The following is a 144179-nucleotide window of genomic DNA, read 5'->3' on the forward strand; positions in this document are numbered from 1 at the left end:
GAAGCATTACTTGTCATTTCCCTAGACCACCAGATGTCAGCCTAAATTGAAGAATGGAAAAGGAACCAAGGATCACGCTAGTGTCTCGTGTGCCAGATGGAGTTTTACACAGCCCTGCAGGAAGAGTTAGCCGGCAGCAGTGAAAATTCAGTGTTAGAAAGAGCATAAGAGACATTGCATGCTCTGTAGCATTTTTTGATTGTGGGGCTTAATTGTATCATAGATCACTGATAGCTTAATTTATGAGGATTGATTTTGTTAATTCAAGCAGTTCAAAAGTCACTGTTAAAGCTTCAGTCCATTTAATTGTATCTGACTGAAGCTTTACTCCTGCTATCAGAAGACAAATGGCTGTAGAGAGGTGATACATTTTTATTTTTCCTGCTGTTTGTCCATTCTTTCTACAAGTATCATGACTGTGCTTTACATTTCAGTAAACGGTATTAGATATAGGAGGTAGACCTTTCTTTTCGCTCTTCATGGAGCTAAAAGAAAAAAAAATGCAAATGTTTAACAATCTTCAAAATGTGTCACTTTTGATTTCACTACCAAAGGAGTGCCCATAATTGTAGAAAGTTAAGATTTTCCTCTTAAATATTACCATCCATTTCAAACTGGGAGATTACAGATGTGTCTTCTTAGGACCAAACTGCGCTTTGGGCTAATCTAAAAGAAGTGGTCTGCTGTATTTTTTATTAATATATGCAACATTAAACATGGGAAATTCTATTAACGTATGCACTAAGAAAAGCAGTCAGGGATACATTTAGAATGATTTTACTTATCTTCTGAATTTAACACAGAAGGATGAGTAATATATTAAATTGAATAACAGAGGAGTGAATTTAAAAGATTGAGCCTGAAAGAGAAAAGAGAGAGAGAATATGTATAATTTGCCCTGATAGTTTATTTAGGATTCAATCTTGTTCAAGCTAGCTCTCATCACTGAGGTAGCAATGAAATGAGGCTTTTCTATCTGTCTCTTCACCTTCCCCTTGAATTTTTAACCCTGACGTTTATTTGAACACCAGCAGCCAAGCTCTTATCTTTTTTCACCCCACCGAGCTATGAAAGCCAAATTCCCTTTGAAGCCAATGGTAATGATAATGATAATAAAGCCTCACATTTGCTTAACATTCTGAAAATAAAAGAGCTTAAAATACTCTATAGACATGATCTTATTAACCTCATAATAAAGTCCTTTTTGACATAGTAAATGCGAATTTCAAAAAGGTTAAAGGCCTCTTCCGTGGTTCCACAGTGTATCCATGGCAGAATCAAGTCAAACTTCTTACTTTATCTCAACAGTAGCTTTGACATGTGAACTTCATTTTAAAATCAGATCAGCAGGAAAGAAGAACAAAACAAGATGCTGGATTTTTATTCAATTTTACCTAATCCTTAGTAAAACGGTCTTTCATAGTAACTTCGTAGAGTATAAAATCTGAAGATGTAGGCTTGATTGTATCCTACACATTATGTTTGTATATTTTGAATCTCAAGCATCTGATCTACCTGTCTTCCATTTTTAGCAAATATCACAATAACCTGGAGGCTTATTAATCTCTGGCACACTACAAACAGCCTAAGATGCAGATTTTCTATTATTTCCAAAACTGGTAATCTTCAAATGGTACAGATACTGATACCCTAAAGAAGAGAATATTCTACTTTCCCAACATATGTACAGCACATGTTAAGGAAAAGTAAAGAATAGATTTGATTTGATATTTGTAATTGCACAAAGAAATTACAAAGAAAACCAAATCCAGAATGCCCAGTACAAACCTATCCAAATTACCTACACCAATAGATGTGCAAGTGATGTAATGTGCCTTATCACCAGGGCTATGCTCAGAGACTTGAGTTTGAACTTGGGCTTCTGGGCCCATAAATGTAACAGAACCACCATACAACGGGGTTTGGTTCTGGTTTTGATTTTGTGTTTCTTGTCCAAAGTGGTACAAGAAGTTTTTGTCTTTTTGTTTGGTGGCATTTTTTTTTGTTTTTTGTTTTGTTTTTTTTTCCCCTTTGCCTATCTGTGCTCCCAAAAGTCTCACGTTATAGATAAATAAATAAATAAATAAATAAAAAGCTTACTTTGTAGAATCCACAAAAGAGTTGACAGTAGCAGTTGAACTATTCTAAGTTACACCAAGTAATTGCTCATGTTTAGGTCACAGAAAGGTTTGAGAATTTCCACTAGGACCTGTTCATTCCTCTAACCCACACAACCTTGATGCAAATGTAAACCAAGACGGTGGGGCCCCTTCTATCCCTTTGTACTCAAAGCCTCAACAACTGTAGTCCACCACAGATAGGAAATGAGAACGATTTCCTTCCCAGTCAATACTGCATAATAGTCAATGCTCTTTTTCTTCCAACTCTGTCGAGTCTGTCAGTCAGGCAAAATACTTCTCAGAATGACATTCGTCCCTTTTGTTCTCTGCTCCCACACCTTCCCCATTATGCATCTTTGAATATGTAATCTGCAACTTTCTTTTTCCCTGTTCCATACTCAGAGCTATTTAGCAAACATGTGCTATCAGTCACCACAGACGGGATTCAAGGGGAGTTCCTCTTCCTGGAGTGTACAGTCCGGCAAGGACAGTGGACACGATGAAGTTACTGCTTTAGCAGTATAATAAACTGTGCTAGAGGCGCCTGGTGAATGGAACAATCCATTTTTGCCTGGATGAGAAAGAGGTGTTAGGAAAGATCCAGCAAAGTGGCCTTGAAACATGGGTCGGATGTTTCCATGTGAACAGTTTGGGAGACATTATTCTAGATAGCAAAGGCACATGTACGTAAAAATGAAGAGGATGTTTGAAAAAAGGTGTGTGTAGAGTGTCTTGGAGGAATGGTAGCTCTCAACACTGACTTTATCTAATAGTTTTGCTTCAGCTCACAAATCTTCTTTTAAAATGCATTTATTTATTATAATTCCTATTTAACACCTACAGCACATTAGACTCTGGGGGGATTCAAACATCTCAGATATCTGAACATTATAATTCAATCTTTCCCCAGTTTTTATAAACTTTACTTCTCATTAGAGTAAGCAAAAGAGATTTTTAAAGATACCCATACCCAGGGGCACCTGGGTGGCTCAGTCAGTCAAGCATTCTACTCATGGTTTTGGCTCAGGTCATGATCTCATGGCCATGAGATGGAGCCTCATGCTGGGCTCCTTGCTCAGCACAGTTTGCCTGAGGTTCTTTCCCTCCTCTTCTGCGCCTCCGCACCCTCCCATGCCCAGAGAACTCTTTGGACAAATTAAAGCACATATTTAGGTGATTCTCATTGAGAACCTCTCCTGTAGGTGATCTTAGGAGGTCTGGCCTTTTGTGTTGTTTATAACCAAAGCCCCTGAAGGAACTATCAGTGCAGACCCCTAATACTGCCCCAGGGCTCTAAGTATGGAACAGATTAACCACCATCTGTTTCTTAAAGCCATAGCTGCTTCTGTCTTTCCTGAACAACAATTCCTGGAATATATTTCTTTAGCTCTCCATGGGCTTCAGAATAAAGTTAAAATTCTTTTTTAAAAATATTTTATTTATTTATTTGAGAGAGAGCATGAGAAGAGAAAAGTCAGCGGGAGAAGCAGACTCCCTGCCAAGTAGAGAGCTTGATGTGGGACTTGATCCTGGGACTCCAGGATCATGACCTGAGCCAGTGGCAGTTGCTTAACCAACTGAGCCACCCAGGCATCCCTAAGGTTAGAGTTCTTAACAGAGCATATAAGACCCTTCATTAATTTCTCATGAGATGTATGTTCATTCTTATCTGTTGCCGCGTGCACACATGTACACACGCATGTCCAGTGATATAACACATTGGTATTCTCAGAATAAACCAGGATCTCTCACAACTTACAGGCTTGAATGTATATTTCCTTCTTATCCCAGGGTTATTCCTTCATTTACCTCACACCTGTGTAAGACTAACAGCAAGTGTTCCTTATCCATGTTCCTTACCCATGGCCCTTTCATCAGGATGGATTAGTCCTTTCTTCTCTCTACTCTCCATACGGAGATCTATTGCAGTACTTCTTTTCACTATATCATAATTGCTAGCTTTTCGTTAGTCTCCTCGCTAGAAGATGAGCTCCCGCTGAGTAGGCAGGAGGTAGGCTAACTTCTGAAAACATTTTTTTTTAAGATTTTTAAATTTATTATTTATTTGACAGAGAGAGATCACAAGTAGGCAGAGAGGCAGGCAGAGAGAGAGGGGGAAGCAGGCTCCCCGCTGAACAGAGAGCCAGATGTGGGGCTTGATCCCAGGACCCTGGGATCATGACCTGAGCTGAAGGCAGAGGCTTTAACTCTCTGAGCCACTCAGGTGCTGCTCCTGAAAATCTTTGTATGTATGCTTGACACGTAACAGAGGCTCAAATGGGTATTGGGAAAAAAGAATTAAATGACTTCATTGAAGCACGTTTCTATTCCAAAATATTTCCAAATCCCTGCATTGTCACTGAATGGTTTTTAACATCTAGGCACATTGAAGAACCAATTTTTTGTGGCATATTTTAGCAATTGCTAGATATATGCTATCTTTCTGTGTATAAAACTTCTTAATTTAGGATGATGTGATCTGAAAATTATTCTATATATATAAAAATACTGAAAATGCAGACTTAAAAATTGCTAAATAGTATAGTGATTTCTTATTTATGTGAATGGCAATTACCTGGATAACTTTTTCTTTATTTGGAAGGAAATCGCAAGATCAGAAGCAAAGTCCTTTTCTTTGCACTTCATTTACTGTTTTTATTTCAGTCTTAATAGGGTAAAGGGAATGTGAAAAATAAATTTATTTAAATTGGATAAGCAATTAACAGATCAGTAGAAAAGAACATAACTGTTCTTTGAAGACTCCTTTCCTTCAGGCTTTCCTCCATTAAAAGGGTAAAAGAGCATTGAAATTGCATAAATAATGCTAATTAATATTTAATGAGTGATTGACCAAATGCCAGATGGAAACCTACCGTGACCAAACCCAGAGAAATATCTTTCAGTGGTTTTCACGGCCAATGTCTTTTGGGAATCATTTTTGAAATAGGTTGTTAAAATATTCCTAGTTTTTATAATTAGGCATTTAACCTCTGCTTCTATATTTAGGAGAGAAGTAAGAATCTCTGGACTTGTGTCAATGAACCAAAAATTGGGTCTCATGGAAGTATAATGTTGTGTATTTCAAAACTGCTGGAAACATGAGATGATTTAAATCCCACTGTGCCATTTTGACTGCCATAGTGAAATATTTCTCTAGTGTAATGACACTTTAATTTAGAGCATTTCCATTCTATTTCATCTCCATCAAGTGCTACTTGCTCTCCTAGTACCAGACTGATACTGTCAAGATGTTACAACTAAAATTTTCATTCTTAGGTGTTGAAAACCTTGGTTATTCCTCTTTATACTTCTTGTCTTATCTGAAATTATTTTTTAGGTCTCTCCACACTTGTATTTTTCTCACCCCTTTCAAACATCGTCTTTATTTTGCTTACTACGTATTCCTAACAAGGGACTCTTGCCTTATTGTCTGGGAAGCCAACTTGAAGATAAAAATTTCATTTAGAAAGTTGATTAGAGAGTGATCTTCGGAATAACAACTATGGAAGGAGAAGCCGGAAAGCTGAATTGAGCACAGGTAGAGGTTGAGAAGCAACACAGTCAAAGCAAAGAAGACTTCAGCTCAATCAGGCAGCGGATCCCACAGGGAGCACCGGGGCTGAGGGGACCGGTTATCATCTCCTGAGTGTAAGTTTGCAGCCAGGCCTTTTAAATGCCCATACACACCATTTATTAGTTGTGAGCTGTTCATAGAATGGCAGCGTCACCCTGGCCAAGGATATTCTCTTCACCCTAGCCGATTCCAGAGCTCCCAGAGACATCACCAGTAACTGGGGAAGAAGTCCTTCCTGAAGGGGAATGTTGGTGGCACGCCACAGAGCCCAAATTGGCACAACTACGTCTTTTGGCCAAGAAGGCTACACCAAAACTTACTAAAGGAATTTAATGACTTTTGCTTTGATAAAACTATGATGTATGATGTTAGAGGCCTCCTTTAGTAAACATTTTGAGGGACTAAAGTAAGGAGGAAAAAAAGCAACAATAGTGGGGAAAATGGGGTGGAATGAGAAGAACTGAGTGGTAATTTATGGATAGGCATTCTATGGAGCAAAGTGTCAGTGAGAGAGTAGCATGGTAGCCAGAAGAATCTTAGAGAACATGATTGTCAATGTTTGGAAATAGTCGGCGTTGCCCCAGTGTAAAGCTCCCTCAATTCTACCACTCCCACCAAAGTCTTTAAATTTACTTCATGCATGTCCTGAAAGAATCACGTAATTTTAGTGAAGATCAAGATATAAGCTTCACAAATAGGTTGACATAGTATGTGTGCAAATAAAACCCTGGAGTTAGAATTGACCCTTTAAATATAAGCTCTTGAGAACTTTCTTAACTCTGAGCAAATATTCTCAAACAAGTCTTTCATAAATCTTACAAAATTATACATGTGCATTGAATGGGGTTCAAGTTTATCTTAATAGGTTTCGAGGGCTGAGGAAATCCAGGTGATACATGGATTATACTCGTGAAAACATACCTGGTAGATTTCATAGAGTTAATGAAGTATCGATAATTCAGAATTTAACAAAGAAACAGCTTTTGAATTCATCTGCCTCTGAGATAGTGAAGACACACTAAATATGTTAGTAAAGGACATTTTTATTAATAGCATGTTCAAGCCACACTCAGCCTAGAAGATTTTCTTTTCCCATGTAAGTTAATACTGCTAAAACCCCGACTGTGGCTACAGTAGAATTTATTTTGTGAGAGAAATACATACACAGTCTTCTCAACTGTGTGTACACACCTGACAGACCCTTGCTGCCTAAATTCCTTTTCTTATACAGATGTTAGTATCAACAACTTATTTAAGAAGTAGTGCAATACAAATTGGGTTAGTAAGATTTATTTGAGAAAGAAAATTATTGGAGTTTTGAGATTGAACCTAGAATAACTGGAGGGAGAAAAAAATGAACCCAAATAAATCTGCCACTTATCAAATGCCTACTCTGCACCAGGCCCTGAGCAAGGTGTCGCAAATTCTCACAGGACTGTAAATGGTACAGTCCCATTTTGTACTGAGGGGTCCAAGGGTTAGAGGGGTTATGTCACTTGGTGGAATTTCTGAAATTAAAGGATATCCTTTTTTAAATTCTTATGGCATTATCTCTCTAAGAGGCAGAACAAGTAGCTCTTTTGACACTCTGTATGCAAATTTCTTTATTTTATTTTTTTATTTTATTTTTTTATTTTTTTAAAAAAAGATTTTATTTATTTATTTGACAGAGAGAGATCACAAGTAGGTAGAGAGGCAGGCAGAGAGAGAGAGGGAAGCAGGCTCCCTGCTGAGCAGAGAGCCCGATATGGGACTCAATCCCAGGACCCTGAGATCACGACCTGAGCCGAAGGCAGCGGCTTAACCCACTGAGCCACCCAGGCGCCCCTATTTTTATTTTTTAAAGATATTACTTTTAAGTAGTGCTTACACTCAACATAGGGCTAGAACTCACAATCCCGAGACCAAGAGTCACATGTTCCACTGATGGAGCCAGCCAGGAGTCCGCAAACGTCTTTTGACTACAGTATTAACTACCACCCCCACTTCAGTACAACTCTGGGCTACTTTTCCATCCTCTCTTCAAAGAACTATTCAGCCATTTTTTTTTTTTTTTCTGTGTCCCTGGACTTTCTGTCTTTGTGACTTTATCTTGTTCCATTCTGCAACTCATAAACATTAGGTGAACAAGTGTAACACTAGACTAGCTTCTTCCCACAAAGCCAGCTTCAGTGTCTTCACCAAAAGAAGATATTGCCACACAGTTTAAAGAGAGCAGATATTTACCAATCAAATCAGGGCTGTCCCCTGTAGGTTCTAGTTCACAAAAGCTTGAATCTCCAGTTACCCAGGGTCTGGTCTCAAATATGTTTTCCTTCGAGGCAGGTTTTCGGTAACAGATCCTGTGCCCACAAGACTCTCCCTTGGGCAGAAGCAAGCACAAAGGCACCACTGTCTTCCTCTTGAACAGGATTCAAGGCAACAGTCCCTGTTTCTTTGCTTGTGGTTTCTCCAGGCTGTTGAAAGTGACAGGAGGAAGCAGAGTGTATCTGTGGTCCTCCCACCTGCCACACCACTCACGGTCAAACGGGACCAAATCGTTGAGTGTCCACGTCATGCAAAGTCCAGCCTACAGCTCTTAGGAATCTTAAAGAAACAATCTTTTTTTGGGTTACATTTATATGATTTACCTAGTGCTATTTCTTGGTAAATACATCATAGAGTAAAGACCTATTATTCTGTCTCAGAGGAAGGATGTATTTAAGAAATATCAAGAAATATCAATAATACAAATTAACATATTTCCACATGTCAGAAGAAAAAAAATAAATGCTTTTTTCTTCATGTTTTACATATGTAAAAAACTTCTACGTAGCATACCTTTCTTTCTTATAGAACCAAAAAATATTGACTGAGCTCCCACAAGTGCACATAAATGGGTGATGATGGGATGGAAACCCCAAGCTTCACACAGGGAAAGTACATGTTCTGTCAGTGAATTGTAGTCTTTAGGATTATTGCTTTGTTTGTGTGCAACATGAGTTTCCTTGACTATTTCTACTAAGTTGAGCTTTATGTCCTCTCTCCGTCCAACTTCTTTGGCAAAAACTGCCAGATGCTACATTTTCCCCATTGTCATTTTCTGCATTTCTGTGTGTCTTACGGTAAGTTTGCATTGTTCATCATGTTATGTAATCTTTTTCACTTCTTTCTAATTCTGAGGCCAAATAATAATCTGTTTCTCTCTGGTGTTCATGTTTATATAATCTTTCAACACTTAGTTTTTAAAGGTTTTTACCTGCGCTGAGTCATCTTCAGTCTTATTTCCCTCTTTTTTCATCTTTGCTTTTGGGTTAGCATTCCTAGGCTGCAATCCCGCTGGGCTACCGCCTGTTACAAAACAGCACAGGAATCCCCTGGGAGCAGCCTGTCAAAATTGTCTACTTGGTGATCGTTTACAGTGCTTGGCAGGTGGTGTGTGACTGATCACTGCTTGAGCAGAAATGTATTAAACTGTTATGTGGCCACATTAGAGTCACCTAAACAACCGATTCTAGATGATAAAGGAGCCATGGAGCAGAAAAATAAAACTGGAACAAAAAGTGAAATTACCAGCAAAACCAAACAAAATAATGGTAAAATGTCAAAGGATGGGCCAAAGTATCCATGTTCCTTTGTTCTGGGATTTCTGTTTTCTCATGCCATGAAATAATTTTGTACATGTGAAACAGCATATAGTATGAGTATAACTGTATAAACAGTGATTTTTCAGACTATTTTCTAATTTGCATCTTTGTGTTTCTGTTCCCTGTTCTTTCCCAACATTCACTGTAACGGACTTGGATACTCTACACCAAAAGTATTGAGTAGAAAAAAAAACATATGGCACTATGGGAATGAATGGGGAAGGGATAAAAACTACTGGGACTGTTTTCTGGCTTCTTTTTGAGCCCTGGCATTCTGTTTCAAGAAAGCAAGGCCCCACAGTCTAATGATACGGTGTTCGACACTTGGGCCTTAATAAATGAATGAAGAAGAGTAAGAGCTCCATTTTGGAACAATGGCAAAGCAACTATATGAAAAAGGAAATTCATTTTGAATAAGTTTTTCTCCTATAAAACCAGTCATTATATTTAATAACAGAAATGTTTGATTTAAAGACAGCCAAGTGGAAAACGGCAGGTGTTGGTGAGGATATGGAGAAATTGGAACCCTCATACTCTGCTGGGGGGAATGAAAAATGGTGCAGCAGCCACCCTAATACACAGTTCGGTGGTTCCTCAAAAAATTAAAAATTACCATGACCCAGCAAGTTCATTGTAGAGGTATACTCTGGAAAATTAAAAAGAGTTTTTTAATAAAATATTTGTACATAAAGGTTAGAGTAATACTGTTTACAATGGCCCAAAGTGGACACAGTCCAAATGTTTCAATCAACGAATGGATAAACACAGTGTGGGTTACACACACAATGGCATATTTTTAGGGAAAAAAAGGAATGAAGTATTGATATATGCTACAACAAGGATGACCCTCAAAAACATTATAGTGAATGAAATAAGTCAGATGCAAAAAGTCACGTATTGCATGAACAGATAAATCCACAGAAACAGAAAACAAATTAGTGGTTGCCAGGGACTGAGGAGAGAGGGGAACAGAGCATGACTGCTTAGTTGGTACGGATTTTCTTTCAGGATGATGAAAATATTTTGGAATTGAATACAGATAGGGGTTATACAACATTGTCAGTCCAGTGATAAATCCTACTGAACTGTTCACTTCAAAATATTATGTTTTGTGAATTTCACCTTAATTAAAAAAAGAGAGAACAAAATAAGTGATTTTCTTGAGAACCAAGAGAAAGGTAAAATATTTTCCTGACAATATGTGGAAATACATATTTTCACAAAATTTCTATAATCATTTTATATTTGAATGAATAAATGAAATGATAGCTTATATCTTTTCCTGAGACTTTATTCATCATTTGTTTATTTAGTAAATATTCATAAGGTGCCCAGTATGTTCTGGTCAATTTTAATATCACTTGATTCCTCCTTCTGGAGAAACTTTATTTTTTTAAAAACAATGCTTTATTAACTTGATGAATAAAAAAAAATAATCACATGTCTACTTAAAATTTATTTTCATGTAATCATAGAACTTTAGAATTGCCCATCAGTGTTTTACCTTAAGGTAAAGGAAAAAAGGAATACATTTGAGACTGGAATCCAGCCTAATCTATCTTCCTCCCTCCCTCTCACTTTTTGTTTCTTACTTCCTTTTTGTTTTAAAATTACTAAATTAGATATATAAAAATTGTTTTTAAATGGTAGCTACAGAAATTGAAAATATATGTTCATTGTTATGTTATACAGCATTTGAACATGGCTATGTGGTATATTTTAAAGATGTTCCACCTTTTCTATCTTTAGAATAGCAATGATTTCCTAATTTACTGTAGAGCAGAATCCTGTTTTTAAATTTAATCCCGTGTAGAAGCTCAATATAAAAAACAGATAAAAATGGAGCTGATCTATTTGAAGCTGCCTCTGTTTTGCCCTTCTGAAAGGGGCCTCTGACCTTGGAACATAGTTTGAAAACCACTACTTTAATCAGTTCAATATATTTAATGACATTTCTTCTTCCCCTATTTCTATATAATTTGTTGGGTCTGTTACTACAAGAAAGGAACAAATTGCTCATTTGCAGTGATACATGGACTCAGGGATACCAGATATCAGGATACCAGATATCAGGATACCAGAATACATTTAGTAAATTACTTCTAGTGAACTAAATTGTACTTTAGTGGCCTGAAAGAGATCATGAAATTTAGAAGAAAAAGAAATCTATGTCTCATTCAATTCTTTCTCTGAGGTTCTGGACGTTCTGGACAGCTTGGGTCTCTTAAGTAGTTTCGTTGGTGTAGTTTGTTTGTTTTATTCCCATTAGGATAGGTAAAAAGGATCATTCTTGGTATCTCTCTGTTTTTTCACTGTTAACCTCACAGATCATCTGCCCACTATATCTTCATCTAAGCACATATGACTTCAAAACTCATCCTTGGGAAATACCAGATATAGTTAATTGTAGCAGGAAGGCAGGGACTGCATTCACTGATTTAATAATAGCCACCAGGCAGATTTCATTCTAGCAAGATGCATCTCCATAGGGGTTGGAGGAAGACAAAAATGGAACTTATCAACCCACTTACATAATAAAGTTTTAAGGTATTCTATCAAGATAGTTAAATATTAACTGGAGGTCAGAAGCTGACGAATGTTTACTCCTACAGAGTCCTAAGACGTCTGTCTTCTGCAAGTATCAGAGACTGTTACTCTTTCCAAAACTTAAGAGTCCAGGAAATCACAGGTGACATTCTTTGCTGGCCACCCGTGTTAGGACTTAGCCATAAATCCAGTTATTCAGTAGAGAATATGTAATTTCAGAGAGGTCTAAGACCTGCTGTCTTCTATTCTCTTCCCCCTCACCCGCACCAGCAGCATCTTGCTTTGACTAATAATTCTTTGAAAACTTAATAGCCACATCATCCTCCATGCTTTGCATTCCTCTCTTCTGCTGCCCAGGTTTTTTTTTTTTTTTTTTTTTACAATATTTATAATAGTCTAACCCTATTATCTTTTTTTTTGTAACCTTTTGGCAAAATAACAATCTTAGATCAATATAACTCCATCTTTCTCTGGGAGATACTGAATTCTCACATATCTGGACCTATGTGAGCAGCAGTATTGACAATCATAGTATAGGATTTTAATCCTTAAGGATGAGGAATCTATTCATCAGCACTGTTGCAATGTAGCTTGAAGATTTTTATGTTGATTTGCACTCTGGAACACTTCTTTCAAGACTTGCGTAATATACATTTCAATTATATGGGAGATGCCTATCTATATCTATATCTATATCTATCTGGCTGAGCTCCTGTTGCATCTCCTTCCCCCTTGGTTGGCCATCCTCTTGAGAAAGTTTCCTTCAAGATGACACTGACTCAGGAAAAATATTTATCACAAGCCATCCCCAAATTCTGCATGCCTGCACATGTAGTTTTTTGCTTTTGTTTTTGTTTTTCAAACGAGCCACCTCAACTTACACTGAGGTCAGAGAAACTAGCCATTCATAATATCTCACTTTTAAACTTTCCAGGTATTAGTGGAATTAACTCAATACCTCCTAAAAACTCTGAGCGATACAAGTTAAACTAACTGAGTAATCTTAATCACACTTCATGTTCATGGTAAAAGACCACAACATGATCTTCTTTTCCTTTCAGAGAAAGGGGAAAGGAAAGATGAAATGCTACAGCACATCACCAGCTTTCCTCAAATAAATTTTCTCTCCTATTCATTCAACGTCAAACTTTTATTTTTTTTATTTTTTTATTTTTTATTTATTTATTTTTTTTTTTTAGGAAGAGAGGCAGACAGAGAGAGAGGGAAGCAGGCTCCCTGCTGAGCAGAGAGCCCGACGCGGGGCTCGATCCCAGGACCCTGAGACCATGACCTGGGCCGAAAGCAGAGGCTTTAACCCACTGAGCCACCCAGGTGCCCCTCAACGTCAAACTTTTAGAACTCAAAAGACGTGATAGTGTCAGAGAAGGTTTTGAGCTGAAAGATATAAAACTGATTTTTGATCACCCATTTCACAAGTTCTGTGTAGATACTTAGCATATCACTAGGAAATGTGAAAACACTTGAAACTTACTTGTTTGTCCTTAAACTAGCAACAAGTTCTTGAATTTTGGGCTCTCAGCTAAACTCAAGTCCCAGAGTTCCATTTTCTTATTTAGGGATAAGACTAAACTTGGCTAATAAGAACTCCTCGTTATTCTCCACAATAGACCTGAAGAACTTTCTTTTTTTATATATTGTTTAAGATTTTATTTATTTATTTATGAGAGAGCAAGCTAGAGAGAGAGAGAGAACATGAGTAGGGAGAAGGCCTTGGGGCTCAATCTCAGGATAGGACATTGTGGTCATGGTCCGAGCTGAAAGAAGACGCTTAACTGACTGAGCCACCCAGTTACCCTGACCTGAAAAACTTTCCAAAAATTTTATGAGGGGCTCAGAAGATCTGACCTTATTTGAAAATAAAACCCACCAGAAATTATCTCAATTTTGCCAACTCAGGTACAAATATACCTGTTCCCACTTTCATTCCTCCCTTCTTTTCATGGAGTGCTCAAACTAATGGATAAATCTACACCTAGATACGTGGTGAATAATCAGAACACTATGGACAAAGAGAACCTTCTATAAGCTTAGAAAGAGAAAAGGAAAACAAAAGGAGGAAGGACACTAACAAAGGACAAAGAGTCAAAATGACTTCGAACATCCCCATAGTCTCATTGGAAGCTAATAAGGTCCTGGGTAATATACTAAGATTGCTGAAGAAAAATTATTTGAAGTTGAGAATTTTGAGAAAAAACTATACTCAATCAAGAATGAAGATAGAGGGGCACCTGGGTGGCTCAGTGGGTTAAAGCCTCTACCTTCAGCTCAGGTCATCACCCCAGGGTCCTGGGATTGAGCCCAGCATTGGCCTCTTTGCTTGGCGGGGAGCCTGCTTCCTCCTCTCTCTCTGCCTGCCTCTCTGCCTACTTGTGATCTCTGTCTGTCAAATAAATAAATAAAAATCTTAAAAAAAAAAAAAAAAGAATGAAGATAGAGTAAAGATATTTTAGTCTTGCAGGGTAACAAAGAGTTATGTCTCTTGTATTCTTTCCAAGAAGGCTGGAGTAGATGATCCATTAAAATGAAGGACTAAACCTTGAAAGAGGAAAACATGGAACAGTTTCAATTTGGAAAGACATGAAGGGAATCCCCACTATGAGAGTAAAAAGAGTCCCTGCTGACAGCTGTGCCATCAGGTTGAGAAGGCAATGAGAGTAGATTGGAGTCAAAAAATGAAATTGATGGAATGACTCATGAATCCAATCATTTAGAGGAAGAGTTAGACAATTGGCAAGGGGTTCAGATTGAATTAGTGATGAATATAAAGAAAAGTCAGAACACAAAAATGATTATTAACTCCAGAGAAAACTCAGCTGTGTTTGCAAAACATCATAATGTACACACAAAATATTAACGTAACTATCAAATGACATAGCTATATTGGGAGACTTGGCTATGCAATGGGTGTGTGTCTGTGGGACTTAAGGAGAGAAAGTTAAATGCTCATTTTCCACAGTAGCAAACAATCAGATGATTCCTAAAACTGAATTTTCAAGAAGTAGGAATACAAACATGCCCTTGAGAAACATGAAATTAAGCACCACAGTCATCAGTTAAAAGAGAACATTTTTCTCGTGATGGAGAAAAGGAATCAATTCTGTCCAGTGTTGCCGGGACGAGTGGGGGCAAAGTTAAAAAGAGAACAGAAATGTGTCCCTTGCACTTGGCGGTATGGAAGATATTAGTGACCTTAAGAAAAATTATTTTGCCCGAATGGAGGAGGCAACAGACAGACCTGAGCAGACTGAAGAGCAAGAAAGAGGGAGAAATTAAAGACAACAATGGAAGACAGAGAAAGAGTGTGCTCCTGAGAAGTAGTTGTTGAGAATTGGGTATCCGACCAACAGGTTCCTCAGTAAATGTGAAATGTTGAGCAAGCTACAGGATGAACTGTGGGATTGGAAATGACAAAGGTCAGGAAGGGCCCATATCGTAGGGGATGAGAATGTGGCTATCATAAATTAGACATTAGGTCAGTTCCAGACTATCAACATTTATGACTGGTTTTATTTTTCTAGTAAAAAGCATTCATGTAGAGTTAACAAAATTCAAAGTCAATTTCTCCACTTATAAGGGTCATGGACGTCAAAAAAGCTCTTAGCTCCCAATTATACTTCAGAATTTTAGTTAGCAAAAGCAAGTTACTCTGAATGCCTACTGACTTCCACATCTTCAATTTGTTTTTGTTGGTCAAACAATTTTAAAGGATCCCCTATTAGCAGAAGCATCCTGTATTAGTTTCTTATGGGTGTTGTAACAGGCGATCACAAACTTGGTGGCTTTATTTATTTATTTAAAGACTATTTATTTATTTATCTATCTATCTATCAGGAAAAGAGAGAGAATACAAGCAGGGGGGATGGGAGAGGGAGAAGCAGACTCCCCATTGAGCAGGTAGTCTGATTATTTTTATTTTTAAAATATTTTATTCCCGGGGTGCCTGGGTGGCTCAGTGGGTTAATCCTCTTCCTTCGGCTCAGGTCCTGATCTCAGGGTCCTGGGATCAAGCCCCACATCGGGCTCTCTGCTCGGCAGGGGGCCTGCTTCCTCTTCTCTGCCTCCTCTCTGCCTGTGTCTCTGCCTCTTGTGATCTCTGTCTGTCAAATAAATAAATAAAATCTTAAAAAAATTTTTTATTCCCTTATTTGACAGAGAGAGAGAAAAGAGCACAAGCAGGGATAGTGGCAGAGGGAGAAGTAGACTCCCTACTGAGCAGGGAGCCCAGTGAGCGGCTCCATCCAGGACCCTGAGATCATGACCTGAGCTGAAGGCAGACGCTTAACTGATGGAACCATCCAGCACCCCAAACTTGATGGTTTTAAACAACAGAAATTTATTGTCTCACAGTTCTGGAGATCAGAGGTCCAAAATCAGTATCACTGGTCAAAATAAGGGGTCAGTAACAGGGCCATACTCCCTCCAGAGAGAGGCTCTAGGGAAGAATCTGTTCTTGCCTCTTCCAGCTCCATGTCACTCTGGCGAATTGTTGGCTGTGGCTGCCTCACTCCCTAGTCCCATCGCCTTTTCCTCTTTATCAAATATCCCTCTTCTCCCTCCTATAAAGAATTGTGGCTGCTTTTAGGGTCCACTAGACAATGCAGAATTATCCCCACATCTTAGGACGCTTACCTTCCATATGAGGTAAATTTTATAGATTCCAGGAATTAAGTTTGGAAGAGAGAGGCATTATTTGGCTTATGCAAGTCCTCAGAGATCACTAAGTGTAACATTTTTGCTGAAGGAAAAAGATACAAAGTTGAAGCGACCTATTCAGGCACACACTTCATAAGAGAAGGGGCTGAAGCCATATGCCAGTCTCCTCGCTGCAGAAACCTCACATTAAATGAGAAGCAGATGATGCATTTTCCTGTTTCCTGAAACTGGTTGTGTATAGGCAAACTATACATGAAAACCAGGGATCAAAAACTTAGAAAGAAATAATAAATCGTGCGGTTCTATTTCAATAATAATCCTGGAGACTATTTTTCCACAGTTACACAGATGAAACTTCTCACTTATAGCACCAATTTATAATTTATAAAGTTTTGTTAGATTAAGAGTTTAATGTCTTCAATTAATGTTTATCAACTGGGATTTGGAGACAATTTTCCTGAGGGTTCTGGAAAATTTTCGTCTAAAGAAAGAGTGTTTGGGGGGTGCCTGGGTGGCTCAGTGGGTTAAAGCCTTTGCCTTCGATCCCAGGGTCCTGGGATTGAGCCCTGCATCAGGCTCTCTGATCAGCGGGGAGCCTGCCCCCCCCCCTCTCTGCTTGCCTCTCTGCCTACTTGTGATCTCTGTCAAATAAATAAATAAAATCTTAAAAAAAAAAGAAAGAAAGAAAGAGCGTTTGGAAGCCATGGTGTAGACCTCCATTTCACTGTATTAGTTATTCAGATAGTTGAATATTATTTCCCAACAATTACCTGGAGAGACAGAGTTACGTGTTTTGTGGCCAAGATCCTCTCTCATGGGGATGCAGGGAAGGCCAGAAGGGTTTTCCTGCTTCCTGAATCATTTTTTTACAGCCAGATCAGCACACTTGGCCCCACTTTATTTGTTTACACTCCACACATCAGGTTTCCTAGCCAAAGGGAGAGAGAGAGAAAAAAAAGCTAAAAAACAGCTTCTTAGATGATTCCATTACACCACGAGGGTGTTAGTAGGGTAAAATTGCTGTTGTCAGTTGTCACTGCAAACTTTTCTAGCATTCACATCAGTCCTATTAGCTGAAAAACCATACGATATAAGAAAAAAACCATTCAAATGCTGTCAGAGGGAGGGATGAAGAGATAAAATTGGCATATCCTGGAAATAATTGGGTCAGGCCTAATGCTGCTTGAAACTGTCATATGTGAGTACCTATTGAAAGAAGCTTTTACAAATATAAATGCGTTCAGTCCCATCACACTGTGTTTGAAAGATGAGCTTTGACAAATTCTATGTTCTGATTCTTGTTTCCTGATTTTATACTCAGGAAAATTCTTAATTTCATTCCTTTATATTCTTACCGGTTCTTGTTATATTCAATTGTTTTATTTTTAGCAATTCGGTGGTGTGTACACTTATTTTGTTTGTGGTTCTACTTGGCATTTCCTGATGTTGTGCGTCCTCTTAAATGTTCTGTGTCCATTTGAATATCCCTTTTGGTCAAGTTCCTGAAGAAGACTTATGCCCATTCCTCTTTTAAGCTGTATTTTGCTTGTTGATTTATAGGAGCTCTTTGTATGTTCCAAATATAAATCTTCAGTTGGATACGTGTATTGAAAATAATCTCTTCCATTCTGTAAATTGCTTTTCACTTTCTTAGTGTCATTTTTGTACATGGATCAATTATTAATTTTAGTGTCAAACAAAATCTAATTTTTCCTATTATTATTAAAAAGATGTTATTTGTCAGAGAGAGAGCACAACCAGGGGCAGTGGCACACAGAGCAGGCAGAGGGAGAAGCAGACTCTGCGGCCAAGAAGAGAGCCGAACGTGGGACCCCATCCCAGGTGTCTAAAATCATGACCTGAGACAAAGGCAGATGCTTAACCAACTGAGTCACCCAAGCACCCTAATTATTTTTCTATTATGACAGAGCTTACACAACCATTTCTAATGTTTGTAATTAATCATGTGATCAACGAGCTGCATGAATTTAAATAACTATTTTGAAGCACCTGGTTTATGGAATAACCAGGTGTAAATAAATAACCAACTGTAAATCTTCAGGTGCAGACCCCAGTTAGATTTCATTCCCGACTATTTTAATGGGAGTTGTGTGTCAGTGTAGTGAAATAGGGAAGAGAATGGATTTTGGCATGAGACATGGTTAATATCCTTCCTCTGACATCCAGTTCAGAGTAGTGGATAGTCTAGTTTGTGAGTTTCTCAGTAACTTCATATGTAAAATAGGGATAACAATGTCTACCTGGTAGACTCATTTTGAGTTTTAAATTGTTATATATAAGATGTCTTAATATAATGTTATTCTAAGACACTTTTGGAAGCCCTTAAAGGAAGGAAAGTACCAAAATATTTTCTACCTGAACTGCAGTAGGATCCAGGAACGTGCTTGCTGTCACTAAATATACGAATCAAAATGTCCCTAAAGCTGTGGAATAAATACAAGTCATATGAAAGTGAGAATTATAAAGCAACATTCAGGTGATGGATGGGTGCTCACAATTTTACTTTACAAATGACACTCAGGCACTTAATCTATTTGTAAATTGCTTTTTGAGAGATGAAAAATAAACTCATATATCATAAACATAACAATGTCAGCTGAAACTGTACTTCAGAATGATGGCCTTAAAAGGAGAATATAACTTAGATTCAACCATTCCAGAGCCACCTTTATTCAATAAGTAAATCCCACAGGTCTTAATGGTGTGTTTGAAACAAATGGGAAGACATTCAGACATATTAGCAACAAGGTGCTATATATACTGCATGCATAAAGAACAGCCTTATGTAAGGCAGTAACATCTGCTATAAAGGAATGTGTGGACCCATGATCAAGTATGTCAAATATAGTACACAGGCCCAACAATGTGGAAGTTGACAACATGCTGTTATCAGCATACCTGAGCAAATGATTGGTACAATACTCTGAAAGAGGCAGCCATCATGCTGTGGAAAGATCAAAACACAGATAGACTTCTCATTAAGGTTGTTAGGTTGGAGGCAATTGTGTGTGTTGTCAGCGCTTTTTAAAATACTCTTGGCTGGAGAAGGCAAATTGCTTGGTAGCAAAGTAGAATTAAATATCCCCTATAAGCTATCTATGAGAAATGATCTCTGCATTCTCTTGTTATTTTTTTAATTCACAGTCAGTGTTTTCCACTATGGGCAAATACTTCTAAAAATTTGCTTGTTGACATAAATAAGCTGTATAGAACTCAATATCTTTTCTAAGTGAGTTCACCCAATTGGTCCATTTATAGGTATAGATGATACAGACATAGATATAATGTTATCAATTTATATTAACATATAAATTAATATTATATCCTTAATATATAATATATATTACATATTAATTTATGTATCACTGTATATATTGTGTATAGCTAATACATGTATATATGAGATTATATATAAAATATATGTATTCATTTCTAGGGCTGTCGTAATACAATTCCACAGACTAAACTTAAACAACAGAAATTTATTTTATCTGGAAGCAAGAAATCTAAGATGAAGATGTTAGCAGGTTGGCTTTCTTCTGAGGCCTCTCTCTCTGGTTTACAGGTGGCTACCTTTTCACTGTGTTTTCCTGGTGTTCTTTCCCCTGAGACCACACCCCTCTAATGACAAGGACATAGGTCAAAGGATTAGGCCTACCCTAAAGACCTCATTTTAACTTAGTGACCTCTTAAATACAGTCCCATTCTGAAGCACTGGGGCTTAGGATTTCAACACATGAATTTGGGGGGGGCGGTGCACAGTTCAACCCATCACAATATATTTTATATGAATTATGTGTACTGTCATATGGTTAATAGAGTTTGCTTATAGTTGCTAAATTTTACCATTAAGTTTAGTGTTGCACTTTCATTTATAGAAATGTCTTAAATAATGTGAAATAGGCTCTAAATTTTAGATCTCAGCTGTTATGAAAGTGGGGAAAGATGTCTATAGTCTTATCTCAAGTGATCCTTGAGTGACACTTCCAGGAAAACCACAAGTGTTGAGGGTTGAATTGACAATCTCAGTGTCAAGAGCCTGACAACCCTGACAATTCCTTTTCTGAGCTTTGTCCCACATGACATTTGAATTATTCTTGGAATACAGCATTCCCTTTTGGGCAGGACACTAAGAAAGAGGCATTGAGGAGAAATAGCAAGGCCATAGAAATTATCTTCTATGTGACTCTATGTAACTGAACTAAACTCACTTGTGAGAATAACAGGAAATGTATTTCACCTTAATACTGAGAACAAGATATGTGCCTTAAAATAGAATGGGCTTTTCATTATGTAATAACCCCCACCATCCAATAAAGTATTCAGAGGCAGGATAATCCCTAGACCACCTTCCATGAAATATTCTTCTCTTTTAATTTCTACTGTTAGTGTAACTGGATTATTTGCATATCATCTAAATTCTGCATGTAATTACTGATTTGTCTTCACCCAGAAAAAAGAACCTTGTGGATATGTACAAAGCCGCATACCCTTTTAATATCTGAAAGGATTCAGGGTTTTTGGAAGGTCAAAAGCTGTGAAATACAATAGGATAGTTACCATATTATTCTCCTTAATTTAATAATTTCTAATTCCATTTATTTATTACTAAATTATTATTTAAAATAATTTATCATGGCATTTGTTATTAATTTATGGATATTATTAATTTCATAATTTAAAAATAAGCATGAGAACTTCTTTTTAGTGACTTCTTTTTGTATTAAGCAGTTGTGCTCTCCTCAATATAAAAGCTACTACATACCGATTCATCCTTTTTTTTTTTTTTTTTTTTCAGAGAATGAACTGTGCAACCCATTGTGTGTCTTAAGAGCTATGATAGCTTTCCATACTATGCAAAATGGATTTTTTGGAATAATTTCAAACATGTTGTCCCAATCTGATTGTATCTCTTGTATTGCCTCCTAATTCATGACAGATCAAATGACTAGAAGAAATGAAGAAATTTTTATTCTCAATGATATAGAAAGGCCTGTGTGAGGGAGCTCTTCTCCAAGAGAGAAGCAGGAGTAAGAGGGAAGAAGATGGGGATAAGTGTTGAGAAGTGTGACCAAATTAGATTCCTCTGGGTATTGTGTTTCCTGCATAGGATCTTGAAGTCAGGAGTCAGGTTTCACCTGGAGGGGAGCCAGTACTAGGAGAAAGGGAAACAGATTTTGCCCTGGTGTTTGTGACAGGTTGATACCATTACACCTGACAAGTAACTTGGTAATTAAATATTAAGTTGTTGAATGTTAAGTTGAATTTTTTTTCCCACTATTTTGTTACAGTCAAGAGAACACGTCATAAAACAACAATAAAATATTACCATAGTAGTTTTTCTCAAAATCAGGCATTTTTATACAATAAAAATAGTTTTAATCTCTAATCATATTATAATTCATGTCAGTGTTATTATTCTCACCTGTAAATGGAACAAAATACTTACTTACTTTATACTATTGCGTAAGTGGAATTCTGGATTTCAGAAAATAATTTCCTGTTACATTTTCCCTTGTCTATGCTCTCATTTTAAATATCCAGCTTCTTCCTCACAGACTGACTGTTTTACTAGAGGTGAATGACATACTTACATTTCAGAAGTGGATGGGAAATCCGGAGAACAAAACCATTTTCTCTTGGTGCTTCTTACTTCAGTTTTCCAGATGTATATGCATATGTGACCAAAAAAACCTATAGTATCTTGTGTTAATTCATTGTTAATTTTCATCTTGTTGCTTTTCTTTCTCTCTGCCAAGTCTGTAATCTGACAGCACAATTCAGTCTTAACCTAGTTAATTCTAGCCCCATCTTGCTCTACCTAATTGCATTCTTTGTCACTGGATGTTGGGTTGTTTTAATATGCTGCTTCTTTCATCAATACTCCTTTACTCAGAATACCTTTCTATAGTGCTCTACTAGTCTGATCTGTTTTTTTATCAATACATAACACTTCCGACACCAAATGTTTGGGTTTTTCACATCAGGCAATTCTGTAATCTCTGTGGATACCAACTGGGTGTCCTACAATTTAATTCAGTTCTGACACTAACTACTCAGGGTTAGTGCAGACCTGCAGGTTAAGGGCTCAGTCCCGTAAGACTGCCTCCCCACCTTTAAATGTCAATCACAAGTAATAGGTCCCTAGATCACCCACATTTCTGCCCAACTTAGCTACAAACTGGGGATCCCCATGAGCTCCTCCTCAGGCTTGGTAATTTGCTATTGTAGCTCACAGAACTCAAGAGAAAAACTCTACTTACTATTACCAGTTCAGTATAAAGGGTGCAGATTCTGAGGTACATAGGGTGAGGACTGGACAGGTCCCATGTACAAAAGCTTCTGTTTCCATAAAGTTTGGGGTACACCGCACTCCCACATGCAGATATGTCCATCACCCCCGAAGCTCTTTGAACCCCTTGGTTTAAGGTTTTAATGGAGGTTTTCATTATCTAGACATGATTGATTTAGTCATTGATCTTTAATGATTAACTCAATCCTCAGCCCATCATCCATTCTGGAGGTCTAGGGGGTAGAGCTGAAAGTGTTTCATAATATGGTGGTTCCTCTGGCAACCAGCCCTCATCCTGAAGCTTTGTAGGGTTCCAGCCATCAGTCATCTAATTAATATAAACTCAGGTGTGGTTGAATGGGGCTTATGAATAACAAAAGACGTTCCGCTCAACCATATCACTCAAGAAATTACAAGGGTTTTAGGAACTCTGTGTCATGAACCTGGGATAAAGACCAAATATATATTTCTTATTATATTACCCACATCACAAGTGGATTGAACCACTCTGTGAAATAGCTAATCAATCAGAACATGTCTGACCCTCTGCTTGAGTGACAGATAACTAAATCCATGCAGGAATCTACGTGGATTAAGTTTGAAATCTGTGATTTACCTGTAGCATAGGTGAGGAACTTCATCATGTAAAAACGCTTTAGCAAGGCAACAGAAATATAAGGAAATCATGAGTGGGAAATTCATTTTCGTATCTGAATGTTTCTGTTCTATGTTGGCTTGGTCAAGAGATTCCTTATAAAATATTTTCTATGGCTTTGTCCTTATATTTGTTTCAGGAAAGATTTGGAGAATCTCAAAATATTTGTTTCAAGTGAAATCTCTTTGAGATTAGGAACAAATATTTTGTTGGATAATAAATTGAGGTGGGCAGCCCTGGGCAACACTATACAGACACCCAAGAAGTTTGTGTCACATTTTCTGAGCCTCGATGTTGTTAATTATCTGTTGCCACCATTTCTTTTTATTATTATTATTATTATTATTTTTTTTTTTTTTTAGATTTTATTTATTTATTTATTTGACAGAGAGAGATCACAAGTAGGCAGAGAGGCAGGCAGAGAGAGAGAGGAGAAAGCAGGCTCCCTGTGGAGCAGAGAGCCCGATGCGGGACTCGATCCCAGGACCCTGAGATCATGACCTGAGCCAAAGGCAGTGGCTTAACCCACTGAGCCACCCAGGCGCCCTGTTGCCACCATTTCTTAAGTGAAGAATTCCAGAAGCACTACTAGTGAATACTCAGAGTATTGATTATGTAGCTATTACTATTCTAAATGTTGCATTGTAATTAATTCAATCCCTGCACCAACCCTATGAGTTACTTATTATTATTATTATTACTATTTTTTACAGAAGATAAAACTGAGACTCAGAGAGACTCAGTTACTAATGAAAGATCACACAGCAAGTAAGTGGCAGAGCCAGGTTTTGAGTTAAGCAAACTTGCTTGTGACCACTATGCAGTCTGCCTCTTAAATAAAACCTTTTCGTTAATCTGCTTCCTTTTTTTTGTCTTTTCCAGGATGCTGGAGAGGGGGATGAATATTTTTATCCAATATTTGAAAATTCCTACTTTAGATAATTCAGTCAAGAAAGTTTAGTGAAGGGGCGCCCGGGTGGCTCAGTTGTTAAGCGTCTGCCTTCGGCTCAGGTCATGATCTCAGGGTCCTGGGATCAAATTCCACATTGGGCTCCTTGCTCAGTGGAGAGCCTGCTTCTTCCTCTCCCACTCCCCCTGTTTGTGTTCCCTCTCTCACTGTCTCTCTCTCTCTGTCAAACAAATAAGTATAAACTTATAAAAAAGAAAGTTTAGTGAAACACTTTACCAATACTGAACCAAGCAATTTTTAGCAATATAAAATGATTTCCTTAATTTTCATGCAATTTTGATACATTTGAACAGCTTGTGAAGTTCCATAGTTTTAACTTTTACCTGTTCTCTGTGATTTGTTATTTTGACATTTATGATTCATATAACACCTAAAATAAAATATACTTAAATGGAAAATTCTTTTTTATCTTGGTAATGATTTTTTTTTCATATTTGTTTGTAACTAACCTTTTTTTCTTTTTCACATACTTGCAAGGTTAAAACATCTTACTAAATATAAAGATGGTGAATTAAAATAGTATCTGAAGTCCAATGAATAATTTTCTTCTTCATATGCCTTCATTTCCTATGTCTTTTCCCTAAACAATGATGTGTTAGTTCAGGCTGAGGTAACAGGCTCTTTCACTTCAGAATTATAACTGGGGCCCCAGAGTGCAAGAACACCTGGCTCTGGGAACCCCAAACAGATCATGCCCAGCCACTCACTGCGACAAAACCCAAAAGCAAGGAGAGGAGTGGCAGTAAAACAAGAAAGGAATTTAGTTCAGTGAGACCAACACTGGAAGATAGCTGATGAAGGTCTCAAAGACAGTCTCCAAAGTGCTGTAAATACTTCTAGGTTTATATAAAGAAAATATGGGACAAAGTGTTACGGGTGCGTGCATCTGGGCAGTGAAAGTCAAATTGCTCCTTGTCTTGGGGTCAGTCCTGTGGGGGCTTGCTGATGTCAGGGCAGTCTCTTTTGCTTGAGGGGGTAATTTCAGTTTTGGTCACAGGATGCCTTGCCTGCTGGGTCTTTCGCCAGAGTTAAGAGATAAGCTGGAAAGAAGAACTTAATCAATTAGAAAGTACAGACTAACGTCATAATGGAGAAAAAGTCCGCTTTCAGATGTTTGCAATCCAGGATGCCGGACTATCTTTTACTCCATTTTTGCCCTTCAGTGTTTCAGTCTGTCACACATGTTTGTGCAAGTTTTTTTCTGGTGATATGGTATCTTTTGCCCTATTCATTTTCTTGAGGTTTCTCACTCGACTAATTCTATTCATTTTGTTGCTTTTCTTTCTCTTTGTTAAAACTTGGATCCCATGGTAAGCAAGTATGGAGAGCTTGCTAGTCATCTCTTCTGTGCATTCCTCTTTCCCCTTCATAATCTTCTTTCTAGCATGACAGTGCCAGCCGGCCGTAGATTTGCTAAGTGCGAGCCATTGTGTTTAATGTTTTACATGCATTGTCATCCACATAAGAATCCTAATAATAAGTAGGAACTAATTTTTATGTCTATTTACAGATAAAGAAAATAAGGCATGGGAAAGTTAGTCAAATGGCCTAAGACCGGAGTTTGAACACAGGCAATCCTTGCCCGTCAGACCCCATCCTTCCTAGACTGCTTCTCATATAAACTATGTTTTGACCACCTGACAGCTGATTTTCTTGCAGGCAGGCCAGCTCTGAGGACCCAGAGTAGCGCCGGCATGACCAGACAAGAGGGTCCATGGCTTTCTGCAGGATGGAAATCAAACACGACTTGAGAGGAAGTGGGGGTGGAGTTTATTAAAAAATGCAGAGAGAGTATAGAAACAGAGTATCTGGGAGACTCAGAAAGGAAAGAAGGGTGAGTCTCTTCTTTGCGTGGGACCTGGGGTTTTTTTTTACTGAGGACAGTGGTCTGGTGCACCTGTCTTCTCAGGCATCCAGGAACAAAGACAAGTGTTTAGGTGTTCTTCTTAAGCCACTTATGCCCTGGAGCCAGGGATCCTGGTGAGTCAGTGGTCTTGGAAAACGTTCATGCTGACTCTGCCCTGTCACTCTTTAGATGTTATCTATTGTTGTGGAAGCCTCCAAAGAAATTATTAAATCTCTGACCTTTACTAGGAGAACATACATTATTTATTGTATAAGATGTGTGTGAGGCAGCGGTTTAGAATCTGGCAAGAATAGAGGCAGGGAAAGGAGGAAAAGAAAGTGGAATTTCAGGAGGTCCCTTTAGTTTCCCTGTCCAAGTTTCTGACCTTGTTAAGCAAGGAATACCTGATGATCTTGGCACCTCAATCTCAGAACATTTGATGTAGGGGAAAATAATGAAATAAAAAGTTTTAGCAACATGCAAACAGTCAAACTGAAGTTTATAAGTGATTCTTACAAGCTTCTATTTGAATCTGATCCAGTTCCACAGATTTAATTTAATTGTTATACTGAACAGACAGATGATTACAGGCAACTGCAGTTACAGGGAAAAGACAGTTTTTTATAAACATTTAATATGACTTTTACTATTTCACACACCTGTGTATAAAAATTAAGTAATTTTTATGGCATCCTTCTGTTGAAGTTACTTTTTAGGCAACATGATATATTTGTGAACAACGAAAACATATGTCTTATGAACACTTCACTCATACATTTATTTCTCAAATCAAACATTCAGTAAACAAATACTAAATAAATGCCTGCTATATGTTGGTCATTGGGCTGGACCTTGTGAAAATTGCAAAGATCAAGAAAAAACAATGTTAAAGCCTTGTAGAGTGGCTTTAATAAAAATAATAAGTAGGTATTTCAGATTTCTGATTCTAGGATTCTTTTTCTCCCCCTCTTTCTTTAAATTTCTGCAGTAGCTATGCTGAATATAAATACTAAATACCAGTGTTTCTTTGTCATGAAAAGCAATATGTATAGGGTATCAGAAATCTTTTCTTTTTTAAAATTTCAGTCACTTGCAAAGTAGGTTTGATTATTTAGAGAGGTCTATAAATTATCCTTTGTTCAAAATGTCTATAATTTTAATCATGTTATTTTAATTGCAGTAAGTTGTAAATTTGCAATAAAATAACAAGAAGGGAGGCTGTAACAGATGTTCTGTCAGCACATGTGATTTCATCGGAGACAATCAAGCATTCATCATGCTTAATCTTCATCAATTGAAATGTAGTGATTTTCAATAATGTGAGTGCTGTACACTCAAAAGGTTTCTGATACTTGGGAACAAATTTTTTGACTGGGACCTTCTTTTTGTATGGTGGCTAATTTACCCCAAGGATTTCTTCATCCATTATTATAAATAATTTTGTTCAGGGGCTCCTGCGTGTCTCAGTTGGTTAAGTGTCAGACATGATCTCAGGGTCCTGAGATCAGCACCAAGTCAAGTGGGGCTCACTGCTCAGTGGGGAGTCTGCTTCCTCTCTCTCCTCCGCCCTTCCCCCCACGTGTGCACTCTCTCTCTCTAACATAAATAAATAAATCTTTAAAAATAAATAAATAGATGATTTTATTTAGTTCTGTATTATGTTCATATTACTCAATTATAAAGTTAGCTATTGCTTTTTATGGAGACAGTTTTTTTTTTTTTTTTTTTTGGTCATTCATTATTTTTTGCACATGGCAAATATTTCACTTAGTAAGTAAAATATCATCTATGTTTAAACTGGATGCAATCTGTAAATAATGATGTTAAATTATTTCTTTGGAATATACTGCTCAGATGACAGTTTAATTTATTTAGATAGCTATAGAATTCTATGAGCAGCACATTAGCAGTAATATTTTCATAAAGAAAATACAGTTAGGGCCTGCTTCACTACTGTACACAATGAAAATAAATATCATTGAAAACATAATACTGCCTAGGGAGTATTTTGAATTATTATTGGACCTTAGAAAATATGGGGTAAAAATAAACGTGACAAAATGACCCTCAGGGTTTTATAATCTGTCCATTCTTTAGATGATGCTTTACCGGAAATTGTATAAGAAATGCAGAGTGGGAAGGAAAAAGGACAGGAGGGAGTAGAAGAGGAATAGGGAGATAAGCAGAGAAAACCCAGGCAGTTAGATCAACAAAAACAAAACAAAAAAAAAACCTAAGGAAACCGGGGAGGCAGAGGGGTGGGGGAAGGGCGAGGGGGGAGGAGAAAGAGGAGACCAGAGTTACAAAAGAAACGGGATTATGAAACTTAAAGACCAAAGCTTTTCCTTTCACTAGCAAGGCCAGACCTTCTCTGCGGCCTTTCAGAGGCTCACCTAGAGAATCAAGCTGTTGGGTAATGGGAAGGTGATCTCCTGCCTTGAGGCTTACTTTCATAGAAAAGGAGTGGATGTGGGGGAAGAAATGAATACAAGTTCCTGCCATTGAGACCTGCGGAGAGGCAATTAGGTCTTGGCTAGGTCTCAGGTACTGCAAATGCCATTTGTCACACCTGAAGCATCCCGGTCACTGGGTAAATGACCGTGTTTGAGAGGCCCCTGAGGAGATGTGGGGACTGGGAGAGTGAATCCAGAGGTCAAAGTAAGATGTAAAGTGGGCAGAAAAGGAAAAGAATTACTCTTATTTCTTTACCTTTTCCAACTAAAGGCTTGGAAAACAAAATAGGGTAACCTCCAGAGTATCTTTCCATTCATTCTGAAAAACCATCATTTTAATCTTGGATGGTATTCTACCTCAGGAAGGGAAAATCAGAAGAATGTGCCTCTGATATCTGTTCTGAGATTTTATAAAATCCCCCCCCTCCCAGGCTCCACAGTTATTTTTTAAATATATTTGTTTACCAGCATTCTCTCCTTTTCTGAAGGAGATGCAGGTGAAATCGATGAAATTTTATCTCCGGTGGAAATTTTCTTTTATCTTTTAGGAGCTGTTTTGGAGAAAGAGAAGTTTGTACTACTACAATCATTTTCTGATCAATTTTTATGCAGAACCTACTTTATATTAAGGGGAATCTGAATTCAGTGCAGATTCATTTCAAAGCCACTACTCTAAAAAATTAAAAAAAAAAAAATCTATAGTAGGGCACCTCCGTGGTTCAGTGGGTTAAGCCTCTGCCTTCCATTCAGGTCATGATCTCAGGGTCCTGGGACTGAGCCCCGCATCAGGCTCTCTGCTCAGCCGGGAGACTGCTCCCCCCCTCCCATGCCTGCCTGCCTCTCTGCCTACTTGTGATCTCTGTCTGTCAAATAAATAAATAAATAAAATCTTTTAAAAAATAAAAAAATCTATAGCATTTTTTTTTTCACTTTTAGAGCTCAGAAAACACAGAAAGTCTAAATTTCCTAACTTCTTACATTTACACAGCAGCAATGTCTGTGTAGAAACTCAGCAATCCCATTACTGGAGCTTAAGCTCCTTTATTAAAAAAAGGTGCCCACTTTCTTCATCCACGACTTTTATTATAATTTACAGAGCTGCTTCATAGGACTTCAAGAAGTATGCTGAACAACACACTGGTAATCATGTTATTAGGATTAGGAAAAAGCATGGGATTCTACTAAAAGAAAATGTATGGGGTGTTAAGCTCCTCTCTTGTTAGACAATTTGTCTGACAATTTGCCATATTTTAAGAAACAAGAGAAGAAAAAATAAGAACATATTAACCACAAAGAATTTTGGGAGATAGGGAGTAATTTTTTTAATAATTTTTAAATATTTTTATTAACATATATTATTTGCCCCAGGGGTACAGGTCTGTGAATCATCGGCCTTACACACTTCACAGCACTCACCATAGCACACACCTTCCCCAATGTCCATAACCCAACCACCCTCTCCCTACCCCTTCCGCTCCCGCAACCCTCAGTTTGTTTCACGAGATTAAGAATCTTATGGTTTGTCTCCCTCCCGATCCCATCTTATTTCATTTATTCCTTTCCTACCCCCCAAACTCCCCACATTGCCTCTCCGATTCCTCATATCAGGGAGATCATATGATAATTGTCTTTCTCTGATTGACTTATTTTGCTAAGCAAAATAAGTTCCATCCACGTCGTTGCAAATGGCAAAATTTCATTTCTTTTGATGGCTGCATAGTATTCCATTGTATATATATACCACCTCTTCTTTATCCATTCATCTGTTGATGGACATCTATGTTCTTTCCATAGTTTGGCTATTGTGGACATTGCTCCTATAAATATTTGGGTGCACATGCCTCTTCTGATCACTACATTTGTATCTTTAGGGTAAATACCCAGTAGTGCAATTGCTGGGTCATAGGGTAGTTCTACTTCAACTTTTTGAGGAACCTCCATGCTGTTTTCCAGAGTGGTTGCCCCAGCTTGCATTCCCACCAACAAGTGGGAGGGTTCCCCTTTCTCCGCATACTTGCCAGCATCTTTCATTTCCTGACTTGTTAATGTTAGCCATTCTGACTGGTGTGAGGTGGTGTCTCATTGTGGTTTTGATTTGTATTTCCCTAATGCTGAGTGATGTTGAGCACTTTTTCATGTGTCTGTTGGCCATCTAGATGTCTTCTTTGCAGAAATGTCTGTTCATGTCCTCTGCCCATTTCTTGATTGGATTATTTGTTCTTTGGGTGTCAAGTTTGATAAGTTCTTTATAGATTTTGGATATTAATCCTTTATCTGATATGTCGTTTGCAAATAGCTTCTCCCATTCTGTCAGTTGTTTTTTGGTTTTGTTAACTGTTTCCTTTGCTGTGCAAAGGCTTTTGATTTTGATGAAGTCCCAGTCATTCATTTTTGCCCTTGCTTGATAAGGAATAATTTGTGTTCCTCTTCCTTCTTAGTTTGTGAGGCTAGTGTTACAATTATTCAGAGAATAGCATTCCACAAAGTCCAAAGGGCAGTATGTATCTTAACACTTTTTCAAGACAAATTCACAGGTTTTCAAAATGGCAGCTGGGGTAAGTATAAACAGTAATTTCCCTATCATAATTTTCCTCTGGGGGAGACTGGATGGCTCAGTCGGTTGAGTATCAGACTCTTGGTTTCAGCTCATGAATTGTGGACGGAGCTTCACCCCAGTCTCAAAGCTCTGCAGGGAATGTTGTTGAGAGTTTCTCCCTCTGCCTCTACCCCCAATTATGCACTCACTCTCTCTGTAGAGAATGATATAAGTGATATAGCTATAGTGATATAAGGGAGATTAGTAACTGGGGGTCTTGTGCATTTCAAAAAGAGAATGGCAGAATAAATTCTGCCAAATTCTTTACTCTTGAAAGTGATCATTTTCCCTGAGGTGGTAACTGGCCCTACTGCAGATAGCTTTTTCACAAGGCCACTTGCCAAGATAATGTTTCTACTGGTGTGAAAAAGATGTATCTTGTTGACAAAACTCCATGAATATATTAAGGTTATATCTAGGGCATGTAGTAGCTATTTGTCACAGCCCAGAATGAGAGCATTTTAGGAAAATTTGATGTCTTCATCCTAGACCTAAAACCTCTAACAAAAATAAAATTAGCCAAATACAGATGTCACTTTTTAATTTTCTAGATTAAAAAAAAGAGAAAATTTGGAATAGTTTAGGATTGATGATTACAAAATCAAGTACGTCTCTGTTAGTTTGCATCAAATGATTTTTTCCTAGAAAATTTTCTACATTTCTAAAATTTAATTAATGAATTTAAGACATTTACTTCTTTCCATTCTCCTAGCATGTTCTGTGCATTTACTAGTATCAATGAACTTCCATTAACTGCAGTGTCAAAAACCTTAACAGTGGGCCTCATGGAATTCTCAGATGCTGTATAGGCATCTTCAAGTCTGTCCATTTTTCAGAACAGACTACAGAATCAGTTTTCAGATATCAATATTGCTCCATGATATCTACAATGTATTTCTTAATTTTTAAATGATATTCAAGAAAGTCTTTAGGGTAGGTAGATGGTGTTGTTTTCTCAAACATGTTCTACTTTGAGTATACACATGGGGAAAGAGAAGCCAAAACGATACAGAAATGCCGAGATCGTCTTTGGTTATTGCTTCCATTCATTGTGAGGTGTTGGGGGGCAAAGTTCAGAGTTTGCTGTGAATATAGAGAAAGCTGTGTAATAGACTAAAACCCACTGATGACCTCTCAGTGTGCTGACCATTTAAAGGAAACAGAATTAGAGTGTATGCAATAGAATTCTCATTCAAAAGATTTAATGACAAGATTCAGAAAGGGCAATGAAGTTGCATTAAAAAGACACGCGATCTCTGAAGGGTCTTTTAAATTTCACCTACAGAATAATTTCCACACTATTTAGCTGACTCCTCAGCAGGATTAAAGAGATCTAAACATGTTCATTAAATAGCAAATCTGCAATGATGGGAGAGGGAGTAAGGGAGAGTAAGGAATTGAAAGAGGACTTGAGACTAAGGGAGGCATCTCTGTGGCATATTCTCTGTGAACAGCAAGATAACTCTGTGATAAATCATGAAAATCAGTGCATGTGAACATATCTAAGAAATTAGAATTAAAAAGTATGTGATCTTGACATATATTTGGTATGTAAGTAGCCACTATCTTTGTCAAAATTTAGTATCTCTGTTATCATGTATTATCCGTCTAGCAACCTCAAGTCATTTTTGGAAATGGCTAGGTAATATAAATAAATGAATTTTTCCTGCATGTTTTCTGACAAATTACTGTCATCCTAATCTACAGATTTCATAGAGATAAAGGAATACATATGAGGTCCACTTTATAAAAATTATGCACAATCAAATGCTTTAGTGGTAATGATGGTGGTGGCAAAGATAAATGAGGGGAAATAAATTACAAAAAAAAAGAGTTTAGAAACTATTTGTAATTATGTCCTGGTAAGAAAAATCTAGTGAGTCGCTTTTTCATTAGTGGCTGAAGTAAGCATAGTATAGTACTACTATACTATGTAGTACTTATAAAAATACCTACCCTTTGGGTTGTGTCATGTAGTATTCTTACTCTTAACTTGAATGAATTTGATATAGTATTTTTTAATCTAAAAAATAAGAAATTTAAATAAATGTTTGAATCCAAGTTTATTCAGATACCCTGAAAAGACACTGAAAATTAAAAACAAACAAACAAAATGCACCAACTCCTAGATTGTGTCATGAAGCATTTTTTCCTGTGATTGTCAGTGAGCTCGATGATACAAGTATTTGCTTGATGCTAATAAGAAATCACACTTCAACCAGGATCTGCTATAGATTGATATTTTGTAAATTAATGAAATAACATCTTAAAATATTCTAAATATTACTACATTCAGCACTTGGTAACTGTAAAACGTCTCGACTAAAGCCTTTATCAACTCGTGAAGCAATCCATGAGAAAAAGTAATGAAAACTCCAAAAGTTGGACTTTTTCCAGAGTTTGGAATTGTTTAATTAGGATGTCAGCCCAGAGAAATGAACACTACTTTGTTGTTGTTTTCCCTAAACACAAACACAATATAGCTCATTGAAGATTCTCACTGAGCTGTGGTAAAAGCTCTCAAGGGAAGTAGCTTTAGAACACTCCTCAGCTTGTTGATGAAACCCTGGATTTGAAACCACTGGGGCAACAAACATCTTTGCCTCTGACAGTGGAAATCTACCCAATAAATGTATAGTCTAAGAAGGCCAGGCTTATCATTCCTGCTTTAATGGGTCTTGCATGTGCCTTGGGATAGAGGATAGAGGAATAGGTTTGAATAATAAGGAAAATTTTATCAAATTAAAGATTGCCTTTGTTGAAGATGAAGAAAATAAAGAATACTACTCAGCTAGTTTTTAATATGGAAAGTTGACAGTAATAGCAATTTTTATAAAAAGTACCAGGTGGTCTATACATTTACAAAATACATATACATATACAAAAAAAAAAGTACCAGGTTGTCTATACATTTTGTATAGACTTGAATGAAAAGCATGTGATTAAACCTTGTTTTATAAATATATACATTATAATTTATATATTAGATACATATATACATTTATATTAGATGTATTAGATCAATGAAAATTTTAAGTTATATAACTGAATGCATATGTAATATTAATAGAAATGTATAACCTATAAATACCATTTATATATAGTGTAGCTGAAATTCTACAAATTAGAAATTCAGTTAATTCAGTAAATTTAAATTTTGAAACAAATGAACAATAACAAAACAATCCCCTCTAAGGAGATAAAATAGACTAGTCAACTGAAAATCAACATAGCTTATTTTAATAAATTTAAATTGTCATTTCTTAATGCTCTAATGATATTAGCTCATTCTTCCAAAGTAACAGTTCTGACTGATGAAAGAGAGTAAGGAAGAGCAATTTAGGTGCACCTGGCTTTGAATATAAACTTCTTCAATTCCTGGAGTGATCCAAAGGAGGTAGTGGAAACTTGGTCAGAGACGCAGAAAAAGGAGGGTATGGTTATTAAAGATACATTTTCCATCCTTACGAGCTACTCATGATTTCAGTGGTAATAAATGTCAGCATGAGTCTGGATAATGTATTTCAAATGCAGCATCTGTCTGTACTGATTTATTTGATATTTATTTTTATATTATTTAAAAAGTGTGATTTATCCTGCCTGTCACAAAGTAGGTATTTATTCAATAATTGATGAATGAATGGATATGAGATTGTCATCAGTAACTAGGGTCCTACTGTACTTTAGGAGCTTGCTGGGCAGGAAGGTCTGGCAACAGAGAAGAGCTCTGGAATTCAACTACAAAATAATATCCATGAAAGTCTCTGTCTCCGTAGGAGAAATCAAGAAAACCTTAATGCTGTATTTTTTTTTTTTCACATGGGTAAGTTTGGTTATGACAAGTAGAAATATATTACTAAATTAGTTATTTTTCATTGTTTTGGGTGGATTTAAAAAAATTGGCTAACAAATCACAGCAACTTAAAAGTTGCTACAATGGCTCTTTGCTATTGGTAGTAATTTGTCATTTGTGTATTTCTAAAATATGTACAAAAATTAAAAAATGTATTAATAAATACAATTCCAAACACCAAAGTATCATTTCATGCTAAATGTTCTTAATTATCTAATTATGAAATCAAATAACTAAATTGTGTGTGGCAATGACAAATATTGTCAAGAGGTTAACTTCCTTCTGTTCTAATATTCTAAGGTTTTATTTATTTATTTGAGAGAGAGAGAGAGTGTGAGTTTGGGGAGGGGCAGAGGGTGAAAATCTTCAAGCCGACTCCCCAGTGAGCACGGAGCTCAGTGCAGGGCTCGACTTCAGGACCCTGAGATCATGACATGAGCTGAAACCAAGAGTCAGATGCTGAACTAACTGAGCCACCCAGGCACCCCATTCTGCTAATATTAAAGTACATTGATATCGCTGGAATCTATGTTGAAAGTATATCTGTAAGACAAAAATTCTGTTTAATCTATGAGTACTTGAAAAAATAGAAACATTTTAGATTGTGATGTAATTTTAGGCAGGGACTAAAGAAACTATCAAAACTTTCCAAATATTTTTGAAAATAACACATGTACACATAACAGAATAGAAGTTGTGAGTCACCAAGCCTCCACTTGTAGCCTGAGTCTATTACTCTGTGAGGCTCTGTGAACTAATTCAGCTCAACATGAGACATTCGGATGGGCAATACTAAAGTTAATGATACTAAATCGTATATTTGAAAGTTGTTAAAAGAGTAACTCTTAAAAGTTCTCATCACTAGTTTTTGATGTATTCTACTATATGGTGACTAACATAACATAAGGGGAAAAAATTCTCATCATTAAAGAAACAATGTATTATAACTATGTGAGGTGATGAATGTTAGGTAAACTTTCAATTATATCTCAATTAGAGAAAAAAAAAAATCACCTCCATACTTTTCTGCAGGGTTGACCAATTTTTATCAGGCTATAGTTTAAAATCTCCTACCTAATTATTATGAGTTTCATACATGTTGTTGCATGTCGATTCCTTTTTATTGCTGGGCAGTCTAGTATATGCATATAATAGAGTTTGCTTAACCATTCTTCTGTTGCTGGACATGTAAGGGGTACCTAGTTTTTGGCTATCACAAGTAAAGCTCCCATGAACATTCACGTACAAGTCTTTGTATGGAGATATGTTTTCAAGTTTTGTCAAATCTGAAATCTTTCCAAGCTTCTGCCATAATAAAATACCATTTTCACAAGATTGGCAATTACTTAAAAAGCTGTGAATTTTGATGAAGATGTATAGGGAATAAAGAACACTCTTCCACATGAGCAAAATGGAACTGTGGATCAGCACAAACTTTTCAAGGGTGATTTGACAGTACTTAACAAAATGAAAAAAAAAAAAAAAAAAAAGCTTATCCCAGAAGCTTATCTGTGTGCCTCAGTTTCCCAGCAGTGGAAAGATGATGATATTACTTAAAGTGTTTCTCATAGGTTTAATATGTGATTCATAGGACTATAGTGAACCTTCAAAAAAGTTAATTCATGAAAAATGCTTGCCATGCCAAAATCCTTTTTTTTTAAAAAAGATTTTATTTATTTATTTGAAAGAGATCACAAGTAGGCAGATAGGTAGGTAGAGAGAGAGAAAGGAGGAAGCAGGCACCCCACTGAGCAGAGAGTCCAATGTGGGGCTCGATCCCAGGACCCTAACATCATGACCAAGCTGAAGGCAGAGGTTTAACCCACTGAGCCACCCTGGTGCCCCCCAAATTCTTTTTCATTATTATTTTCACTCCTACTTATAGGAATCTATTCTTCAGAAACACTTTACCAAATATGTAATAAATGTACCTTTAAGGGTATTCGCTGCAATGTTGTTGTAATAAAACTTTATAAACAATCTAAAGAAATTTTTACATAAATTGTGGTAGGTCTGTTGGAGGCAAAATGGACAAGGTGTGACAGCTGCCGAGGAGACCTGGCCTTGTTCTAAATCCTGCCTCAGTCTTTACTAGTCATGGAGCGTGGTCCATTCCTTAATCTCTCTGTGTCTCAGTTTCTTCAGCTGTAAAAATGATAATACTAATACCCACTTTGTAAGAGTTTTTGTGCAGAATCAGTGAGATGCTACAGGTAAGTTCCTTAGAAGAGAATCAGGACATAGTGAACATTCCATAAATTGTAGTATTACTTTGGAAGGTTATGTGCTCTTTGTAAGAATATGAGCAGGCCTGCATGTGCTGCTAAAGAAAGATACTCTCTAGAGGAAGCCTTTATTTTCCCTGTAGATATTCTATAATGGGCGCAGGTAAAAGACCCACTTACATATGCTCAGACATAGACTTAAATGTTCAACAACTTGTCAGTTATTACTTTAACCTCTTATTATAGGCAGAGAAAAATAGTTAAGCATATTTCAAGTTTCGAATGCAACTTTCTTAATTTTGGTTACAAATGAAAATTTTAACACATAAAATTGATCAACCCAGTAGAGAAGAGTTAAAATCAAAGTTAAAAAACAACAACACTTCTTGGTCTTTGAGTAATTTATTTGAATTGTGAATTTAGGAAATATATGTTATATATTTATATACATAGTGAATAACAAGAGGTAAGCATTTTATTGGAAGGACTACTGTGACTGACAAAATTGAATGATTGCCATTTAATCGGATTACCTTATGTTAAATGACTTAACATGAGAGAATAAGAACCATTATGTTAAAATATTTGTTAAAACACACTTTGCTTTCTCTGCCCCTAAATCTCATTAGAAGCAAGAACTTCATTGTATAAGATATTCAAATAACCTTATGACATAGACAAACTTACAGCCTTACTCAGATTAAAAAAGAAGCTGATTTTCATTTCATGTAGAAAAGACAAAAACAGAACAGATGTGCAGGCAAAGATAAATAAAACACTGGCTCCTTTTTAAGAAAATTGATAGTCTGTCTTTCATATGAATTTATGTACGGTATAACAAGTAACCACTAAATGTTGTAGCAGGGGGAAATTTGGCGGGAATCGTTCCTTTTACAAGTCTTAACCACACTTCCTGCCCATAATTTAACTCTAATAAAGCATCCCCAGTTAAAACCCTGTCACAGCGTATTTCACTGTTAATATTCTCAGACTCAAACGCAAGCTTGTCTCTTCCATCAACCACTAAAAATCCAGAGATATGGGCACTAAATGACTCAATGGTATATTTAAACACATACACCCCAAGATAAGGAATTCTGAATTTTCCAGTTCTTGGTGTATATGAAGATCCATAATTGACGTCCAAATTATTAAACAGGATAGGACCAGGCGTCGACATTCCATATGTGTGAGATGCAAAAAAGGCCACCATCGGTGCATATCTATAAGATCCTTTGGAAAAATCTGTTACAAGAAAAAAAGGGAGTCGGTTTTCATGTTTTGGTATATGTTTTTGTTTTTTTTTTATCATGCTTTGTCTTTTCTCATTTCTTTATCATTTTATCACAGTTACAAAAAGGGGTCACAGAAGGAACCAAGGTCATTCATCAAATTTTTAACAAGGGTATAAGTGTCTGGATGCTTGCTTCTTCTCTTGGCTGAATTACCTGCAATCATTTGCTCTCTGTGAGCCTCAGTTTCTCCATTCAGATCAAGATGGAATGATAATAGCGCTTGATATATCCCTCATAGAAATGCCTCAAAGATTAATTTGCATGGTGCTTTGATCTCTCCAGAGATAAAGGAATTCAAAGCACTCTATGATTATTATGGTATGCCAGAACGTTTTAAAGCCCCTTGTAGGAATTGAAGCTGACATGATGTAGAAACAATTTTTCCAGCATCTTGTCAAACAGTTTCTAGAGGCTAAAATGGAAACCAAGTGCAATCATATGCAGTACAGAGAAGTAGACAAAAGCAATTTTCTGTGTAATTAATGCCAAATGTACTTATAAAGGCTGAGATTCAAATAATAGACTAAAAAATTTACTCTTTGCTATGCAGCATATTATTAAGAAAAGGCTGTTTTGAAATATGTTTTTGTGGTCATTAAAGAAAATATATTTTAAATGCTGCACAAATTTTAAATGAAAAATTCAGAAATGGTACACTCTTGAAGTTAATTTATAACAAACAATACTTATGAAGGTAAATGGGCAAAAACAAGGGTGGGGGGGCTTTTTGTTTTACTCAGTACTTTTGAGCATGTTCTAACAGTCCTCACCCAGTCAAAATGACATTATTAGCTTAACCTTCATGGAAGACGCGCTGCTAATTACTTTTTAAAGCTTCATTTAAATCATATGTGATATGAATCAAAGATCTATTTCTTTATCAGCTTGTTTGAGGAGAAGGAGTTTGTACCCATCACATATATGCATCTGTATTAAGCTGCCCGGGAAAAGAAAAAGACTGCCTCTGTCCTATCAATATCGAAAACGTCAACAAGTGTACATCAATATGGATTTACCGGGCCGACATTTCCACTTGTAAATCACGTATGTTACTCAGTAAATTTCAGAGGCAAAAGGAACTAATCCTCACGAGTCCAGATTAATCTGGTTTAAATACTCCTTGGTAAACGTTTTCAAGAAGCGTTTTTGTTTAGGATAGCGAGCCAATCCAAGGACGCATGCGCTTTCGTACCTGGCGCTAAAGCGTTTTCTTGCACCAGCTTGACAGTGCAGTTGTCACCGGTGAAGGGATGCCGGCAGGCGCAGACTGAGCTCCCTCTTCCATTTATACACGTGCCCCCATTCTGGCATGGGGACCTGCTACAGTCTGAATACTCCTCTGTTGCTGAAAAAGAGTCCAGATAAAAGAGGGTGAAGGTGACCTATTTTCTCCTCGATCTTACAGTTTGAGACAGAATGGGAAAAACGCTGAAGGAGAAATAAGAAAAATGGGTCCCGGGCGCAGGCTGGGCGTGTAGTCACAGGACTTCATACAAACCTCTCAAGTCTCCGAGCTCCTTTAACTACGTCTTGGAAGTGGGGATCATCCTGTGATAGTCTAAGTGGGGATAACCCACTGTACTTCTTTATGTGAAAATGTTAAGATTTTGGTTAACTGTAGAACAGAATAGGGTAACTGGACTCAGATTTAGATCTATTTGGAAGTGATACATGATAAAGGTAATATTACAAACCGTTGGAGAAGAAAAGTATTCTATTGAATACACGGTGCTAACATAACTGAATATTCATAAAAACATACTTTGCACATGTACAAAAATGATAAAGGCAAAAACAACAACCTATATGATTGTATTATGATCAAGTAAAAGGGATATCTTTGTAGAGCTTTAAAATTTTGGAGAACTCAAAGCAAAACAAAACAAAACAAAAAATCCAAAAGCCGTAAGAGAAAAATTCTGACATTTGACCACATAAGAATTAAAACACATTTGCAACCAAAGTTGCAGGCTCAAAAGTTCAGTTTCAAAGATAAGGTTCAAAAGTTCAGGGTCAAAGATAAGTGACAGATTAAGAGAAAAATGTTTTGACAGAAACAAAGATCTAATGGATAATATTTAAAACATGAAAAGTTCTGACCAATCTAAGAGACTGTGGGAAAAAAAACTGGAAAAATGGGCAAATGATATGAACTGGCCAATTACTGAATGAAAAATGCAAAATTTCATTAAAATTTTTAAAGCTTATTCAATTTCACTACAAATTAATTAATAAATTTTTACCACCAACACTTTATCAGGCATCAACATTCAAAAAGATACAAGATATCCAGTGATGAAGAAAATGGGCATTCTCATACAATGTTGGTTAGAGCTTAAATTGTTAGAAGCTCAGAATGAACAGTTTAACCATATTTATCAGAATTAAGAAGGTTCATTTGCTCAAAGCCAGAAATTTTTCCTGGCAGAATATATACTCCAGAGATACTTGCCTATGTATACAAAGAAAACTGTTAAAAATATTCTTTATGGCATCATTTGCATTAGTGAAAAACTGTAAGACACCTAAATGACCATTTCATTGTTAAATAAATTATAGGTATCTTTTCCCTAAGGAATATTAGACAGTAGTTAAAGTATGAGATAGATCCCCGGACAAATTTGATTTACTGAAGGTAGCAAGATCCAGTTCACACATTAGATATAGAATATTTTCAATTATTTAGAAAACCTTAAATTATGAATATGGTTATAAACATCATACATCATTATGTAAAAACAGAGAAAATGTTGGGGAAGAATAGGTTGTTGGTCACAGTTACCGCTATGGCGCCACCTTGTGACAAGTTTGAACAGTTTACAATTCACTCATTTCAAAATACGGATTGTTGATGACTTAAATTTAGGGTTGTTTGGTTTAACATTTTTCTCAAGAAATGCGATCTGTAAATGTTTCATATATGTTATGCTTCATGTTTAAATAATTCAAATTCACATAGATTGTGACCAAACTACATGCCGGTATTAGAATTTTTTTTTCAAAGAAAATATATATTACTTAGTAATTAAAGAATAGTTTATATTATTTTGATATACTTTTGCAATATTCCATACACTATTTTTCTCACTAAGATACATATGGAAAACATTACATATATGCAATAGCTTTTCAAAATGTTTCAAACTGGTCTACATTTTCTTTAACATCTTTTCTCAACCAAGTGAATAGGTTCTTAAACCCCTCTATTCACTATTAGCTATCATTCTAAAACCTAGTCCATTTCTTCCTCACTTTAAAAACTTCAGTGATTCTCTAATGCCTATGGAAATGTGAATTCTTGACGTCAAAGCACTGGCTTCATTTGTTTTCACGTTTTCTGAATCTAGCACAGTGATTGAATCACAGGGTGGCCTTCAATTACTGGGTTTCACTAGGAATGAATCAACTGTGCAGGGGAGCTGGGGCACACTAGATTATTTATGCTATCTGATTAGCTCTATAATTCTTATTTTCCCATTTTCTTATAAATGCACTCTCACCTAGAGACTGCCCCATGCATGAAACAGGGATCAAACAGATGTACTTTTTTTTTTTATTGCTATTGACTCTATGTTGATTCTATATGACCAGGGTCTTTGCCTTCTATTTAACATCTAGGATGCACTTTTCATCTTTCTCCTTTGTCTATTCCATTACCTCTAGGAAGGGGGTGTTTCCTCGTTCTCTTTGAGCCATTTTAGAAGATGCTATTTTGCCCTTTATTCCAACTTCTTTATTCCAACTTTTAGAGGATGCCATTTTGCCCTTTATTCCAGGGTCATTCATCTGGAGAAAGGGTTCACTTGAGTTTTCTTGGGGCCTGCTGTCTCCTATCACTGTAGTAGCTCAAACTTGCTGAAAATACACCTGGTTTGCCTGCTGGGGCACCTCTCATGTACCCTCCGAATTCCTGTTCAGGGTGCTTCGCACACTGGTCTGCACCTTCTTCTGTCACATGTGTTTTAAGTTCCTTTCTTGCCTTCTTTGATATTTTAGATATCTCTGGTCTCCAAGTCCCTGCCTCAATAATTCACATTATGACACATAAAATTATGCCTATGGCTCCCAGAACTGGATGTATTAGGAATAGACTGATTAGAGCAGGCTACAGTAACAACCGCCAGTTATGACCTTATACTGAAATAAAATGACCTTATACTTCTGTTAACATTATATAAACATGAAGTGTTCATTGTCTATTTTTGCATCTATATTACATTGCATCATAGCAGGTCTTCTATGCCTTGATGTCACTGAAATTATCTAAAATCTCATATTTATTTAAGTCATTTTAGCATGAACTTGCAATTATTACCAAGAATTACATTTATCTTATTGGACTTATCACCTGTCCATAGAAACTGTTCTTTGTTTTAATTCTGTACACGATGTTTTAATGAACTTCATCATTTCCAAATTTACTCTTTATGTGTTCATCTAAATCACTGATAAAAATATTAGTGGACCAGTGTCAAGCACAGAGTTTTATAACAACCAAGACTGATTGGCATTGACTTATCAAATTGAAACTATTTACATTTTAATATACAATCGGCTAAAATCTACTTTGGTACATCATCCATCTTACATTTTTTACTTTATTACTAAAATAGTTAAAAAATGATTAGTTACCTTTGTAAGTTCCTGCACATATTTGTCTCAAAAGGCAATTTTTTCTTGAATTAACAACAAAGATCAGACCCCCAAAGAGCATCATTTTCTTTTCGAAATCTTCTCTCATCCCCATCAATAGAATTAATTACGTTAATTCTCTTAATTATTGTCAGATGCACAGAAGTTCTCTTGTTGAACTTATCGCACTCCACTGTAATTGCTCCCATGTCCTGACTTCCAATTAGATTGTGAGCTTTCTCTAAGTCAGGGCTTGGGTCCTCAACTACACGGCGTGTCACTGCTAATTAGCACAGTGCCTGACATACCGAGTGCAAAAATGTCTTTTTAAAGATGAATAAACCAGCACAGGGTCATGTAAGGAATTGCTGAGTCGCCATACTGTACATCTGAAACTCATATAATACTGTGTGTTAACTACCTGGAGTGAAAATAAAAACTTAAAAACAATTAAGGTGAATGAGCAAATCATTGGAAGATTGAGTAGATGATGATATATAATCCAACACTCAATCCCTTCCCACAGTTCTCAAAGACCAGGTAGAATTTGATGCTATGGAGTCACTGGCATGTTTTTCTAGAGACAAGGAATCATCTCAAGCAAACTTTTCACAGCTTCTCCCCTACCTTGGGCTTCAGGAATTCTTAAACTCTTTCCAGTCCATTTATTTTCTTTGGTAGAGGTCGGCGCAATTAGTTGAACAGTTCTGCTAACTCGACATTCTACTATCTTGTGCAAATGGCATAACTAATCCTTCAATATTCATTTCCCTGCTCTGACCATGACTAAATTTTTTTTGCCATTATCTTGGAATGTTTCATAAGCTTCAATTCGTTCTGGTCTGTTCTTTCTGGACCCTAATAAATGCTCAAGTTACACCTTCCTATTAATCCTACTTCTATATTTCATAAATGTTCATGTTAAATTTGAACTGATTGGAGAGCTCCCTACATTTTCAAAAGCACTCTGCCTTTGCTAATATTTGCCATTCTTTATTATAATTATTTGTGTAATGCATGAGGTCCGTAAGAAGAGAAAGTGTGTTGAATTTACCACTCTGTCTACTCAGTCTTTCTCAGGGCTCATTCAACACTTACTCAATAGATATTCAATGGATAAAATAAAGCAGCATATTATATTGATGTTTTCTCCTTCGTTCTTATTTTTATGTGTGTTTTACATGTATTTTTAATTTTATTTGGTATTTTCATTGTTTAGTCATATTTCATCATTAAGATCTTATTTTTTTCCCCTGGGGATAAAGAATATATGTTCATTAAAAAAAATAAAAAATTATTAAAAAATCTTATTTTTTCTTTCTTTATTTTAATAATAACATTGCAGAGGGCAGATTTCTGCTTGGAGCAGAATGGAGTTTCCAACAGATTACTGAGGAAACCTAGCATTGCCTTTGGGCCAGCTTTTCCTACACAGAGAAACACATTATGTACAAATCCACTACACAACTTTTGCTCAAGGTAACATGTTCACACAACATTAGGACTTTATTTTTCATCCCAATTCCAATGCTCTCTAAAATGATTCCTTCCACTTATGGACATATTAACTCTCAACACTATGCTGTGTCCCCGTTTATCAAAATTGTTCCTATCAAATAAGGTTTATCCCTCTGTTGTTCTAAAAATACTCTATATATTCCTTTCCAACAACTTTAAAAAATGTGGATATTTATTTGTTTATATGACATTTCCAAACTCCTTGTTCTAAGTACTCATATTTTGTCCATTGGTGTATGGATGGGTGGATGGAAATATTGTTTTTAACTGTTAGATTGTTTTTAACTGTTATAATGTTTTTAACTGTAATATTGTTATTACTTTTCCTTCATAGTGTTTTTATTTTTGTTCTTTATAAGTCATATCTGTTGCTCTTGATACTGTTTTTGAGATCTTTTTTCCTCAGTCCTTTAAATATAATTTTAAAGCTCATTTAATCATATCAGCAATCCTTACCAAATGTATTATCCCTGTCCCAGAAGATTTACTCTAACCTTTGTCATTAAATTATCATTTATTTATCTTAAGTCATGACCCAGGAAATCAAATGTTTTTATTTGATATTATCAACTCTATTCACCTTTTTCTTAAAAGTCATAACCTTTAATCAAAAGCACATTTAAAAAATGACAAACGTATTAAAATCTGTACAAATCATTACTCATTAGGAAAAGGCAAAAGAAAACCATAGAGACAACAAAATGTTATTCAACATAAACATAGTTGAATAGTTCCAATTAAACTTATAATAAAATATGTATTATTTCTTTTCAGAGTCACTTTAAGCTGTGTATACTAAAATTGGCAACCTTAAAGCACGTTTCTCAAACTTCATGTTCAATAAAAATTTGGTACAGCTATTATTTTTATCCTTCAGTTTTTTTGTCAAGATGCAACTCAGACCACTGTGCAGTAAGTTCACTATATGTGATTTAATAATCCCTACACTTTCCTTTTCATGTTTGATAATTAATATGACACAAAATAATACCACATGGGCAATTTTGAATTCACAGTGCTTTTGATGACCAGTAGAAGGACATCTATTTGTTGTATTTAATTATAGATCAGTTAATAATCAAATTTGGTTTCAACTCTCAGATGCCAAAGAAATAGTCCATTGTTGAGAAAGAGCTCCTGTGATTCTAGATGGAGAAAGAACCCAAACAGGTGCAGTGTCTGTGTAAATGGGACCTGGTATTCTGTCCAATTTCCTTTTTTTGTCAGACCATGTGTTATAAATTTTGGTTCATATGCAGGAATCAAACACATGGCTCCTGTCTGCTCACCTAAGACATCATAGCCATTTTACTGCACGACAAGGTGCAGGAAGGGGCTGTCAATTTTGCCAGCATCCTCTCCTCAACTGTCATCCTTCCATTGGAAGGAGAATTACGCAGAAAGCTGGAGAGGCGTATCTTCTCCCAGGGAACCATAAATGAAAATAATTCACTTAATATTCTCTTCAACACTGGTTTTATTGACAACAACTAGGGAGACTATCCCCAGTGGGTAGGCTTGCTAATCAATTGTGACACAAAGAATACCTTTAAAATCATGAGCAGAAAGGAATTCATTAAGCAGGCCTGAGACTGCTATCTTTAGAAAGGGCTGCCTGCCAGGCTTTTCCCTTAGCCCACATCTGGGCTCTTGGCTTCTTGCCATTTCCTAACTGTATGTGTCATCCACTGTGCCCAGACTATTTGTACAAACAATATGTTTAGGCTGAACATCTGACTTCTTTCTGATAGTCCAGAATTTTGGTATGGACTAGGCAGAGGGTGCCTATGTGACCAGTCCTGTTATGGACTGAATATTTGTGTCCACTCAAAATTCATATGTTAAAATCCTGACCCCCAATCTTATAATATTGGTAGGTAGGGACTTGGAGGGGTGACTAGGTCATGAGGGTGGAGTCCTCATGAATGGGAGTAGTGCCTTTTTCAAGAGACCCCAGAGAGGTCTCTCACTATATCCCTTCCTGCCACATGAGAATACAAGGGGCTGGCAGTCTGCAACCTGCAAGAGGGTTCTCACCAGATTGCAGCGATGATGGCCTGATGTGAGACTTCCAGCCTCCAGAACTGTGAGAAATAAATTTCTATAGTTTATAAGCGATCCAATCTATGGTACTTTGTTATAGTAGTCTGAATTGACTAAGACAAGCCCCAGTAAAACCCTTGGGTGCTATTTGATGGACTTCCTTTGAGAGAAATATTGCACATTTGTGTGTGTGTGTGTGTATGTGTGTGTGTATGTGTGTGTGTGTGTGTATGTGTGTGTGTGTGTGTATGTGTATTTGTGATTAGAGAAAAGAGCACACACAGGCATGTCCCATCCCAGGACAGAGTGAGCATAAGGAAGTTTGCACGTGGATTTCTCCAGACTCGGCCTGTATCATTTCCCCCCACTGATCCTACCATGTATCTTTTCACCATAATAAACTTCAGCTATGTGCATCACTCTGTGCTGAGTTCCAGGAGTTGATGCTAACAGATCACCGAACTTGTGTGTGGTTTTAGAGACCCTATAAAACACACCATAAATTCTAAATGCAAGCAGTTATCCTTCAAAATTTAATCAGCTTTTAGTTAACCATTTTGGAGAGAAGTCAACTTATTGATGCCTCAAGTTATCTTGAAAATGTTATTTTTTTAATAATATGGGAAGACATCTAAAGAGTAGGAAATACCTTGGAAAAGACCATTATTAAAATTTTTGCAGATATTTTTTAGCATTTATTGATACACATTCATTTTTGTGCAGCTGAGCCTTTATATTTTCTATGTTATTCTTTTTGAGTTATTATTATAGACATAAGTTATAAACATATATTGAATTTAAAATGCAATGATTTATAAAGTAAAGATAGAGGATGATGGAATACCTAAGTCTGTAAATTATGTTGATATATGTAAAGAGTATATATCAAATATTATTAAGTGAAAATATTAGAGAAAACCCATAAATGTTGGGTATAGCTAAAAACAAGCATCATATAATTAGAACTAAATTAATAACATACTATCTACAAGTTAGTTCACAATCCTCAAAATAAACTTTTGAGGTGATTATATTATTCTATATTTTACAAATGAGGAAAGCAAATTTTAGGAAAATGAATGACTTGTTACAAAAAAAACATTGCCAGGCAAGACCTGAACGTTCGTTTCCTGACTCCAAAATCAGTGCTCCTTAGTCATCATAATTGCCTCAATGCAGAGCCACAAAAATTAAAAGTGGGTTTAAAACAGAATAAAACAGTGAAATATCCAGGCTCTTATTTTTTCTCTGTTAAATCGCTTATATCCTCAGTGATGATAATTTTAAAAAGTTGTATTTGGTACACTACCAAATCTTCTGTGGAAGGTAATCTTTCTTAAGAGGAGTTGTTAAAGGAGTAATTATGAATAAAAGAGGTTTATTATGAGAGTTAAGTATACCTGGCAAACATTGGGAATAGTGTTGCAATAAAAAGTCAGTGGTCTCAAGCATCAGGTACCTATCCTCCGTGATGTTGTCGTCAATATGGATGTGTTAACACATGACTGAGTTCCTCTTAGGAGGCAAGCAGCCAAACCCTCCTGCAGGGACAAGTCTGCCAATTGCTGTACAAACAAATCTTCAAAGATGAAATAAAACCTTCTTGGTGTCTATGGGAATATTATTTAGACACAAATCAAATATTTAGTGATTCAACTGGAATAGCTTATCAGCACTGGCCTAGGAGGAATCATAATTAACATAACTGAATGTGGGGCCACCTCACAAGAAGTGAGAGGGATAGGACCCTGCATTTTGCCCTCCCTCCACATTAGTCAAGGAAAGATGTTGTGAATAATTGATGGTCACTTCCAATGACAACTGCCCATCAGTCATATCACAGAAAAATCCAAACTGAAAAGGAGCACCTCCTTTACCATACAGAAATGAATGGCAGTATTTGGATCCTCAAGAAGGAAAACTCCTTCAGAGTACTGATTCTGGCCATCTGGAATATTCAGATAGAGCCATACTCAGATCTGATGCCCTGAACAGAAGCAGAAGGAAGAGAAAGGCAGGTGAACATACTCCACAATCTCTTTGAGTAGAGGGGTTGAGGACTGAGTCCTGGGTCCAACAGACCAGGAGTCAGCTCTATTACCAGCTAGTTGCACGACCTTAAGCAGAAGAGGTCAGTTCATCTCTCCGAGGGTTAGCTTACTTATCTTCAAAATAACAATAATGACAACTACTTCCTAAGTATTGTTAACTGAGCTAACATATATAGTATAATTTGTATAGCACCTGTGATATAGTTATTAATAAGTAGTATCCAATGTTATGTTATTATAATATTACTATTAGGCTTAAAAGGAAGTTATCAGTATTAAAATTAACTTTTAAAAACTAAATTCATAGGATTTTTCATTCTATTAATGGCACTTATTATTCTGCAAATGATAGTGACTCTAATCTGAATAACATTATTGTGAGATTCATAAGATGATGATAAATTATCTTCTGATGTTAATCTGGCTACATGGCTATTTATAATATAATAGTAAAGGTCAAAGGAAACAACCAAATTTTAGCCAGTGTGCCAGTGTGTCCCACCCATGGTATGAAACAGGGTATCAAACAAAGTGGTTAATTGCAATTGGTTTATTCTTTACTTTTTTCTTTTTCTTTTCTTTTCTTTTCTTTTCTTTTTTTTTTTTCTGAGAGAGAGAGAGAGAAAGACAGTGAGCACGAGCAGGGGGAGAGGTAGAAGGAGAGGGAGAGAAAGAAACTTAAACAGTCTCCGTGCCCAGCATGGAGCCCAAAGGGGCTTGATCTCACCACTCTGAGATCATGACCTGAGCAGAAACCAAGAGTCAGGGGCTTAACTGATTGACCCACACAGGTGCCCCACAGCTGGTTTGTTGTTACAGGAAAACTTAGACTGAGTCCACTGGTTTTATCACCATGCAAAGACTTCACCAGCTCAGCTGTCCAACGAATGCCATCGATTTTATGGCCCATCGAAGCTGGCTTAATAAGTATGCATATCTACACAACTACTAAAGGGTCCTACACATTATGCTGCTGGTCTTACCTAAAGTGTAATTATTTAATTTATAAAGTATAAATAATTTAATTACATAAAGTGTAATTAATTACTAATTTTTGTAGACAGGTCTATAAAAAAAATTCTACTTCCAGTAAATAAAGTAACAGGAAGCAATTATTAGCCCATTAAGTTCAATATTGAGTCACCTGCTATATAAATAACTAAATACAATTTTTATAAACTAACAGGCATTCTTTATACTATAAAAATTTATAAGTTCTTATGTGTATTAAGCCTTTTATCTCAATTAATTTTGAAGCTATTTAAATTTTATATTTACTATATAGGTCCAGGCATTTTTTTTTGGTTTAAGAAAAAAAAAGAAATAACATGGTTTGCCTGGTGTATGACCACATGTGCTGGAGTAGAGCTTAACTGAAACTCATTTGCAATGTCCACAGAAGGCCAAGGATTGAGATAAAATGGAAAAAGAACAGTTTATCATTTTTCCTGATTAGTGTAAGAACATCTCCTATCGAACTACTACCATCTTTCTCTAGGAAACATGTACATCTGAATTGTTTGTTCTGTGATTCCACATGAGAAGATTGGTCTTCCTGGGTCAGACGAAATGCAAGGAAGCCATAAATAAATACAGTAATTTAAGTAGTCAAGAAGCAATTCAGCTTTGTATTATTCTGTGATTTTTAATATTATCAAAACATTCAGAGACTAAAGATGGAGTCATATTATGTCAGGACAGTGATCACTCTTCTGTAATTAGAAAGCAATACAATAAAAAATTAATCCGGTTGCTCATATAACTTAATAGCAGACTCCTATGAGAGGAACACTGCCGTTTCTTTTAGTCAGAATCAGCAGCTATTCTTCTCATTGTGAAGAGTCCAAACACATTCATGAGACACTTCTTTCATGAGAGACTTCTGTATGTTTATAAGCACTGCATTGAATTCTTCCTTCCTCCCAGATTTATGCCTCTCTTCTGGTGTTTACAACATCTATTAATTACCCTGCTACCCTATCATTTCCCAAATTCAAAACTTCAGAGTATTCTAGGTCTTCTCCCTCCCAGGTGCCATGCATTCAGGCTGTGAACAGTTCACGTTTTTTATACAGTAATGCGCTCTGCACATATTCCTGCTAATGAGCTCAGCAAAATACCTACCCCAATCCCATCACTGAAAAGGAAGAAACAGAGACCCAGAGAGGTGGACTTGCTTAAAGTTACAGAGAAATCCCCGAAACAACTATGACCCAAAATCCTGATTTGTTGTTCCTTGGATCATCTGTTTTTCCACTCTCCAGCTGTTTCTGTTAATTTTACCTTCACAACAAGTTTCACATTTGTCCCCTCTGTTTCACCTTCCTCTTCCTCAGATCTGGCTCTTACCACTCTGTTAATACTGTCCTAACTGGTATCTCTAATTTCATTCTTTGCAGTCTTGCTCTATAACTACTGCTAGCTTCATGCCTCTGAGATACGTTTCTTCTCATACCCAACCCTCTCCTCCAAAGTTTCAAAGACTGTTCTTACAAAACTGTGTCTAAAGGACTTAGTGTTATAATCTACATGTGTCCACCCAAAATTTTTATGTTGAAATTCTAAACCCCAAAGTTGGTGATATTAGGGGGTAGGGCCTTTGGGACATGGAGCCCTCATGAACAGGATCAGTGTTCTTTTAAGAGATACCCAGAGAGATGGCTCACAACACAGCAAGAAGTCACCGGTTGTGGCCCAGGAAGAGGGCCCTCACCAGAGTGTAACCATGCTGACACAGTGATCTTGGACTTTCTAGCCTCCAAAACTGCGAGAAATACATTTCTGTTATTTGGGGCTCTTTCAGTCTTTGGTATTTTGTTATTGTGGCCCAAATGGACTAAGACACTTAGTTTGGCATTTGTAGCTTGCTGTGACCTACCCAAATCAAATTCCTGCTCAAGTATGCACTCATTCATTCAGTCATTCAACAGATATTTACTGAGTTCCTATAGTATACCAGACATTTTGTCAGATAATGCCAAAATGAGTAAGACTCAGTCTGGTCATTTTCATTCAGAAGCTCATTATCTCATAGTTTTCCTTAATTATACATAAAAGCAAAAATGTTCTACAGGGAGAAATCTGATTGTATTACAGGGGTCTTGTCAGAAAAAAAGAAACATGTAGGACAAATATTTACATGATAAACACTTAATGCCTGATTTACATAGGATGGAATCAGCTTCAAATGGTATATCAGTGATCTTTGAATTACTTAACTATTCACTCAAGTTCAAGAAAGTGCCTTTTATTTCTTATGGTATTGATAAACCCCACAGATCTACTAAACATCTTTTAAATAAAAAGAGAGATTAAATGTTATTATTTTAGCAATATCTTACCAGGAACTAGGTTGTCTGTGTTTCTTTGGGACCGGCCTATCAGGACAGTGGTCAGATTCACTGTTGGTTTTTTAAGTGAACTGGGTTTCTTCAGCACTGGTTTTATTTGCTTCTGAGACTTGGCAACATTGGCAAGACTACCAGACAGTGTTTGATTTATATACCAAGTTAAATTAGATATGGCGATTTGAGATTTTATTTCAATTACTGATTCCACGAATTCTGTCAGGCCTTTCTGAAGAAGCTGAAGATCAGGTTGTGAACTTTCTATCCGCTTAGGTATGCTTGCATTCAGTTCTGAGATACGTGTAGAAGCATTATGACACATGAGTAAGACTTCAGACAGAGTTTTGTTAAGTGCAGTGAGGTGAACCGAGAGGTGAATGGATTTTGCTTCCAAAGCCTTAAATCTGGAAGTCAGTACCTGCAGTTGAAGAGCCTGGTCTCTTTCATTTGTGGTCACACTGCCTTTTTTTAGTGAAACATAATAAGGTATGAGTGTCTTGGCCACTTTAGTCTCAATACCTTGCAACCTAGTTTCAAAATTTTTGGAAATATTTGTGGCTGAAAGCATTTTTTCCTCCAAATGGCTCATATTTTGCTGGTATTTTATCACTTGGGAGGTGGTTTCATTGAACATTTGATAAATCTTTTGAAAGCTGGACTGACTTAGGTTTTCCTCCTTAGGCATATTTGCAAGGACCTTGGCAACTTGCAAAACAAAGTTGTATCTCTGATCGTCATTGACCAACATCTGAATGGAATCATTCAAGTGTTGGAATTGAGAAATAAATGTCAAAATGGTTTCCATATTTTGGGTACATTGATGATGGACTTCGGGATTATACTTTATTGAATTTAAAGCCTCTTTTAGCATGTAGTTATCCTGAATGAAATCAATGGCATTATTTATAATAATCATTGTCTTATTTAGGCCATCTTCCATTTCTGAGGCATATTCACTGATACGCCTGTCCAAGGCATCACTACGACTCTGTACTTCATTCTTAAGTGAGTTGTGTCTTTTTGAAAGTTCTTTGATAAGAATATTTAGACTGTTGACAGCACTTATCAGGTTTTCCACTTTCTTCCTTGTAGCTATTGCTTCCTTTGGTGGTTCTTGCACCACTGTCTCTCTAAAAGGTGTTGCCTGCTCAAGCAAGGGTTGAAGGATCTCCATATCATAAGTCAAATCATTTAGCTGCTCATTCATTTTATCCATCTTATTGTCCATTGGAAAGAGGACTTCAGCCAGTGTTTGGTTTAAAACTTGTAAATTCTCTTCTGTGTCCTTAATTTGAAATTTAAAATCATTTCTGCACTTAGATAACATGTCTTCGCATTCACCCCTAATAGACTCCTTCTCCATCTCCAAAGCAATGGTGAGATTGTTAATCTTGCTGTCTTGGATGTGCAAATCATCAAACATGTGCAGCATCATCAAACCCTGCTTCTTTATGTTCTCTTGTAGAGCAGACATGTACTCAGTGACATTACTGTGAACTGACTCAGCAGTTGGAACTCCCTTCTGATCTGATACTTGTTCCATTGATAAAAGCTGCTTGTGTACTTCCTTCATTTTAGACAGAGTCTTGTTGAGGGATTCATAATACAAAATGTTCCGTGAATGTTCCTGTTCTAAAGCACCTTCTAAGTGAGCTTGCTTTGCTTCTAGTTCTTTAATAGGCTTCTCACAAGTGACAGTAATTTCTTGCCTTATATTCACAATGCGATTTTTTAGATCTAGTACATCAGTCAAAGTGGGCCTGTTTTCTTGCATTAAAACAGACTTTTGCTGGACTGCTATTAAAACCACAGATTCATTAACCTGTCGAATTATTTGTCTGGTGTTTTCAAGGTCCTCTGATAAGCTTGATACAGTCTTAAAGAGCTGTGCTATTGTCTCTTGCATGTCATTTTGAAATATTTTAAATTGCTCTCTTACTATGTTCTTTACCAGATCATTAATGCTTTTGGATTTTAGGCCTAGAGAAAAAATATTAAACAACAATAAATGATATATGATTTTAATTAGGTAAACTTCAGATATCTCTAAAATGATAAAAAAAATTTGAGCTAAGCACCACTAACATGTAATAATAAAAATATTTCTTCACTACACTTACTTATGAAATTCCAAAAATTACTATAGTTCATAGAAGGTGAAAGCCTTCTTAACTGGTAAGTCTGAGGAGAGAAATCAATTGTGGTGTAGAACATATCACAGTCATAAACAAAAGACATGAAGGAACTGCCACTGATTTCAGTTAATAGATCCTCATATGTTATGATTCTAAACCTAGTCTTACTCTGGTATGAAAATAAATGGCTTTGGGTTCTCTGGCTCAGTAAATAATACCTGGTGTTATCTCATGACTATGCTATTAGGCTGCTAGTAATTAGGTTTCAGGGCTTGTGCTTTGAGCTCATAAAAACGAATAAATTGACTGCAGAGAAGAAATTTAATGAAATTCCCAAATAAGGAAAATTATGAAGTAATAGTCACAAGATTCGACAATAGTTTATATCAACAATAAAATAATAATGAGAGGTTTGGGGATCACAAAACAAAGACAAATGAAAATAAGAATTCAAGATATATATTGGCTAACATAATATGACATTAATAATAAAATAAATAAAGTTTATAAAAATAAGAGGAAACTTGCTGCTAATGAAACATATATTAGTATTTCCAGTATTAGAAAGCATGGACTGATCAAAAGTCAGAATTATGGACAGTTCTAAAAGTAGTATTAAAAAAAAAAAAAGGAAAAGGATCCAGAAGAACTCAAGACTCAGAGCTATTCAGAAGAGGAAATTAATATTTAAAAATGGAAAAAAAACAACGTACCAAACCTGTTACATGCAAAAACAGAAAATGGGAAAAAATAAAACATATGCTTGAGGTGTATTTATATTGCATAGCTATGAAGCGTCTATAAATGGAAGATATTTCCACTCAAATCCAAATGGTAACTAATGACTGTAATGTAAAATGTGGCCAATGTCCTACAAAGCATTTTGAACAGGAAGGTCTGCACAACTGTGAAATGACTTATGGCTGTCGTAAGACTTATTTAAGAAAGATCATTGTAGAATAAAAATATATAGTTTCTACATGTCTCTATTTCATAAGCACGTTTTAAAGAGTATCTGAGACCCATGAGAGATTTACATAAAAAGTATGTGAAAGATCAATTATAGCAAATAGAATGATGTACTGCTTGAGCATCTTGATATTAATCTGGTACAAAGACAAAGCTGTAAATATTGTTTACATGAATAAAGACTTCCCTGGAAATCTTATACTCTATAGTTCAATATTGCTGATTGATCTTTAGGGAACAGTATTTCCAGAGTAAAAAAAAAAAAATATATATATATATATATATATTTTACATTTCTAAGCATAGTGAAGACTGAAATATATTTAACAGGCTAAATAATATAAGTAAGTGAAAATCAATCTGTATATAATGGAAAATATAATAGTAGAAATGTTAAGTATGGGAACAATAATGACCACCAAAATACTAAGGAAAAGCTACATTAATTAGAAAGTTTAAGCAGTCACAATTAAGATAAACTATACTGAATTAGTCCTAGCTTTTATATGTGATACCAAGAATAATCACACCGCAGGTTTTTAAAGTATTTTTATTTTCTAAATTTTACTTAGCATTTAACTGGTTACTCATTTGCACAACAAATCATCACTGAGTGTATTTTATATGTTACACAGAAAGCAAAATTTGGAAAACTAGACTTCGAATACTTAAAAATAGAATATGTTAGCTTCACTGGGTATAAGGTGCTACTCAATAGCAAATTTCTTTTTTTTTTTTTAAAGATTTTTTTATTTATTTGTCAGAGAGAGAGAGAGTGTGAACACAGGCAGACAGAATGGCAGGCAGAGGCAGAGGGAGAAGCAGACTCCCTGCCGAGCAAGGAGCCCGATGTGGGACTTGATCCCAGGACGCTGAGATCATGACCTGAGCCGAAGGCAGCGGCTTAACCAACTGAGCCACCCAGGCGTCCCAACAAATTTCTTTTTTTTTATTGCACTTCCCACAAGATCATTTAGTCATTTCCTGTTAGTTAAAATTGTCTTAAATTTTCATGACAACTTGATGAAATACAATAAAATATTTAAGGTTAGGGATCAGATCTTTTTGGAATTTATATAATTTTGGCCTTAAAATATTTTTCAAGATTGAAAAGGTAAACTAAAACTTAAGAATAATTGAATTAATTCATTGTGGCAACAAAAATAGCTGTTTAAAATTCATCCAACAAAAAGAATGTGATCTGGGGCACGTGGGTGGCTCTTGCAGTTAAGTGTTTCTTAGTTTTGGCTGGGGTTAGGATCTGAGGGTCATGAGATTGGCCCAGTATTGGGCTTTGTGGTCAGTACAGAGTCTGCTTGAAATTCTCTCTCTCTCTCTCTCCTTCTGTCCCTTACCCCCCCAATTTTGCATGAGCAAGCATGTTATAAATAAATAAATAAATAAATAAAATTTTTATTTTTATTTTTTTAAGATTTTCTTTATTTATTTGAGAAAGAGAGTGAGAGAGAGCATGAGAGGGGAGAAGGTTAGAGGAAGAAGCAGACTCCCTGTGGAGCTGGGATCCTGATGTGGGACTCGATTGTGGGACTTTAGGATCTTGACCTGAGTCAAACCCAGACGACCAAATAAATAAAATTTTTAAAGAAAAAGCACTATGACCTAAAAGTGAGAATAAGGGGTGCCTGGGTTGCTCAGTGGTTTAAGCCTCTGCCTTCGGCTCAGGTCATGATCTCAAGGGTCCTGGGATGGAGCCCCGCATTGGGCTCTCTGCTCAGCGGGGAGCCTGCTTCCCCCTCTCTCTCTCTGCCTGCCTCTCCATCTACTTGTGATTTCTCTCTATCAAATAAATAAAATCTTTAAAAAAAATGAAAGTGAGAATAAGAATGACAGGTAAAAACACTGTAAATAGGTAAAATTTATTTCAGAGTCGTTAATCAAAGTAACTAGGAAAAAAGTAAATAGTGAAAATAGAAATTAGGAGGTGCTTCAGTTATCATATTTTAAATTTTTAAAAATATTTTATTTATTTATTTGACAGAGAGAGAGATCACAAGTAGGCAGAGCAGCAGGCAGAGAGAGGGGGGAAGCAGGTTCCCCGCTGAGCAGAGAGCCTGATGTGGGGCTTGATCCCAGGACCCTGAGTTCATGACCTGAGCTGAAGGCAGAGGCTTAACCCACTGAGCCACCCAGGTGCCCCTATCATATTTTAAATCTTTAATGGAAAAATACACTGGGTATGGGATAAAATCACAGCCATGTCTGAAAAGAAATCAAACAGACTATTAGCTTTAAAAACAGATTATTGTTTCTGGAAAAGGAATTTTTCACATAACATTTCTATAATTTGAGGCTAAAAAATTGTGCAAGATCTGATTTTGCAAAAACATATCAAAGTGCTTTATGTCAATATCTGTATGGCCTATGCATAACATTCAGGTATCTCTTATGGAACTGGGATATAGAGTAAGCAAGAGAAGGGGCTGTGGTTTTGTTAGGCAAGTACAGTACTGTGGGGTGAGCTTAGTTTTTGTTTCCTGAATGAACGTTCATTAACTACGAGCTCTCTAGTTTTCATAATTGATTATGCTTAGCACACAACTAACACCTCACACTGAGGGGAGAATTTTGTTTTGTTGCTGTTATGAGTGTATGCTTTTTTCCTGTGTCACTGCCAGAATCTTTGTTAGTAGTTTCACAAAAAGCTGTTGACAGGTCTAATTCTCTCTAATTCTCTTTGGTAATGATAACCGAATTTTGCTAAACAAATTTCATTATGGTGGTTATAGTTAATTATATACTGTTCTATTTGACTTCTTTCTCATGTTATCGCTTCAGGGAAAATATATTCCTTTCTCATGCTTGCCATTGGTAAGTTTGGTCATAGGGACATGCCAGAAGTGTAGGGCAGGGTCTTTCCTTCAGGAGCTTAACAATACCAATTATCTACATAATTAAAAAAAAAAATCATGGTGCTGCCATACTGGTAGATGATACAAAACGTCTACCTTATCTTTTACCTGTGAACCACACGTGAAAAATAAAGAAAAAAATAATGTGATAGATATGGGATTATACAATAAGTGTATTTTTACGTGTAAAACAAAGTGAAAGGGATTACTAATCCTAAAATTGGGAAACATGCAATTAACCCAGAGAACTGAGCGATTCCTAGTGACCAAATTACCTGCCTAGAAAATCCATGCCCTCCTTGAAACCATTTGCCTAATTAATTCCTCCTGATCTATAGCTTATTAGTTGAGATGGCTTCTTTTTGTAGAAAGAAGCCCTTAGATTGGATTTGTTGAAACCATCAGGTGATCCCATGGTACCCTGTATATAACACTACCACAGCAATTGCTTGTTATCTACAGATCCCTGTGGTAGGTAGAATAATGCTGCTCCACTCAAGATACACACCCTAATTTCCTGAACCTGTGAATATGTTACCCTCCTGGCAAAAGGACCTTGGCGGATGTGATTAAGGTTAAATACCCTGAGAGGAGGAAATTATCCTGGATTATTCAGGTCAGTCCAATGTAATCACTGAGTCCTTAAATGAGGAAAAGGAAGGTAGAAGAGTTGGGTTTGAGACCTACCATGAGGACCCAACAGTGTTGCTGGTTTTCAAAGATGGAGGAAAAAGGCCATGAGCCAAGAAGTGCAGTGGCCTCAGGAAGCTGTAAAAGAGCCTCAGTTTATAGCTATAAGAAAAGAGGACCACAGTCCCACAACTGCAAGAAAATGAATTTTGACAACAACTGGAATTAACAGGAAATTGATTATCCAGTACAACCTTCAGAAAGGAATACAGCCTGCTGCTTTAAGAGCACAAAAGTTGAGCAAAGCTGATTCATATTTATGAGGAAATTATTATTTCTGTTACCTGAGATGTCTGAGGATATATTTTATTGATTATACCCCATAAACTAAATAATTTCTGTGGTAACAGCACACTTTTGATTTATCCTCAGTATCTTCATCAATATTATTGAGACAACCATATATTTGTGCCTTGATAATCCCTTTTTTTTTTTTTAATATTTTATTTATTTATTTTTCAGAGAGAGAGAAAGCGCACAGGCAGGCAGAGGCAGAGGGAGAGGCAGGCCGACGTAGCCGATGTGGAGCCGGATGTAGGACTCTATCCCTGGACTCTGGGATCATGACCCGAGCTAAAGGCAGCCCCTTAACCAACTGAGCCATCCAGTTGTCCCTTGATAATCCTTTCTTAACTCATCTTTATCTTGAACTGGAGACCACAATGGAAGTAAACTAAGTACAGCTCATTTTAACTAAAAAGAAATACAAGTTACGCTTTAACTAGTACTTAATGAAAATAAATCAGATGAAACATTGAGTAAAAGATTTGACAATTCAGAAAAAAATTAGATATTTCAAATAATAATTTACAAATATCTTATTCCAAAAATATAGTCTTAGACTTTTATACTACTCAATCTAAAGTGAAGATTCCAAAATAATATGAGAAAAGATAAATGAGTCATTTACCTTTTGTCTTAACTGAATGAATATTTTACTTTACTTTTACCTTTTAGAAAAGATTGAAATTCTCTGTTTTTATCTTCATTGATTTTCCCCTCTAGGGAGGAGTATGTGTTTCTTACATCACTCACAGCTGAAGAAATATTGTCAATCTTCTTCTGAAGAAGGGTCAGTTTCATTGCCTGGTAGTTCATCTGCTCGGTCATCTTTTGTGTCACTGCTGCATGGAAAAGAAAAGAATATGTGTGTATGTATATATATATAATACTATTCAAATATATTATTCAAATATCATGACAGTGCTCGCTTCGGCAGCACATATACTAAAATCAAATATCATGACAGGCTTAAAGGTATTTCAAATAAATCATGTTTGTACTCTCTATTTGAAAATATAGACTACTATATATGCACTCAGCAAATGACAGCCTGAATTTTACATAAAGGGTGAAAATTTATAATATATAATAATATATTTATATAATAGTTCATACAATATAATAAATATATAGGTATATATAATATTATAATAAATATAATTAATAAATAATAAATATATAAATAAATGATATATATATATAAAAGACATATATATTTATAATAGATTTCTAAAATGTTTTAACATTGCTCAGAATCTTCAGTCCTTTTTTTTTTTTTTTAACTTTAAAGTGTTATTGTTGCATTCTTAAGAGATGAAGAAACTAAGGGACAGAAAACCAAGGTAAGGGATGCCTGGGTGGCTCAGTTGGTTGGACAACTGCCTTCGGCTCAGGTCATGATCCCGGAGTCCTGGGATCGAGTCCCGCATCGGGCTCCCAGTTCCATGGGGAGTCTGCTTCTCCCTCTGATCTTCTCCTCGCTCATGCTCTCTCTCACTGTCTCTCTCTCTCAAATAAATAAATAAAATCTTAAAAAAAAAAAGAAAGAAAATAAAGAAAACCAAGGTAACTGGTTTGAGGATGCAGAGCTGATACCTCATCTTCTGCTTTCAAATCCAATGTTACAGAATTAAATATGTGTGGCTCTCTATATGTGTGTAGTCATAACTATAGTCTGAAGATTTTATTCTTTACTGAGGTGTTCTTTAATGAGTGATAAAGATTCAGATTTAGTCTGAATCATTTAACATAGCAATGATACTTCCCCTGCTTTTTTGCATGCACGTCAGTAATTCAAGGAGGATTTTATACTATTTTATGAATATACAGAATTCCAATCCCTTAAAAAAAAACTGCACAATTTCTAGGATATATTCACCTTTATTCCCCCTAAGTCCCATTTCTCAATTTGAGTGTCTTATTTAGTAGGACTAAATGTTTTTAAGAAATAAAGTCAGGCCTAAAAGAAATGGTAAAATACTTATAATTAGAACAATGAGAAAAATATGTGGCTTGCCAACTTTGGATCAACATGAAGTTCTTGTTGATTCTAAGCCACAGTTCTTTTCCCTAGTCAGTGATCCACACATCCTTGGAGATCTCTCCTCAGTCAGTGGAAGGGAGCCTTCTTAGCTCCTTCAAAGGATCACGTCACTCCTTCCACCTCAAAATGCTTCCATAGTTGCCCTTTTTGAAGTACAAAAGCTTGACCTTACTGTGGCAACCTGTGATTTCCTTACAATTAGGATAACAGCATTTTTAATCATCTCCTGTGTTTGCACACAGAGCTTCACAATCATACATGATCCCTCAAGGCTGGGAACCTTCAGCTCCTCCAAGGTTTCTCCCAACAGGGCGCACCAGTAGAAAAGGATTGAAGGGTATGCTGAATGTGTCCCCATCAAGCATTTGACAGTCAAGTGTTTTCTTGTTTGGATGTTGTTATAGTGTCGACGATAATTGGATTAGGGATGTTAGCAATTACAATCTGCGACCTGGGTCACCGCAGTCTTGCCGTTGCGGCTGCTCAGGGGTCTCTCTGCCAACAGCGGTGTGACTCTCAGCCTGGTTGCTGTGTATCAGGTGCTGCTGTTCCTGGGCTAGACGAACACAAAAAGAGAAAAGAGAGTTAAGCCTTGGGACAGTCTCATTTCTTCCAGTCCTTCAGGGACATCGCTGCCACTCGTTTTCCCTGTCCAGAAGCATGACAGTCTGCCAGGATTGCAGAAAGAGCTGCTCTGTCCCAATCAGGAGGGCAATGTGCTACTACCTTGTGTTGGAAGCCCGGGACTCTAATTCCGTTTGGAAAAAATAAAATTATTCAGGCCCGCTTTTAGGCGAGAATGGATGGTAGCATGTGGCAGCTGTGCAAACTGGAGGACATGGACTACCCGCATCACCAAGGGGACTTGAAAATCAGCTGTGTTAAAGTCTACTGTGGCTCTGTAAGTGGACTGCCACAAACACTGCTTGTTTAACAATGCGATTTCCTGCTGGATTTCCTCCTTGGAAATAAGGGAGAGCTACAGGTTCCTGACTGAAAGAGTATCTGCTTAACTAAATGAGTTGTTCCCAGATTTTTAGGAAAAACCTAGACTCAAAACACAAGGACCACCAGTAAAAGTAAACTATTACATGGCAAGTCGTAAGGGGATCAACCGGTAAAATCAGGGAAATTTCAGAAAAATAGAAATTCTTATAAAACAAGTCTACTCTGTTAAAGAATTGATTCCCCTTTCCCATGAATCAAGTTAATATTTAGATGGAAATATAGTTTTTCATTGGAGAAAACAATTTAGAGTGAAAATTATTAAAAACATTGAACACATCAAGTAAGGCAGGCCTGTAATTTGCAGACTTTTAATAAATAAACGTATTCATTATTGAGAAAATAATTATATGAGAAAATAAGCGTTTGGTGTCTAACTGTGCTTCTTCCATGTGAAATTATGTACCAATGAAACTTTCCCTCTAGCCCATGTTAATTAAGCTCCCTAAGGCATATGTGACTGTGACAGTAATACTAAAGGATTTCTACTCCATAGAAAGAATAATATATTTAGTATTAATGTGAGTTAGTCTCTATTGTTAGATTGAATTTTGCATTGCTTTTCTTTAGGGCATTGAGCTAAACTAACGAATTTCTATTCATTTTCAAGGTTTTTGTTTTGATATTGTTTCTTTTTTTTCTCTCCACTGTATTACGGAAAGTCCTATATAATTATTGATATATTTGGAAGAAAACAATCTGCAGCTTGGGGAAATTATACTTATTTTAGGGCTGCAAAAGTGGCAAAAAGTGTTAAAATTTCCCTTAGGTCCTAGTAATAAAGTTCCTTTAGGCTAAATACAAACTAATTCATATAAATATATCTATTAAATAATTGCATAGATTTTATCAAGTTTCCTCTTTAGATGATGTAGAAAGCATTTTTCTAACAGCTAAAATCTAAGCATACGGAAGAGAGTAACTAGAAAGTGAAGTGATGTCTCAAACCAGCATTCCTATATCAGCAGTATCAGTATCACCTGGAAACTTTTCTTTTATGGGTAGTATTTTTTTTTTTTTTTTGACCACTTGCAAACTTTTGAAAATACAACTTCTAGACCCCATCTCAGACCTTCTAACTTAGAAAAATATGGGAATGCCTGGGTAGCTCAGTCATGAACTGTCTGCCTTTGGCTCTGGTCATGATCCCAGGGTCCTGGGACAGAGCTTGTGTTCCCTCTCTCACTGTGTCTCTCTCTGCCAAACAAACAAATAAAATCTTTAAAAAATAAAAAAGTCTGGAGTGGGACAGTAATGCATGTTTTAACAAGCTCTTCTGATGTTTCCAATGCACACTGAAGTTTGAGAATCACCGGAATAAAGCATCAAAATAAATCTTCCCTAGCAACTACCTATCTCACAGCCTTCCCTAGTTCTCTTAGTAGTGGGAGAGGGTTCAGGGTTCAGAGGGTTCAGCAAGTATTTATAGCAAAAGGAACATGTGATGTTCATCAACAGGATGAACAAATGATGTTTACATTTTCTTACTGCTTACCTTTTTCATCAAATCACAGGAAAACAAAACCAAAAAATCATAGGAAAACAAAAAAAGCTGGTGCATTTAAAGGCATTTCAATAACATGGCAGACAGAGGGTACTTTGTAAGAAATGTGTGATTATAGTAACAACAAAATTATATTGTTTTGTGGCAACAAACAAGTTACAATTCCAATTTCCTTTTCTATCTGTTATCAACTTTAAACACATTGTTTTTTTTTTTTTCTTCCTCTTTAATGATTTTTCATCACGGTTGAGAAACAAAAGCACCTGTGAGTTCTGAAACACTGAAAGTGTCATTGCCTTTTCCATGATCTCACCCAGAGATTCTGATTCCAAAGATCTGTTCTGGGAACTGAGCATGTGCATATATATATATATATATACGTATATATACACACACATATATGCATTTATATATTTTATTATATATTTTTTATATTATATACATATAATTTTAAACTCTACAAGTGATTTTTGATGTATGACCTTAGTTAAGATGTACTGATTTAGAAAAAATTGTGAAAAATTCTAATTCTAATGTTTCATTGTTACAAGGCATAAAATCCCAAATATTTTCATATTAAAGTTTTAATCCAGAATTTGATCTTCATGGACTTTTAAATAACCACACTTGCCTGTTGATAATAAGAACATATGTTAAAAACATGATCTATTTAAACTCTAATAAATGACAAACTTGAGTCTCCTATCATCCCAAAGAGAAGTGGGCCTTTATAAGGAGGAGGTAATTTTGATAAACATAATTAAATAATTTATAATAAATTATTAAAAACACTAGAAAAGAGATAAAAGCTTAAATTTTAGAAGCACTTCTTATGAGTGTGGTTTTTTTTGTAAAAAGAAAAACCATAGAAATTTTATCAATAATAGGGATACCTGGGTGGCTCAGTAAGTACCCAACTCTTGATTTCAGTTCAGGTCAAGATTGTAAGATGAAGCCTTGCATCCAGCTTTGCGCTGAGCATGGAGCCTGCTTAAGATTCTCTCTCTCCTTCTCCCTCTGCCCCTCCCTCTACCTCTCTCTCTCTCTTAAAAAAATCATTCTGGAGCATCTTTTGATATGAAAACATTAAACTGATATAAAAATCAATTAAATATAAAACAATGTGTATTTCTGAAATGAAAATCAATTCAATTTTATTTTCAATAAAAATTAGTGGATTTTTATAAGCTATGTAAACTTTGACTCAAATAATGTTCTAAACTTTTTTCTTTTTTTAAATTTTATTTTATTTGACAGAGATCACAAGTAGGCAGAGAGGCAGGTAGAGAGAGAGAGGGAAGCAGGCTCCCTGCCAAGCAGAGAGCCCAATGCGGGGCTCGATCCCAGGACCCTGGGATCATGACTGAGCAGAAGGCAGAGGCTTCAACCCACTGAGCCACCCAGGCACCCCTAAACTTTTTTCATTTAAAATTGAAATCAGTAGATTTGTTTTTCATAATGACAATCAATTTCCATTAAAGTTCATTTGAAATCAAGAGGAAAATGTTAAAGAACTTTATGAAATTAATCTCATGAAATAAGATTAGAAACAAAAATTTTCAAGTAAAGCAACATTTTTGAAATAATAAAAAAATTGAACAAATACTTTATCAAATAGTGTTAATAAAAATCAATAAAGGAAAATGTTTATGAAATAAAATTAGAATTTTAACGTCATATAATTTAAATAACAAATCATTTTTTAGAAAAGAAAATGTTATAGAACTTACCTAATATAATTCCTATATAGGAATATCATTACTAGTGTTTTATATTTAACATTCAGAAAATAAGCCATGTTTTAAAAAAGTGGAGAACTGCTTTACAGAAATGACATTCTTTTTTTTTTTTTTAAAGATTTTATTTATTTATTTGAGAGAGAGGGAGTAGAGCACGGGTAGGGAAGGAGTAGAGAGAGAGGGAGAAAGAGAATCTCAAGCTGACTTCATGCTGAGCAGGTTCGGGTCTCGATCTCACAACCCCGGGATTATGACCAGAAATCAAGAGTCGGACACTTAGCCTACTGAGCCACCCAGGCACCCTCAGAAATAACATTCTAATAGAGATGTCAATTCTTTTTTAACCTAGGATTAGAAGACATTTCAGATATGAAAAATATATGTATTTCATTTGAAACAAAAATTAATAAGCAATTACATGAGAAAACATCAATTTTTCTAATTGTAGGAAAATAATATTTATACAACAGAACTAAAAAATACAATAAATATTTACATTCCTTGATTTATGGTGCCACAAATTTGGCCAAATGACATTTGCAAAGCTCTATGAATTAATTAAATAGGACATTCTACAATTTTCATGATTTAGTTTGTAATAAATATATTAAATGTTTAAAATGCACATAGTATTTAAGGGCTGGAAAAAAATTTGAATGCAGTCATTGTTAATTCAGTAAAGACTAACAGATAATTTGGTAGGATGGCACTATTATGTATGTTAATAGAAATGATCAACTTGCCGAGACTTGGTATCACCCATTGACTCTAAATCTGATGGAGAATTCTTTAAAGGAGTTGAGAAGTACTCTACATGAAATCATCTGTGTGACAGAAACATCATTTAGCTGGAATCATCCATGTAAAAAAAATGTCAAAAATTTTTATAAATTATTTTAAAAAACCCTTTAGAATCATTGACAAATGGAAGAGAAAACAAAACTATCAGAGAAAAAAAAAGAAAGTTCTTAAAAGGGACAAAGAATAATACATAGAAGTATCAAGTGAAAATCTTCAGTTTTCTGCCTACTAATCTTCAGTAATTCTCCCCTCATTTTATGAAAAGATAATATATGTGAAGAAAAATGAAATTTTCTCCTGACTGATTTGAAAGAAAATGGAATGGGGAAAATACCTTAAATATTAAGTGACAAAAACTAATGTGATTGTGTGTGTGTACAGATTTAAAATTTTACATTTGCTCTTAGCTATAATTATTTTTTAATTTATTGTTTTAAGAGGAATCAGGTGAGGAAATTGTACTCCTAAGTGGAAGAAACAGCTATTTACATCACACAAAGATCCTTGAGAGCCAACTGTCATATGAATCTCTTTTTCTGGAATTCTTGGGATCGGGTCCCAAGGCTGTAAAAGCCTGAAATGCCTGTTTAACAAATTCAATAGTTTATGTTATCTTTTCCCAGCTCTATTTGTGGACTGGAGTTCAATACTTGTATTCATCCCAGTTTATTGCATGGGATTTAGCCGGTGGAGAAGTGCTGATAGGATCTCTTCACAGTGGAGTCAGTTACTCTCCTGTGATCAAGTTCTTGGATGATCGATGCTCTTTTATTTTTTCATTTAACAATCTTTCTGTCTTCCCAAATGTATTCCCTACCACAAGAGCTACTACAAATTCTAGGTTTCCCAGGCAATCTTATCGTATCTTGCACTTCAGCACAGACCTTTGCTTTGTTCTCTAGAACGGATTTCTCAGTCCCTTTTTCTTGGATCTTTCTGAGACATGGGTGCTGGGACAGAAGGACATTTATTTAAGTCAAATAACTTTTAAAGATCTTCATGCACTTCAGATTTTTAGAAAATGAAATATATTTTAAAAATCAGATTATTATTATTTTTTTCTATTCCCTCAATACAATTCCTCTTTTTTCCTGCATGGAAACACTGTCCTTGGTGGATCAAGGACTTAGAGAAGCAAGGTCAGCAAGCGTCAAGAGCAACAATTTGTTTATTAGGTGCCCCTTCCTTCCTTTCTTCCTTCTGTCCCTCTCTTTCCTTTTTCCTCCTCCTACTCCTTCTCTTCTTCCTCCTCCTCCTTTTATTAGGCAGTATTAACTAATGAGGTTTTTTCTTTTTTTTTTTTCTTTTCCTTCCAGACCTTTGAGGCCTAAAGATGAAGCCATTAACGGTAACTCAGTAATGAGCAAGCTTGTTCTTAGAACCAAAAACCCTCCTGTGTGACAAGACCCTTTTCCTGCTGATCCTGCAATACCAGGTGAATGCTTACTTGATGATGGTCAGTACATATGTAAAGATTTACTGAGATTTGATAGTCAAATCAAAAAAAGCAATTTGGTGCAAAAAAGACTGAAGATACATGACTTTTTTTTTTTTTAGAGATTTTATTTATGTATTTGACAGAGAGATCACAAGTAGGCAGAGAGGCAGGCAGAGAGAGCTGTGGGTGGGGGGGGCTAGCAGGCTCCCTGCTGAGCAGAGAGCCTGGGGCTTGATCCCAGGACCCTGAGACTATAACCTGGGTCAAAGGCAGAGGCTTAACCCACTGAGCCACCCAGGTGCCCCTATATGGTGACTTTTGACTAAATGTATCATAATTGAGCAAGATGCTTATGGGTGGTAATGTTCTTTCTTTCTTTTTTTTTTTTTAAGATTTTGTTTATTTATTTTGACAGACAGAAATCACAAGTAGGCAGAGAGGCAGGCAGAGAGAGAGGAGGAAGCAGGCTCCCTGCTGAGCAGAGAGCCCAATGTGGGACTCGATCCCAGGACCCTGGGATCATGACCTGAGCCGAAGAGGCTTTTTACCCACTGAGCCACCCAGGCGCCCCGGTAATGTTCTTTCTTAAAGGAGAAAGCATTTAATGCCACTGGAATGAATTAGATATGCAAATATATAAGAAATACAGGGACTTTTTTTGTTTTAAATATTTATATCAATTGAAGTCCTATTTTAAAACAATTTTACTGGAGAAGTCCCATATTTAAAATGCTATAATAGCTTATAAAATTTATTGAATTATTCCACATTTGTAAAATGAAACATTTTTATATATTCATAACATATGGCAGGATCAGTTTATTTCAACAATTGCATGATTGTATTTTCTGCATTCATAATATCTGTGATACATTTCATAAAACATAATTTTCTTATAGAGAGGATCTGAGTAAAGTTGACTGGAATTTTTTAAACAGATTTACAAAGAAACTTTTCTTTCCTCCTTTCTAATTGAACATTTTTTGAACTGAAATTCCTGTCTTTTGTGTCATTACAGCAAACCACAATTTCCTTGTTCTACTTCAGAACATTTTAGAGACATCTACTGGAAAAGCACATTATTGCAAATTTTATAAAATTGGTTTAAAAAGTATATTGTTGCTGACATTAAAAAAAATGTCTTGGAGTCCACATCACAAAATTAGGTCCTTTTCTGAAGATAAACTCTTTGATCCTCAAAAAGGTATACCAAATGTATACCAAATACATCAAAACTATTACTTTGCTGTTGAACATAATGCTTCTTCCTTTTTTTAAACCAACAAATTCTATTCACTTAGACTTCTTAAAAAGTTGGTTTCCTCTTGATAGTATGACTAATATTTTAATAAGCTAATCTAGAACATTTAACCAGAATTTTGATTATCTAAATTGTAGCAAAATGAACATGTATGAAGGGTCAGTAATATTACAAACAGCATATTGTAGAGTAAGACAACAGGATGAATTGCCTCATGGATTTTGAATTACGGTATCCTTAACAGATTGGAGATGGAGCTGTAGAGGAGTTGGGGGAAGAAAGAAAAAGAAACAGGTAGAGAAGTGGAGGAGGAGAAATAAAAGAGATTACAGTGGCTAACTGTTCTATTTTATTCCTGTTCTATCAATCTTCCCTGTATATTTAAAAAGACTACTCTACTGCAATCTAAGTGAAAAAGAAATTGTTACTTTGTATTATGACATTTATTTTATTTGTGGGGATGCAACTTTTGGGGAAAGTAGGGATTTGTAAAATGTATGTAGTGTTTTACAAATTTTCTACATATAAAATGATCTCCTGACACTGAAGTAATTATCACAGTAGCTACATGACCAGCTCAAACCCTTGAGGGTTCTGAAGAAGCTTAAAGAATGGATGAGCCACACTGATTATTCCTGTCATATTTGGGGCTGCTTGTCATATGAGACAGTGTGAAGAGTGTTGTCAAAGGAAACCTGACAATTTTCCCTTCCATATAAGAATGAGAATATATAAAGTGTGATGGTTGTTGGGGGTGGGGGGGACTTGGACTGTAGGAAGGAGGAATCAGAAGGGGAAAATGTGTAAAGAAAGAAAGAACGAAAGAAAGGAAGGAAGGAAAAGAAGCCCAGGATAGATGAAATAATTGAAGACTGATTCAAGGGACAAAGACACAGTAGTTCTTGATACTACCATTGCATCAACTGCACTAATAAAAAATTCAACAGCTTTTATGTATTGCAATAAAAGTGAAGAGTAGCATGGTCAGAATATAGTAGGGAGAAGTAAGGTGTTTTGTTTTTGTGTTTTTTTTTTTGGGAATCACAGTGATATTGAGTTGATTATATGACATGACACAATGGGCATGGCTGCCATCAGAAAGTTATTCCTACCGCAGATTTCAATAGAAAGATGACTTTCACACAACAGCTTAATCAGCAGATGCCTGAATTATGAATAATTCTAATTATTGTACTGTGACAGAAGGTCATAGATATGTTCTGAAACATTGTTGTTAATGGGATTCAAGATGACGATCTGTAAATCTAATATTAAAAATATCCACAGGTTGCTTCCAAAAAGAACATGAGATGTCAGTAAATAATCAAAGCTAAATATTTCATGTGATGCTTTGAAAAAAAAAAGGGGGGGTGACAACACATAGTAGATGTTCAAAACTGTCAACTAGCCTTGTTTCTTTTGTGTACATTTATGATGGAATTCTATGATTTTTCCTCATAGATGTTTATAGTCCACCTTAGTGATTAATAATTGATTAGTAGGTAAAAAGGACAAAGTATGAAGTAATGGCAGTTCATAATCAGCTGCAGCCTATGACATTCCTTGACATAAAGATTTTGCTTCTTGCCACGCATCAACGTTCAGTTTCGTAGGTGCAACAGGGTGTGTAATGACATTCTAAATTTCTAGAAAGGTATTCTGTGAACAAACACTTGAATATTTAAGAATAATAATGGAATTAATACTCCTAAGATCTTCTGCATGAAAGAAGAAAAATATAGAACTAGTCAGACTTAGAAATACAGTTCTAAATACTGTTCATAACTTTTATCATCTGCTATAAACAGATTATAAACAAATATGTTTTACCACTGGGAATAGAACTGTGCACCTCACATAAATTAGGAATCTTGTGAAAGCAGGATCATATTTGGACTTTTTTAGACTACGCTAAATTATCTTGTTTCTGAATACTTTTGGCATAGATAAAATTTTATTTAAAAGTTTATTTTACCTGATTAAAAATGCAGTACATATTCATATTATACCCTGAAAATATATTAAATTTTTATGACATCTCTGAAATTCAGGCCAAGCCCAGAACAAATAGCATTACAGTTGAATTTGCCTACAGATTACTGAATGGGCTAGAAAAATCATATATAACATCCTAACGGAACTGTAAGTTTCCTAGAGCTTTTGTACTACAACTTTCTTTTTTTAAATGTGAATCATAATGGTTTCTCCACACTTACATTAATTTTTAATCACAGTCTCTCACACTGCTGATTGAATTCCTCACAACTGCTAATGGTTTTTCTTGTAATATTCATTCGTTTAAAATATGTATGCTGATGCCATATCTTATTTTTCAAAGGAAACTTGTTTAAAGCCAAGAGCAACATAATAGCCACACAGATGTTAGGCCACAGCAGGTTACTATGTGTTTGATTAGCCTTGCCACCAGAAAATCCTTAAAATCACAGTTGATAAAATGGCTCTATTAGGATTTAAGAAGAAAAGCACAATTATTCATGCCACATTTGTATATTCTTTAAAACTGAATTTCATTCACATACATAATATTATTTTAAATGAACTGGAACAAAACTAGAAGGTAGTTTATTTTCATATAGAATCACTTCTAATGATTATTTAAAATATAAAATTAGGATTTCTGATATTTTAATAAGGCATGTTTCCATAGCATATAGTTAAGAAAAAATGTGATAGATCTCCACTTACTCATCCTCTAAAACTAACATAACAATATAGGAATATATAAGATATCTCATTATGAGATTTGGGGTGCTAAACCAGCTACTAAGTTGGAAAGCTCTAGAGACGTAACAGTTTTAATGAGTTGGCTACATGTTCCTTAACTTTGATTCAAAAGGGAAAATACAACTCTTTTCTTCACTGGAATCAGTTGCTTATTCTCCAAAAGTTTTATGCTTCTAAATGTTATTAGAAAATTACTATTAAAATATACCTTTTAGCTGACATTTTGCTCCACTGAATCCAGGACAACACTTCCATTCCAATGAGGTAACGATTTTATGTTGCATCCTGTAGACAGGATTTGATATCTTCTGAGATCTGGAGAGGAGAGCAATTATTTGTCTCACATTAAACATCAAGATGGGATTGGGAGGGAGACAAACCATAAGTGACTCTTAATCTCACAAAACAAACTGAGGGTTGCTGGGGGGAGGGGGTTTGGGAGAAGGGGGTGCGATTATGGACATTGGGGAGGGTATGTGCTTTGGTGAGTGCTGTGAAGTGTGTAAACCTGGTGATTCACAGACCTGTACCCCTGGGGATAAAAATATATGTTTATAAAAAATAAAAAATTAAAAAAAAAGAAAATTAAAAAAAATAAATAAAATCTTAAAAAAAAATCATCAATTGGGATAATTAAACTTTTGGAAACAATATCTAAAATATAAGGAACATTCAATAAATGTCATCTGTTATTATTATATTCTTCATCATCGATACTATTATCATTTTATATATATAATAATAATAATAATAATTATTATTATTATTATTATTTTTTTTTTTTTTGAGAGAGAAAGACAGCAAATGAGAGGTCAAAGTAGGGCAGGGGGAGAGGGAGAGAGAAAATCTTACGCAGGCTCCATGCTCAGCACGGAACCAGTGTGGGGATCCATCTCATAACCTTGACTCCCGACCTAAGCTGAAATCAAGTCAGACGTTTAACCAACTAAGCCATCCTGGTGCCCCTCATCGATATTATTGTTAAACTTACATTTCTTTAAATAAATTACAAAAAGCATTAAGATCTATGCTATTTGGTATTTTAAGTTTATACCTATCATTACATTCTCTAAACATAGCATAGCTTTTTCCTTGATAATACTTTTTACAAAACCAATGTTAAAACTTCTTTTAATTCTTTTAAAATAGCTTATGAGGATAATTTCTTTTATTTCAATTCTTAGTATTTCTTATATCATTAGAGTTAAAAGGATCTGTTTCCCCCTAGATCAATATCAAATAACTTAAATTTTATAATGGTGATCTAACTGAAATTACAATGCCACTATGATTTTTAACCTGCAGTGTTCCCTTTCTCAAATTTTAAAATTTTAATTTTTAATATTATTTCTCTCATATGGTATTTATCTCTGATAGAAAGAGACAGAGAAGAGAGGGAGAGAGGAAGAGATCTAATATGAGAAAATATTTCTGAGAAGAAACCCTGGAAGGAAAATGAAATTACAGCATTTTAACATAGTAATCAATATAAATGGTGAATGGTACTAAATGTAGGCCCTATATATGTAAATGTAAATCTATAAATACAATTTAGCCACATTATTCTTATCCCTATGACTTTAATGTTTAGCTAATATTTATCAAGTGAGGCTATTGAATCAGTATATATTACTTTGTTTAATTTTTGTATTGGTTCTATATGAAAAATATTATTATTATTATCATGATATGCTGATGAGGAACATGAGGAACAGAGAGATGAAATAACGTGCTCAAAGTTTCAAGTCTAAAAGTGATCGGGGTGGAATTTTAATCCACGCTACATGGGTTAGCCTCTCCTTAATTACCTAGCTTGTCCCCTACAACTATGTGGGGCCAACAATAATCAATTTCATGGATAAACCCTGGTCATGTGGAGGGAATGTATTGGAGCCAACTGGGCTTTAGGTGACTTGGGTTTTAGTTTCTGCTGTGACCTGAAGGGTAATTCAATATGTGTGAGGTTATTCCTCAGTTTTAAGATGAACTACAAGTTCTTCCCATATCTCAAAGTAGGCTAGTCATTTACCTGTGTTCATTTCAGTAAATTATAGTCAATAAGTAACTCTGTCCAGTGAAATAGCTCCAGTCCAGTAGCTAAAGCTAAATAGAAAGTAAGGCTGTTTGGAAAAGGACCCTTAAGAGTTTCCTAGGATGAACTCAAGCAGATAGTTGCATTATTATTAGAGTCAATGTCCCTGCTTTAGCAAACCAGATCCCCGCTAGATGTGGCTCTGGCATAATAAAAGAGAAAGTGACAAACACTGTATAGGTACTGAAATAATAAATGAATGGAGAGACACATTCAAAGATAGCGAAAGATAAGAGATGAGAATAAAGATCCATATTTCTGGTTTGTTTAGAAAGAGAGAGAGAGAGAGAGATACTCACCTTGAACTCAGAAGGGCAGTATAATAGGGTTGCTGTGGTAATATTTTCATTACTGAAGAATTAACAATGCATTTTGTGTATCATGTCGACAGGGAAATTGCCACAAAGGGAGTAAATGCTGAAAGCAGCACTGGAGCTCAGCTCTCCCAAATCCCTAAGATGTGCTTAGCTCTCTGGACCATGAACCTTAGCTATTCCTCCAGGGAGTAAGAAACACCTTGATTTTTACATATCCTTCCTCTGCACTGTTCCAGACTGCCAATGTGTCAGATTCACTGCCTCACATATTTGTATGACAATTTGCATAACATGAGCCATCATGGCCCGAATAATAATTTTAGTTTTTATTTCAGGGTCTTCCGAAACACCTTCAGATAAGCAACTAGGACTGTAGGAATTCAGAGAACTTATCAATTACTCAGCCCCACAGTTGAACAATTTTTAAATGTCCTAAATAGGCTTTTAAAAAAATGAAAATTAAATAACATGAATCATTAAAGGAGGCATAGAAAGAAAGGCCTCACTTAGCTGTTTAATCATGCACAATTACAATTAAGTTATGGACTTCTTTCTGACCTAATATGAAGCAGAAATTATCAATAAAATTTTAAAACTGCATATGAATGTCATAAGAATTAAAGGACAGGATTATTGATCAGATCATAGAATAAAGGTAATAGTAATAGTAAAAATGGAAATAAGCGTGAAAGTTAACATTTACCGAAGACTCACAAATTATCTGTCCCTAGGCTAAGCATATTACTGCATTATCTCACATATTCTAAAAATTCCCATATGAAGCATGTACTACTGGTAACTGCGTTTTAACTTACCCCCAAATCACGCATCTAATTTACTGTGATGACCCTACCCTGACCCTATTATACACATATGCACTTGGGATGATTAACTTTGTATATTCCAAAACATATACAAATATACTATAAGCAGTGGCTATTTTCAAAAAAATGTCACGTACCTCTGAGGACAAGATCCACTCGCCCAGCCACAGGACCCTCTCCCACTTGGAATATAAGTGACTTGGTTGTCTAGTATCACTGTGGGAGATAATCTGGTATGTACATAAGCACACCAATTCCTAAGGAAGAGATAAATTTTGTTAAAAAAATCATTGTCCAAAACAATTCTTTCCATGAAAATTATTTTCATAGGCCTCTATTGCTGTTGGTGTTGTGGAGTAGGTATTTTAAAAAAATTGGTCTCTATCTTTAAAATATCTGGAGATGAGAGAAAACACATTTGTTACTGCATTGCTGTATACATGAAAAGTAAGGAAACACTACAAGATCAAAGTAAATTAAGAATAAATAAGAGTTAAAACTAGAACTTGTATTGTTCAGCTGTAGGTTAAGTAAAAATCCAAGACTGCCTTTATGGCAAATGTCAGTATTAGTACTTAGATTGTAGACTCAGATGTAGGCTCATTACTTCTAATGAACAATGTGCAATAAGACAAAAGCAAATAAGTAAATGCTGAAAGAATCAAAAGAGAGAAAAAATAACTATTATTAGCAGCAGTTGATAGGACTGTGAATAAAAAATATGAAATAGCCCAGATGCAAATGATTAAAAGAGTTCAGTGTGTAGTTAAGATCAATACAAATTTTTTATAATTAATACAAATGTATGGCCACAACATTAAGATCAGTTATGGGTCAGTGTACTAACAATAAATTTTAAAAAGACAGTACTTAAAATAGCAAATATAACATCATTCTTTTTAAATCTAACGAAAGTAGTGTAAGATATAACATATACATTTTAAGCTTTATTGAAAGGCCCAAAAGAAAATCCAATAAATCCTATTAATGGATGGGAATAGCCAATGTAAATATGTCAATTCTCCTCAAATTAATTTACAGATTTAGAGTCTTTTTAAGTCAAACTTTAATTCGATACAAATGAATAAGCTGATTCTTTTTTTTATGTTATAAACTAAAAACACAAATTTCAGAAATTTCTGGCTTTGGCCATTACAGACTATAAGATTTACTTTCCTTTGGTAAATTCTATAAAGCTGGACAAGTTATATAATGGAACAACAGACAATACAGTGAAATGATTTTTTGAGAGAAGGGAACAACATGATGTGAATTCCATATTGAATCTAGTTTTCTGTCTTCAGTTTTCAAACTACATTGCAAAGGAATAAATCCAAAGAGAGAGAGCACTGGGTGAAGGAAATATATATGAGTTTGGGGCTGCTGAGGTGGTAAGAATATGTAGATAAAATGTGGCGGGTAGCAGAGATGTCATCTTAAGTCAACATAGGGTTTTCTTAAATGAAACAAGATGGGATTGGGAGGGAGACAAACCATAAGAGACTCTTAATGTCACAAAACAAACTGAGAGGGCCTGGGGGGGTAGGGAGAAGCTGGTGGGGTTCTGGAAATTGGGGAGGGTATGTGCTATGGTGAGTGCTGTGAAGTGTGTAAACGTGGCGATTCACAAGCCTGTACCCTGGAGCTAATAATACATTATAGGTTTATAAAAAAAATTTAAAACAAAACAAAAAAAAAATAGGGTTTCTTATAAATCTTGGGTTGAATACCATGTAGAGCTTGCAAATAGTAGTCTTTTCAAGGCCTCCAGAGAACAAATATTGTGAAGCTGTGTGAGCTGAACAGATTCCAGATTTTATCCCATCATGGAGAATTCTGAACAGCCAAAGAGGAGAGACTCATTAAACATCTGAGTGTTCTTCTGAACCTAACAATATCTGTATCCAGTAAGGTAAGTCTAATTTACACACACTCCAAGAAAGCCTTAACAAAAATCCCATCCTTGATATAACTAACTCCATGCCAGAACAAAAGTCAATGTTCTTTAAGGGAAGACAACAAAATCTGTTCAGAGTGTAGCATCCCAGCATAAAAAATAAACAATAATAAGAACCAGATATGTGAAGAAGGTGGAATATAGAACCAATATACGAGTAAACATCCAATAAACAGAGACAAAACAAAACAGAGATGACATAGATGTTGAATTGGCAGGCAACCAAAGACTAAAATAGTTATTGTAAACCTGTTCAAGATTATTATTGAAAAAATGAGCATAATGAATAAACTCATGGCAAATCTAAAAAAAAAAAATAACCATTACATAGAACAAAAACATACAAGATATGAATAAAAGTTGCCTGGATTGGGTTTAACAGAAGTGTGGATCCTGGACATTAAGATCAATGAACTTGGAGGTAGGGCAAAAGAAAGTATCCAATCTGAAGTACTGAGGAGAAAATATTTAAACAAATTAACAGAAACTCAAGTGGTCTAAAATACATTAGAATTCTAGAAGAGTAGGAGAAAAAGATCAAGAAAGAGCAAATAGCTGATATTCTAAAGAATATCAGTCTTCAGATCTAAGAAGCTCAGTGTATCCAGGAAGATAAATACAAAGTAAAACTTCCCTTAAGCACATTATAGATAAATTCCAGATTAAAAAAACATAAAGAGAGAAAGGAAGGCAGACATTGATTCAGGAAAGAAGAGATCTACCTCAACTTAATAAAGGGCATCTATGAAAAACCTACAGCTAACATCATACTAAATGTTTAAAGAATGAAAGCTTCCACTTGAGATCAGGAATAAATCAAGAATGTCTGCTCTTGTAACTTCTATTTAATATTTTACTATAAGTTCTAGTCAAGCAGTTTTATATATATATATATATGATTGAAAACATATCATAGAAATATATTTCTCCTATGTAGAAAATTATTTAAAAATCCACAAAAATGTTACTGGAACTTATATGCAAGTATAGCAAGGTTTCAATATACAAAGAGCAATTGTATTTCTGCATACTAGCAATGAACTACTCAAAGATGAAATTAAGAAAACAATTCCACTTACAATAGCATCAAAAATGAGCCATGCTCAGGAACATATTTAACAAAGGAAGTACAAAAATTACAAAATATCATTGAAAGAAAGACAACCTAAATAAACGGAAAGCATCCATCGACTAGAAGACTTAACATTGTTAGAATGGCAATACTCCTTAAATTGATCTACATCTTCAACACAATCCCAGTCAAAATCCCTCCTGCCTTTTTTTTTGCAAAAATTTAAAGCTGTTTTTAAAATTCATGTGGAAATGTAAGAAACTCAGAATAGCTAAAACAATATTGAAAAATTAATGGAAAGGGTCACCTGGGTGGCTCAGTGGGTTAAAACCTCTGCCTTCCCAGGGTCCTGGGATTGAGCCCCGTATCGGGTTATCTGTTCAGCGGGGAGCCTGCCTCCCCCACCTCTGCTTCCCTTTCTGTCTACTTGTGATCTCTGTCAAATAAATAATAAAATCTTTAAAAAAAAAAAAGAAAAAGAAATGGAGGGCTCAGTCCTCACAATATCCAATGTCAAAGCTTATTACAAACTACAGTAAGTGAGACTGTATTTGACCAGCCTAAGAATAGTGCTATAGATCAATGGAAGATAATTTAGAGTTTAGAAAACAAACCTTACATTTATCATCAACTAATTTTTGACAACAGTGCCAAGCAATTCAATGGGGAAAGATTGTTCTTTTCAACCAATAATGGTAAGTTAAATTGATAGCCACAGACAAACAGTTAAAGTCGGACCCCTATATCTCATACCAGATATAAAAATCAACTCAAAAATTGATCAAGACTTAAAAGCAAGAGCTAAAACTATAAGACAATTAGAAGAAAGCAAAGACATATATCCACATGACCTGAGATTATCTTGCCAATGTAATAAGGCAAGAAAGAGAAGTGAAGTCTCCCGTGACTTCAAACATAAAAGTATATTTACTTGCAGAAAACTTAGGTTTTATGTAGAAGATCATGATGAGTCTACAAAATAAATAAATAAATAAAAGCTATTGGTGATAATTAGTGAACTTAGCAAGATCTAAAGCAAATATACAGAAAAATAAATTTTTTAATGTAGTAACTAAAATGAACTATATAAAGTTTAAGAATTTTTGTTCATGTAAAGATACCAGAAGTGATTGAAAAAGAGAGGCTATGGGGCACCTGGGTAGCTTAGTCGGTTGAATGTCTGACTTTTGGTTTCAGCTCTGGTCAGGATCTGAGGGTGGAGAGACTGAGCTTTGCAATGAATGGCTCTGCACTCAGCTTGGGGTCTGCTTAAGATTGTCTCCTCTGTCCCTCTCGCTCTGCTCCTGCCCCAAACTCCCTCTCTGTGAGAGAGAGAAGGAGAGAGAGAGAAAGAGAGGCTATGAATCAGAAGATTAATATTCATAAAATATAACAAATTCCCACCAATGAGTAAGATAAGGACAAGATAAAAATAGAACAATAGAAAAATTGACAAACTACTTGAACAAACATTTTATACAAGGAAATACCAATGGTCATTAAGCATATAAAAAAGATCAATTTTTTGGTGTCCAGAAAATGCAAATTAAGATCACAATGTAATAATATCTGATACTCCAGAATAAGCAAACATTGAGAATTGAACAATCTCACATAGAGAGGATATAGAGAATAGGAGGAATCTCTTAAATACTGTTGACAGAAGTATATCTTGGTACAACCACTTTGAAAAACAATTTGTTAATATTATGTGAAAATGAACATGCAAATATCCTCTGACCCAGTGGCTATGCTTCTTGATACATATTTTAGAGAAACAATTGCACAGGTATACCAGGAATCATATATCTGAATATTTTTAGCAATAGGCATTATTTATAATTATCAAAAACTGAAAGTGGGTCAAATGTTCATTTAACATAGAATGCAGAAATACATGCTGAAATATTTACACAATGAACATTATTCACCTTTAAAAAGATGAACTATAATATTATCTAATAGCTCAAATTTAACTTATATAACAAATCTGTGTGATACAAGTGAGTTACAGAAGAAATCCAGTATGATGCATTTTTCTTATGTAAAGCTAAAAAATAAAAGTGAACAATACATTGTTTAGGGGTATGTGTATATATGGTAAAACTATATTTAATAATGCACCTATTTTGTATGGATCAAATATAACATAATTTAAAATATTATGATTAAGAACAACATAAATAAATCCCATCTTATAGCCTTAGCTGACTTACTGTTCTGATACTCATGTCTTATCAATGAGACCATACTGCATCCACAACTTTTCTCAAACCAGTTTCTAAAAAACTTCCTTTATATCCATTAATGTGTGCTTATTTTCTTCAACACATAAAATAGTATAGAAATAGCTGGGAAACTTCCACGGCATCAGAGTCATTTGCCACAAAAATGTCATGATCAGACAAAAATGGGTCTTAATAAAGTACATATTTCTAGATGACATTCAAACATTAGAAGCCCCCCAAAATGATAAAGATATTTAAAGATATTCCCTACGTCAAGGAGTTTTAAATTGTAAATATACATTAATGTTAAAAATGGAGTTATAGGACCTAGAGAGAGAATTAAATGTTAACTATTAAATTAATGCAGACACAAAGTATCAATTATTTGCAATTGCATAAAAATAAGTTACTAAACAAATTACATGAGAAAGTAAGTTTCCTAATACAGATGGGTGAGACCTAGTTGCTATAGGTAGAAGTCTGGAAAGTGTTTTTATTGTGCTTGTAATTAATATGTTACATAAATTATTTTTTTAATTTTTAAAGGTTGGTGGCAGAATATATATATAAACGTTTTAGAGAAAGAAGGCTCAGCTTCACTTCTGGTTGTAATACCAAGTTATTTTATCATAAAGACCCTACACCATATTATGGAAAATTCTTAATAACTGTAGGTTAAGTGAATGATTAAATTATATCATGAGTTTTTAAAAATCCTTACTTTTTTTCCCTATTGTAAATATGCATCTGGTTACATTTAATTTAGATTCTTCTTTCTCATTTATAATGAAGTTTTTTGGGGGCAAGGGGCAAGGGATGATTTACAAAATATGGTATTAAAAGAAATGTTATATGACAGTATAATCTAATCGCTACAAGTTCAAATCAGTATGGGATGTATGCCTCTAAATCAGTAGAATGTTTAAAATCTATTTTGCCTAAAAATAAAAATAATAATTAAAATAATTAAAAAATCAATCTGGGGCACTTGGGTTGGTTTAGTCGGTTAAGTTTCTGACTTCTGCTCTGGTCATGATCTCAGGGTCTTGGGATGGAACCTCGGCTCAGGCTCCCTGCTCAGTGGTGAGTCTGCTTCTCCCTTTGCCTCCCCCCGGCTTGTGCTCTCTCTCTCTCTGTCAAATAAATAAATAAAATCTTTTAAAAAATCAATCTAAATGTTAAAGACCAAAGGGGGAACACAGTTATTCCCCAGAGTAGAGACACTGAAGTTAATAAACATCTGCTTTGGAATATTTAGGCTTCTTTGGACCTAATGTTTTTTCTGCAAATAAAGCGGACTCCGTCATTCATCTACCTACAGCAAATACAGTGAGAACCATATAGCTTATTGTGCAAGGATTTTTTGAATGAGAAGTTTGAATGGTTAGTTCCATAAAGAAATAAAAAGACCTTTTGGTACAGTTTGTAAAAGCATGGTGAGACTTGCAAAAACACTGTGAAACAAAGAACTGGCAAAAGCAAGAAATAGAAATACAGAAGATTTCAAATTGAGAGGACCACAAAAAAGGGAGACTTTAAAATGTGAATTAGATTTCTTATGCAAATTCACTGATCATTCTAATTTTAGAGAACGAGCAGCTTCAACAGAAGCAGTTAAATAGTCTGTCACCTGAATTAGCTGCGTGAGTGTTGAGGGAGGCGTACAAGGCAGGACAGAAAAAAAACAGTATCTCCATCCCTCCATACTCTGGGCTTTGGAAAAAGAGATGACAGCTGGATGCATAGGTGGATTGACTGATCGATAGATGATAGATATAGATATCTGTTGTGAGACTGAATCACAGTGTCACCTGCAGAGATCTTTTAAATTCCTAAATACTAAGACAATCTCAGGACTGAAAGAGTTGAGTAGGCAAAAAGCAGACCAGCAGATCGCTCATGGCCCAGCAATCTTTGATCCAGTGCAAATTGGAAGAAATACCCACAGCCAAAGAGCCCCTGGTGTGACTCGTAATTAGGTTTATGCTACTGATGAAATAAGCTCATTAAGGGATGTTAAAAACGTAAATAGAAATTTTAAAACCAAATTATTGGAAAATATAAGTTTAAAAATAGAAAATTAAGCATGGTAAGATGGTGACAGGCAGTGTAAAGGCAAATGTAATGATCCCAGACAAGCATTTTGCTGAAATCTAAAAATCCTTTGTACCTTTCCAGACTGATTATGGTGGATGGAGAGCAGTTACTTTGAAGTGTTCAGCTTTCCATGGGGTCGTAACCCTCCAAACAGCAGACTGCATTTGGGATTCTCTTTAAGGGTAATAACACGGTTTCTTTTGTGCTGCAGCATGTACGGAAAAAAGCTTGTATTGATTCTTCGGATTTTCCAAGTTAATATGTAAAAGGTTTGTTCTAGGGAAAACCAGGCAGCTTTCGTTACTTATGAAGATCAGCCAGCTTGCAGACCATGCAAAATAGAAGGAAGAAAAAGGATTCCAGCTGGACTTAAATGACTTGAAGTCTTGTGGATAATGAACGAAGAGAAGCATCGTAAATAAACAGTCTACTCTATACTGTAATTTTGACTGAAATGTTTTAGAAACCTGGTCTCCCAAGGATCTAGTAAAAAGACTGAATTAAAAAAAAATGTTCCATTAATTAGTGATTTACCATTTGAAGCATAACCTGAAAAGTCTGTGACCTAATCCTATACATTCTTATCCTGAACCAAGAGTAGACTGAGCAACAAAGGAGTCATTTAAATAATGACCAGTATAAATATTTTCTTTAAGAAATAAAAGACAACAATCGACCAAGTAACAGCATCCATTTATATTAGTCTTTAAAACTCATATTGATAAATTGCTTGCCATCTTATCGTAAAAGGCAGAATGTTCCAACTTGTATACTGATAACCTGTGGCTTGAATTGACATAGTAACATGAAAATCATAGGAACTGTGGATATTCATTAGACATCGAGTTAAGCAAAGCCTCCACCATAAATTAGCCAATGGTATATAATTTTTCCCTAGGAAGTTAGAGAAGATTTTGTGTTTGAGAGACTTTATGAAGTGAAGGGACTTTATGATTTTGTTTCCTGCCATCTCCTATTTAGAGGAATTTAGGGATTCAAAGAGGAACAAGAGGAAAATGAAACAGTCACGGCTACCTCTGAAAAAACATTCTCAGAGAAAGAGGATTATTTTGCAACTCTCCTATCTGCCCCCACACCTCACCTAACAAACACCTATGCCTCTTTGACTTGAGAATCATTCTTTACTTTGTACCTAAAGGTGACCACAAACAAATGATAAACATATATACATGTATTAATGAATTCATAAATGCCTCAAGGAAAGGACTGTTTTCCATGGGATTTAATTTGTAGATAAGAATATTTGTTGATCCTTCACAAAAGAACAGTCCGCTCATGTTGCCACTCATTTACCTTTTGAGGAACACTTGTTCTAATTACAAGGCAAGGAGTGCATGGAAATATATTCCAGTAAAACCACCTGAGCTAAGTTTGTCCATCACTAACAGTGAAATTATGAAATTATGGTATAGTACATCATATACACTAACCCCCTGAAACACATAGCAATTAAATTCCCACCAAACTCAATGATGATTAGTAATATAAACATATTCTAAATATATCAAAAGTAGTCATGTGTTTTTAATGACAAGTGTTTACTACTTTTGTAAATCCAACCTGCTCATTTCTCAACTCAGTAGCGTATGTGGTGAATTTCTTCTCTCTTTCTCTGCCCCTCTCTCTCCTACAAGTTAGTAAAAAGTATTTCATTCTAAAAGCAAAATAAATATCAAAAGCAAGAATATATCCTAACAAGCCTAATTTTGTTGATGTCAGTAATAAGGGAGGAAAACAATCAAATAAAGCCTTACGTGGTTCAGTAGTTCAGGTACTAAGTTCCTGAGGATAAATATGTGCTCTAAGTTTGCAAACAAAAAACAAACAAAACAAAACACCAGTTTTCAGATAACACCGCCAACCAGAGTCAATGTTCTCCCTAGCACACTATCCTAATTTAACAATACATTAAAATTTCATGGACAACAATAGCCAAAAGGTGGAAACAATCAAAGTGCCTATGGACAGATGAATGGAGAAACAAAATGTGACATATACTGGGGTGCGTGGGTGGCTCAGTTGTATGAGTGGCTGCCTTGGGCTCAGATCATGAACCCAAGGTCCTGAGATCAAGCCCCACATTGGCCTCCCTGCTCAGCGCGGGAGCCTGCTTCTCCCTCTTCTCCCTCTCCCTCTGCCTGCCATTCCCCTTGCTTGTGCTCTCTCTCTCACTATCTCTCTCTCTCACTTTATAATAAATATCTCTATAATAAATTTATTAAATTTATATATATTTATTATAGATAAATTTATAATACATTTATATAAATTTATTTATCCATAAATAAATATCTCTCTCACTCTATAATAAATAAATTAAATAAATAAATGAATAAGTGAATAAATAAAATCTTTCAAAAATGTGATATATAGGTATCTATCATCTACTTATCTACAATGGAATATTATTCCAACTTAAAAAGGAAAGGAATTCTGCCACATGCTACAATATGAATGGTGAAAAGGGAGAAAGACAGAAAGGGAAGAATAGGGAAAGGAGGGGTTTCTCTCAGTTTCACGACCATCATAAACACAGTTTTGCCGCCCTCTGAAGTCAGACTCAGAAGGTCATTTCTAATGATGAAGGGCTGCCTGCTGAACAAGGTTTTCATTCTCCTTTTACTCCACACATGTGGCAAATGAGGAAGAGATTGCATTTCTGTGTCTGGAGTTTTTGTTTCTGTTTATTCCCTGAATGAAGCAGAAGGGGAGGAGCAGAGACTGGGATACTTACATAAGCGAGACAAAATAATAAGGAAAAGTTTCCTTGACTAGAGGGCAGGTAACATAGTTGTTGACTTATGCTTGAGCCAGACTGACAACTTGGGAGATTTTGACTCTACTGTTACCAGCCATTAGCTTGTTCATTACATGTGGCTTCCTCTTCTATATAGTAAGTATAATAATATAACCTATCTCACAGGGTTGTTGTGAGACCAAATGAATTAATATAAATCACTGCTGCTGCTGATTACATGATTCAGAGAGTTAGTAGGATTTTTTTTTTACCAGGAGACTATGTAACTGTGTATCTACTAATATATTTATATATCTCCCGATTTTGCCATATATGCAAATAGAGACACACGACTCCTTTTACACTTCTCTAATGACCTGATAAATTTACCTTAACCGTAATTGCTTATACAGATATACATTATGTGTGTGTGTATATGTATATATATATTTTTTTCTCCCTTCCCCTCTGCCTCCCCTACTGCTCGCACTCTCTCAAATAAATAAATAAAATCTTTAAAATAATAATAATAATTTCCAAAAAACCATCACAGAACATTATCATCATCCTTTTTGTTCAGATCACATGATGAGCTTAGCTCCTAGAATATTTATATATATAAATTTTTTTTCAAAATGTTTCTATAGTCTTTTTAAAAAAATATTAATTTATTTATCTAAGGGAGAGAGAAACGGACGGTATAAGTAGGAAGAGGGGCCTAGGGAGAGAATTTTCAAGCAGACTCCCTGCTGAGTGTGGAGCCCCACATAGGGTTTGATTTCACCACCCTGAGATCCTGAACTGAGCAGAAATCAAGAGTTGGACACTTAATGACTGTGCCACCCAGACACTCCAAAATGTTTCTATAGTCTTAAAAAATTATGAACATAAATACTTCCCAAATGTTATGAAATCTTTATTTTATACAAGTCCTTATTTTTAATTGGACTATAATAAGAACACCTTTATCAAATTATTAATCTAAGAGACTAGAATTTACATGAGTTCACCAGTCATGAATGAGAAAGTACTCCAAAAAAATAGACATATACACAATATGAAGGAAGAAATAATAGAAATTGAAAGTAAGTACTTACATATAGTAATGATTCTTAACATAAATCACACATGAATAAAACATTAGACTTTTTATATTTAGTTTGGCTCTTAGTCCAAAAGTAAGTTTGTCTAGATATTAATCTCCTTAAGAAAACAACTTATTTTCAAACAAGATTTTATTTGTAATTCATTAATATTTTAGTTTAAGTACCTTTATATAGTCCATGTTTTTCAAAATTCTACATAATATTTAACTTGGATAGAAGTATTAGTTTTATAAAAGATTCATGTGAAAATGTATTTAGAACTGGACACCTGCGTGGCTCAGTCAGTTAATCATCTGCCTTTGGCTCAGGTCCTGATGGGATGGAGCCCCATGTAGGGCTTCCTGCTCAGCGGGGAGCCTGTTTCTCCCTCTGCCTGCCTCTCCTCCTGCTTGTACACTCTTTCTCTCTCTCTGGCAAATAAACTTAAAAAATAAATAAGGAAATAAAACATTTTTAAAACAAATTTTGAAAGGCAATCACACAATGCTCAGATCATGGGGAATTTCTAATATTCTGATGCTTTGACTTTCTGGTTAATTTAGGTTTTAAGAATAAACTTTTTTTTTACATACCAACTTTTGCAATTAAAGTCTTTTGTCAGACATCATTAATTTGCCTTCCATCGTGGGCAGTGTATGGTAAATGTAATTGAGTTTTTGATGATAGAGAATTATACAGTGCTCAGAGTCACAAATTATTGTGTATATATAATATTTTCAGTGCAAAATTTTAGGAGAATGAGCTGAATGTGTCCCCATTCCATAGAGTTTGAACAATTTAGTCCAACCTATTTTTTAAATTTTAAAGCTAATGATAGTATATTTTTAAGAGACACATTGATTTAGAAATGTAGAACATATTATATATACAATATATATTTATATATTTATAAGTAATAATTCTTAAAGTTATTTAAATATAATAGTTTTTCATAAATTTGTCTTATTTTACCTAAATTTATTTTATTTTTTGTTTCTTTTCCTCACAATCTGACTTCAGCCTATTCGGGAACATTGTAAACTGCTTCTGTTCCAGTAGGTGTCAGGCTCTCCCAGTGTGCAGACCAGAAAACCTCAGAAAAGGCATGCTAAAAGATGCTGTGATGCTTAATTCTATACTTATTCCAGTTATTCCTGTAAACTGAGTCTTTTAGCATTTTGTCTTAAATAATAAATGTTTAAAGTAGTATTTTCATATTGAAAAAGCCAAAGGAAATACAAAAATTTCTCATTTAACCACCTAGGATTATATAAGCACTCATTAAATTCTAGCATGTGTAATACAGTATGTATTTATATATCCAGTAGTAATTTAGGGAGGAGAAATATCAAAGGAATGAAATAAAAGGAAATGATTAATGAGACCAAATTAAGACACAGAAGATTGTCCACTGAGTGTTGGTTTTCACTGGCAGTAATCTGGTAGTTGCATTTATTTCCCAAGGAAATTTAAGAACATATTCTTTAACATAATGGTGTGTTTCTCTTAAGAATTTTACAGCTTGTGAGAGCAATCCCCTTCAGAGGCTATTAGGTTTGATAATAAGTTTGCAAAATACACATGACATAGATTGAATGTTTGTGTCCTCCCAAAATTTATATGTTGAAATCCAAATACCCAATATAATAATATTGGGACTAGGGCCATTGGGAGACAGCAGTGCCCACTTGATGGGATTAGTGCCTTTTTTTTTTTTTTTAAGATTTTATTTATTTATTTGTTATTGGGAGAGAAAGAAAGAAGGCACAAGGAGGGGAAGTGGCAGGCAGAGGGAGAAGCAGACTCCCCGCTGAGCAGGGAGGGTGATGTGAGACTCAATCCCAGGACTCTGGGATCATGAGCTGAGCTAAAGGCAGACACTTAATTGACTGAGCCACCCAGGCATCCCTGGGATTAGTGCTCTTATTAAAGAGGCCCTAGAGAGATTCTCTCATACCTTCTTTCATGTTTGAAATCTGGAAACCCAGAAAAGGGTTCTCCCTTGTCCATGCTATTCTTAGACATCCAGTTTTCAAAACTGTGAGAAGTAAATTTCTGTTGTTTATAATCCAGTCTGTGTTATTTTGGTATAGCAGTCTCAAGGAACTGAGACAATATATAAATTTAGTTGATCAGATTTTTCACACCCCAAACCTACTCATAATTCACAGAAATAAGTAGAAAAATGCATATTACAATAGTAGAATTAACGTAATGGTTAGTTTTTGTAATTTTAAATTTTTTTTAATGTGTTCAAAATTTTTACTTAAAGCAATCTAGTGAAAGATTTAAAGAACTTGCCATTTTAAACATTATTTTAGAAGTCATAATTCATTTAAAGTAAGCTACCTACTTGTACACAAAACAAGTTATGTAGCTTATAGAAAAAGAGTAAATAAATGAAGTTCTAAAAGAAAGGTCATTAAACTTAGCAAATAAGATGGTTGTCTTGATTGGCATTCAACTTTTATTTCATTTCTGGCATGCTTCATTTATATTTTACCATATTTATGACAATTATGTATTCAAAATAAAATAAACAAAAAAGTAGAAATCTCTCTCACTAGCCCTGGTTTCTGTTCTATTCTCTCCTCCCTTTCATTAAAACCAACCAACAAACCAACCACAAAAGCAAATAAATAAAAACAAACAAAAAGCTCTCCTTAGCCAAGTGTCGATATTTTCATATTTTCCAGTTTTATATCTATAGTCTTGATCTCTTCTTTGAACTCCAAATCCACCCAATTAAAAAAAACTAAAAGCAACCTATAGAATGGGTGAAGATATTTGCAAACAACATATCTGATAAAGGGCTAATTTACCAAATTTGGGCACCTGGGTGACTCAGTTGGCTAAGCAACTGCCTTTGGCTCAGGTCATGATCCTGGAATCCCAGGATGGAGTCCCACGAGTCTGCTTCTCCTGTTGACCTCTCTCCTCTCATAATCTCTCTCTCTCGCGCGCGTGCGCAAATAAATAAGTAAAATCTTAAGAAAAAAAAAAGAATTTACCAAATTCAACACCCAAAAAATAATAACCCAGTTAAGAAAGGAGCAGAAGACATGAACAGACATTTTTCCAAAGAAGATATAAAAATGGCTAACGGATATATGAAAAGATGCTCAACATCACTCATCATCAATGAAATACAAATCAAACCACAAAGAGATACCACCAAACACCTGTCAGAGTGGTTAAAATGAACAACACAGGAAATGGCAGATATTGGCCAGGATGTGGAGAAAGGGGAAACCTTTTACATTGTTGGTGGGAATGCAAACTGGTGTAGCCCCTGTGGAAAACAATATGGAGATTCCATGAAAAGTTAAGAATAGAACTTCCTTCTGACCCAGCAATTGCACTACTAGGCATTTACCCAAAGGAAACAAAAATACTGATTTGAAGGTATACATGCACCCTAATATGTGTAGCAGCATTATCAACAATAGCCAAACTATGGAAAGAACCCAAGTGTCCACCACATGATAAATGGATAAAGAAGTGGTATATATATTCAATGAAATATTACTCAGCCATCAAAAGAATGAAATCTTGTCATTTTCAACAACATGAATGGAGCCACAATGTATTATGCTGAGTGAAATAAGTGAAGAGAAAGACAAACACTGTATGATTTCACTCATATAGAGAGTGTAAGAAACAAAACAGATGAACATAGGGGAAGGAAAAAAGAGAGAGAGGAAAGCAAACCATAAGAGACTCTTAACTATAAAGAAACCTGCGGGTTGCCAGAAGGGAGGTGGGGGGTAGATTGGCTATATCCATGGTGGGTATTAAGGAGGACACTAGTGATGAACACTGGGTGTTATATGTAAGTGATGAATCACTAAATCCTACTCTTAAAACAAGCAAACAAACAAACAAACAAACAAAAAGAAAGGCAAGGTTCTCATTTTCATGGGATGTATGTTTTATTGCAGAAAGACTGAAAAGACATGGCTATCTCCATAAATAAACAATAATTTCACATCAGTGTCATGAAGAAAAAATAAGGGTGATACAATAAGAATGGCAAATTTACACCAGTTAATCAGAGTTTTCATTGATGAGGGACATTAAAGATGAAGACACATGAGGAAAGGAATTTTCTCTCTTTCTGTACACTGAAAGAAAAACATTCTAGTAAGAACAAACAGGAAGTTTTCTTGAGATGCATATAAACTGGACAAGTTCAGTATCAAGAGAGGTCAGTGTGGCCAGAGGAAAAGAAGTTGAATGAACTTGGGAGTGTGATGAAGATGAGATCAAGAGAAAGTCAGGAGTCATATCAAGCAAGACCCTATGGGCCAGGGTGAGGATTTAGGATTTTATTCTAAATGAAAAGAAAAGCTACTGAGAGATTTTTAGCATGTGAACAAAATGTTAAATTCCATAAATTTTAAGACAACATCTCTGAAATCAAGAATACATTTTAAAATCAATGACATTTTTCAGTCACTCTTGTCAAACAGTAGTTATTGCCATTGCCTTAGAGACACCTTAACCAGTTTCATTTATATTTTCATTTTAAGTCACAAAAGAGTGACATGTGTATATGTATAATCCATACATATGAAATAATCTCTAAGAGATAAGTAAGTTTAAAAATTCTAAGAAATAATGTCATACTTTTCTTTCTTATAGTATATGAAATAATGTGTCACAAAAGATTAAGTCTTATATCAAATGAAATTCATTAATCTGATTTAAAAGTTTTAACACCCAATGATATATGTCAAATTTATTAAAAAAAAAAAAGCTGAAAGGATCTCTCACTTGGATGGAACATGAATTACAAGGGACAAGAGTGGTAATATTTGGACAAGCTAGGAGTCTGGTGGTAGATAATGGTGCCTACGAAAGGATGGTGTAGTGAGGGTAGGGAGGGATTTGAAAGATACTGGAAGGAGTACCAAGAAGAAGTCTTGATATATTAGATAAAAGGAGGGAAGAAAAATGTCATGGATATATCAAGGGTTTCTGGTTAGGAAGCTAGACATTAACTGAGATGATGAAGATTCACATAGGTGTGTACAGGGTTGGGATTGTGGGAAAAGTTAATTAGGCAATTGATATCTATCTATACCTCATTTAACCAAGTATCTTCTTGAGGAAGGTCTACCCACCTTCAAGGTAGGTCATTCACTCTGTCACATACTCTCATAAGCGTCATTCAGAATGTTTACCACCATTTGGTTTCAATATCAGCCTTCGTGATTCACTGTTTTTCCTCCTCATGTCCTTCCCATTGGAATATAGACTCCACGAGGGCAGAAGAGGTGGCCGTTTTGTTCACTATTTTACCCTCAAAATGAACACAATGCTGGGGACATATTAGGTCCTCCACAAATAATTTTCCAATGCATAAATAGGTTAATTCTAATGTCTTTTTTAAAAATCTGCCTATTTCAGAGTCCATTCACTGATCAATAACCACTCTACCAGATAGTAAACCACAGCTCTGGGGTAGCCAACAGTTCCTGCAGCACTAAGACTAAGAGAGTACAAGATGAGACAAGAATATGCCAGCAAAATTCTATAGGATTCCTTTTACCTAGAATCACTATAAAGTTCCAAGAGCAATAATGAAAAATGAAACAAAACAAAACAAGCACAACAAGGAAAACCTAAAATAAATCATCTAGATTTTATCATAGAGAAACAAGAATATTTCTTTGGGAAAGATTCTTCTTTATATTCAAATATTAATCTATAAATTTTACATTCAGCTTGTTAAATATTTATTGTGTGCCTATTATAACCCAGAGACCTTGTTAGCATTCAAATGTGTCTCTATAAGAAAGGAGATCACAAAGGTCACTGTAATTATAATACACTATTGTAAGTGCAGTGATAAAAGAATTCAAGGAACGCTCTATGAAAGTTGGAAGACGCACCTCCCAGCCTAAGAATGCTTTCTGGAGCTATTATTGGGTGAAAAGGAAGAGGATGATGGGAAAAGGACATGTTAGCCAGAGGGATGAACAAGGAACAAAGACAGGTTTAATAGCATATTGTGGACCAGAGACCTACAAATTTTACTGGCCAGAACGTCAAAGACAAGGCTGGGGAGGTAGGCAGAAGACAGATCAAAGATGGCATTGTACGGTTAACTGTGTAAGGATCTGAGCTTTGTTCTGGAAGCAAAGAATAGCCTCTGAGGGCTCATAAGCAGGGGCATAAACTAGTCACTCTCACTTACCCATTTGGGAGAACAGATCGCATTTGCTGAAGGAGTATAATATAGGGGTTGAAAGTTACATCACTGAAGCCTGCCAGCAGGGTTTGAATCTACAAGATTTACTTTTAAGTGACCTTAGTTAAATTACTTAATCCCTCTGCAAGAAATAATAACAGAATCTTCTTCATGAAGCTATGGTAGTGATCAAATGATTGAAGAAAAATATATGTGTATTTTCTTTAGAAAATCCATGGGATGACATTAAAGGTTACACCTTTAACATCTTGTTTCCTCCTAATACATATTGAGTTTTTAGAAATCTGGAAGATATGTTATTGCTCAGTTTTTATAAGACATATCCCTGCAGGCAGAATCATTCTTACTTTAAAAATTCTATGTGTCCTTAGAAACTGGAACAGTGTTAGGCACATAATAAAACAACTAGCATTTATTTAAAAGCGAGTATTTCAGTGCCCAGCTAGCTCAGTCGGTAGAGCATGAGACTCTTAAAAGCAATCTAATTATGAAATAATACTATATAAAATGTGACATTTTAATGTGGATTTTTCTGCTTGTTTTCACTATATTTCATATTCTATTGAAAAATCTCTTGATGACAGCATCTTTAAAAAGTTCATAATCATTTTCAATGAGTACTAAGAGTTCTATATAATTGGTTTAAAAAATAAAATCATGCAATCTAATAAAGTGACATGGCATTTGCTATCATCATTTAATAGACCACATCCTGTTGTCCCTCAACGTGAGAAAGTTTAATTTATATGTTAAAATGTCTGTTGTAGGCATAGTTTACCCAACCTAAGTTGAACATTTTGTAATCTGTAAAATCAGTTTTATAGTACATTGCTATTGTTCTAAATTCCACTAAGTAAATAAATATTTAGTTAGAATCAGACTTACTTATATATTTTTAAAAATTCCATAACCTTTGAAATACAGTGAAATAATGGGATTTAAAAATAAAGAATACATAGATATGAATCTATTGGCTTATATTCTTCCCAGTGTCTCCTCATCGTATCAATATCAATAACAGTATTAATACCTATATCTGATATTGTTATCAGTATCAATAACACTGATACTCTTATCCATATCAATAACTGCTTTGACATGATGCCTCTCACAGAGCAGGTGTAAGCTACTATCATTGCCTTAAACTATGTTATATAGTTAGTAAGATGTTTAATTCAACTAAGATCCCAAGGCATTATTTGATGTCTTGAAATTATTTTGTTGTAGGTAAAAGGTATTTGAAAGTTTAGTTTAATAACACTAAATTACTAGTATTCCAATCAGATTGCTCTGGACACTAAACAAATAAAAACATTGGCCTGCATTTTTCACAGCTATTTTGTTTGTTTGTTTGTTTGTTTGTTTGTTTTAGTATTCTGGGGGCCCTTTGGAAAGTCTTTCTTAACAGTACTTTTAAAAGTTTTTTTATTTTTTTACTTCAACAATTCACATGGACTTTGCTTGAATTTTATATCAAAATCCATTTGAAAAATGGGCTTTTCTACTCATCACATTCATGATAATGGTATAACTCAATATAAGAATACTAGTAAAATATGTTTCTTAGCACCTGTTCTGTGAGAAGCATACATCTAAGTATGTTCGAATAATATGAACCTTGTAGAATCACTCTGTGAACTTGGTATTTTTATCTGTACCTCCATACCATATCTGTATTTTTACATAGGAAAAAAGGCAGTCAGGGAGCCCCATTAACTTGCTCAAAGTCACCAACTGAGACATTACTGGATCCGGGATTCCACCCCAGCTCTGCTTGGTTTGATCTTGAGAATTATATCTTCAACAGCACCAGGCTCTGTCAACTTTTAAGTCTGTTCACATCTCTCTGTACTGTCATTTTTCCTTCATGTTGTGGGTGTCCTTCTGAGGCCCACCAATATACCCTTGAGTTGAATAAGCAACTAACAATCACTGTAGTATTAAGTGTTTGTTAGTGAGCATCTCAAGTAAAAGCCCCATTATAAATGACTACAATCAGTTCAATTAAAACAAAATAGCTGTATTTTTTTGGTTCATCTTTTCTACATTAGATAAAGTAATGCTTAATTACCTTATCTAACTGAAATGTGATCCAATTTCATCCTGAACATGAAAACATTTTCTAAGAGTGAGAAACTGTTAGCTTGCAATCTCACAGACTTTATAGTTAAGGAGAGAAAAAAAAAAGAAGAAAGAAAAGGAAAGAATCTTTCTTACTTTCCTCTAGTTGTTTCAAAACTTGATTTTTGGTAGTTGGTTTTCTGGCTTCCACTGCTGTCACCTCTGCTGAGGTATGTTTCCCGTGGGGACCGATTTCCCAGGTCGCCTGCAACTGCTTTGGGAGAGATGGCTTGTTGATTTGACTTTCTGGCAAAGCTCTGAAGAAATTTCATTGTAGAGTTGGAAAGGACCACTGACTCTGCTCTTGGGCTGAACTTGAGGCTAGGTTTGGTTGGGAGGGCAAGAGGCTGTAACTTCAGTGCCCCTTCTGTCTTCTCTGGGGGTGTGAGAGTTTGGTTTCCCACACCCTCAGGAGGTGTGCCTCTTTTTGAGGGAGGCAGTGTTGATTTTAGAAGATGCTTTTCAAAGGTTCTTGCCTCAGGAATTGTAGCTATCTCAGCTGACATGATCTGAGGGGTTGGAAGCATTTTATTTAGAGAAACCGTAGCAGAGGCTATGTTCTCCTGGGAGCTTGCATCCTCAGGGGTTGTCCAAGTATGCGTGGTGTTGATAAGCCCAAAGCCCCCGTTCCATAAACTAGAAAGCAGAATAAATAGCTTTGCTCTCTTCATCTCAGTAGTTTGTAGCAAGAAAGCTCATGTGAAACTGGGAGATACAGTCCTTCTAGTCTTTTCAACAGCTGCTTCCACACTGACTCCGCTAAGACAGAGCTTTGCCAATTTGAGATGTGCAGAGGAAACAGGTTTCTGTGTTTTATAATGGACTCAGGAAGTTTGATTTCCTGTTTCTGTAGGTTTTGTGTGATCTGTGACCTCGGGTGGGATGGATCTATGGAGGTGGCGAAGGGTGTCTGACGAAGCTAAGGGTAAATGGGAAAACACAGGCAATTATTATCAGGGAAATCCATGAGAAAAACATGAAGTAACTTTTCTTTCCTATGTCCACTCATGTTTCATTGGTTGCTGATTTGAAGAGAAATTTCACATTGATGATAGAGAGTATGGAATTTTGTTTGGATGAGCTGGATCAAGGAGTTTAACACTTTGTTCTATTACACAGGGAAAATGAGAAAAAGAAATTATGACGTTTCTTTTCCATTGTGCCCCATCCAGAGAATCACATTTTGTTCAAATGCTTATATGCATGCACAACAAACAAAAACTCATTGACAGAGTCCCTAACCTTTTACACATCACAGGCTGAATTATGAAAAAAAAAAATATATATATATATATATATACCCCTATTTTTATAAATATACTTCTGCCAAAGCATTACTTGAAGTTAATCTCAGTGATGACAAGTAATACCAAAAAATAGAAGTGTAGATTATTGAATTATACAGGTATATATGGAACTTACTTTAAATTTTGCTATTAGAACTTCTCAGAACCAGTTTATGGAATGAATAGTAAGAATTTTGGATAATAACAGATGAAGAAAAATGAAGTCATGTGAAAATAGATTAAAATGGAATCATATATAATGCTTTTGTACTTCTACTGTGGTGCAAAAGGATATTAACTGTAGGTAATAGAGAACTAAATTGATTAAAGACTTTTCTATGGTTGTTTTCCTAGTAGAGATGCTTCATAGGATTTATGACTTCACTACTATAGCAAATCTCTGATTTTCAGGCTTCAATTAAGCTCTCTCATCTGTAAAAAAAATTCCACAGCAGACTCTTTGGACATATAAATAACACATTATAACAGTTCATCCACTCTTTCATTCTTTCAGTAATTACCCAAACCCTCAGTCAGCTTCAGCTGACTTAGGTGCTGAGATTACAAAGCAAGAATATTCTTGGCTCTCTACTTGCTTATGGTCTGTTATGTTTTCTTAAGCTCAGATCTATGTGTAATTAATCTTTCTGCCCATTTTGTGCAAAGCATTAGGCTTTTGCTGATATTCAGCCATAGAATTTTTTTCTTTCAGAATTGGATAACCAAAAAAAGAAAAAATAGATAACCAGAAACCTCATGCCTGTTGCATTACATATTACTGTAGATACATACTCTTGTCCCTAATCCTGTATTCAGAGCACCAGGATTTGGAACAAGGCCTACTTTTTCTCTGAACTACTAACTACTTGGTCATAATACTTCTTCCCTCCCTTTAATTTTTACCATTTATTTCTACAAGTATACTGTTGACAAATTAGAGATCTATAATAAGTTATTTAAACCAAGACACATACTAATCAGTAGAAACCCTAATTAACTTTAATATTAATTAAAACCCATCTGTTTCTTGAATATATACCACAGAAAAATCCAACAAACCTTGCATTAGTAAAAAAGCAAATAGATCCAACACAGATAATCCAGGCAGTAATTCATCACTAAAAAGAACAATGAAACTGTATAATTTTCATAACACAGAATTTTTTTTTTTTTTTTTTACTACTAAGAGAAAGACATTACAGCATCTTTATCTGTAAAAGACACGAACAACTAGCCTTGGCTTAGAGCAAACTAGGAATTCAGGAAAACCCAAGTAAAAATCTTCTATTTAGTGTACAATTTTAAATACATTTTCTTAGATTTAATAAAAGCAGAGGAATAGGCTGCCTTGAAAGCTTAAGAAACAACCAGAATGATAGCACACGATTTTTTTTTTTTTTTTTTTTTTGGCTTCCATGGTTTGTAAAATACATCTTAATCCTGTTCAGGACAAGTGAACTTTAGTGGTAAAGGGTCACTTATTGGATCTATAACTGGTAACAAATAGCTCTCAAATGGAAATAAAAACTGAACTGAGCTAAGCAATTCATTTTGCTCTTGCAAGGTATTGACCAATAACGACTTTTGGTTACCCTCTTTCTAGCTTACAAATGACCTTGTGATCAAAAGGCTAAAGGTTCTGTATCTCATTATCAGTCCACCAAGCCATCTTTCCATGTAACTCTCCAGAGAATCCCCAGCACATTTGGAGGTTTTAGATGTATAGATCACCCTGTAATTGGAGACATAAAATATCTGTTCTCCAGAAACTGTCAGAGGCCTAACCTCAAATTCTGCTTCCTCAGACTCACCAAATACAAATACTCACCAAATAACAATTAAGAAAAATTATATTTCTGCGATTACTGCCTAAAGATACTCAATCCATTCTTCTAACTGCTTTAAATACTATCTGTGGATTAAACTATATCATCAGAGTTTCATATACTTGTATCCCATCATTTTGCTATACCCCACATTATCCATTAGGTTGTTTTTAGTTTGTTTTACCCTATTGCCATTTATTAACTTTGAGTAATTTTAAAAGAAAGGAACTATGAAACTTATTATATTATGATATATGATATATAATATGATATATTATCATTATATTATGTACTATCAGGAGGTTTTTTGGGTTATTTTTCATTTATCACAAATATAGCATTGAATACATATTGCAAATTGGGTTCTCTCCAAGTAATGAGATAATGTGTTCACTGTATTTTTCTTTTCTCCCTTATAATATGCATGAATCAATTTTCTAATCACTAGAAAAAATGTTTATTAAGTTGAAATAGAAATATAAATGAGTTAAAAGAGAATCTTAGATTAAGGATTTTATTGTTTGCCGATGATGGTATGTATTATTTAAAGCAATTTTTAGGGCTGTAAGAATATTATCCTTTATAGAATGTTGGGGTATAGAATAACTTCTAATAGATTAATAGGATTTCTGAGCAGCTTCATTCTTTTTTCACATGAGAAATTCTTATTTTTAAAAATAGTTTGAAATATTTATTTATTTATTTATCAAATATTTTATTTATTTATTCTGAAAGAGAGAGAGAGAGAGAGCATGAGTAGATGGGAGGGCAAAAGGTAAGAGAGAAGCAGACTCCCTATTGAGCAGGGAGCTTGATGGATCCCAGGACCCTGGGATCATGACCTTGAGTCCCAGGACCCTGTATTCATAACGTGAGCCCAAAGCATATATGCTTAACAGAGTGAACAACCTAGGAGCCCTAACCTCTTATAACCCTCTTCCATAAATTGTCACTGTCTAAAAAATAATCACAGAAAACAAAGTTCTAAGCCTTTTTCAATTTTATGTTGCTCGAAAATATTGAAAACCTCTTGAATACACACACACACACACACACACACACACACACAAAGGCTGTTGCAAGCATACAGTCAAAAGGCTGGGGGAGGGAAAGAAACAGATTTCAGGGAGATTTTCATGAGCCGTAAATGTGCTAGATAAGTTAAGTTTGGCATTTATTTAGTTCTCCCAGTCATGGTGGATAAGTATTCTACTTTCATTTTTGCTGATAAAAAAATTAAGTTTAACGAAGTTAAATGATGTCCTAGAATAACACAATGGTAATTGATAGAACAGATATTTATGTCCTATTCTGATTTTTTCCACATCTGAAAATATATCCCATAAAAGAAGTAGTAATTTTCTAAATTTATAGAAGTTTGAGGAAAATAATTGACAAGTTGTCTTAAATTCATTTTCTCAATTTTTTTTTAACTTCTTTATTTTTTGCTTTTATCTCACAACTAAAACATATAATGAGGTATACTAATAATTTAATGACTAAAATTTGAGTTAATGGAATTAGAGGGGAAAGTTTGTGTTTTTATAAGTTTGCCTTTTGTCTAAACTTTTGTTTTTTGGTTTTTTTTTTTCCTCTTTGGTTGGGTGCCTTTTTCAATTTCTGTACAGTACTGTAAGAGATGACGTTGCTTTATTTTTGACAGCACAATAGTATGCTTCTTCATTTGCTAGAATGGAACCTCCAGGATAGCAGAAGACTGCTGCATTCCCAGCATCTAGGACAGTGCTTCATTGGCATTCAGTAAATATTTGTTAAATAAATTAATGAATGGATGAAACTGTGAATGTACTTCAGTAATAGCACCTATTAGAGGGTTAAAAAGGGGATCTATTTTTCCAACTTATAGCCACACAAAAGAAACAAAAAACAATCTAAATATATACATATATATATATATATATATATATATATATACTTACTTTATGAATAAACTTCAAAAATCTCCTATAACACCCCTTCAACCAGATTGCCTCTTGTCAATCTTCCCTAAATAAAATTTCAAAAGCCCATTGTTTCTACCTCACCTGTTTTTTTAAATGTGGTTTAAATAGGTTATTTTAAAACCAGGCCCGCACATGAGAATCAAAGCAAAGACTAAGAGCTGTGTATTAAAGGATAATGAGGAAGTCGTAATGCCAGGAAAAAAATCTAAGTATGCAAATTAAAATTAAGAACAAAATTTAGGTCTTAGTGGGTTGGTAGGAAAGGAAATATGGAAGTGAAATGAATTATATTATTCTTAATATTAAGTGAGAGAAGCATATTATTAGTTTGTCAGGAAAGAAAACACAACATATTTGGTCTTAATATCAAATTTTTAACTTTATGATTAAGGACATAAAGAACACATTGATAACACAAGACCAAATATCCCTCATAAGCAAAAGTCTATATTGCTATATCATTTGCAACATTATCTTAGTGCTTAATTTATATTTTCTATTTAAGGAAAACAGTATGTTTGAAATGAAATTAAGAATAATTTCTTTTGAAAATATAAAAAATAACAATATTTCATTTCCCAATTTATGTCTAGCCATTGAGTGACTCTTCCTAAACATATGAAACACATATAATTCTTCCTTTTTCCTCCTGCTAAGTACATCTGAAAATCCTTGACAGTATATATCAAACAAACATAAGAAGACTCTGAAAGGTAGAGAAAAAACAGCCATACTGCAAGGAGGACCCAAGAAATACCACAGTATTGGGTTTCCTGAATTTTCTTTCTGTCTCATATCCCAGTGGTGGAGAACTTGGCAAACAGGGAACACAATGGCACAACAATAAATGTTTCAAAAAAGGCCAAAAAGGAATAAAAAAAGGCGAGCTCACAAAGACAGGAATCTAGTCAGACAATCGCTGCACTATCCCCACCAAAGCTACAGAAAACATGTGATCCCACCCCCACTTTGCAGCAAAGGCTGAATGGAGGACCTTAGACTTCTACCTTTGTAAGGTTGCAGCAAGTTGTCAGCCCCCGTCCCTCCCTTGGCTGTCAGAAAAAGGCCAATAGAGAAGCTAGAAATTTCACTATCAAGGGAGCTCCAATGAGTCACTGCTCTAACCCTCCAATGGCTGGGTAAAGGAAAGAGAACTAGAAAATAAAAATAGCTTTGAAGCATGTCAGGTCTTCACTGACTACACTCCAATGGTCCCCAAAAGGCTGGAGAAGGAGACAAAACTTCAGAGAGATATCTTCATGGTGTAGAAATTCACAGGTGGATCTAGAAAAATAAGGGAACTCACCAGAGTTGTTTTTGAAAATGCTTTCTTACTATAAAGTAGGAGGTCTCCCCCTGTGTTTTATCACCTCTTCTTCACCCCACGGATGAGGAGGAATTCCCAGCCTAGAGTTATGGGGATGGCTGAACACATGATACCTGACACTGGATGGATGAAACTGGCAGCAGTTTATACATACACTCACACTGAGGAGGACATCATCACATACTATACAGGGTCACACAGAGGTAGTGCTGAGGAACAGGATAAACAACTAGGGGCATGAAGAAGACTTTATCATAATGAGAGTGTGGGCTGCCTTCTGGCTCCCCTGGGAGGATGCGCTTGGCTTGTTTAAATAATTCTACAGACTGACAGGGAATTGAAACCTATGACTTAGAGACAAGCAGGAAATGTGCCTGGTCCCTCTGATAAAGAGGACTGTTTGACAGGGAACCTTATCCACCAGGGCAAAGTGGGGAAGACGACTTGTGGTTAGATCATCTATGGCCTTTCGGGTTCCACATGTCAAGGCAGCACATGATACTGCACCTTAATTTTAGACCTTACACCCTACAAAGTTCACAGCCTTTCTTCTGTGTTGTGAATGGTTAGAACTCTCTGGAGTTTTGTCTGTGCTCAGAGACTTTAGTTGAAAAGAAAATCCTAATCATGCTGTCAAAGTATTTAAAGACTGTGTTGAGTTAAAACCAATAAAAGGCATGGGGCTCCTGGGTGGCTCAGTGAGTTGAGCTGCTGCCTTTGGCTCGGGTCATGATCTCGGGGTCCTGGGATCAGGTCCTGCATTGGGCTCTCTGCTCAGCAGGGAGCCTGCTTCCCTCTCTCTCTCTCTCTCTCTCTGCCTGCCTCTCTTGTCTACTTGTGATCTCTGTCAAATAAATAAAAAAATTAAAAAATTTTTAAAAAAGGGGAAACAACTTTAGTTTATTTTTTATTATTTTTTAAAATTTATTTGAGAGAGAGAGAGAGACAGAGAAAGAGAGCACACAAGCAGGAGGAGTGGCAGAGGGAGAGGGAGAAGCAGGCTCCTGGCTGAGCAGGGAGTCAATGCCGGCCTCCATCCCAGGACCCTGGGATCATGGTCTGAGCTGAAGGCAGGCACTGAGCTGCCCAGGTGCCCCCAAAAACTTTAGTTTAGATTAGACCTTGCTCAAATACAAATTGTTGTGACTCGGCCCCCACACCAGAGGCCTGACAGAACTAAAGGTATGCCCTTATCTGAGGCAAAGTTTGCTTACTGCAGTTCTTATATACACAATGCTTCCCAAAGATTGTGAGACAAATGAAGAAATAAGAAAAATGTGACCTAGGGGCGCCTGCATGGCTCAGTGGGTTAAAGCCTCTGCCTTCGGCTCAGGTCATGATCTCAGGGTCTTGGGATTGAGGTTGGGCTCTCTGCTCAGCAGGGAGCCTGCTTCCTCCTCTCTCTGCCTGCCTCTCTGCCTATTTGTGATCTCTGTCTGTCAAATAAATAAATAAATAAATCTTAAAAAAAAAAGGAAAAAAGAAAAGTGTGACCTATAGTTAAGAAAGAAAACATCAGGGGTGCCTGGGTGGCTCAGTCATTAAGGGTCTGCCTTCAGCTCAGGTCATGATCTCAGGGTCCTGGAAATCAAGCCCCACATCAGGCTCCCTGCTCAGTGGGAAGACTGCTTCTCTTCCACTCCCCACTGCTTGTGTTCCCTCTCTCAACATGTTTCTCTCTATCAAATAGATAAATAAAATCTTAAAAAAAAAAAAAAACAAAAAAAAGAAGAAGAAGAAGAAAGAAAACATCAATAGAAAAAGATTCAGGAAAGACTGAGTTATTAGATGTATTAGAAAGTCAATTTAACCTAACTATGATAGAAGGTGGTAGAAAATCCAGGCAACATTTCTCACCACAAAGAGAATTTCATCAGAGATAAAACTGTTAAAAAATTAAATGTAAATGCTAGATATAAAAAAATATGACATCGGGCGCCTGGGTGGCTCAGTGGGTTAAGCCGCTGCCTTCAGCTCAGGTCATGATCTCAGGGTCCTGGGATCGAGTCCTGTGTCGGGCTCTCTGCTCAGCAGGGAGCCTGCTTCCTCCTCTCTCTCTCTGCCTGCCTCTCTGCCTACTTGTGATCTCTCTCTGTCAAATAAATAAATAAAATCTTTAAAAAAAATATGACATCAACAATAAAGAACTCATTTGATAAGCTTAATAGCACAGTGGAAATATCAAAGAAAGCCATCAACTAATTTAAAGACAAGTCAAAAAAGAAATTACTCAGACTGAAAGACAAAAAGGGTAAATGTGTAGACAAAAGGAACAGTGTCTGAGATCTGTGGAACACTTTCATACAGTATGACATACATCTAATTGAAGTATATAAAGATAAAAATAAAGGAGAAAAGAGAGATTGGGACAAAAGATAAATTTTGAAAGATAATGGATTAATATTTTTCACTATTTTTCCAAAATCAATTCAAACACTCAAGAAGTTCAGAAACCCCTAAGAAGAAAATTATACCTGGACACATTACAGGTGAAATCATGAAACACCAAAATCAAAAAGCAAAAGAAAATATTGAAAGCACTTGATAATTAAAAAAAAAATCATATTACATAAAGTGTAAAACAATTATGGCTGACTTTTCATTAAATATAGTTAATGCAGGTTGAAGCCAAAAGACATCTTTAAACTATTCAAAAGAAAAATGTATCTGTTAATTTAGAATTATATTTCGAGTAAAAATATTCTTCAAAGTAAATGGGAAATAAAGACATCTTCATTAAGCAAAACCTGAAAGAATTTGTCTCCAGAAAATCTACATATCAATATAGTGACAATTTAAATGACATGAATATATTTCTTTAAAAAAACCTTATTAAAAGTGATAAAAAAATACATAAAAGCAAAAATCTAAAAGGCCTCATTCATGATAAAAACTTTCCAACAAAGAAAACTGCAGACCCAAATGGCTTCCCCAGTAAATTCTATAAAAAATTTAAGGAAGAAATATGACAAGTCTTCATGAAGTTTTATCAAAAATAGAAGAAGAAATAATATATCCCAGCTCAATCTATGAGGTCAAAAAAACCCAAATACCAAATATTATAATACCAAATATTTTAAGAAAAATAAAACCATAGATTAATATCCTTCATAGACATGAAAACTAAATATTGTAAAAGGCTACTATATCATGACCACATGAGGATTATTCCTAGAATTCAAGGTTGGTTTACATTTAGAAATCAAGCAATGTAATTCACCATATTAGCAAAAGAAAATAAATTAATTTTTAAAAAGTATGAGTTTAAACGAGTACAGCAAAGCACTGAACAGAATTAAATACTGGTTTATATTAAAATATCTCTGCACATTAGAAATACAAAAGTATCAACAAAGCATGTGCTGATAACATCTTTACCAATCACAAACTTTAAATGCTTTCCCCCCATTTAAAAAAACAAGCAAAAATGTTTCTTTGCTCTTACAGCTTCTGCTCACAATTGTGTTGGAAGTCTTGGCCATCACACGGTAAACAAAAGAAACAAGAAGCAGAGTGACTGGAAAGAAAAAAGCAAAATGCTCTTTTATAGAGATCATATAATTATGCATATAGAAATTCCATGAAATCCTCAAAAAATAAAATAAAATAAAGAACCCTCCTAATCAGTGAATTTAGGCCAGTTCACAATCTAATGGGTGGAAAATAGTCAAGAAATTTTTAAAAGAACTAAACTGGATTGCTCACACTATCAAATTTTAAGTTTTAATCTACAGTAGTCAGAACAGTATAATACCGGTTCCAAATAATGCAAGAGTGAGCATTTTCTCCAAAAACAGAACACCTGAAGAAAAGTGTTGGCCCAGAAATCAATCCACACTGATTTTGGGTAAAAGCACTGTCAATTCAATGATAATAATAATAATAATAAAAACTTATTAGATTTTATATTTATTTTATTTATTTATTATAGATTTATTTTTAAAAGATACTGGAGCAAATAAGTACAAAAATTTTTATTTTATTTTAAAGATTTTATTTATTTATTTAACAGAGAGAGAGAGAGATCGTAAGTAGGCAGAGAGGCAGGCAGAGAGGGGAAGCAGGCTCAAGAGGACACAGAAAGCATGCACCATAAACAAGGTGATACATTGAACCTCTTCAAAACTAAAAGCTTTAGCCTTTTTTTTTTTAAGTTTTTATTTATTAATTTGAGAGAGAGAAAGAGAATGAGAGAAAGAGAGCATGAAAAGGGGGGAGGGTCAGAGGGAGAAGCAGAATCTCTGCCAAGGAAGGAGGTTGATGAGAGACTCCAGGACCATGACCTGAGCTGAAGGCAATTACTTAACCAACTGAGCCAAACAGGGGCCCAAAGCTTCAGCTTTTTAAGGACACAATTAAGAAAATGAATAGCAAAGTCTGCACTGGATAAAAATAACAGTAATTTAGATATTTGAACAAATTACCCATCCAGAATATAAAATGAATTCCTATAAATCAATTATAAAAAGATAAATAATCCAGTTAATAACTTGGCAAAAGCCCTTTGAATAGACACATAACAAAGAGATACAAATGATACACATGAAAGGTGTCCTACATATTCTGTTATCAGAGCAAAGCAAAGCAATTAAAACTATAATTAGATACTATTTCTCAGACATTAGAAGAACAAGAAATAAAAGAACAACAACAACAACAACACCACTAAGTGCTGGAAGGGAGTAAGGCAATCAGAACTCTCACATTCTTCCAGTAGAAATATAAAATGGGACCACCACTTTGGAGGACTGTGTGGCGATTATGAAGTCACAAGTGATGTGGGAAGCAAAGGCAAAAGAAATGAAGCTTCAGTTACAATCCCCTTACAGCTTGCGGCCCTCGATACGCACCTGAAACATGCAGAGTGTGACCTTCCTCAAGGAACTCAGGGCTGCCTTAGTGCCTTAATGTTTAAAGTAAACTTATCCTAGCAGCAGCTGGCCCCTCAAGGTCCTGAAAGCCTTGCTTCCAGATTCCTTGGAGACTTGCGCTATTCCTAACCCCCACTAATTTAAAAGTATATAGTCAGTCAGTCACTCCTCAAAATCTAGGTGCTCTTTCTGCTCACAGGTCCTGCCCCATGAATAGGGAAGGGGTTAAGGTCTAGGCAGGAGAGATAGGAGGCCCCTGACTTCCTGACTGGACACCCGAAACTATTCCCTACCCAATACGCAAGTGTAAATGCTGAAACAGAGCGGAACAAGGGATAAGGGAACAGACCAAGAATAAACCAAGACTAAAAAAGAATAAAATGCTGATATATGTAATAACATGAGTGAATCTCTCACTCAATCTGTTGAGTGAGAGATATGAAACAGAAAAGAGTACCTATGTTATAGTTCTATGTATATGAAGTCCAAGAACAGGAAATACTAATTTGTGGTAGACATCAGAAATTAGCTTCCTCTGGAAGTATGAGGATTCATTAGCAATGGACATGAAAGATCTTTCTGAGATGATGGAAATATTTTACATTTTGCTTTGGGTTGTGGGTACTGAGTATACACAACTATCAAAATCAGTGAATTGAACATTTAAGAACTGAGCATTTGGTTGTATGTAATTTACACATTGATTTTTTAAGCGTAAGAAAAAGAACGTAATAAACTTGAAATCAAGAATGTTTGCCCCCTGGGGCACCTGGGTGGCTCAGTGGGTTAAGACTCTGCCTGCAGCTCGGGTCATGATCCCAGCTTCCTGGGATCGAGCCCCATATCTGGCTCCCTGTTTGGTGGGAAGCCTGCTTCTCCCTCTCCCACTCCTTCTCCTTGTGTTCGTTCCCTCTCTCGCTGTGTCTCTCTCTGTCAAATAAATAAATAAAATCTTAAAAAAAAAAAAAAAAGAATGATTGCCCCCTTTTAGCAGTGAGTTGATTTTTCTTAAATCAAGTATACAATCTTTCCTTTTCGAAATAGAACAAATCTAATTCTTACATTCTTCTGTGGAGCAGAGACGATCTCTAGGATAGAAAGTCAACTTAGTTCAGCTTGATATTTACCAAAAATTTCATATGCCTGGAACATGAAACAGATGATAAGAATACAGTGGCACACTAAGAAAACTTCACTGTTAGAATCAGGACTAAAATTTAGGTTTTCTAAAACCAAATATAGAAAGTAGTCTTTCTATACTTAACTCTGTCTTCATAATATATTCTCTTAAAACCACCTACACGCAATCAAATTTAAAGCTTAAACTGTTCTAATTTTATTAAGGGGGGATAATGTTAAAGTACTGTTTCAACAATAGATACATTTACACACACATACACATATATTAGTAATTACATATATCCATATATATATTTACTGTTAAGCCAAAATATTGGTAAACATGGTTAAATATCAAGGACATGAATTTATTAAAAAACAGCAACAATGAAAACCTAATACTAAGTAGCTGAAGAGCAATCCAACAATTATTATTATTATTTTATCATTACAAAACCCACTTATTGTAGAAAAATGAAAAACTAATAGTATTTCCCCCATCTTGTAGAATTAAAGAAGAATGCTCATGCTACTGAAATGTTGTAACATATAGATATCATCAAAATATGAGAGTATTCTTTCTGCAAGATATACTTTTCTTAAGCAGTAGGAAATGGTTCATGTAATAACAACCCAAATTAAATAAATATAGCTTAAATTAAGAGATATATCAGCTGCTGACAAACTCTCATTAGTAATAAATTTAGGAAATGGCCAGATGTCGTAAACAAGTGTTATAATCAGAACAAAAATAGCTCACAAAACACTCCACTTTCATCTGAAGTATTCTTAGTAACTTTGATGCATAACTTATTATATCCAGTTCCTTCATTAGTTCTATCATTATTGTTCATTTCTCAAAAGTTAAATCATAAATTGAAATATAACCCTGTGGAAATGGATTTAATGTATAATTTGTAATAATAAATCAATAGATTGAAGAAGGTGTACAATACTTAACTGGGTAGGACTATGAATCAAAGCTAGATACACCATTACTAAAGTTGTAGTAAGAGTACTGATTAGAATGACATTTTACATTTGTCCTGGGCAACTCTGACAAACACAAAACCCACCTTTCATTAATATTCTTTTCTCAGACCTTCATTTAAAAAAAAAAAGGAAAGAAGAGACAAACAGTTTATTCATATATTATCGTTCACACAAAATGAGAACACTTGCCTTTAGAGGTAGAACTCTTTCTTAAAAAACAAGAACACCCAACGTTAATTCTCAAATTTTAGAAATTTTGTATGCCATGAGTTAGAGCCACATTCCCTTGAAGTCCTTTAATACTTTATAATAAGCAGTTCCTAAATTTAAGAAATAGGTTATAAATGTGTCTGCTTCAAATTTACAGTGAAATTTTAGTTTTAAAGTACATATTTGCTAGATTAGAATTTATAATTAATTTAAATTTAACTAGATGCTAGCAACACACCAATAAAATTAAGAAATTACCTCCATTGGTAGTTACAGTTTGTTACTGATCTTACTGTATGCAAATCTGTGTATCACTGGCTAAATTAAAGAAGCAGAAAAGGAAATTACTGCTTGAAGCACTGCTATGAATATAGGCAAAGAAATTCTCCAGATTTTCATTGAAAAAAATCAATAAATAACCTTCCTTTAATTTTATCAGTGCTTCTGCCTTCAAATCTCAAGAGATAATAATCTCTCTCCCAAATACATCTAGCCTAGTGAACACAGTTTCGATCTTATTTTCATGGACCACTTTCTTCTGAATCCGATTTAACTATTCCTTTGAGAACCATAGGCAGGGTAGTGTAGAAAGGGGGTAGTCTGTCCAATGGATGCAAGTTTGAACCTGAGATTTTTTTTCTCATCCTGTTCTGTCATGTACCACTCATATGGTTTTAGACATGTCTTTTGATCTCACCAAGCTTCCGTTACCTCCTCTGTATTCTTCCTCCAATGATTACATGGCTCAGGGCCTATGGGACCACTTTATACAATGAAAAGTCATATATTGGTAAAAATTGGAATATTATTATCTCAAGAAACCAGAGCTATTCTTTACCAATCCTACACTTAATTTCCATTTCTCTTCCCAAGGCAAAAGACTGGACCCACCTATTCTTGCATGTCTTTAATCCTTACTCTTACTCTACACACTAGAAAGTCTTCTGTGTGGCTACTCTGTTCTAGAAACTCTCAGGGAACAGATCTTAGGCCAAAAGAAGGACAGATTAACGATGATTTGACTTCTCCAGACAATTATAATGATTGTTAGGTCATTATGCACTGATTCTGTGCTAAGTATTGCATTGAGTGGCACATAACTATATTAATCCTGTTTCATTTCTCAAACAACTTGTGACATTGTGATTCATGATACCCATTTTACCAGGAAATCAAGTAACTGGCCAAGGTATGTCACTGAAAACTGACAGATGCCATTTGAATCCAGACTCTTTAAGTCTACAGCTTCAGCTAAACCCTTTCCCCAAGGATAACCGATCTCACCTAGTTAGATTCTTAATTTTTGTTAACAATAGAAGTCAACTTCTGTGACATTAGGAAACTAGTACAAACAGCCAACACAGCACTTGGTTTCAAAAGAAAGCAGCCATATTTGCAAATGCATCGCTTGTCTTCCCCTGTGCTTCTATATATGGAGCAATCAGAGTATCTGTAAAGTTTAAGCAGCAACATACTCCTTCCAAAAAAGTAACAGTTTCACAAAACAAAGTCTGTTGATTTAGTAGACGATTTAGTTTATCAACTAAAAGAATAGCTTAACAATTGACCGTGCCATGAGGAATAATAACATTCCAACAGTTTCCAATATAATGCTTTTCTTCAGGCTATTTTCGTAAACATGGTTAAATTCTGCCAGAAGATTTTTTCCCCACACCCATTCCTACGGGGTTATGATGTGTCACACATTTTAAAGGAAAGTACAAAGTTTAAAATTCTTTTTCATTGTATGTTACACAAAATGCTAACACTATTAATACTCAAAACAGACCTGTAATCTCATTAGAAGCAACAATAGCAAACTCCTTTATCTTTACTTTTTTTTTTCTTTCAAGCAGAATGTTAATTTAAAAAAAAAAAGTCATGGGTCGCTCTTACCTTAATATCCTTTGCACATGATGTATACTAGACGCTAACATGTGGAAACCTCTGTGGGCTTCTCTTTAGGCTGTCTCCAAATGTTCACTTATTTGCAGAAGCAGAGAAACAGGAGCTTAAGAGGGGCAGAGGGAAAAAGCACCCTTACAATGGCCCTGCCATTATTCTCTCTGTGAATGCCTAGCAACAGAAGCCCAGAGACCAAGAAACTAAGATGCCTGAGGGCACTGACCCCAGCCCGCCTCCTGTCCTTTCAGTGTTGCATTTGATCCGAGATTCTTACTAAAAAGTGTTATCTAAGCTGAAGGTTTACTCACCACTGGTGATTAACGTCTTCCAAATAATACAAGACTAAGACTTTTCTCAATATTCTTGATGGCAACATATTTTGTTAATTAGTAATATTTAAGCCTGTATGGAAATGGGCATAATCTATAAACATAGTTATTAAGATTTCGACTTTTAATTTGATCCCATTTAGAAACAAGAAAAACAGTAATGGAAACCAGAGTAAACTGCTCTCAGTTTTTTGGTTCACACCATTATTGCAGCCCTGGGCTGCATTCCTGAGAGCATTTCATAGTCAGCCACACCTCAACGATAAGTCTATTCTAATTCTTTGCTAGAGCATTCTATAGTTTCTTGTACAGCTCCTGTAAGTGGGTGGAAATGAGTTCTTGGAAGTCTGCATCTCAGACAGAATTTTTCTAGAACATAGATTTGAGTCAGCTGAATCCCTTCACTCAGTTTCTGACATTTGTCACCTTTCTTTTGAGTAAACAACTCTTCTGCAAGCCAGTGGGAAGACCTCCGCTTTGTTGTCTTTTAAATCCTTCAGGACTTGTCTGGCATAGGATAGGTGATCAATAAATATATGGTGCCTGCCTCTGTAGCTAAAAGTAGTAACAGCTTTGACGTAAGTTTGAGTTCTTCCTCATACATAATTTGCTCCCTTAGAGATTTTTCGCTCCAATCAGCCAAGGCCCCCCAACGAAACACATTGTTCATTGTTGAAAAACAGTCTCCAGATTTTAGGGCATATACATATGTCTGTGTGAAACACTTTTGAAAGTTTAGATGCATATGGGTCGAAATGTCATTGTAACTAAATTTCAGTGGGTTTTTAGTGTCTGCTTTTGAGGCATGTATTCCATTAGCTACCTAGCTTTTAAGAAATAGGTAGAACCATAATATACTATCATTAATCTCTCACATGAAGCAGTTAATAATTCTATCACAAAATTTTATAAAAAAGTATTGCACCCAGCTGTCCTCTATGCTCCACTAGCCTGTACTATTTAAAGTCTGGGAAGAAAACTCCTGAATTACCTTATAAATATATTATCTCATCACAAGTAGAATGAATTAAATCGTGAATCATAAGTAAATAAAAATATTCCTGCTTTGACACTAATGTCTGACTTAATTACATTATAAAATAAAAAATTATGCTTGGATGAATATAATTCCATATAAAATTTAAAAAGAGGCAAAGGCATTTGAAACAATTGTTCACTCTAAGAAAAATATAAAATTATTTTCATAGAAATATATAAACAGAAATATGGGAATTCAAAAAAATATTGTGTGAGCATGATGCACTGTATTGGGCATGACAAAACTGAGGTTCAACTGTTCGAATTATTCTAGTAAAGTTAGTATCTTATTGAAATTTTTAAAAAATGAAAACAATATTTTAAAATAATTTAGTATGCAGCATATTATATGTAGTGTCTATGTATTGTTATGTATATACTATATCATATCTATGCATAATATTTACATGTGTACATGCATAAGCTAGTATGTAACATATAGAATATATAAATAATTATTTGGGTGTATATATAATATACATATTTGTAATGGGAGAGCAGAGCATGTGTGTGTGTCTTCTAAAAAACTGTAATGTAAGATGAAGGAATAAGACTTTCATTAAAAAAAATTTATATAGGGGCGCCTGGGTGGCTCAGTGGGTTAATGCCTCTGCCTTAGGCTCAGGCCATGATCCCAGGGTCCTGGGATCGAGCCCCATATCAGGCTCTCTGCTCCACAGGGACCCTGCTTCCTCCTCTCTCTCTGCCTGCTTCTCTGCCTACTTGTGATCTCTGTCTGTCAAATAAATAAATAAAATTTAAAAAAAAATTTATATATATTTATTTGAGAGAGAAAGAGAGAGAGCATGAGCAGTGGGAGGGGCAGAGCGAGAGGGAAAGAGAGAAGCAAACTCTTGGCTGAGTGCAGAGTTTGACAGGTGACAAGGCCAGGAGAGATCCCAGGTGGCAATACTGTGACCTAAGCCTAAATCAGACACTTAACTGATTTAGCCACCCAGGCACCCCAAGGAATAAGCATTTTAAAGAGCCAAAAGAAAGTAAAGTGACATGGGACTCATTTAGACATTACTTTTCTTACATATTCATTTTCATTAAATTTATGTGCATGTGTGTATATGTATGAAGACAGAGAATCTCCTTGTGGAAAATTAACTTCATGAGTCAAAATTTTTCTCTTTTTATCTGATCACTGTATCTCTAGAATAATTGTGAAAAGCAATTTTCAAAAGTAATGTCAAGTTAGGACACCTGGGTGGCTCAGTGGGTTGTCTGCCTTCTGCTTAGATCATGATCTCGGGGTCCTGGGATCAAGCCCTGCATTGGGCTCCTTGCTCAGCAGGGAGTCTGCTTCTCCCTCTCCCTCTGTTCCTACCGCTCTCTGCACACCCCACTCCTGCTCATGCTCTCTCTCTCAAATAAATAAATTAAAAATCTTAAAAAAAAAAAGTAATGTCAAGTTTACTGAAGCCTTCTCAATCCCTAATACCACTTTGTCTACTGCAACCAGGGGTAATTTATATAAATGCTAATCAGATTATGTGTGTTCTCCTATTTGTTAAATTCTGGTCTTTACCATCGAGCCTAAAATGCAAACCAGATTCTCAGACCCTAATGATCTTATTTCAGTCTCACCTGACACCACTCCCTTCTTTGCTTACTATGTCTCAGTCATGCTGATGTTCTTTCAGTTCACAAATTTGTTACTTTTTCATTAAAAAGTAATGACAAAGTACTTTGTCATTTGGGGCCCCTTGTCTAGAAAGGAGGCTCCTTGTCTAAAAATCTGTCTTCCTGTCTTCCCAAGGTTGTTTTCTTCTTATGATTAAATCTCAACTTATATAGTTCCTTCTCCCCTACAAGTATCTCCTTCAAATATGTATTTCACAATTAGTTGTTCATTTACTGTTCATTTCCTTCCTACCACATATCACAATTAGCTGTTATTTCATTTATTTATTTGTTTTCAATCATACTTCCGCAAATGAGCCACTAAATTCCGTGATGGCAAAGGAACATGTTAATCACATTCATTTATTTTATCTCATTGCCTCACATGGTATCTAACGTATGGTAAGTTTTTAATAAGAATTCTAAGTGAGTGAATGAAAAGTAACATCCACATACCCATAGTTCTTTATATGTATTTTTCTTTAAAGGTTTAATACTTTCTACTTGTGTTAGAGCTATCTGGAATGTAACTGTAACATAAAGTCCTCAAATGTCTAGGGCAAGATGTCCTCTTTTCCATTTCCATAGCACAGATCTGCAGTGTGCTGTGGAAGACACTGTGATATGCTGTGGAGGGGTTCCCCTTCAGGAATAAAGACTTCATTCCCCCAACTGCTGGAAGACAGGCACCACCTTTCTCTGGGAATTCTCTCAGCTGAAAAGAACTGTCTTGCTTAGTGACGTACCTCCTTCCAGCGCTAGCCTGCAACAAGTGACCAAAGTTGAAATACGAAGATTCAGGTTCCTCATTGCTGGTGAGGGATAATTCTGAATGGAGTTGACCTAGGTCTTCACTGGGATTAAAGAACAGCTCAACTTGTCCCTCAGCCCACAACAACCTTCTGTAAGTCAGGAACACTCTCTAATAAATTTTCTTTGGAAGTAATCTCCATCGAATAATCTGTTTCCCAGAGATGTTGAACTGTAAGTCTGCAAATATTTATTTCCCCTTTTCCATAGCAATAGAACCCCTTATTTTTAGATGAAAGAAGGCCGCATGTCCAAGTATTCCCTGCAGGCAGTTGTGGCCATTTAGCGGGTGGTAAGCAGAAATTGTGTGTCCATCTGCCAGAAAATGTTCTTAAAATAATGTATTTGCATCTCTCTCTGCTCCTTCCTTCTTACTGGATGGAATACCTGGAGTTGTGGCAATCACCCTGAATCATGAGAATAACTTGGAGACAAAAATCCATGTGGGGCAAAGCTTTAGCATGGAAAAACCTGGGTCATGGACATTGCGATAGATCACTCCAGTGCTGGACAGATTATGTGCAGACTTCCCGAATACAGAGAAGATTAAAATTAAACTTCTATCCAGTTTAAGCCACAGTTAATGGGGAATTCCAGTGATTGACATCCAGCCTAAATGCTAACTAACAGAGTAAGTGACATAGAGCTTCAGAAATTGTTTCGAAAGTTAAATAAATAAATAATTACAAGACAGTTACCATTTTTAGGCAAATTTTCACTGTGAATATGATTAAGAGAGACAATGGGAAAACAGAAAGAGGCCAAGATACCTTAACAATGGGACTATTCCATGAATGGCACCTTAACAATTTATATCCGAAGGCTGAAAAAGAAAGCAATAGAAAATGTTATGCTTTGATTTAAATGACCTTAAGTACGACTATTAAAAAAATGTATTCTCTTCCCAATTCCCTAATTCCTCTCTTTGCTTGAATCTCTACCATTAACATGATTTTATACCTTCTAAGATATATTTGGTAAGGCCTACAAAACTGGGGTATTTTATACAATCCTCTAAAAGGAATACTATTAAAATGGTTCAACTTTGAAAAGAATAAATCATGCTAAAAAAGTTGACATTTCTCTCTGTACTTGGTGAAAAACAATAGATTCCTAAGAAACTAGTGTGCTAGTTAAATAGAACTCAAATATAACTTTTCATCTGATAATAGAAGAAAAAGAAAATTTGATACTGCAGCATGATTTTATTTATAATAGAAATTTCATTGTGATAAAAATACAAGGGGAGAAAAAATAGTCCTGGGTGTTGACTCTGGAGCTGGAACTCAGTCAAATTGGAGTTCAAATACCGCCTGTAGCATCTATTTGCTGTATGATCTTGGTGAGCTTCTTCAAGTACCTATATCTGAATTCTTTTACCTCTTCAATGGGATGTACATGACAGTGCTTTCTTTACTTATCAACCCTATAATAAATTGACTTGGATCTTTTGGCTTTTCCCAATTCTTGAGATCATACTACTTATTAAAAAAATAATGAGGTGGCATAACCCATCTTTTCAAATTTGTGTCCCCAAACCCCAGTGAAAACACACATGATATTTTATATTTAAAGCATATATGTGAAGGTGGAAAACTAATTCCAGTTGTGGGGAATTGATGTTATGACACTCAGTGTCAGTCAGAGATCAATCTACATTAAGAAAAGTTTACATGTGTGACTTGAATACATTTGAATTTTTAAATCACCTCTCCCTCAAACTTGAAGGACATAGGAAAGTTTGCCATCAGTCAGCATATGATTTTTGGAAAGGATAGGAGGGTTAATTAAAGTTGTCTCCTTTGTTCTGTTCAGTTTCAATAATGTACACTGGAAGGTGACATAAAATCATATTTTTCTGGTGTTTGATAAATGGGGCCATCAGCATCAAATCATTTTCTACATTTTCTACACCAAGCAGTTTGCTATTAAAGAATATTTAATAAAGGAAGGCCAAAGTCAACACATACATAAGGCAAAAGAGAGATGCTATCATTGATTTTGAACTAAAAAGGGAGAGAAAATTTTAATTTTTATAAAAATGCATGTGTAAGCTTGAGGGAAATATATTAAGGAAAAATCGGAGGCTTTGTAAAAATCCGGCTAAGTAAGTGTTCCTATGACCTAAATCAAATGCTGTTTTGTAATTGCATTACAATAATGTCAGAACTAAGACTAACATTCCTAATTATAATATGTGAAATAAATGGTTATTTGAAAGGACACTGGGCCTCCACTTATGCCTGCTGGGATCATTTTCATTTTTTATGTTGTTATCTCCTGGGCTGCTTTTCCCTATTTTTTTTTTGAAGCAATTTCACATAAAGTTTAAATGTGTCTAAGCTATACGTATATAAGCTAAGCCCTCTATGATAACAAAAAATAGTAAAACAACAGATCTATGATTTAGGTGATACTATAACGAATTAGTTATATTAGTAATAGAAACAATTAAAATAATACTAATGCAATAATTTGGGGCATCTTCATTTGCAGTCACATAGAGTATAGAATTTAATATGCTTATAATTCTCTAATCTAGTATTCAAGAAGATGAAAATATTTTAATAATAAGACGATTCAAGGCATGGGTGTCTGAGTGCTTCAGTCAGTTAAGCATCTGCCTTAAGCTCAGGTCATCATTCCAGGGATCTGGGATTGAGACCCTCATCAGGCCCCTTGCTCAGCAAGGAGCCTGCTTCTCCCTTTATCTGTTACTCCCCCTCCTTGTATTCTCTCTCTGTCAAATAAATAAAATCTTAAAAAAAAAAAAAAGATTCAAGGAGAGACTATGTGGACAGTAAAATTGTTATTACTCTTTAAGAAGTGCCATTGAGTTTAAGTATTGGTGCAAACAAATGGCAAATATCTCAGGAACGTACCAAACCATAAGATTACATTTGGGCAGAGTTATGTTTTAAAATAACCTCTTTGGACAGTTAAATCTTTAATTTTTTCATACTTTATGATAAATTTCTTAAGTAAGATCTCTGTGACAATCAAGAAATAACCAATATTTTCATGTGAAAGGGGTGAATAATGAAGACATTTTGGAGAATATACCAGACAGGATGGAGCACTTTAGGCCTGTGGGAAACAGAGAATACAAAAATGGAAGTGGGCATCCAAGCATTTAAAATACTGGCATTTTAATTAATTTTATGTTATCTATAAATATAACATGTATCCATAAGTATAACATATAAGTATATATTATGTATGTTACATAGACTATAATAAAGTATTAATTATTAAATAAAATAATGTAAATATAATATCTATAAATATTAATATATAATTTTTTTTTTGGTGGTTTTAACTTTTATTTTTTATAAACATATATTTTTATACCCAGGGGTACAGGTCTGTGAATCACCAGGTTTACACACTTCACAGCACTCACCAAAGCACATACCCTCCCCAATGTCCATAATCCCACCCCCTTCTCCCAAACCCCCTGCCCCCAGCAACCCTCAGTTTGTTTTGTGAGATTAAGAGTCACTTATAGTTTGTCTCCCTCCCAATCCCATCTTGTTTCATTTATTCTTCTCCTACCCACTTAAGCCTCCATGTTGCATCACCACTTCCTCATATCAGGGAGATCATATGATAGTTGTCTTTCTCTGCTTGACTTATTTCGCTAAGCATGATACGCTCTAGTTCCATCCATGTTGTCGCAAATGGCAAGATTTCATTTCTTTTGATGGCTGCATAGTATTCCATTGTGTATATATACCACATCTTCTTGATCCATTCATCTGTTGATGGACATCTAGGTTCTTTCCATAGTTTGGCTATTGTGGACATTGCTGCTATAAACATTCGGGTGCATGTGCCCCTTTGGATCACTACATTTGTATCTTTAGGGTAAATACCCAATAGTGCAATTGCTGGGTCATAGGGCAGTTCTATTTTCAACATTCTGAGGAACCTCCATGCTGTTTTCCAGAGTGGCTGCACCAGCTTGCATTCCCACCAACAGTGGAGGAGGGTTCCCCTTTCTCCACATCCTCGCCAGCATCTGTCATTTCCTGACTTGTTGATTTTAGCCATTCTGACTGGTGTGAGGTGATATCTCATTGTGGTTTTGATTTGTATTTCCCTGATGCCGAGTGATATGGAGCACTTTTTCATGTGTCTGTTGGCCATCTGGATGTCTTCTTTGCAGAAATGTCTGTTCATGTCCTCTGCCCATTTCTTGATTGGATTATTTGTTCTTTGGGTGTTGAGTTTGCTAAGTTCTTTATAGATTCTGGACACTAGTCCTTTATCTGATATGTCGTTTGCAAATATCTTCTCCCATTCTGTCAGTTGTCTTTTGATTTTGTTAACTGTTTCCTTTGCTGTGCAAAAGCTTTTGATCTTGATGAAATCCCAATAGTTCATTTTTTCCCTTGCTTCCCTTGCCTTTTGCGTTGTTCCTAGGAAGATGTTGCTGCGGCTGAGGTCGAAGAGGTTGCTGCCTGTGTTCTCCTCAAGGATTTTGATGGATTCCTTTCGCACATTGAGGTCCTTCATCCATTTTGAGTCTATTTTTGTGTGTGGTGTAAGGAAATGGTCCAATTTCATTTTTCTACATGTGGCTGTCCAATTTTCCCAGCACCATTTATTGAAGAGGCTGTCTTTTTTCCATTGGAAATTCTTTCCTGCTTTGTCAAAGATGAGTTGACCATAGATTTAAGGGTCTATTTCTGGGCTCTCTATTCTGTTCCATTGATCTATGTGTCTGTTTTTGTGCCAGTACCATGCTGTCTTGATGATGACAGCTTTGTAATAGAGCTTGAAGTCTGGAATTGTGATGCCACCAACGTTGGCTTTCTTTTTCAATATCCCTTTGGCTATTCGAGGTCTTTTCTGGTTCCATATAAATTTTAGCATTATTTGTTCCATTTCTTTGAAAAAGATGGATGGTACTTTGATAGGAATTGCATTAAATGTGTAGATTGCTTTAGGTAGCATAGACATTTTCACAATATTTATTCTTCCAATCCAGGAGCATGGAACATTTTTCCATTTCTTTGTGTCTTCCTCAATTTCTTTCATGAGTACTTTATAGTTTTCTGAGTATAGATTCTGTGTCTCTTTGGTTAGGTTTATTCCTAGGTATCTTATGGTTTTGGATGCAATTGTAAATGGGATTGACTCCTTAATATCTCTTTCTTCTGTCTTGCTGTTGGTGTAGAGAAATGCAACTGATTTCTGTGCATTGATTTTATATCCTGACACTTTACTGAATTCCTGTATAAGTTCTAGCAGTTTTGGAGTGGAGTCTTTTGGGTTTTCCACATATAGTATCATATCATCTGCGAAGAGTGATAATTTGACTTCTTCTTTGCCGATTTGGATGCCTTTAATTTCCTTTTGTTGTCTGATTGCTGAGGCTAGGACCTCTAGTACTATGTTGAATAGCAGTGGTGATAATGGACATCCCTGCCGTGTTCCTGACCTTAGTGGAAAAGCTTTCAGTTTTTCTCCATTGAGAATGATATTTGCGGTGGGTTTTTCATAGATGGCTTTGATGATATTGAGGTATGTGCCCTCTATCCCTACACTTTGAAGAGTTTTGATCAGGAAGGGATGCTGTACTTTGTCAAATGCTTTTTCAGCATCTATTGAAAGTATCATATGGTTCTTGTTCTTTCTTTTATTGATGTGTTGTATCACATTGACTGATTTGCGGATGTTGAACCAACCTTGCAGCCCTGGAATAAATCCCACTTGGTCGTGGTGAATAATCTTTTTAATGTACTGTTGAATGCTATTGGCTAGTATTTTGTTGAGTATTTTCGCATCTGTGTTCATCAAGGATATCGGTCTATAGCTCTCTTTTTTGGTGGGATCCTTGTCTGGTTTTGGGATCAAGGTGATGCTGGCCTCATAAAATGAGTTTGGAAGTTTTCCTTCCATTTCTATTTTTTGGAACAGTTTCAGGAGAATAGGAATTAGTTCTTCTTTAAATGTTTGGTAGAATTCCCCCGGGAAGCCATCTGGCCCTGGGCTTTTGTTTGTTTGGAGATTTTTAATGACTGTTTCAATCTCCTTACTGGTTATGGGTCTGTTCAGGCTTTCTATTTCTTCCTGGTTCAGTTGTGGTAGTTTATATGTTTCTAGGAATGCATCCATTTCTTCCAGATTGTCAAATTTATTGCCGTAGAGTTGCTCATAGTATGTTCTTATAATAGTTTGTATTTCTTTGGTGTTAGTTGTGATCTCTCCTCTTTCATTCATGATTTTATTTATTTGGGTCCTTTCTCTTTTCTTTTTGATAAGTCGGGCCAGGGGTTTATCAATTTTATTAATTCTTTCAAAGAACCAGCTCCTAGTTTCGTTGATTTGTTCTATTGTTTTTTTGGTTTCTATTTCATTGATTTCTGCTCTGATCTTTATGATTTCTCTTCTCCTGCTGGGCTTAGGGTTTCTTTCTTGTTCTTTCTCCAGCTCCTTTAGGTGTAGGGTTAGGTTGTGTACCTGAGACCTTTCTTGTTTCTTGAGAAAGGCTTGTACCGCTATATATTTTCCTCTCAGGACTGCCTTTATTGTGTCCCACAGATTTTGAACCGTTGTATTTTCATTATCATTTGTTTCCATGATTTTTTTCAATTCTTCTTTAATTTCCCGGTTGACCCATTCATTCTTTAGAAGGATACTGTTTAGTCTCCATGTATTTGGGTTCTTTCCAAACTTCCTTTTGTGGTTGAGTTCTAGCTTTAGAGCATTGTTGTCTGAAAATATGCAGGGAATGATCCCAATCTTTTGATACCGGTTGAGTCCTGATTTAGGACCGAGGATATGATCTATTCTGGAGAATGTTCCATGTGCACTAGAGAAGAATGTGTATTCTGTTGCTTTGGGATGAAATGTTCTGAATATATCTGTGATGTCCATCTGGTCCAGTGTGTCGTTTAAGGCCTTTATTTCCTTGCTGATCTTTTGCTTGGATGACCTGTCCATTTCAGTGAGGGGAGTGTTAAAGTCCCCTACTATTATTGTATTGTTGTTGATGTGTTTCTTTGATTTTGTTATTAATTGGTTTATATAGTTGGCTGCTCCCACGTTGGGGGCATAGATATTTAAAATTGTTAGATCTTCTTGTTGGACAGACCCTTTGAGTATGATATAGTGTCCTTCCTCATCTCTTATTATAGTCTTTGGCTTAAAATCTAATTGATCTGATATAAGGATTGCCACTCCTGCTTTCTTCTGATGTCCATTAGCATGGTAAATTCTTTTCCACCCCCTCACTTTAAATCTGGAGGTGTCTTCGGGCTTAAAATGAGTTTCTTGGAGGCAACATATAGATGGGTTTTGTTTTTTTATCCATTCTGATACCCTGTGTCTTTTGACAGGGGCATTTAGCCCATTCACATTCAGGGTAACTATTGAGAGATATGAATTTAGTGCCATTGTATTGCCTGTAAGGTGACTGTTACTGTATATGGTCTCTGTTCCTTTCTGATCTACCACTTGTAGGCTCTCTCTTTGCTTAGAGGACCCCTTTCAATATTTCCTGTAGAGCTGGTTTGGTATTTGCAAATTCTTTCAGTTGTTGTATGTCCTGGAAGCTTTTAATCTCTCCTTCTATTTTCAATGATAGCCTAGCTGGATATAGTATTCTGGGCTGCATGTTTTTCTCGTTTAGTGCTCTAAAAATATCATGCCAGCTCTTTCTGGCCTGCCAGGTCTCTGTGGATAAGTCAGCTGCCAATCTAATATTTTTACCATTGTATGTTACAGACTTCTTTTCCCGGGCTGCTTTCAGGATTTTCTCTTTGTCACTGAGACTTGTAAATTTTACTATTAGGTGACGGGGTGTGGGCCTATTCTTATTGATTTTGAGGGGCGTTCTCTGAACCTCCTGAATTTTGATGCTCGTTCCCTTTGCCATATTGGGGAAATTCTCCCCAATAATTCTCTCCAGTATACCTTCTGCTCCCCTCTCTCTTTCTTCTTCTTCTGGAATCCCAATTATTCTAATGTTGTTTCGTCTTATGATGTCACTTATCTCTCGAATTCTCCCCTCGTGGTCCAGTAGCTGTTTGTCCCTCTTTTGCTCAGCTTCTTTATTCTCTGTCATTTGGTCTTCTATATCACTAATTCTTTCTTCTGCCTCATTTATCCTAGCAGTTAGAGCCTCCATTTTTGATTGCACCTCATTAATAGCTTTTTTGATTTCAACTTGGTTAGATTTTAGTTCTTTTATTTCTCCAGAAAGGGCTTTTATATCTCTCGAGAGGGTTTCTCTAATATCTTCCATGCCTTTTTCGAGCCCGGCTAGAACCTTGAGAATTGTCATTCTGAACTCTAGATCTGACATATTACCGATGTCTGTATTGATTAGGTCCCTAGCCTTCGGTACTGCCTCTTGTTCTTTTTTTTGCGTTGAATTTTTACGTCTTGTCATTTTGTCTAGATAAGAGTAAATGAAGGGGCAAGTAAAATACTAAAAGGGTGGCAACAACCCCAGAAAAATATGCTTTAACTAAATTAGAAGAGATCCAAAATCGTGAGTGGGGAGAAAGGGGATAAAAAGAGGTTCAAAAAGAAAGAAAGAAAAAAAAAGAAAAGAAAAAAAAATTTTTTTTAAAAAAAGAAAACACCTGAGAAAAATGTACAAAAGAAAAAATATATATATTAGATAAACTAGTAAAAAATCGTTAAAAAAGAAAAAGGTAACAGTTAAAAAAAAAAATTTTACCCGAAGGCGAGAAGAAAAAGAAATAAAAGAAAAAAAAAATGAAAAAGAAAAAATTAAATTAACTGCAAGACTAAAAAAAAATCACAGGAAAAAAGCCATGAGTTCCGTGCTTGGCTTTCTCCTCCTCTGGAATTCTGCTGCTCTCCTTGGTATTGAAACCGCACTCCTTGGTAGGTGAACTTGGTCTCGGCTGGATTTCTTGTTGATCTTCTGGGGGAGGGGCCTGTTGTAGTGATTCTCAAGTGTCTTTGCCCCAGGCGGAATTACACCTCCCTTACCCGGGGCCGGGGTGAGTAATCCGTTCGGGTTTGCTTTCAGGAGCTTTTGTTCCCTGAGCGCTTTCCGTAGAGTTCCGGAGGACGGGAACACAAATGGCGGCCTCCTGGTCTCGGGCCCGGAGGAGCCGAGAGCCCAGGGCCCCACTCCTCAGTGCGCCCTCAGAGAACAGCGCCCAGTCACTCCCGTCTGCCTGACCTCCGGCCGCGCTCTGAGCTCACCGAGCCTGCGACCGGTTCAAGGTCACCCCGAGCTGCGAGCTTACTGTTGGCTCTGTCTCTGCAGCCGGCTTCCCGTTCCAAAACCCACAAGCTCTGCGACACTCAGACACCCCCGATCCTTCTGTGACCCTGCGGGACCTGAGGCCACGCTGACCCCGCGTGGGCTTCGCTCCGGTTTAGCCTCTGGAGCGATGTCCCTCAGCGGAACAGACTTTTAAAAGTCCTGATTTTGTGCGCCGTTGCTCCGCCGCTTGCCGGGAGCCGGCCCCTCCCCCCGGGGTCTATCTTCCCGTCGCTTTGGATTCACTTCTCCGCCGGTCCTACCTTTCAGAAAGCGGTTGTTTTTCTGTTTCCAGAGTTGCTGTTCTTCTTCTCTTCGGTCTGCCGATGGATTTTCAGGTGTTTGCAATCTTTAGATAAGCTATCTAGCTGATCTCCGGCTAGCTGAAGCAGTCTCAGCTTGCTACTTCTCCGCCATCTTGACTCTAATATATAAATTTTTGTAACAAAATTCTATGGCTATGAAATTGATAGCATAAAGATATATCTAAAATCTGAAACCAAATCAACAGAGTTAAAGGCAACCTATGGAGTGGGAGATGATATTTGCAAATGACATCTTGAATAAAAGATTAGTATCTGAAATACATAAAGAACCTATCAAACTCAACACCAAAAAACCCCCAAATAAGTGAATTAAAAAATGAGAAGACATTAATGGATATTTCACCAAAGAAGGCTTCCAGATGGCCAACAGACACATGGTCAAAGTCACCTATCATCAGGGAAATGCAAATCAAAACTACAATGAGGTATCACCTTACACCTGTCAAAATAGCTAAAATTGACAATGCAAGTAAGAACAGATGTTGGCAAGGATGTGCACTGTTGGTGGGCTTGCCAATTAGTGCAGCCACTGTGGAAAACAGTATGACGTTTCCTCAAAAGTTTAAAAACAGAACTTCCCCATGATCCAGCAATCACACTATTGGGTACTCACCCAAACAATACAAAAATATTAATTCAAAAGGATACATGCATCCCTATACTTATATCAGCATTATCTACAAAGGGCTAGAAATGGAAGCAGCCCAAGTTTTCCATCAACTGATGAATGAATAAAGAAGATGTGGTGTATATATACACAATGGAATATAATTCAGCCATAAAAAATGAAATTTTGCCATTTGCAATAAGATGGATGGAGCTAAAGAGTATGATGCTAAATGAAATAAGTCAGTAAGAGAAAGACAAATACCATATGCTTTCACTCAAATGGGGAATTTAAGAAACTAAACAAACAAGCAAAAGGGAAGAAAGAGAGAGAGATAAATAAAAAAAATACTTAGGGGCGCCTGGGTGGCTCAGTGGGTTAAAGCCTCTGCCTTCGGCTCAGGTCATGATCCCAGGGTCCTGGGATCGAGCCCCACGTCAGGCTCTCTGCTCAGTGGGGATCCTGCTTCCTCCTCTCTCTCTCTCTGCCTGCCTCTCTGCCTACTTGTAATCTCTGCCTGTCAAATAAATAAATAAAATCTTTAAAAAAAATACTTAAAATAAAATAGACTTGTAAATATTAGCCAGAGCAGGGGGAGGGAGGATGGGTGAAATAAATGATGGGGATAAGGAGTGCACTTGTGATGAGCACGAGGTAATATATAGAATTATTGAATCACTATAAAAAAAAAAAAGGAGGAGTAAAAAAATCTGAATCCAGAATCTTTATCCCATTTTTAAGGTGTGATTGGATATATTTAGTAAATGTATGATCTTATACTTCACAGAAATATTCTTTGAAATATCCTTATTTCTTTATGGTTTTTCATATTTTCTGAAATTTCACCTGAATATATGTTTGAACTGTCTTTCACCTAACTGCTGAGACAAGATTTTCATCATGTATAATACTACATCATCTTCTCAGGTACCCATTTCAACAAATATCAGAGCCAGAAACAGATACTAAATAAGAGAAGTTTAACAACAAAAGAGTATAGTGGAGAAAGGGAGAAAGCAAAAAGATAAGGAAAAATTGATTAGATGAACACAATGATAATCATTGAAAGGATTCTCTTATTTTTTATTATTTTTTTAAAACTTTATTTAATTGAGAGAGCAAGAGAGTGAGAGCATGAGCAGGGGGAGGGGCAGAGGAAGAAGGAGAAAAAGATAATCTCCAGCAGACTGCCCGGCTGAGCATGGAGCCTGATGAGGGGATCCATCCCATAACCCTGAGATCATGACCTGATCTGAAATCAAGAGTCCTTTGCTCAACTGAATGAGCCACCCAGGTACCCCTCTCATTTTGATTTTCTAAACCATTTTTGCACTCCTTAGGAGTATGTTTTCAGTAAGTTATTGGTCTCAGTTTCATTAGGTGTAAACTAAAGGGTCCAACTAATGATCCCTAAAGTTAGTGATGGCCAAATGTTTAGCCAAATGGGGTGAGGAGGAGGCTTGCCAGTTTCTGTCATATAAATACTCCTGCCAAAGCTACATTGGTGTCAGTATCAGGATATCAATTTGAAGTCACTGCATGTAAATTTGCTTTGATAAACTGATGTGAGCTGGTTCTAGCACACCACTGGTGTTCTCTCCAAATTTAAATGATGTGACTCCAGTCTACAAGAGCATGGATATATTCCCAAACTTCAATCATACCTCAACTTGCTGATTTATTGATTCCCTTAATGGCACCTTCTCCTTTGAACTCTTTTTTTTTTTTTTTTTAAAGATTTTATTTATTTATTTGACAGAGAGAGATCACAAGTAGGCAGAGAGGCAGGCAGAGAGAGAGAGGAGGAAGCAGGCTCCCTGCTGAGCAGAGAGCCCAATGCGGGACTCGATCCCAGGACCCTGAGATCATGACCTGAGCCGAAGGCAGCGGCTTAACCCACTGAGCCACCCAGGCGCCCTCCTTTGAACTCTTTAAATAAATACTGAATATAGTCAAAGTATTTGAGACTCATCTGTACAATAATTTTGCTGCATGTATGGGTCTGCTCTCCGTTTGTTTTGCTTATACTGGGAGTTAATTTTCTTGAAGTAGAACATAGAGTATGCTTACATTTCCATGAATTGAGAAATATTCTTGAGAACTCCAGGGTATGGAGTTGAAGTCATTTTAATAACAAGAAAAAAAAATGGCAAATTCAATTTATTTACTTTCACTTTTTAATTGGGATATACTCACCATATAATAAATTGCACATGCTTGAGATACAAAATTTGGAAGTTTTACATATGTGTACAGAACATGAAACCATCACTTTAATCAAGATGATGAGCATGTCTATCACCCCCAAAACGTTCTACATACTCTGCAGTTGGTCTCTCTCACTCTCCCCATATAACATCTTCATGCAAACACTGATAATATGTATTTTTCACACTGCAGATAACTGCATTTTCTGAAATTTCATGAGTGAAATTGTACTACAAACACACCATTACATCTGGCTGTTTTAGCTTGGCATAATTATAATTATTATTAGTATTAGTGATAGTATTTTTTTGAGAGAGAGTGAGCCCAAGCTAGGGAGGGGAGGGATACAGGGAGACTGAGGGAGAAACAGACTCCCTGCTGAGCAGGTAGCTTGAGGTGGGCTCAATCCCAGAACCCTGGGATCATGACCTGAGCCAAAGGCAGGGGCTTAAGTGACTGATCCACCTAGGCATCCCATGATCTCATTTCTTCTTCTTCTTCTTCTTCTTTTTTTTTTTTTTTAAAGATTTTATTTATTTATTTGACAGAGAGAGATGACAACAGGCAGAGAGGCAGGCAGAGAGAGGAGGAAGCAGGCTCCGCACTGAGCAGAGAGCCTGATGGCGGGGCTGGATCCCAGGACCCTGAGGTCATGACCTGAGCCGAAGGCAGCGGCTTAACCCACTGAGCCACCCTGGCGCCCCGATCTCATTTCTTCTTGAGTGAGATCTGGCAATTTGTGTCTTTCTAGCAATTTTTAAATTTAATCTAAGTCTTTGAAATTATAGGCAGGAAGTTGCTCAAAGTATTTTCTTATTACCCTTCTTATACCTATAGATTCTGCAGTAATGTCATCCCTTTTATTCCTGGAATTTATTCTTCTATTTTCTACTTCATCAATTTCACTCTGATCTTTATTATATCCTTTTCTTTTGCTTATTCTTGGTTTTACTTGCATTTGTTTTCCTGGTTTTATTTCTTTTCTAACATAGGTATTTAGTGTTGGAAATGTCCTCATTTTATTTGTATCTCCCAAATTTGTATGTGTTGTGTGTTCATTTTCACTCATTAAAGAAATGTTAAAAATCCCTTTTTGTTTCGTCTTTGGCTCACATGCTGTTGAGAAGTATACTATTTAATTTCCCAATATTTAAGGATTTTCTGGGGAAGCTTTCTGTCACTGATTTATATTTTGATTTTGTTATGTTCAGAGAACATGCTTTGTATGAGTTTAATTGTTTTAAAATGTATTGAGACTTGCTTTATGGCTCAGGATATGGTCTGTCTTGTTAGATGTTCACACTTGAAAATAGTGTGTATGCAGCTGATTTGGATGGAGTGTTCTAAAAATATCAATTAGGTCAAGTTTATTGGTAATGTTAAGTCCTTCATATCCTTAACTGAATTTCTGTCTACTTATTTTATTATTATTGAGAAAAGAGTGTTGAGGTCTATAATTATGGATTTGTCTATTAAGAGCCCAGATCTTGCCCCGTGATGTATTACCTATATAAAATCTTTGAAGTTCTTCGTCCGTGAAACTCCCCTAATCAGGTGAGTCTTTAAAAGGGACAGGGATCCAAGTGAGAGGGATTTGAAGTATGAGAGGAATTCTGTGTGAAGGAAACTCTCTGTTTCTGGTTTTGAAGATGGCGCGGTCCACATGGCAAGGAATACAGATGGCCTCTAGGAGCTGAGAGAGACCTCTGACTAACAGCCAGTAAGGAAATGGGGACCTTACTCTTGTGGCCACAAGAAAGTGATTTCTGCCACAACCATGTCAGCTCGGAATAGGACTCGGACCTCCAGATTGGAACACAGCCCAGCTGACACCTTGATTTCAAGGAATAGAGAACCCTGTGCCCAGACTTTGACCTGCAGAACTCTGACCTAATATATAGGTGTTTTAAGGTCATTAATTTCTGGTAATTTGTTATGCAGCAGCAGCAGAAAGCAGAAATAGTATATAAGCAATTAAGATTTCTATGTCCTCATAATTAACGGAAAACTTTATTATGAAATAAACTTCTTTGCCATTGGTGATACTCTTTGATCTGGAGTCTACTTTGCCTGATGTTAATATAACCACTCTACATTTTTTTGGATAAAATGTTAGCATAGAATATCTTTTACCATCCTTTACTTATAACCTGTTTGTGTTGTATATTTAATTCGGATTTACCATAGCCAGCATGTCATTACCATTTAATCTGACATTGTCTGCCTTATAACTGGGATGTGTAGACTCATCATTATATTTGATTATTACATATTTGGATTTAAATTTATCATCTTGCTGTTCATCTTCTATCCATCCCATCTGTTCCTTCCACCACTGCCCCCACTTCCAGCTTTTTTCCTTACTCTGCTTTCTTTTGAATTAATCAAGCATGTTTTATGATACACTTTATGATTTTTGTTTGTTGGTTTATTAGCAATAACTCTATATATTATCATTTTAGTTTCTGTAGTGTTAATAGTATCCATCATTAACTTATCGCTGCTTACTTTTGAGGGATATTATACTACTTCTTGTAAACTATAGGAACCTTACAAAAGTACTCTTCTTTTTCTGCTCTTCAAGATTTTGTGCCATTTTTTGCTATATATTTTTCTTCTATGTATGTTAGAAACCACACAATATGTCATCATTAATTTTTGAATAATTCTCTTTTAACAAGATTTAAATAATAAGACAGAGAAGCTTTACATTTATTCATGTAGTTACCTTCTCTGGTGCTCTCCATTCTTTTGCATATTCATCTGGTATCATTTTCCTTCTGCTTAAAGAACTTCTTTTAACATTTCCTATCTTGCACGTCTGCTGATGACTTCATTCAGTTTTTATGTCTAACAAAGCCTTATTTTACTATTATTTTTATTACTATTATTATTTTATAGCTTAGTCATTCATTCACTATTAATTTTGAAAGATATTTTGGCTGAGTGAAGAATTCTAAGTAATAGTCTTTTTCATTCAGTACTATAAAGATGCCACTCCAATGTCTTCTAGCTTGCATTGTTTCTGGGGGGAAAAAAAACCACTGCCATCCTTATCTTTGTTCTTTGTTCCCCTCTACACAATATATCTTTTTTCTCTGGTTGCTTTTATCAGTTTTTCTTTATTACTAGTCTTTGGCGTTTGATACAAATGCTTCCTGGTGTGTTTTTCATGATTCCTGTACTTGTGGCTCTTGAATCTGTGAGTTTAAAGTTTTCACCAAATTTGGGGGGCAATGACCATTATTTCTTCAACTATGTATATATATATTTTTTTCTTCCTTCACCTTTGAGACTTCCAGTTACATATATATTTGACCACTTAAAGCTATCCCACAGTTCACTGTTGATTTGGTTTTTGTTTGTTTGTTTTGTTTTTTGGGTTTTTTGTTGTTGTTGTTGTTCTTATTTTTCATTTAGGTTTCAGCACAGATAATTTCTATTACTAGGTCTTCAGATGAATAATCTTCTTTTGCAATGTTTTATCTGCCATTAATACCCCACCTAGGGTATTCTCCATCTTAGATATTGTTTGAGTGTTTTTTTAGATCTTCTCTGTCTCACGTACCATGTTTAATCTTACATCTACCTATTGGCCATATGGAGTACAGTTGAAAGTGTTCAATATCCTTGTCTACTAAATCTATCTTCTGTGTCCTTTCAGGGTCACTTTCAATTCATTTGCTTTTCTTCTCATTATGAGTTGTATTTTCCCTTATCTTTGCATGCCAGGTAAATTTCAATAATATGCCAGACATTGAGAATGTTTCCTGTTGAGTGTTATATTTATTTGTATTCCTTTAAATATTAAGAGTTGTTCTGGGGTACAGTTAAATTACTCGGAAATGAGTATGCTTATTTCAAGTTTTCTTTTAATCTTTGTCAGGCAGAACCAGAAAGGCTTTAGTTAAGAGCAAGTTTTTCTTGACTGTTGAGGCAAGACAATTCCTCTTATTCCGATGCCTTGTGAAATATGTGGTTTTCTACTCTGGATATGAGGAACAGGCACTATCCCTGGTCCTATGTGATCAGAAGTTTGTCCCCCTATATCTTCTCCATGGTCTTTTTCCTGGCCTCAATTTTTGTCCTCACATGTTTTACTCAGTAGTACCCAACTAAATGGTTGAGGATGGCCCTCTGCACAACTCTGAAATTTTCTTTCTGTATAATGAATGCTCTTTCCTCCAGTATTCTGCCCTATAAACTCTAAGCACCTTTGGGTTCCCAATTTCCCAATTCCATCCACCAAACTCAAAGAGAATGTACAGCTCTGTTTAGGGTCCTCTCCCCTGTGCTGTGGCCTGGGCACTTTTTCTAGGCAGTAATCTGGGCAACTACAAGGCTCCCCTCAGTTGCTGCTCTTGTGTCAGCAATCCCTGTTGACTGATTTCCAGTGGCCAGAAAGCCACTGTTTCATATATTTTTCTGTTTTTTGTTTGTTTGTTTGTTTGTTTTTGTAGTTGTGTCAAGTAAGAGGATAGAGCCAATCCCTCTTACTCCATCTTGGCTGGAAAGCAGAAGTTTGCTAATTCAATTTCCTTGGGGATTTATAAGACTGAAAGCTTTTTTAAACATTTGGATTCAGATACCTGTCTGTTAAGTTATACTTAAAATACTCTAAAATCAGCTTATTCTTATGATTATGTTATTACTAATGAATCTCATACAGAGTTAAACATAAGAAAATAATCTTCATGAAATCTTTCTTTATGTAAGCTCACAGTAATGTCTAGGACCTGAGTGTGTTCCTTCATTCTGGAAAAAAAATGGGAATTTTTTCCCCCTACCATTCTAGAGTACTCTTAGAGTAACTATTAAAGAAAATCTAATTCTAAAAAGTATTTTTGCAATCCCACTTGCAAATTTAATAACATTAGAAAAGACCCTGATTTAAACCAAGTTGAAATGACCTAGCATGGAAATATTAAACTACCTCTGTGAACAACATAAAGTAATTTGAAATGTAGCTCAGACTAATGATCCTTTTGTAAAATCACAAACTTAAATTGCTGAGAACTTTCCTGGACTTCCTTTTAACTATTAGTATGTTAACAAATTCATCATATTAACAAATCTTTTTGACTAAATGGAGAGATGAATATGACAAGGTTTAAGCAATAGATAATTTACATATATAGAATATTGGCTAATTATGAAAGGGAAAATGAAACAAAATTTATTTTTAAATTTTATTTTAACTTTTTAAAAAATTATTTATTTATTTATTTGACAGACAGAGATTATAAGTAGGCAGAGAGGCAGACAGAGGGGGGGGGGGGAAGCAGACTCCCTGCTGAGCAGAGAACCTGATATGGGGCTCAATCACAGGACCCTGAGATCATGACCTAAGCCGAAGGTAGAGGCTTTAACCCGCTGAGCCACCCAGGCATCCCATGAAACAGAATTTGATACATTTCATTGGGATTTTGCTTCTATTTATCAAAAATATAGACCCTTTCTTAGAATCATTTTATTTTTTAACATAGTGGATAAACTCAGGATTTTTAGTAACAAATAATCACAGTTAGTAATCATGTATGATTTGCTTTTTTTCTCCTGAATAGCAACACTTATTTAATTAGTTGATTTGCTATTACCAATACTTAAGATCATCAGGCAAAGTAAAAACAAAAGCTATAGCAATTAAAGATAATCAAATAAAAATATTTTTGTATCATTCAAATAACAAAGAATATATTTATGTATTTCTTATAAAATTTTTTACATAAAATCTCCAAACAAATACTTTTAGTGAATCTGTAGAGGCATTCTCAGCTTCGTGTGAATCCACGAGATTAATTACATAAAGAATTTGAAGATTTCTTTTTTTAAGTTTTTAAATTTTAATTCCAGTTAGTTAACACAGTATTACATCCATTTCAGGCATATAATATAGTAATTCACCACTTTCATACATCTCCTGGTGCTCATCACCTATTTGACCCACCCCCATTCCCCCTTCTTCCCCCCTCTGGTAATCATTGATTATCTATAGTTAAGAGTCTGTTTCTTGATTTGTCTCTCTCTCTTTTTACCTCTTTTTTTTTTTCCCTTTGCTCTTTTGTTTTGGTTCTTTAATTCCACATATGAGAGAAATCATATGGTACTTGTCTTTCTCTGACTGTCTTATTTCACTCAGCATTACACTCTCTGTCATTGCAAATGGAATAATTTCATTCTTTTTTTTTAAATTTATTTGACACAGAGAGAGAGAGAGCACAGGCAGGGGAGCCAGCAGAGGGAGAGGGAGAAGCAGGCTTCCTGCTGAGCAGGGTGCCCAAGGTGGGACTCAATCCTAAATCCTGGGATCATGACCTGAGCCAAAGGCAGCCATTTAACTGAGCCACTAAGGTGCCTCTTCACTCTTTTGTAGGGATATATATCCCTACAAAAAAAAATATTTGGGGGTATATATTTAGGGATATATATATCCCTAAAAAATATTTTGTAGGATATATATATGTATATATGTATGTGTAGGTATATACATATATTTTTTCCAGAAAATATGGAATACAAAATTAGGAACAAGAAAATATGGAACAGTTCATAAATTTGTGTGTCATCCTTGTGCAGGGACCATACTAATCTTCTCTGTATCTTTCCAATTCTAGTATATGTGCTGCTGAAGTGACCACAAGTATTTGAAGATTTCTAAGGTATTTGTCTTTAAGTAATACAATTCCCATTATTAAACAAGTATAATATTTAAAAATATTTGTCCTTCCATGTCTAACATATGTATATATGTTGCCATAGCTATACTGATTGTCTTCATTGTTCAGAACAAAAAGCTATTCTGATCTTTAACATTTGTGTACAAATTTAGATCTGTTGTCTTTTGAAAATGAAAGTATTCTTATTGTCTCCTATATCTGCTATTTTACTTTTCATTTGTGAGCACAATCTGAACTATGTGTCTTTTTAAATACTTGCTAACTTTTAAGTAGATAAATATTTAATATTTATATTTACAAAATTTCATGTTATAGTTATATAATAATTATATAATACATGTTATGTAATATAAAAGAAATTATACAATCCAAAGTTATAAAAACCCCATGAATAAAACACCATATATTTCTTTCTTTTTAATGTATTGATAGCACAGGATAAATTAGTGTAATACTATTTTTTTCTTGAAAACTAACAAATTTTAGCTTTAACATGCATGTAATTTTGTTTCTAAACAGCAGATGGCAGTATCAAATTCTAGTTTCACTTGTCAGTTTTTTCCGAAAAAAATTTTTTTTTTTTTAATTAGGAGGCTATTGGTTTTTTTTAATATAAATTTTTAAAAATGTATTTATTTTCAGCATAACAGTATCATTATTTTTTCACCACACCCAGTGCTGCATGCAATCCGTGCCCTCTATAATACGCACCTAGTACCCTGACCTCCCACCCCCCCCCCCGCCCCTTCAAACCCCTCAGATTGTTTTTCAGTCTCTCATGATTCACCTCCCCTTCCAATTTACCCCAACTCCCTTCTCTCTAACTCCCCATGTCCTCCATGCTTTTTGTTATGTTCCACAAATAAGTGAAACCATATGATAATTGACTCTCTCTGCTTGACTTATTTCACTCAGCATAATCTCTTCCAGTCCCATCCATGTTGCTACAAAAGTTGGGTATTCGTCCTTTCTGATGGAGGCATAATACTCCATATTGTATATGGACCACATCTTCCTTATCCATTCATCCATTGAAGGGCATCTTGGTTCTTTCCACAGTTTGGCGACCATGGCCATTGCTGCTATAAACATTGGGGTACAGATGGCCCTTCTTTTCACTACATCTGTATCTTTGGGGTAAATACCCAGGAGTGCAATGGCAGGGTCATAGGGAAGTTCTATTTTTAATTTCTTGAGTAATTTCCACACTGTTCTCCAAAGAGGCTGCACCAACTTGCATTCCCACCAACAGTGTAAGAGGGTTCCCCTTTCTCCACATCCTCTCCAACACATGTTGTTTCCTGTCTTGCTAATTTTGGCCATTATAACTGGTGTAAGGTGATATCTCAGTATAGTTTTAATTTGAATCTCCCTGATGGCTAGTGATGATGAACATTTTTTCATGTGTCTGATAGCCATTTGTATGTCTTTATTGGAGAAGTGTCTGTCCATATCTTCTGCCCATTTATTGATATGATTGTCTGTTTTGTGTGTGTTGAGTTTGAGGAGTTCATTATAGATCTTGGATATCAACCTTTTGTCTGTACTGTCCTTTGCAAATATCTTCTCCCATTCCGTGGGTTCCTCTTTGTTTTCTTGACTGTTTCCTTTGCTGTGCAGAAGCTTTTGATTTTTATGAAGTCCCAAAAGTTCATCTTCGCTTTTGTTTCCTTTGCCTTTGGAGACATATTTTGAAAGAAGTTGCTGTGACTGATATAGAAGAGATTACTGCCTATGTTCTCCTCTAGGATAAATTCAAAATGGATAAAAGACCTCAATGTGAGACAGGAATCCATCAGAATCCTAGAGGAGAATAAAAATTTTTTTTAAGAACTCACAGTGCAATGCTTGGCTTAACCTCAGAAACACAATTAGCTTTAATTCAGGAAATACAGTTTTATTCACATTAATTCCTGAAGAAAAATGTTTGTAATATCTAAAACAAAACACTGTTTTTCTCAGAATTAATATCTGATAGTAGTTGGAAAGACAATTACTTAAATATTAGAGGCATTAACATCAAAACAAATGAAACCAAATTCATAATCCAATTGATTACACTAATAACCTTGGAACACTCCACTTTAAAACTCAGGGGTGCCTGAGGGGCTCAGTCTTTTAAATAATAGATTCTTGATTTTGGCTGAAGTCATGATCTCAAGGTCGTGGGATGGAGCCCAAATTGGGTTGGCTAGGTGTGGAGCCTGCATAAGGATTCTCTCTCTGCCTCTCCCTCTGCCCCTCCCTGCCACCTCCTCTCTTAAAACAAAAATAACAACAACAACAACAACAACAAAAAATCCTACGATACTCTCCTCTAAGCATCAGCAGAGATTAGGATGGTTTGTGAGGGAAAAAGTTAAATTGAAGTACATTAGAACATTTAGTAGCCATTGGGAAATCATTGGGAAGCCCAAGCCATGATGGTCACATAGATTCTAAAGGTAAAATAAAAAGTAAAAATTAAAATAAAATAAAACAAAATTTGCTAAACTCTTCTTTTCTTTCCTTCAAGAACTGTAGTCTAGGGTAGAACATACGGGGAAAGAGCTGAGGAGAAGGAAGAAAGATGAAAAAAAAAAGGTTTATTCTCACAGAAGAGAGATATTTCAGTCTGGTATAGGAAGAACAGATTTATTTATCGTGGAATTATGCTGTAAACACAAATTCTTTGGTAGAAGAATTTAGTCAGCAACTTTATCCTGATGACTCCCTTATTCTTATTCTGGTCCATCCCTAGCTGCCAATTTGGGACAGAGGTAGAGTTGCCAACTTCAAGTGCTCATCTGTTTATGTGTTCTATTTTGTCCCCACGTTCAGCAATGCCAGTGATATATCATTCTGTTGTGCCAAGTGGTTTTCTCAGAACAACATTTTGGAAATTTAGCCTGAAATGTTCTCTTGATCTATCATTATCCCATTTCTCTTGTTTATATCTTTTTTTTAAAAAAATGTACTTTTTCTCTCTTTTCTTTGTCACTCAAAGGTGAATTATGTATCTTTTTGTCATCACTTAACAAGTATTAAAGATTTAGCTTTTTCCATGTTTCTTATTTCATTCTTATCAACTTCTTATTATACTTGATAAAATAAATTTTGAATGTAACTGTTTTAATCCCATTTAATATTTGCTTTTTTTCTGATTCAGAATATCCCTCATGTGTAACTTAGAAAAGACCACCTTTGTGGCTTACACATTTACTATTGTCACTTCTCTACTGAATTTGTGTAAATGGCTTGTTCAATTATTTCGACTATAAAACCATAAGCAGTGTCATTTGCTCTACTGATTTAGTAACATCAAGAGTTAAGATTTAATTGTCTTTATCTATTTCCCCAGAATTTAAAAATAAAAGGTCTTAAGTAAATCACTCTCCACTCCTGGTTGTACAGAATACCAGAGTGTTATTACCTTGGGATGCCATGATATTTAAAAAAAAAACAAAAAAACAAAAAAACAAATTAGCCAAGACAAAACTCAATGGTGTCTGAAGTTCAGTGAGGGTAGGACTGATATCATTGATCCATTCTGGGGTCCTTTTCACAGTCTGGATTCCACCAAGAGAATAAGAGGGGAGCAGGAGTAGTAAACTCAAGTATTCACAGGTGATAAATATGCACATCAATGAAGGAAGATTCATTTTTCTTGAAAAAATGTATAGTGCTGTCTTTCCTATTTCCACTTTTCCTAGATGTGGCATGTAAGGATTAGTTTCAATTGCAAAAATCCAGAAAAATGAAAAATAATTATTTAAATAAATAAAAGTAATATCTCTTTTGTGGAGAAATTCAGAGATAGGCAGGTGCTGGGATGGCAACTCTGTTCCAGAAGGTTTTCAAAGACCAAAGCTATATCTAATCAACTAATCTGTCATCCCTAATATATGTCCAATGTTGTTGGGTCCAAAATGTCTGTAAGAGCTTTCCCCATCATCTCTGTATTTCAGGAAGGAGAATGAAGTTTTATATAGAGATGAAAGGGGAAAAAAGCTGTGCAGCTGGTGTCTTTAAAGGAAGGTTCCAGTAAGTGTCATATGAGACCTATACTAACATTTAATTTTCCAGAACTTAATCTCATATCCCACCAAGCTGTAAGAGATTATAGAAAATGTGCCATTCTCCATTTTACATAGATGTTATCCCTGAATATTTCCCAAGACAGAAATCTATGTAATCAATATCAAAAAGTCAGTGTAGACACAAACCTAGTCCTTTAACTTTGAGTAGAAGTACAAATGTTGTATCGATCGTCTCTCTCATATTTAGTTGTGACAATCAAATCCAAATGATTTTGATTAAAACTAAAATAAAATGCATTATACTGTGTTGTTATGGTAACTAGAATAGTTGAAATGTGCTCATTGTTTTCATAGCATAAATGATACATTTCTAATTATGTATTTTAAAACAAATTGCTGCAGCGTTTAAAGGAATATTTGTTTCTTAGTTGGCAAAAACCACAGTTTTGATTAATATGACACATTTTTAGCAGTTCTGTAATGTATTTGATTTAATTAAATTGTCATCTTGTTTTAGCAATGAGTAATGGAAAAAAATTAAATGATCTAAACAAAAGAAAATTAAATTTGAATTTACTGGTTGAACCACTTAAAATGTTCATTTGCAATTTACTAATAGAAGAAATAAGTAATTTTACTGGATATGAACCATCTCAAAGAAAACATGGCCAATTGCAATGTCACTAGGGATTTAAAGCAAACTAGAAGGGGAAGAGCAAGATGCCAGAGGAGTAGGAGACCTAAATTTCTTCTGGTCCAAAAATTCAGCTACATACTTATCAAACCATTCTGAATACCTATAAGCTCAACAGGAGATTGAAGAAAAGAATAGCAACAATTCTATGAAAAGAAAAGCAACCATTTTCTGAAAGGTCTTTTCTGGTTTGTTTAGTGTATATTTTCCTGGGGTCTTTGGTATCCTTTTAGTATTTTATTCTCTCATTCATCTATTCTTATCTGGATAAAATGACAAGGCAGAAAAACTCACCTCAAAAGAAAAAATAAAAAGAAAGAAAAAAGAACAAGAGGCAGTACCAATGGCTAGGCACCTAATCAATACAGACATTAGTAAGATGTCAGATATAGAGTTCAGAATGATGATTATCAAGGTGCTAGCTGGACTCAAAAAAAGTATGGAAGACACTAGAGAATCCCTTTCTGGAGAAATAAAAGAACTAAAATCTAGCCAAATTGAAATTAAAAAAGCTATTAATGAGGTGCAATCAAAAATGGAAGTTCTTACTGCTAATATAAATGAGGCAGAAGAGAGAATTAGTGATATAGAAGACCAAATGATGGAGAATAAAGAAGCTGAGAAAAATAGAGATAAACAAATAATGGACCATGAAGGGAGCATTCAAGAGATAAGTAATGAAATAATATTAGAATAATGGAGAGCCCAGAAGAAGAAGAAAGAGAAAGAGTAGCAGAAGATCTATTGAAGCAAATTATAGCAGAGAACTTCCCTAATTTGGGGAAGGAAACAAGCATTGAAATCCAGAGGTCACAGAGAACCCCCCCATCAAAATCAACAAAAAAGGTCAACACCCCATCATCTAATAGTAAAACTTACAAGTCTCAAAGACAAAGACAAAATCCTGAAAGCAGCTCAGGACAAGATGTCTGTAACCTACAACAGTAGAAATATTAGACTGGCAGCAGACCTAGCCACAGAGACCTGCCATGCCAGAAAGGACTGGCATGATATATTCAGAGCACTAAACGAGAAAAACATGCATCCAAGAATACTATATCTAGCTAGGCTGTCATTGAAAATAGAAGGAGAAATAAAAAGCTTCCAGGAAAAACAAAAACTGAAAGAATTTGCAAACACCAAGCCAGCCCTACAGGAAGTATTGAAAGGAGTCCTCTAAGCAAAGAGAGAGCCTCTAAGCATAGACCAGAAAGGAACAGAGACAATATATGGTAAGAGTCCCCTTACAGGTAATACAATAGCACTCAAGTCATATCTTTCAAGAGTTACCCTGAAAGTAAATGGGCTAAATTCCCTAATCACAAGACACATGGTATCAGAATGGATTAAAAAACAAGACCCATCAATATGCTGTCTGCAAGAGACTCATTTTAGACCCAAAGACACCTCCAGATTTAAAGTGAGGGTGTGGGAAACAATTTACCATGCTAATGGACATCCCAGAAAGCTGGGTGGCAATCTTTATACCAGACAAATAAGATTTTGAGATAAATACTATAATAAGAGATGAGTAAGGACACTATATCACACTAAAAGGGCCTCTCCGACAAAAAGATCTAACAATTTTAAATATCTATGCCTTAACATGGGAGTGGCCAATTATATGAACCAATTAATAACAAAACCAAAGAAATACATTGGCAATAATACAATAATAGTAAGGGACTTTAATAACACTCTCTGAAGTGGACAGATCATTTAAGCAAAAGATCAACAAGTAAATAAAGGCTTTAAATGACACACTAGACCAGATGGGCATCACAGATATATTCAGAATATTCCATCCCAAAGCGACAGAATACACATTCTTCTCTACTGCACATGGAACATTCTCCAGAATAGATCACATCCTGGGTCACAAATCAGGTCTCAGCCAGTACCAAAAGATTGGGATAATTCTCTGCGTATTTTCAGACCACAATGCTCTGAAGGTAGAACTCAATCACAAGAGGAAAGTTCAAATGAAGTCAAATACATGGAGGCTAAAGAGCATCCTACTAAAGAATGAATGTGTCAACCAGGAAATTAAAGAAAAATTAAAAAAAAAAACTCATGGAAACAAATGAAAGTGAAAACACAATTGTTCAAAATCTTTGGGATGTAGTAAAGGTGGTTCTGAGAGGAAAATATATAGTGATACAAGCATTTTTCAAGAAACAAGAAAGGTCTCAAATACACATCCTAATCATACACCTAAAGGTGCTGGAGAAAGAACAGCAAATACACCCTAAACCCATCAGGAGAAGAGAAATAATAAAGAGCAGAGCAAGAACCAATGAAATAGAAACCAAAAGAATAGCAGAACGGATCAATGAAACTAGGAGCTGTTTCTTTGAAGAATTAATAAGATTGATAAACCCCTGGCCAGACTTCTCAAAAAGAAAAGAGAAAGGCCCCAAATTAATAAAATCAAGAATGAAAGAGGAGATATCACAACCAACAGCAAAGAAATACAAACAATTACAAGAACATGTTGCAAGCAACTATATACCAGCAAATTTGACAATTTGGAAGAAATGGATGCATTCCTAGAGACAGATAAACTACCAAAACTGAACCAGGAAGAAATAGAAAACCTGAACAGACCCATAACCAGTAAGGAGATTGAAATAGTCATCAAATATCTCCCAAAAAACAAGAGCCCAGGCCCAATGTCTTCCCTGGGGAATTCTAACTGAACATTTAAAGAAGAATTTATACCTATTCTCCTGAAACTGTTCCAAAAAATAGAAATGGAAGGAAAAGTTCCAAACTCATTTCATGAAGCCAGGATTACCTTAATCTCCAAACCAGACAAAGACCTCATCAAAAAAGAGAATTACAGACCAATACCCCAATGAACATGGATGCAAAAATTCTCACCAAAATACTAGCCAATAGAATCCAACAGTACATTAAGACCACGACAAGACAGTATGTTATTCACCACAACCAAATGGGATTTATTCCTGGGCTGCAAGGTTGGTTCAACATCTGCAAAGAAATCAATGTGATATAATACATTGATTAAAAAAAAGAACAAGAACCATATATTACTTTCAATGGATGCTGAAAAAAACATTTGACAAAGTACAGCATCCTCTCTTGATCAAACTCTCACAGTGTAGGGATAGAGAGTACATACCTCAATATCATCAACGTTATCTATGAAAAACCCACAGTGAATATCATCCCAATGGAGAAAAACTGAGACCTTTTCCCCTAAGGTCAGGAACATGGCAGGGAGGTCCACTATCACCACTGCTATTCAATATGGTACTAAAAGCCCTAGCCTCAGCAGACAGACAACAAAAAATAAATAAAAGGCATCCGAATTGGCAAAGAAGTCAAACTCTCACTCTTTGCAGATGATATGATAATTTATGTGGAAAGCCAAAAGACTCCACTCCAAAACTTCTAGAACTCATACAGGAATTCAGTAGTGTCAGGATATAAAATCAAAGCACAGAAATCAGTTGCATTTCTGTACACCAATAAGACAGGAAAAAGAGAAATTAAGGAGTTGATCCCACTTACAATTTCACCCAAAACTGTAAGATAGCTAGAAATAAATCTAACTAAAAAGGCAAAGAATCATACTCAGAAAACTATGGAATACTCATGAAAGAAATTGAGGAAGACATAAAGAAATGGAAAAGCATCCATGCTCATGGATTGGAAAATGTCTATGCTACCTAGAACAGTCTTACATTTAACACAATCTCTATCAAAATACCATCAATTTTTTCCAAAGAAATGGAACAAATAATCCTAAAGTTTATATGGAGCCAGAAAAGACCCTGAATAGCTAGAGGAATGTTGAAAAAGAAAACCAGAGTTAGCAGTATCAGAATTCCAGACTTCAAGCTCTATTACAAAGCTGTAATCTTCAAGACAATATGGTACTGGCACAAAAACAGACACATAGATCAATGGGACAGACTAGAGAGCCCAGAAATGGACCCTCAACTCTTCGACAAAGCAGGAAAGACTGTCCAATGGAAAAAGGAAAGTCTCTTCAACAAATAGTCTTGGAAAAATTGGACAGCCACATGCAGAAGAATGAAACTGAATCATTTCCTTATACCACACACAAAAACAGACTCAGAATTAATGAAAAACCTCAATGTGAGATAGGAATCCATCAAAATCCTTGAGAAGAATACAGGCAGTAACCTTTTCGATCTCAGTCACAGAAATTTCTTCCTAGAAACATTGCCAAAGGCAAGCGAAGCAAGGACAAAATGAACTATTGGGACTTCATCAAGATAAAAAGCTTTTGCAGACAAGGAGACAGTTAAAAAAAACAAAAGACAATCAATAGAATGAGAGAGGATATTTGCAAATGACATCAGATAAAGGGCTAGTAACTAAAATCTATAAAGAATTTACCAACTCAACACCCAAAGAATAAATAATCCAATCAAGAAATGGGCAGAAGACATGAACAGACATTTCTGCAAAGAAGACATCCAGATGGCCAACAGACATGTGAAAAAGTGCTCCACATCACTCAGCATCAGGGAAATACAAATCAAAACCACAATGAGATACCACCTCACACCAGTCAGAATGGCTAAAATTAACAAGTCAGGAAATGACAGATATTGGCGAGGATGTGGAGACAGGGGACACTTACTACCCTGTTGGTGGGAATGCAAGCTGGTACAGCCACTCTGGAAAACAGTATGGAGTTTCCTCAAAAAGTTGAAAATAGAGCTACCCCCTGACCCAGCAATTGCAGTACTGGGCATTTACGCTAAAGATACAAATGTAGTGCTCCGAAGGGGCACATGCACCTGAAAGTTTATAGCAGCAATGTCCACAATAGTCAAACTATGGAAAGAACCTAGGTGCCCATCAACAGATGAATAGATAAAGAAGAGTGGTATATATATATATATATATATATATATATATACAATGGAATATTATGTAGCCATCAAAACCCCCATGAAATCTTGTCATTTGCAATGACATGAATCAAACTAGAGGCTATTACATTAAACAAAATAAGTCAATCAGAGAAAGACAATTATTGTACTATCTCACTGATATGAGGAATTTGAGAAACAAGGCAGAGGATCACAAGGGAAGGCTGGTAAAATTGAAAAAAGATGAAATCAGAGGAGACAAACCATAAGAGACTCTCAGGAAACAAACTGCAGGTTGCTGGAAGGGAGGGGGAGGTGAAAGGGTTGGGGTGGCTGGGTGATAGGTATTGGGGAGGGTATATGCTATGGTGAGTTCCTGAATTGTGTAAGACTGATGAATTACAGACCTGTACCCCTGAAACAAATACATTATATACTAATTTAAAAAACGAAGTAACCGACAGATCATATTATTAGAGTCAACAGAATATTATAGCGCAATATTTGGAAAATCAATATTTTGCTTATGACATATGCATGTATGAGATGTCCCTATGGATAGGTGCATATAAAGTAGTAAAAGATAAGGCAAGTTTTAAACTTCTGACCAGAGTGGATACTTTCATATTTCAAAAACTTTCAAGTATTCAGTTTTTCGATAAGTGTACCGTGGCTATATAAAATGTTAACATTTGAGTGAAAGAGGTACAGGAATTCTCTGTACTTGAGAGATTTATAAATCTCACAATATTTCAAAATAAAACATGTTCTAAAAACATTCAGTCTCAAAATACATTAGAAACATTGATTTGAAGTTTTATTGGTGTTACACCTACTATATTAATATTATATATAGAAAGAGAGTGAAAAAGTTAGTTTGAGTATGACTGTTGTTTTAAGCCATTTATTTTCAGGCTTATCAACTTTACTTCTAGTTGGTTCTTATCACCTCCTAACCTAGAAACATGGTTATGTTACAGTAAACATTTAAAGTAAATAGCAGAAGCATTGAGATATCAAGGATTTGGGAAATGTACCAGGAAATGGTAAAGTTTTAGCTCAAACAACCTTTTAGCTCCTATGCCAGGCTGCTTAGAGAAAGCATATACCGCATTCATGAACAGTAGTCTACAGCTTTGAAAGGAAATTGTGAAAGTAAGTATTGACTCTCGTGATTCATTAAAATGTTGAAATAAAAGAAAAAACCTCATTCAGCTTTCTTCATAATGCAAGTTTTTTTCTACCTTCTTTTTCACAATTAAAACTATCACCATTTTTCCAGATGTACAAGAGAAAAAATTAAATTGACATAGAAATGTAAGATATTTGTTGCTGATTTTAGGTTTGTACTTATATTCAAGCCGTCCTTTCCATCAAACCTAATCCAGCATGCTCTTGATCTGAACTGCCTGGTGCCTGCTTCCCCATAGTCGCTACCTTTTATTATTATATAATTCATTCCATGAAACACCAACAGTTTTTTCTAGTGCACATCAATATCTCTGGACCTGTCCTGATGCACTCCTCTCACTCCATATATTCAAAGATTTTTGGGTTTAATACTGAGCTCCAGTATTCATTCTATTCATCTCAATAAATCAAAAGCACATTTTACTATAGGCTGT

The 144179-nt window shown here is 35.6% G+C and overlaps 1 protein-coding gene across 1 annotated transcript; it reads right to left on the reverse strand.

Moving 5' to 3' along the window:
* Positions 1-37838: 37838 nt before the first annotated feature.
* Positions 37839-95409, reverse strand: MMRN1 (multimerin 1). The gene is made up of 8 exons (XM_082727426.1): positions 94686-95409; positions 75192-75311; positions 72030-72136; positions 61780-61884; positions 59953-60126; positions 52333-54318; positions 39940-40092; positions 37839-38697 (listed from the first exon to the last, which is right to left on the reverse strand). The coding sequence occupies exons 1-8, from the start codon at positions 95258-95260 to the stop codon at positions 38276-38278; spliced, it is 3642 nt and encodes a 1213-aa protein (XP_082583552.1). The 5' UTR covers positions 95261-95409; the 3' UTR covers positions 37839-38275.
* Positions 95410-144179: the final 48770 nt, after the last annotated feature.

This window comes from Mustela nivalis (assembly GCF_964662115.1).
Source record: "Mustela nivalis genome assembly, chromosome: 4".
Lineage (NCBI taxonomy): Eukaryota > Metazoa > Chordata > Mammalia > Carnivora > Mustelidae > Mustela > Mustela nivalis.

What these genes read in the sequence shown, in the direction of transcription:
- MMRN1 (XM_082727426.1), bottom strand. Translation starts at nt 95,260, where the DNA reads ATGAAGAGAGCAAAGCTATTTATTCTGCTTTCTAGTTTATGGAACGGG. An exon ending in AGTGGATCTTGTCCTCAGAG is followed by an intron (nt 72,137 to 75,191) that starts GTACGTGACATT and finishes TCTCCTCTCCAG; the next exon opens with ATCTCAGAAGATATCAAATC. An exon ending in CACAGACAACCTAGTTCCTG is followed by an intron (nt 40,093 to 52,332) that starts GTAAGATATTGC and finishes ACTCTTTTTCAG; the next exon opens with CAACAGAGGAGTATTCAGAC.